Raw genomic sequence first — 121,896 nt, forward strand, 5'->3', positions numbered from 1 at the left:
CAAGAAGGACCGGCAAAAGAATAATCACACAAACCAGGTTGACTTTCTGCAGTGAATGGTGGACTCCCAAATTTCCAGTGACACCTCTGATGACCCAAATTCATATAAAGCTCCGACTGACAAAGAGATTTTGTCACAGGCCATTATCTTCGTTTTTGCTGGTTATGAGACCACCAGTAGTGCCGTCAGCTTCCTGTCTTACTGCCTGGCCACACACCCAGATGTTCAGCAGAGGCTGCAGGAGGAGATATATGAGGCACTTCTCAATCAGGCTTCTCCCACCTATGATGCAGTTCTTCAGATGGAGTATCTTGACATGGTGGTGAATGAAACCCTCAGGCTCTACCCTCCAGGAGGACGGCTTGAAAGGATTTGCAAAAAAACCTGTGGAGATTAATGGACTGACGATCCCAAAGGGAGTTGTGACCATGATCCCTGCTTTTGTCCTGCACCGTGACCCGGAATATCGGCCAGAACCAGAAGAGTTCAGGCCCGAGAGGTTCCGTAAAGAGAACAAGGAAAGCATCGGCCCGTACGTCTTCCTGCCCTTCGGAGCAGGTCCCAGGAACTGCATTGGGATGCGCTTTGCTCTCCTGGTCATGAAAGTGGCTGTGGTGGACTTGCTGCAGAAATTGTCCTTCCAAGTCTGCAGAGAGACGCTGATCCCCATGGAACTGGACACCAAGGGCTTCCTGCAACCCAAAAAGCCCATCCAGCTGAAGTTGGTCTCCAGAGCCATTGCTGGTCCTGAGGAATAAGAAAATTGGAAACAGAGGCTGCAGCTGCTTCCCTCCCTCCCTCCACACTATATCATATGGGACTGGCAGCTTGAGTGAACAGAACTGAAGACGGGAATGCTCCTGTGCTCATCCCATAGCACTATTGACTTCAGCAAACAGAAGTGAATGGAGGAAGTTGTAGCTTTGATCAGAAGAGCTTCACAGTTATCATCGGTCCTGGATGTGTCTTTAGTTATGACTGCCTGTTGAAAATTGTTTTTAGGTATATGTTCTTTGTGTATATCATCTGTGTGCTTTTATGTAAATGGCTTTTAAACTTTGTATATTGTATTTTAATGTTTTAACTTTTGTAAACCGCCCAGAGAGCTTTGGCTATGGGGCGGTATAGAAATGTAATTAATAATAATAATAATAATAATAATACTCCTGTCACCTTGCTATTACTTCCACCTCTTGGCTCCTCCTCTGTTCTGTGCAACCTCCTTCTTTACCTCTGTGCCTCCATCAAAGTTTCATGGTAGATCCATTTGTGAGAAATTGGTTCTAGATTTTCTTATTTCTTGTAGAGTTTATTTTCAGAGCTTGTCCTAACTCTACATTAAAAATACATTTCTGAATTCTGAGTTTTCACAGTCTGATAGTCTAACGTACAACTTTCTTCTCCTGAACAGGCATGTTGAACTTAACACCCATTGTGACTATAAAAACTACAGAGAGGCTATACTGGGTCGGCCACTGGTATTCTTCATTAATGTCAGAACAAAATATAATTCTTCAAGAGGTATGTGTGACTGAACCTATCTTTAAAATGTAGATATTGGATTGCATAGCTTACAGTAAAGAACTAAATAGACAGTTGGTGTTAAGTGATGTGGTTGAATTCAGATCAAAAGGCAGATTATATCTTTTTAAAACAGATAACTATGGTCTGTACTATGGTCCAACCCATAAGAGTGCCTCCCTTCAGGAAATTCACAAAGCAAAAAAGATGCATTACTTTGTAATGCTTGCTAACTTTGTAATGTGCGCAGCACCATAGGAGAGAAGAAAGCTGGCAAAACGATTTTGTGTGTAACTGTAAGGGGCAGAAGACAATCAATCTGGGATGGAATTCAGGAGAGGGAAGCAGTCTACCTGATGAGATGAGAATAGCATCTGAAATATTATGCTAATGTCTGGTTATATACAATAGTAACAATTTCCAATCCGTTATTAGAAAAAACATATGCTTTGCTTGTGAACACTCGGCATCCAAAGATGAGAAGACAGATTGAGAATAGCATGAACAACATAATATCTTCTGTGATTGGAGAAAGCTATAAACTTCGGGTGAGTCCGACCGTCAGATATTTTGGCCTGCAGAACTTTGTTATCTTCAAGTCAGTATCTGTTCTGACTAATTGTAAGGGGCAAAGGACAAGATCAGGGGTGGAATGTAGAGGAGGGAGGGCAGCCTCGTTAGTTGCTTTAAAGGGTGGGCCCAGCCTACCTAGTTATTATCTTGGGGTCTTGCTATTTAAGCTTTTTCTTGTTCTCAGTATTTAGCCCTCTTGTTAGGTCAGGTTAACAAAAAATAGAAATATTTAGAAATTTAAATGTTTATTTTGTATACTTTTTTAATTAAAAGGTGTGTGTACACACACACACACACTTACTTACACATACAGCAGGCTCCAGAACACCTCAGATATTTGTATTGTATGCTTGTTCGGCTCACTTCTTGGCCTGGGTGCTTAACATGAATGATGACCTGCAAGGAGCCACACTTTGATGTATTGGGTTGTATCCAATAAGATACAAATTTAAGCCCCATTCATTTCAGTGGGTCTACTCTAAGTAAGATTAACACTGGATACAACCCAGTATGTTGAATTGCATTTTTGAATTAGCAGTCCGTTCACTCTGAAGAGAAGTCATTAGGCAAGCAAGTCTATAATGGCAAGGGAAGAACATTATATCATATCATGGGAGGCCTATCTTCGTGTCAAGTTAGAATTCCACCACCTGGACAAAATTTGCCAAGCAAGCTTCTCTGTTATGTTAGTATCGATACCACCATAAACTCCCAAATATAGTATAAATGTAAATGTTTTGCAAGATTTTGCTTTTTGTTAGCTCTTTGACCCACTGCCCTGCAGTTACAAATAATACTTTTTTCTTGAGGTAGACTTGAGTCTGAAAACCTTTTAATAATATTAAACTTGAGTCTGAAAACTTTTTAATTATATTAAACCTTTTAATATAATGCTCTTATATAAACTTGAGTCTGAAAACTTTTTAATTATATTAAACCTTTTAATATAATGCTGTTATATAAAAAGCTCTATTTTGAAAAAGTAACATAATTAGGAAGACGGGGGGCTGTTCACACAACACGTAACCCACATTCAGTGGTTGAGTGAGGGTAGTTGTTGAACTGTGAGTTAATGCATTGTCTGAACCCAGGACATTTTCTGCAGGGTGGCTTGTTAACTGTGCAGTGTGGCTTATTAACCACCCTGAACAACACAACAACAAACCATGAGTTCTCAAGGTGGCTTGTTCGAGATAAATAAGTCACACTACATGGTTAACAACCCACCCTGCAGAAAATGTCCTGGGTTCAGACAACATACCCACGATTCAACAAACAACCCATGGTTCAACGACAGCCCACACTCAACCACTGAGTGCGAGTTAGCGAGTTGTGTGAACCCAGTCAGTATTGTCCTTGTTGCATATATGTTAGTTTTGTTTTGCTTTGCTTACTAAAACATTAGTAGTATATCTGATGCTTAGATATACCAATTATTGAGACACAAATCTCTTGTATTTAATAACTAGAACTACTGGAAGCTTTCTGTTGGTACACAACATGTTAGCATGCCTTAATAGAGACCTTTCTCTTTTTTCTTTGTACAGTTTGATTTTCAAGACGTTGTTAGGAGGTTTTTTCCTTCAGGAGCTCATCTGGTTAATGAAGAAAGCTTGAGCTTCTCCTACGAGTTCAAATCTGATGCCTTATTTGATTTCTTTTATTGGTTTGGGATCAGCAAAAACACAGTTTCGGTGAATGGGAAACTTCTTAACTTGTCCAGTACCAGTCCAGAGAAGAAAGAAATGATAACTAAGTTTCTGGATAAAATGAGTGAACCAAATCTACGTTCAAACAGTTTTTCAGACCGAAAGTTCAGTGTTACCTCCAGAGGTAAGTTGGTGACCTGTTAAGTACAATTCTGTTTTTTAAAAATAGTATGTTGTTTGCTGTTAGCAAATATGGTTAAACCCTTTCTTCTAATCCTTTATTTTGATAGAAATACAAAGAACTTGGACACTGGAAAACTCCTAGATCATAAGAGTTTAATGTGTGCTTTTGAAAGCAGTTCTTTTCTCAGATGAAGGCAGAAGCAGTCTCTGTACTCCTCTTTTGTACTTCTCTTTCTTGACTTTTGCATGTTCAAGAAGCCACTTAAATCTTAAACCCCTCCTTCATATTTCATCACCTTTTCCTGGCCCACATATCCACAGCCTTCACCATTCAACTTGCCATTGAACAACTCTGCTATCATCCCTGAATATATGCTCTCGTGGTCAGCCTTAGTCTCCTTTGTCTGCTATTTTCACCCCTTCACACTTGCCCTTGAACATCTTAAGATCCAACTCTCTCTTCCTCTTCTTGCAGCATCAGAAAACTACTTGTCTTTGAAAGCTTTGGTCCTGTGGGTTGCTCTGCCTCTTCACTAAATCCCTCCTGTCTCTCTTCCTTTGGGAAGAGTAATTTTCTCAGTGTTCCTTGTTACTTCCACAATACTGTAGCTCCTTGGAATACATTTTCAAGACTCCCTGTGTAACCATCAATGCTAAAAACCCCTCTTTTTTAATGAAAGCTGTGATTCTTGGGAGTTAACAGATCATTATTCCATATTTTCATGCCTGCTTGGTGGTGTTTTTTTATTTTTAAGAATTCTCAGTTTTTCAGTCTTGTAGCCAAAGATCTCATGCATGCATGCATGCACGCATTTATTTATTTAGAATATTTTTGGTTCGTCCTTTCACTCAGTGAGTGTTTGATGCGGTGTTCAATAAAAAATACAAAGAATAAAATATACAGACATGCATGACTGTCTTTCCTTATTTGTTGTAATTTTGTTTCTTGTACTGTCTTACAGCTTCAGTAGATGACGTGTTTAATGGCAACCTGACACCACAGTCATCTTGGACTGAGTCCCCTTTAACAATTTGGACAATTTCAGCCATTCAGGAGACTGAAGACAGAGCAAATACTGTAATCTGACTTTCATAAGTTGGAGAAAGATACATGGAAAAGGAGGAATTGCACCGTAGTGAAATCATCCCTATTGCAGAATGCAAAGAGTTACTGAAAGGAAGATGTTCTTTTGCATCTTGCTCTAAATAGTAGGGCATTCTTGCATTCCAACTGCTCCCTTTGATTCAGGAAAAGCCTCTCCCGATTCTTGAAATGGTACTTGGAGAGTTGGTTCTTCACTTGGCGTTAAGAGCTTTTTGGAGCATAGGGCTTTCTTGTTGTTGCTGTTACACTTAAGCATATAGCTGGAATGATAGAACAATTTTAAATCTAGATTATTAGAGTGGTTTTAAATAACTCCAAGTTTTAAAAGGTTACTGAAATCATGAGTAGTAAGCTGTTTTTATAATTGCTGCAGTGCTTGTCACTATCATGTCTAAAGGAATTCAAAACTGCTTTTAAAGCTCAAAAGATAAATAGTAAAACCTGCTGCAGTTTTTTAAAATAACCAATGATGGCCCTGAAGAATTGACAGAGGGACTACTTGAATTCATGGTCTTTTACATGATATCCAGACAACTATTTACCAGATTTGCAGTTCTGTTCTGGCTTGGAAAGATTTTAATATGCGGCCCTAGATTTGCCTTCTCCAACCTGGTGCCCTCCAGATGATTTGGACTTTAACTCCCATCAGCTCCAGCCAGCATGGCCAATGATCAGGAATGCTGGGAACTGTAGTCTAAAACATCTGGAGGGTCCAGTTCAGAAACCCTGAGATTAGTCTCAGCTCCATTACAAGGTTCATGTATCTCCCAAAGTCAAAATCACTTACCTTCTGTGCTGCAGCTTCTCATAGGGCAAGGGTAGGCGACTTGTGGTCCTCCAGATGTTTTGGCCTACAACTCCCATGATCCCTCACTATTGGCTGTGCTGGCTAGGGCTGATGGGAGTTTTAGGCCAAAACATCTGGAGGGCCACAAGTTGCCCACACCTGTGGGAAAAAGTATGACTGAAAAGAAAACTAATCTATATGATAGGTTGTTCACTTATTTCTTCCAAAGCACTTTGGAAGTCTATTGAGAGGAGATAGGACAATCTGGTGTTATGTTTTTAATGTTTTTTATTTTGGTCTCTGAGGTAATGATCAATGAATTTGGAAAGTTTTGATACTGGAAATTATGCCTTGGTAAAATGCTGCATTTCCCTGTTTCTACCATTTGTATCAATGTTAAATTTTAACAGCAATATGCTAATCATAGTAGGTCCTAATTCTGTTTTTAAACAATGCTATATCAGCTCCTGGTTATAAATATCTATTATGGTTTTGAAATATCTTGTAATAACATCATCATTAACTTTTAGAGGCAGATGGAATATGCACTGCATTCTTCATTAAAGCTTTACCCTGTAGGACACAGTTCAGTCAATGAAATCATTGTTATGGGTTAAATTCAGACTTAGACATACTTAGAGCCATTGGAATAAATAGGCCTTAAGGTAATCAAATAGTTCTGCTCTAAGTATGACTCAATATAGATCTAATACTATATTTTATCATTTCCACCAGTCTTTAACTTCCTGTCAAAGGTGCATTAAAGATGTTGTCACACCATAGGCAGGTATAATCAGGATTTTTCACAAGTTCTGGAAATGGAACTCAACTGTTGCTCCAACTCTCTAGTTAATGGAAAAGGCTATTTACCCATATAGGGTTGATGTATGTGTGAGAAATGGGTAGGCTTTCAACCAAGGCAAAGCTAGGTTGGTCACCTCACCCACACTGCTGCATAATACTGTATCATGCAGGATAGAAAAGGACACATCAAACGTGTGAAATTTCCCATTTGGTTTCAATGAAATTAATGCTGTTGGTGTGTATGATACCATGTGGCAGTGTGGGCGTGACTACAGTCACACTGGCATATGCTTACCTGGGTAAGAAAATCGTAGCTGTCCCTTTCATTTGTAGTACTTGCACACTTTTATTGTTGTGGATATTCATATTTGTCCTGAGAATTGTGGATTTTATTTTTTAAAAAAGAAACTCAATTGCCCCCTAAATAGCACACCGCTAGTCTTTCTGATGATTGGCTTAAGCTGGTTGCCCCTTCCTGGGAAGGGTTGCTGTGTTTATTTCTGTTGATAGGTCATCACTTGTGTGCATAGAGCTGCCCCTGTCAGAACAAAATGGGCAGCCTCTGCATGGGAGACTAGGAGAAATGTCTGTTCTCTTCAGACACTAACAGAACTTGTGAACATAACAATACGTGGAGACTGTGATTCAGAGATTAATGATCTTGGAATCTAAAGAATGGTTAAGGGTGCAATCCTATGCATGTTTAGACAGAAAACAGTCTCACAACTCCCAGCATTCCCCAGTCAGTCATGCTGGCTGGGGAATGCTGGGAATTCTAGGACTTTTTTTTTTCTGTCTAAGCATGCATAGGATTGTGCCTTTAATCATAAGCACTCCACAGGAAAGCAAGCAGCTTGGAAAAAAACCAACCATATACTTTCATTTAGCATACCTGAGTAGGCAACATGATGTGTCATTTTGGGGCTATCTGGTCAAAATTTTACCCTTTTACTATGCCATGATATTTGAACACCATTTTTATACTGCCGAAGTATAATGTCCAACATGGAAACACTGGCCTTGTGTATGTCAACTTTATTAAACTTGTACTGTATAAGACTATTTTGGCCTTGCCTGGAGAATGGAATCCTATGTGTGGAATATATGAGCCCTGAAATACATCTTCCCCTGCCCCCACCTCACCCCTCCACACCCACACCCCTTAGCTTTTGGTATGATCATACTGAATGTCTGCATTCTAAAGGATGTTTTAGTAATACTCATCAGTCTCTCTTTGTATATTGCCTGCTCAGCGTCTTTGTATATCTTTGTTTTACAATAAAGGAAGATTTTAAACAAATGTCTTAATTTCTCCCCCTCAAGTATCTGTACATACCACATAATGGGGCTGTTCACACAATACAGTAACCCACAAACAGTGGCTGAGTGGGCTGTTTTGAACCGCGGGTTGTTTGTTGAACCATGGGTTAGCAAGCTGTCTGAATGCAGCATATTTTCCTCAGGGTGGATTATTGTGCTGTCTGAATACAGCTAGGGTGGTTTGTTAACCATGGGTTCTCAAGGTGGCTTGTTCAAGAAAATAAGCCACACTGCATAGTTTACAAGCCACTGGCTGCATTCCGGCAACACGCTAACCCATGGTTCAACCCACATTTCAAAACATCTACTCAACCACTGCGTGTGGTTTAGCATGTTGTGTGAACAGCCCCAATAGATAGTAAGAAGTGGGATTCATCCATTAACTCTCAATCAAAATGTAATCAAATTCAAATAGCAAAAAAAAATTGGTTTAACAGTTTTAAGGACTTCCCATTTTTACTCAAGCTCCAAAATGCTGGGAAGTTATAGCTGTTAAGGGCCATGTCCTTAACAGATGTGTTATTTAGGCTTCCCAGTTCACCACTATCTTGGAACTGCGTGGCTTTTAGTGGCAGAATGGTGAACTTCAGCAAAGTACAAAATGCTAACCTTTTCCTAAAACATTTTCAGTAAGATTTCTTTCATTTAGTTGCATCATGTTCCACTGTTCTAGCAGATGAGTGACCATGACACCAAAGCTAAATTTAAGTAACTGATCCAATTCTGTCTGCATGATGTCAAATCCACAGCTTGTATCTATCAGTACTGGGCAAAAAAAAAAAAAAACCCTTGAAAAAATATCTTAATGCTGTTTCAACATTAATGTAGTAGCTGATTAACTCCATTATGTAACCAAGTACACTGTACTGTTCAATAGATGGTAATCTGAGACCCTGTAGCCCTTCAAAAACATGTTTTCACCATGGTGCAATGGAATACTGCAATAGTAGGCTGAATCACCACTTCAAAAGGAGATTACTCAGATATTAATCATACTTTCTGATCAAGTGCCTAGAACTATCCATCCCACTACTATATTCCATTACGGCACCTTGTACCATACAGGCTTCTGAAATTAGTGCTATAATGGCTGTTATACAACATGAAAATATCTTCCAGGTCTAATAGTGTTAAGGTAAGGCTTGCAGATATAACCAGTGTTACCAGATATATGTGAATTCTCATCTGCACAAAAATCTGAGGAATTCTACTTGGTGGCAAAATGTGACTTTTTTTTTCTAAGGCCATTGTGGTTCTCCAGTGTCAGCAGAACAAGTGGAAGAAGGCTTCTTCTGCCTGTTTGGGAAATTGTGGACTGCCTCCCCTGGCACTGCTACTGAGGAAGTTGAACGGAATGGTTTTGGTTTTTTGGTGAGACAGCAAGGAAGGTGAAATGCTGTACCTCTTTAAATTAGGTGTGCTGTGAGGGACAGCAGATATGCTTGGTGTTGCTGCTATCTAGGCAAAGAGGGAAAATCACTCAGGATGCGGTAGCTTTATTCCACCAAGCCACTTTTTTTAGGTGAAGTGGTCTATGGTGTGGCTTGAGTGAATGAAAAGAGTGAAAGAAGAAGCTACAGTTGGAGGTTTTCCTGTCATTACACCACCACTGCACATGCACACTACTGCAGGCACACCACTGCACATATATACATATACATCTGAGAATTCTGAGAAAAACCTGAGAATCTTGAGGGCAAAAGCATGTTGAACATTGATTTGAACCATGGTTTCTGCTATAAATGGACACAATTAATCAAGATTATAAACAGGATTGCTTGTTTTGGGCTGCAACCCTACACATATTTACTTGACACTCCAGAGTAGTCAATCTGAGAGTATCCATTCCCTGGATCTGGCTATAAGATACACAACAACAGAAATCTAAAAATTCCTATAATCTACATACAGAAGCCAGTAATGAAGCTGGAGTGATTTCTTGGAAACCAAGACAAATGGGACCTGCAACAAAACATTGCAGTGTGGAGTTCAGCATTCCAGTCAGCCATGCTCCCTTCAAGGATATTCCATTCCACACATGCCCCTGCTTTGTTTTCTTTGCTCTTCAAGACACTGACCGTGCTCTATCCTCATTTGGCTGCTGAGGGGGAGGTTCCCCCCACAGGTTTTTAAACTTATTTTGTACTGCTACAAACTTTAATGTTCCTCAAGGGGTGCTGATATTTCCCTGTTTATAGTGGCTTTCTTTTGTCTATAGTACAGTTATCACTCAGCTGAGTTCATTATTAAAATAAATTATTTCTGATGGTTCTCCTTCCCCTGCCCCAATACCAATTCCCAAACAGCCGTACTAGATATCAGAGTTTGTACAGATTATGCCACTTTTCCTCCATCATGAAAGTCTGTCCGACGACTCCGACAGAGTGCAGCCTAGGATTGAGGTCAATTCCCAGAAGTACAATCTTAAAAGGATGAACTCATTTGGTTTTACTCTGCAAAGCTCGATTGACGTCAGATGGTCCACAGAGTGGTATAGTAAAACACTAAGATTTGGCAGAAACAGGAATATTGATGCCAGTGACTCTCAAGTATCAAGTCATCATTGCATGCATATTCAGCTTATTGTAACCCATATTAATGCTAGGGGGTGGCTATGTAAGTTCAAATGCCCAGTTCTACTTAGGCTTCTCTCCAAAACTAGTCCTCACTATTGCTGCAAGTTTTTCTGGGTTTTCCCCCTAGCAGGATTCCTATGCTTTTAGCAGCAGCATACCGGCCAAAAATTCAGCAGTTTTTCTTCCTATTGCTGCATCTGCATGCCAAGAGAAACAGCACCTGTTAAATTTCTTCCTGAGATACTGTTATTAAAGGAACAGGTATCCCTCCCTCCTCTGTGTGCATGTCCCACCACTTAGGGCGCCTAGATACAAAGGAGGACTAGATTCCTGTAATAGCTGTATAGAAAAAGGAATTTTGTCAGATTATATGTGTGTGAGCAAACCAGTAAATACACGAGACAAACCATGGCTCTGAATTTTATTTGACTCTATCTGAAGCCTCAAATTCCAGTTTTTCCGTGTTACAGCAAAAACTAAAAAGTCTTGTGGCACCTTTAAAAATAATGGCTCGTAGCAGAAGCTTTTCTGGTCTAAAGAGCCCACTTCATCAGATTTTGGTTCTAAATATGCAAAAATATCATCCACATCATGTCTGCCACAACAAATGTTTGCCTTTAGGGTACCACAGGATTCCTCTTTATGAAAAAACAATAGTTTTGTGGCAACTTGAAGACTAACATGTTAAGGGTGCAATCCTATGCATGCTTAGACAGGAAAAAAAGTCCTACAATTCCCATCATTCCTCAACCAGCGTGATGGGCTGGAGAATGCTGGGAGTTGTAGGACTTTTTTTCTGTCTAAACATGCATAGGACTGTGCCTTTATTCTGGCAAAAGCTTTGGTGCCCACTGCCCTTTCTGTCAGATACATTGTTAATTTGAGGCTCACCCTTCACACATCTGATGAAGTGAGCCGTGTCCACAAAAGCTCATGCCCGAGTAAATTTGTTCGTCTTTAAGGCCCCACAAGGCTCTCTGTTGTTTTCGCTGCAAAGAGACTTAAGGCGCAATCCTATGCACGTCCAGAGAGAGAAAAAGTCCCAGCACGGCTGTCTGGGGAATGCTGGGAGTGGTAGGGCTTTTTTTCTGTCTAATCATGCACAGGACTGCGCCTTAAATTTGTCTAAACGTGCACAGGATTGCGCCCTAACATGGCTACTAGGCCCTTTATGGAAAGGGCAGGAGCTCGCTCCTCCTTCGCCTCTAGCCCAGGGACACTCGCTCCTCGGCACAACAGCCGGCAGAGCCGCCTTCGTGTGAACCCCGCGCTGCCTCAGCGAGGCAGGAAGGGTGTAACTTGCTCTCTCCCTTGGTCATAATAACAGCCTGGTACCGGGGCAACCGGGAGGGAGGGCGGCGGCGGCAGCTGCGTCGTCCATCGCGCCCCTCATTTTCAAGCGGCTCTGCCTCCGGCCTGGCTTCTTCCCCGGGGCTGCAGCTTTTACACGCCGGCAGGAAAGGGGCAGCGGGGCGCACTCTGCGTTTGGGGAGCAGTTGGACTGGGCATGCAGCCCTCGGCGCAGGAGCGAAGCCCTCTCCTCCCCCCGATTAATGGGACGGCGGTGGCGACAGCTCCCGCCTCGGTCCCCATGGCCCCTCCCCGCTGGCGACCCAGGTCAGCTCGGACGGCACCGCCTGCTGGTAAGAATCCTTTCCGCGCCTCGCTCTGAGGAAAAAAGGGCAACCCAGCCTAGCCGGAAAACAGCCGGCGCGTTGGCTTGCCCTTTTGTCACCTTGCGGAACACAAGGAAGGGGCAGGGTTGGGTTGGGTTGGACTGAAATGAGCCCTGGCGGGGAGAGGGGTTTGATTACGCAACGCATAGTTGGAACGTTTGGTATATTTCATAATCTGGTTGGGATGTTTGATACAAGCTAGAAATGGCCAGACTCTTTGGGACAGATGGAATGCTGTTGCCAAGTGAATTCAGAGCAATGGGAACCCCTGGGGTTACAGTGTTGGACTAGTCCAGGGGTGGGGAAGCTTTGCCGCTCCAGATGTTGTTGGACTCCAACTCTCATCATCCCTGACTGGCCACACGAGCTGGTGCTGATAAGAGTGGGAGTCCAGCAACCTCTGGAGGGCCACAGTTTTCTCACCCCTGGAGTAGGATTTAAAAGACCCAGGTTCAACCCCCACCCCAGCCACGAAGCTCACTGGGTGACTTTGGGCCTTATTTTCCCGCTGACTGACCTACCTCACAGGGCTGTTGTGAAGATAAGATAGGGTGGAGATGGTCGCTATGAGCTCCTTTGATGAAGGCCAGGGTAGATATGTGATTCTGGACAGCTTTAGGGTGCAATCCTATGCATGTTTAGACAGAAAAAAGTCCCACAACTCCCAGCATGCCCCAGCCAGCCATGCCGGGAATTGTATGACTTTTTTTCTGTCTAAACATGTATAGGATTGTACCCTATCTTTGCATATTTAACTAATAGAAATATATGCAAATGACTTCCAGCATATTGCTTGTGCCTGTGTCGTGAGTCCCAAACCTGAAGTTTATGGGTACACAGAGCCCTTTGAGTGAGAGACATCGGACCTCTTCTTATCCACCGACTTTCAGTGTTTTGCTGTTTAAAATTTGTACTGTGGTTGTTTTTAGAATTGAAGTCTGTCAGAGAATTCCTGAGTCCCCTATGGGCTTGAGGGAGGGAACTGGGTGGTGAAAAACCAGCAGCGGGGGAAAGGGTGAAGATGTACCTCCCTCCACTGATCTCTCCTTGGAGATTACAGCCTGGGAGGCTGCTTTCGATCAGGCAAAGAAAACATAAAAGGGGTGGCAGTAGCCAGGGTGGGGTGGGGATGACAGCACATGATTAAATGTGAGAGGGAGTCCCGAATCCCTATATGCCCTAAATCAGCAAACGTGCAAATTCTTTTCAAAGACAGAAAGCTCAGTAAACTGATGTGACTACAGCATGAAGTATGTCAAGGGTAGGTAACCTGGTATCCTCCAGATCTTTTCAACTACAGTGCCTATATGTCCCAGCCAGCATAGCCAGTGGTCAGGGATTATGGGAATTGTAGTCCAAAAACATCTGGAGGGCACCAGGTTACCTACCCCTGCAATATATCCTCTACAGCCTGTGAAAGGGATGGTATGGCCAATGTAGCCCCCAACCAAGTATCCATCACCCAGCGAGTAGGTTTGCCAGCTTTTTCTGTCAGATTTTGCAGTGATGGCTCCAATGTCAGTGGGGCAGTGAATCTGCTCCAGGTTTCAGACAGAACCAGTCAGAACTCTAAAGGTGCTTTGCTTTGCACCTTGGATAGCTCCTTTAGAGTTCTGACTGGTTCTGACTAAAACCCGGAGGGGATGCACTGCCCCACTGACCTTGGAGCCGCCAGCCTCCACTGAATGCTCATAATAACTGCTTTCAAGGCCAGTGCCAGACGTCAGCATAGTCAGGCCTCTGCTGAGCCCTACACCACAGCAGGAAGCCTACTGCCAGCTCCTAGAGCCTCCTGGCCTGGCTGCTTTTCCTTCTTGCTGTTGCCACCAGCTCACCTGCCCTCCCTAAGCATGCACACAGTGACAAAGGTAAGATAAAGCAGCATCTTCCATTTGTCTTGTGCGCTCTGTGCGTGCTGTGCTGCACATGGATTGCAGTTGGAGAGAATAAGCCAAGTGGGCAGCAGTGACAGTGGCAAAGAGTAAGTAGCCCACTCAGGACATCTTGTCAAAGGGCCCCTTGAAACCTGAAGCCAGCAGTGTCTTATGCCTGGAAAAGTTACACCGATTGAATTTCTGCCTCTCAGGTGCCCGTTAGAAGCTAGAAAAAGTTTTTAACCATCTCAGAACAAATGGGATACTAATCTAGGACTTTCGTTTTACCCATTTGCAACTCTTGCCTTGTAGACAAGAACATTACAGGCTAAACTTTTGAAAATACTTAATTTTTCCAAATGTATTTCTTTTACATCATGGAATTGGCATATAGTCTGTCTTTGGGCATAATCCACTCAAAATTAAGTACTTTTAAATCCAATTGATTCACAGAACAACACTTTATTTTACTTTTTTTTAAAGGATGAGTAAGAAACAATTTCTAGAGGGATAGACATGTTAAGGTGCTATCAAACAATGCTTTTATTGTGTGATCACACATTCATGGAATTTTACAGGGGGTCCAGACGTCATTGTCTTCAATTTGTAACCCATGTTTTACCACTGCTTCTTCTGTCTTTTTTTCCCCTTTTAACCCAGGGAAAAATCCATTAAAGGCACAATCCTGTGTACACTTAAATACAAAAAAAGTCCTACAACTCCCACCATTCCCCAGCCAACTGCCTGGGAAATGCTGGGAATTGTAAGACTTTTTCTATCTAAACTTGCATAGGATTGCATCCTAAGGAAGAAAAGACGGAATAGCTGCACAATACCTTTGGATTGTTAGTGCCTGGAGCCATCTGTCTGGAAGTACCCAGATGCAGTTTCAGCAAAAACAACAGCCTTCTGGGACTTTAAAGATGACTTTTAAACATTTATGGCATCTTTTAAGCCATTCTTGCCATTCATTTTTGCAGTTACGTGGATTGTTGGTATAATTCCATAACTGGAATAATGTGAATGGGCTCCTGCCATGTTGATAAAATGAATAACAGTTATTTGGGTGTTGTCTCTTTAAACCAAATCAGAATGAATCCTGAATGTTGCTTTGTTAAAGTTCTACAAGTGCCAGTTGGTGGCTTCTGAGTGAGAAAAGGAAATGCAGAACCGGAAGTTTCGTGAACTGGCTAAACTGTAAGGGTGTTTTCTGTATCCTTAATGGAGGGGTGAACAGATACAGTGATAATCATGCAACTAGCTGTGATTAGCAACTAGCTGTGATTATTATGTTAAGCAAACAATACCCTGCGGGGGTAATTCAGATAAGAAGCATGATGTGTGTGGGAGGAAGGTTTTGCCCAGCTAGCAGTGCTGATCTGGATTCTACCCCCAGGGTGCTTCTGTTTGCTTTGGGAATAAAGTTCTCATTCGTGCCAACACACTTGGAACAGTTTTGTAGAAATAGCTGAACCATCATTTTTCTCATTGCTGCTTAGTAAAAATAAAATAAAAAATAGGCTAGGGAGTGTTTAGAATTTATAGCACTTACAGGTACTGTTTTCAGTAGGTAGCATAAAGTGGGATCCTTATGAATCGACCATGAAACACGATTTTGTCTTTAAACCTGCAACAGATCCTGATGCAGATTGGTAAGATGACACTGATTTAACTAACTTTAACCTTTCCATCATATTTGGGTTTGTGGGGTATTTTTTGACATCTTAAAACACCTTTGCTCTTTGATTCCTTTTATTAATGTGTGTCCTAAATCTTACCCTTCCTGGCTCCAGTGCTATACCAAGCACAATTAGAAAAGAAAACAGCAGCTTTTAAGAACATTTGTTTAGATTTATTCAAGCTAAAGGCTGTTTCAACTGAGAACAAGAAAACAGAAGGAGGTGAGCATCCAAAGTAGATCACAAAGAAGAGAAATGGGTTCTTGGGATGCAAAATTGAATTTATTGTAAGAAGCCCAACATGTTTCGGTCTTCAAATAGGACAACACATAATTAGCCCCTGTGGCAATTTGTATTTCAGTAATGTTTTAATTATGTGTTGTCCTATTTGTAAATTGTATTGCCATTTATGTTACAGCTCCCTGAAGAAGGCCTAAAATAGGAAAAAAAGGCTGAAACGCGTTGGGCTTCTTACAATAAATTCCATTTTGCATCCTGAGAACCCTTTTCTCTTCTCTGTGATCTTCGACTGAGAACAAGACTGCCTTTTTTTTTCTATTGGCATATATTACCCTATTGGTCTGCTACCAAACTTGTCCTGTAATGGCACTTTCCTCATCAAAAGCTTGCAAAGTAGGATGAAAATATAGCTTTGTCTGCACGGTAATGTATAGACTAAACTACCTATTAAGTTATTCACACTTTTTAAAGTCTGTGCTTAAGCAGGCCGCTCTTATTTTGAAGAAAAAAGCCACGTGACACCCCCGCCCGATCCAGAATGTGCTTCTGACCCATATCCAGTCCCCATTCCAGTTTCCTGCCAAAAATCACCACCCCGCAATTGCTATTTGCACCTGAAGGTGTTTTTTTTTTTTACTGTAAAAAGTGCATTTGGAGATGGAGGTAAATAGCAGCCAGGGGTAATTTTTGATGGGAAACCAGCATGGGAGTTACAGTGGCTGTGTGTCCTGCTTTACAAAGGATAATCCTTTGTTTGATGGGCTGTCAGAGGACAGTCCTCTATTTGAAGGTATTCTCTATTTGAAGGGTTGTCGAGTCCAAGTCTGGTTTAAAGACAGAGAACCATAAGGGGAGAGAGCAATTGGGGTCTTGAAATTGCCTGTCATATCTCCAGAGAAAGGCACACTGTACCCCAAGATGCTTTCAGCATTCAACTAATTCAGTGAACCAGTTTGCACAGCCACTGGTGCCCACTGTGGCTTAAATAAGCCACATAAGATCATAAGAAGAGCCATGCTGGATCAGACGAAGGGTCCATCTAATCCAGCATTCGGTTCACACAGTGGCCAACCCGCTGTTGACAGGAAATCCACAAGCAGGACATGAGTGCTAGAGCACCCTCCCGCCCATGTTCCCCAGCAACTGGTGTACATACATTTACTGCCTCTGATACTAGAGGTAGTACAGAGCTATCAGGACTAGCAGCCATTGATAGCCTTCTCCTCCAGGAATTTGTCTAACCCCCTTTTAAAGCCATCCAAATTAGTGGTCATCATCACATCTTGTGGTAGCAAATTCCATAGTTTAACTACATGCTGTGTGAATAAGTATTTCCTTTTATTTGCCCTGAGTCTCCCACCATTCAGCTTCATGGGATGACTGTAGGTTCTAGTATTATGTGCCTCCCTATCCATGGTGGGTTATGGCGTGTGCCAGCTGCCATTGTGAATATTTAAGCCACAACTGCGGCTTATCGTGACGTGCAAACCCGGGAAGCGTGGCTTGTTGCTGTGGGTAACAAGCCACCCAGAAACCAAGGGCTGCGGTAGGGTTCTAAGTGACCTGTTAATCACAACAACAAGACACTCTGCCCGGGTTCACGCATCACGATAAGCTGCGGCAACTGCCCATCGCAACTTGAATATTCACAGTGGTGGTCTCCATATACTGCAACCCACTGTGGCTTATTAAAGCTGTGGTGGGCACAGGCGATCATGTGAACCAGCCCTCTGCCCAGGGCTAACATCAGTGGTAGGCATGGTCGGACACCTGCCAAGGGCCCACAGCCCAACAGGGGCCCACTGAGAAAAGCCCCCCCTGGAATTGCTTCTCCTCTTCACCATTACAACTTGCTTGTTCACCTGCCTCTCATTCTGGCATTGTCATTCAGACAATGGTGGTGGTGAGGAGGAGGAGCAGGAGATGTCATTCCTGACTTGCTCCCTGGCACTCTGCCTGTCAAGCAAGCAAGAGGTTGCAGTGATGAGAAAGAGAAAGAGGAGCAATAGCAGCTGGTGATAATGGCAGTGAGAAGGTAAACTCACTGAGGGAGGGGGCCCATTGGGTGTGTCTTGCATGAGGGCCCTTGAACCAGTTGGCACTCACCACTGGTTTAGCCCTTGATGAGTCATAAAGGTCAGGCAAAAGGAAACAAACCCATTATTTCCCCCAGTTTAACAGCTTACTTATAGGATAATAACCTATGATCTGGAAGAAGGCCCACAGATCTTTTTCCTCCTAACTATCACAGATCATCCAGCCTCCTTGCAGCTGCGACTTTCACTATTCCCATCTCTTCCCATTTCCTTCCTTTTAGCGCTCTCCCTCTGAAGTGCTTGAGGGAGCCCTCTCAACCTGCTGCTGGTCAGCCTCCAAATGCTCTCTGATTCTGTCTATGCAGGTGCTACAGCTGAGACGGCCTGGTACTCCGTCTGTTTCTGCAACAACTTAGTCATTGAGCAGAAGTCTTTCCTTCTGGGGTTGCTTACCTCCCTGGACTTTCTTGTAATAATATTAGCAGTTACTGGGGAAATATCGTGGGCAAGGCTGGCATCAAGGGTAGGCATGGTCGGGCATCTTCTGAGAGTCCAAAACCCAGCAGGGGCCCACCGACAAGCGCCCCGTGGAGTTGCTCCTCTTTTGCACCGTTGCAACCTGCTTGCTCACCTGCCTCTTGCTCTGGCCTAGACAATGGAGGTGGTTGGGAGGAGGAGCAGGAGATGCCGCTGCCTCCTTGCTCACTGGCTGTCTGCCTGTCAAGCAAGCAAGTGGTAGCAATGAGAATGAGGCGCAAGAGAAGCTGGTGACAATGGTGGTGAGAAGGTAGACTCACTGAGGGCATCTTGTCCAAGGCCTCTCAATAATGTGGAGTTGTCACTGGTCGTAGGGAACATAGAAATCTGCCTGGTCAGAGTGTTGGTCCATTTAGCCCAGTATTAGTCTACCGTGGGGACTGCTCTCCAGGGTCTCCATCTTTGACCTCACCTGCTCCTTTGAACTGGAGTTTCCCAGAACTGAACCTGGAACCTTTTGCATGTAAAGCATGTACTTTTTACCACTGAGCTGTGGTCCCTCCCCATATCGCTCTCTTAACCACTCAGCTTCATGGGATGGTTCAGTCACATCTGCTTCCCCCAATCCTTCCTTATGGGAAAAAGGCCATAGCTCAGTGGTAGAGCACATGCTTTGTATGCAGAAGGTCCTAGGTTTGATCCCCGGCACCTCCAGGTTGGGCTGGAAAAAACCTCTGCCAGGAACCCTGGAGAGAGACTGCTGAACCAGCACAGGCAATACTGAGCTAGATGGATCGATGAACTCAACATAAGGCTTCATTTCCTAAGCTGCTATCTATTTAAATCAGTGATAGGCAGCCAACCTGGTGTCCTCCATATGTTTTGGGCTAAAAGTCCCATCACTCCCAGCCAGCATGATCAGTAGTCAAGGTTTATGGGATTTGTAGTTGAAGACCTCTGCACGCTGGTTGTCTATCCCTGATTTAGATAAGCAAACCCATATTGCATTTGCATGTACTGTACTTAAAACAGGAGCAGAATAGGTTGGGAGATAACTGCAAGTTTAAATAGTTTAAAGGTTGTGGATGTGATTGCCTGTATGGTTTCTTGCAGTGCCAGAGCAGGGAGAGGACACGTCATTCCCTTTCATGTAGATGAACCAACTGGAAGGAATATCTACAGAGATGAGTTCTGTTGGAAGCCTTTTTCCAAGGCAGAACCTATAAGGAGCGGCTCCGCATCAGGAATAAGGAGAAACAATCCCCAGCCTGGAGATGTAAGAAATGCAGTGTGTTGTCATCATTAATTTGTCATTTCACCTATTTTACAGGTGTATTTTCATATATTTTACATGTGCTTCATATTTCATAATGTCTTGCAGTTTTGTTGTGGAACGGCTCCTCAAACAGGATAGAGACATTGCTTTATTCCAAGTCAGACATTGGTCCGTCTAGCCCAGTATTGTCGATACTGACTGGCAGCGGCTCTCCCGGGTTTCATGCAGGATTTTTGCCTGCCCTACTGCTGAGGATTGAACCTGGGACCTTCTATATGCAAAGCATGTGCTCTGCCACTGAGCCACAGCCCCTTCCTAAAGGAGGAAAGGAAAGCAGCCCAATCCCCATTGAGTCCAATGAGACTGTAAAGGGCGGGAAACTTCTTTCAGACCAAATTCCATTTTGGAGAAGCTGTTGGGGACCACATTCCAGTGGTGGGTGGTGCTAAAATACCAAGAATACCAGTATATTTTAGCTTAAAGCTCTTACTGCCAGTAGCTAAGCCTTAGGGGAGTCCTTTCAACCATTTGGAAAGGGGGAAGACTGCACAAAAGCCAGGAAGCCACCAAACAATGGGCCATTGTGGGAAAGGGAGTGGGCCAATGGAAGAGGTCATGGCCATCTGAGAAACCCCGGAGGGCTGGATTTGGCCTACCCCTGGTCTAAGTAAATGCACGAGTAGTCATTTTCTTCCTGGGGCACTTAACAGCCATGGGGAACCCCAGTCCTGATCAGAACCACCGTTGGGGCAAAGAGGTAATGCCCTCTCCCCTCAAGCCACAGCCCCCTTTGAAATTGGGGTAGGGAGAGCAGCGGCTTCTACTTAGCAAAAACCAAACATGCAAGTGGCAATCACGTGCTTAACATTACATCGAGCTCGGCCCTTTGGACTGGAATGGGCATGGCAGAGGTTCAGGTAGGCCCTGCCCTACCTGGCAGGGTAAGGGTTTGCCTAGACATAGGCTTTGGTCTATTGTCTTGTTTTCCTCCCAAGATCCTGTTAACAGTTTAGTGTTTCTGCTGATTCCTGATGCTCCTTAACATATCACTGCTGTTGCTGCCAAGTTCAGGGAGCATCTCTTAAGGTATAGTGTGTGTGTGTGCGTGTGTGTGTGTGGTGTATTATTAATTTAAAATCACAGTGGTACAGGGAAAGGGTAGCAACCACATACAAAGTCGTAGTTGCTGCCCCCCTCCCATATCCCTAGAATCCTTTATAACGCTGCTGCCATCTGCCAGAGTCATCCCCATTTAAAACATACTGCATATGCGTGCGTGATCCACACCAGCACCCTTGCTGCAGTTCTTAATGTTTTGTTTTTGCCATAGTTAAAACTGCTTCATGCATTTTCTACACACCTGCTTCCCTGGCATGGGATTGCTGCTCTTAGTTAAACAATGGAGACAGCCATAGTGCTTGATATGTGCACAGGTAACCGTGTGCCCCGCTATACTACTGATGTACAAAATTGTGCCCGTGCTTATTGTAGACATGCTAATAATGTACAATAGTGAATATGCTTATTGTACACATGCTATTAGTGTACAACAGGGGTGAGCAGAAGATAGGTCTCGATGTACTGTAGATCTTCGGGTGAACAGCAAAGATTTCTGGCTCCCAATAGCTTAACAACAGCATGAATAAAATGACCCCCACCCCTAAATTATAGTGCTGAAATGAAGAAAGCTTGGTGTAGCCTAGGGATTTGGAGAAATCTGTTTGGTGGGTAGATTTTGACGAGTTTCCCTAGGTCGGGTCCCCAAACTTCGTTTCAGTTCCTGTTGTGGCACCTAACTCAATCTGCATGTTGGGCCAGTCTGTGGATTTTCTGGGAATTTTGCACATTTTGCAGGGTGGGGGGCAGAAAGGTTCTGCAATTTGCACAGATTTCTGAGCAATTTGCACAATTTATGGACAAATTTGTGGTATCTTCTAGAGACAGAAAAATTAGATTGTTAAAGAAACAAGAATATTAGGATTGAAGACCTGTTTATGTGAAACGCATTTTTTAAATCAAGATTTTAATATGTAGTCTTTTCCCTTTCTGTATTCTTAGCGTTTCCTGATTTGGCAAATGCCTCGAGAAGAAACACCATTACCTACAGACAGTTTTTCACCTTGGACAAAACCTATTACTAAACAAGAGATTGAGGAAGTATTAAAAAAGCAGTATAAAACAGCATATGCAAGAGATTATTTAGGGATACAACCAGGTAAGGGCTTTAGCTTTAGCTTTATTAAATACTGTAATAAAGATCATGTTGAAGTTCATGGCTGCTACTGTAATTGAGAATAGAAGAGACATGTTTCATCCAGAGACATTCCCCAGCCTATGCTGTGGCATGAAACACAGCATTTAACATAGGATCTATATGTCCTTATCCGTTCCCTCCACCTTTGAGCAGACTCACTGCAGCAGTAAGCAAACAGTATGCATTCCCACTCCCTAACAAGAAAGATCAGGGGTCCCCAACCCTTTTGGGTCATTTGGAATTTTGTCATAGTACTGCAGGCACTCTCACAAAATGTCTGTGCGCCAAAACACAATACTACTCTTTTGAACCCAAATATAGATGACGCTAGAGGGTAGCATTTTGCTTTGCAGCATGCCAGCCTCCCAGTTAATTTTTTAAAATTAAACCTTAAGAGATAAAATAAAAACCAGGAGGGGCAGGATGCCTGGCAGGCACCAAGGGAATCATAGAACAGTCATAGAATAGTAGGGTTGGAAGTGGCCTACAAGGCCATAGACAGATGTTCAGGGGCACATTGGTGCCCACGGGCACCATGTTGGAGACCCCAGAGTTAGACCATCCTAAGGGCCAAATGACATGAGATGTAAGAGATCCATGATCAGATGCAGATTTCCCAATTTCTTTTTCTTTGGATCAAACCTACCTCTGGGTCTCCAGTTTGGATCAGAGCTGCAGTGCTGGGGGAGGGGGAGTTTACCCTCCCCCAGTACTATTTTCTTGAATTAAATCACTCACCCAAAGCTGTTATTAGCCACAGAATATGTGTGTTGGTGGCGGGTGGGCTGGAAAACCCCTTCCAATGCTAATTGTAGCTTTGGGTGGGCTACTATTTGGGTTTACTATTTGGGTTTAAGTTGAGGAAAGGCCTGACCCTTCCCCCCATCCTGTAGCCCTCATCCAAATTCCTCCCCCCAACAGCTGCTTTTGACTGTATGGTGGAGAGCAGAAGGTCTGCACTGAAGGCAAGGGGGCCATATGTGGCCCGCCTCTGAACTAAAGGGTTGGGAATCAGGTTCAGCTGCAACTGAAGTTGTCCCAGTTTAGGATAATAAAGGTTCAAGTAACTGGTTCGGCACATGTAACACAGATCAGTTCAATTCTGGTTCACATAAGGAAATGTAAATATAAGGCATATTATTTATCACTTCCACTTACAGTCTCTCAAACATCCATTGTTAGTCACATCATGGGACCAGGATCCCACTACTAATCTCCTGCTCAGTCACATTCGCACAGCACCTATTCTCATGATGCCCTGAGCGCCTTGGAGGAAGAGCTGGATATAATTGTAATAAATACATGAAGTGTGGCATGGGCAGCGTAGGCTGAGTAATGAGCTATATCAGTGGTAAGGAGAAATTACTCAGCCTGCAGTTTCAATATGCCAAATTAGTCTTGTGAAGGTGGTTCCCATCTCCTTGATCTCATCTGGCATTTGTCAGTCAATTCATTCATCTAACTCTGAGATACAATATGATCCTTAGGTAGGCTGCCAGCACTGTAGGCACTTTCATTGTTTCCATGCATGGTACAGTCCTGCTAGTGACTAGGAGCACATCGCACTAACAGTGCAATCCTATACAGCAGTAGAATCTGGTGGCTTCGATGTCCGTGGGGCGATGAATCCGCTCCAGGCTTCAGTCAGAGCACTAAATGAGCTATCGAAGGTGCTGAATCTATTTGTGGGACTGGGTCCAGCACCTTGGATGGCTCCTTTAGAGTTCTGACTGAAAGCCAGAGCAGATTCACTGCCCCACTGCCATCGGGGCTCAACCAGCCTCCGCTGCTATACAGGTCTCCTAAGAAGTCAGCCCCATTGGTTGTAACGGGTCTTACACCCTGGCACATGTGTATAGGATTGCAGCCTATATGGGTTTATATACTTTCCTTTTCACCTGATTCTCTCCCTGCCCCAATGGCCTTTCCACAGAGAGCAAGGAATTTATTAGATCCTTATATTTACCATGACATTACTTTACAGGTGCAGCAAGAGATAGTGTGCCCGCACCCCCAGATTGGAAGAATTTAGTCCCAAGGCCTCCAGATACCGAGTCCAGGCGCCATTATGGGGCCCAAGCCCATGCTCCTGACTTAATGGACTTTACTTGGAAATACGGATGTAATGCAAAGCGCCATGTTCCAGTGAAAGGCGCTGGTGAGAATTGTCTTTGGGCGCGACGACTTGTGAAACTTGGAGTTTGAAGCCTGGGTTCAACTTTTGGAATTTGGTTCGTTCAGCCCCATTTCCTTGCCAACCTAGCCATTCAATACTCTCAAGGTCATATTCCATTCAGAATGCTGAATCTTCCCAAGAAAATGAGGAAAATGAGACTTATATCTGAAGGGCCACTTTGACCGTTCCCAGTGGATAGTGTGTGGGAATCAGAGCGCAATCCTGTGGCCCTGGATGGTATCTGACAGACCATGGAATAAGAATGGGTGAACAAGTGATGTTCGAGATCGCTAGGATTCTCTGAACATTGCCTTACCACTCATCTCATTCTTGATTCCTTTTGTGATCGCTGCTTGCTTTGGGCGAACGGGAGATTTGTGCTAATCTCCCGAAGTTTGCACAGATTTCCTCCACTGACTAAAGTGGGACTGATTCAGTCTACTGAGGAAGTTTGGGCAAATTGAACTGGGAATTGGGAACGAGATGAACACACGCACATCTTTGACAATTTGTGAAACATTTTGGCAGACACACATTCGGGGCTTCGAACAGGGCATGCTCATATATTTTGCGAGCAAAAATGAAATTCTTATACATCCCTGCCATGGAATGCTGGGGATTTCCCCCTCTGAGCCTGTAGACAGATCTATAGTCCCAGAGGGAGAAATCTGAGTGGGAATTCTCCCACCCCAACTCAACCCGCCTCTCCCAGCCACTGTGGAAAGTCCGCAATGGAGCTATGAGTTCCACCTTCGGAAAGAGGACAGAGGGGGCGTGTCAGTGAACTGGGCAGAGAGGGGCGAGGAGAGGCCATAAATCTGTCAGATCCAAAGGCCTTCCAACTACCGACTCTGCCCCCAGCAAGGTCAGTGTGTTTAGATAAGCTCAGAGGCCTGTCTAACACAAAAAGGCTTTTGGGAGGACAGAGAGGCTAAAAAAGCCTCTGCTGTTCCTCCTGCCCTGCCAGGTTCTTGCCAGCAGGGTGTTGGATGCTTGGAGCACTCTAACATTGGAGTGCTCCATCAACAAGGTGTCTGTCCTGTAGGATTGCACCCTTAGAGTTAAGAGGAGTTGAATATGGACTCATTGGGGGGCCTTGGGGAACTCATTGGCTTCCATCATCAGTTGTTCTATACGAATCATAATCAGCATGGGTTCAGCCCACTTCTCCAAGCACTGAGATGTTCCAGGTGTGCAGCACTTACCTGGGGTTGGTTTCCTTTGAAAGGAAGTCGCTGGAAGCATATTGTTTTTTTGGAGTATTTCTGTTTATGTACAAATATACAGGTTGAGCATAGTTAGAGGCATAGCTTGACATTTCAACAGATAGTCAAATCCACTGCCCCATATCAGATCTCCAGAAAGAAGCAGCCTTCCCTCCCAAAGGCACCTTCCAGAGCTTGCTCTTTCCTTGCCTCTCTGTGATCTGGTTCACATGTAATGACAGACTATGGTTTTAACAATCCATGGGCTGTCAGGGACGTGTGGGGGAGAGCAGTTTTTTAGACAAGGAATGAGAGAGATTGCAGTTTTTTAGAGAGACACAGGACTGGTTTGTATGTAATGACAGCCCATGGTTTAAACAAACCATGGGCTGTCATGCACAAGCAGGAGAGAGCAGCAGGTGTGCTGCCTCCCACATGCCAGCCACTTCCACTTTTACTCAACTACCTACAACTGGCCCCTTTGCAGGTTGTTGAGCATGACATGTGAACGTGGAATGCTGGGCTGTTTACGGGCCAGACAACCCAGTGGTTGACCCATGTTTGTCATTGGGTTAACTGTTGGGTTGTTTAGCCCCTAAACAACCCAGTACTGTGTGTTCACATGTCATGCTCAATAACCTGTGAACGGACTGATGGTAGGTGGTTGGTTAGCTGCTGATGCTACTGCTCTGTGTGTTTCATTGTAATTTGTATACTCATGTTTTTGTAATATTGTAAGCCACCTTGTGAGGGCAGCATGCCCTGAAAGGTAGGTTAAAAAATTTAAATAAATACAACAAAATAATATGGGGGAGGAAATGGCAGATTGTCTCTTACTCAGATGCTGCTGCTTGTCATGGCACGCCTCTCACAGCTCCTGCTGTCTCCTTATGGAAAAAGACTGAGGCTATCCAAACTTATGCTGTCTTCCCTTATTTCTCTGACTGATCTCCCAAGATTGTACCCTGGTAGCGAAAGGGTCGGGCTAGCATGGATGACCAGCATGGCACAAGACTCTCTGCTCCCCTCCCCTAGGGACTCCCATCTGGCAGCACTGCCTCTCCCACTGCCAACAGAGCCCCTCTCCAGTGCTGCTCTGGCTTGCTGCAGGCCCTCCCTCTGGACATGTTTACCTAGTGGTTGGCAACAGTTATGGGAGCCATTCCACTGCCTCCTCCATTCTGCAGTGGGCAGCTTCCATCTTAGATTCCCCAGATGTCAATACCTGAGGGCTGTGATGGCGGCAGGGGAGGCCACGGCACCAGGCAGGCACCCAGTGTCAGAGGAGCAGAAACCCTTATATGGACAACCCACCACATCTCTGCAGGCCCCACTTTGGAGACCTGTGAGCCAGAACATTCCAAACAAAGTGCATAAGACTCCGCAGGTCCTGGGGAAAGGGAAAGATAGAGAATGGATGGCTCCTACTTGGTTTCATTACTTCCTAGCTTCACATGTCTCTTCCTGGCTTGCCTTCACAGTTCCGTCAGTGTCACTTGCTCAAATCTGGAATCATGAACACACTAAACAGCTGTCCACGTACCAAAGAGATTTTGGGTCAGATTATCTTGATATTGTATCAGTTTTGAATTCTCTAGACCCAGAAGAAGTTAAAGCCTATGTGGAAAGAGCCCCTAATCCAGGTAGGTGAGAGAAAGAGAGAGAGAAACATTCAGTGAATTGTGCATAAGCATTGGTGATGCTAAAAACTGTAACGTTTCTTGGGTATCAAACGTCTTTTTATATGTGTGGCAAGCATTCTAATCTTTGCATCTACAAAGTTTTTGTTCCCCCTCCCTTGCCCAGCTAAAAGAATTACTTCACAGTTTGGAGACATACAGTACACAGTTTCAAGTTCTATTGTGTGTTTGTCTACCTGCACTGTAAATAGAGACGACTGCAGGACCAGCATAAGTTGAACAACTGACATGATCCAATTCTTCATCGTACTTGCATACTCTCCTATTGCCAAGGAGATCAGAATGGTACAATTGGGGCCCTGCAACAAAGTGTCACAGTATATATCTGGTGTGTATGTATTACCTAAGTCTGTGGCTGAGGAGGTTGAAAACAAACAACCATTAGCCTCAAAGACAGGACTCCTGGCTCTAACTTTACTTCATGTGCAAATGTGTTGTATGTGTTTTGGTTTTTGAACATTTAGAAGTAAAACTATTCTGCATGGAAATCAATGGAGCGTGAGGCTTCTGCTTGTAACCGAGGACTGGATTTTGGCCTGGGAGGAGGTCTGTGGGGGGAATTTACATAGATTGCCCTTTGCTGCAACCTGAGAGGCATGGGAGATCTTTGACTGAGGGTCCAAACCAACTTCAGGCCGACCTCTGGTCTACAATATTAATCATGGACTATTCTGCAGGGCAGCTGTAAGTTACTGTCTCTTAGCACAGGCCTCTAACTTGCAATAGGGGTCTAGGTGAACCACACTGCAGGATTGTTGTATGCTACTCTGTCAGCCCAGAGTGCAATGTGGGGATAAAAGCAACGGATAATATTGGAGAGTTTTTTCTCTCTCTCAACAAATCACCTAGTTTTTTGTGGTCACTGAGCACACTCAGTCCTCATTGTTTGGGGGCGGGGGTCCTTACTTTCCCCCCATGGAAGATGTTTTTTAACCCTGCAAACCTCCCCTGATTCTTCTGATAACCCCCTCTTGTGCATGTGTGGGGCCAGTTTGACTACGTAAGTGTGAGCACTCTTGACTGAAGATGGGAAATGGAAAGAGCAAGTGGCACCCCACAACAAGATGTTGTGTGTCTGTGAGGGCGGGGGGCGGGGGAGCCTTCAAATCTCTCCTCAGCTGCCCAGAATGAGTCAATGGATCGGCCCCATCTGGTGAGAGAGTTGGTGCATGTGTGGGCCCTAGCCGGGAAGAGAGTGAGAGAGCTCATGGCAAGAGAGCTAGTGAATGGCTGGCAAGAGATGGAGTGACGGGCAAGCACCAGCTGGTGAGGATTGAATAAGTAGGCAGATGGCGGCTGGCAAGAGAGCAAGTGAACAAAGCTGGTGCTGGCTGGTGAGAGGGTGAGCGAATGGGCGAGCACTGGCTGGTGAGTGTGACTGACCAGGCAGGTACCTGCTGGTGAAAGAGCGAGTAAGCGTGCAGGTGTGCCTTTATCTCTATATGTCTCTTCCTCCATCCTCCTATTCCAGCCACTCCCTTCCCCCTCCCACCTTTTTTTCCAGTTTTTTTCCTCTCTGCAGCCAATGTCAGCATTCTGCTGACATTGTGCATGCTCAGCCCTCATTGTACTGGTTTTTGGAGCCCCTCCTTAGGGGTTTGCTTTTCCCCTCAAGATTTTCGCACTTCTGCAAGCCTCAGGGTAACCTCCCTCTTGTGTGTGGCTGTTGCCATTTTGGTAGATATGTGATGGCAGTTGGAGAATTGAATCAGAATTAGAATATAGGATAAGGCATCACTAGAATGATATCCTAGTTGTTCCCATTCAGGTGGCTGACTAGCTCCAGATCTACTTTGCAGCAGACCCACATCAGGTATCCCTGTTCCCTCAGTGCGATCAGATAGCTGAATTGCTTTGATGATTTGGTGACTATATATGGAGCCAATGAGGTACTTCTCTCCCCCCCCCTTTGTAGGAATTTTCATTCTTCTAAGGTCGTTTCTCATAGGATTATAAGGCACTGCTCTTTCCCTTTTTCTTTGTTCCCCGCTGGTTGCTATCTTCTCTCTCTTTTTTTTTCTGAAAGAGATTCTGTGCCTTTAACAGTTACATGGCGGAAATTCCACATGCTCCATTCACCCCAGCATGGAGATGTAGTAATAGGTGCAAAGCTTCACCTTTGGGACTTCTACCTGTCATGCAGCTGCAAGGGATGAAGAACCTGAGGCCCTCCAAATGTTGCTGGACTACAACTCCCATCATCTCTGTCCATCAGCCACACTGGCTGGAACTGATGGAAGCTGGAGTAAAACAAGATCCAGAGGGCTGCAGGTTTCCCACTCCTGTGCTAAAGGCACAGAGTCTCTGTCAAGGGGGGGAAATGTTGCAATCTCATGTTTTATTTTTCCAGGTATTTCCCGTAGGAAGCCAACAAGGATTTTTCCTGAAAAATGTATGTAATGACCAATGCTGATGTAATGATTTTCATGGCTGTTCTCTCCTGCCTTGCTCCTCCCTGGCTGACAGGTACTGGGAAGTAATGAGGAAGGCAGGAGAAATTATGAAGCTGCTAAAAGTGCTTGCAGATGTACATAATTTTAACAGTGAGCCTACTATATGCTCCTTCACCTCTTTTTTGTCCATTGGCCATGGTGGCTGTGTTGTAGTCCAACACATCTGGAGGGCACCAGGTTGGGGAAGGCTGATATAACCTTCTCCCCACATCAGGTCCTTGTGAAACATTATCTGGTTTTCAGCAGAAGCTAGATTTGCACAGTGATGATCTGATGGCTGTTGCTCAGTAACAAAGCAGGGCTGCGCAAAGCACTGATTGGCTGATTGTGTCAGCTACAAAGCCACCTCCCAACCTTTTTGGAGCAACTCTCACACACATATGCACTAAAGCAGGGTAGGCAACCTTTTTGGGCCCATGAGCACATTTGGCAATTTGAGAAACTGTCCTGGGCGCCACCACAAAATGCCTGCTATGGGAGGTGTGGTTAATCACAAAGGACAAGTAACCTGCCCAAAAGACTGAGCACAAGGCAGAGGTGGGATCTGAGCCCCAACACACTAAGGGTGCAATCCTATGGATATTTAGAAAGGAAAAAGTCCTACAACTCCCATGCTGAAAGTTGTAGGTTTTTTTTCTGTCTAAATATGCATAGGATTGCACTCTAAATAACTCCTTTAAAACCAAGTATTCAGCAGCTACAGAAACCTATTTCACAGAAGGCAAACTCTCTCTTCCCTCTCCACCTCATTCTGCCCCCCTTCAATATTTTTCTCTCTCACACATTCTCTCTTCCCAGTTCTCTCTGAAGCAATCCCAGCTGCTGGTAAGAAAATGTGTTATCTCAAAAGAAAAGAAAAAGTGGGAGGGGTAGGACACCTCAGCGAGCACCAAGAAAGGTGTCCGGCAGTGCACTGGCGCCCACGGGTACCACGTTGCCTAGCATAGCACTAAAGGGCTGCACAAACATTAGAGCAGATAAACAGAAGGCACTTGAAAACAAAAACAAAGCAGGCAAAGCGACTGAAGCATGATGGAAAGGGTGAGAAGCACAGCATTCAAACCAGATGTGGTCCATGTGTCACTAGAGGAGGGTGGTGGCAGCGGGTAGAATGGCCACGGTGACTACAGCTCATCCTGCAGCAGAAAAATCTAAAGCAGCTCCTTTTCTGGGTAGGTTTATCATGTTTTGGTTTGTGCTGGGGCAAGTTGCTCTTTACAGATGCAGGAAGCAGCTTCGTCTTTATATCTTTTCTATTGTAGAGGATGTGCAGGGGTCCCAATCTGGATCAGGGCCCTAGGATGTTAGCTATAACGCTTTCTCCTCTGCTGCAATACCAATTTGGACAGGGTCACCACACCCGCAATTTATACTGCCAGATGGTGATCCATTAAGCAAATAGATTATCTATTTGGCTATATATATATATATATATATATAGAGAGAGAGAGAGAGAGAGAGAGAGAGAGAGAGAGCGCGCAGGTGCAGGGAGCCTTATCCAGATCAGCGCACAGAGAAGGAGAAAGGATTAAAGCCCCCCTACCTCCCATGCTAGAGTCTCGATCCACCACTGGAGCCCTGTGCTTACTCCAGAGCAGGGACATCGAACCTCTTATAGCCCGAGGAACAAATTCAGTTTCAAAGAAGCTGTTGGGGGCTCGCATTCCAGTGCGGGTGGGGCCAAAATCCCCCAAATCCCAGCATATTTTAGTTTAAAGCTCATACTGCCAATGACTAAGGCTTTCTTCACACAGAGCTTTTATCCTGCGATTGAGATTGCTCCTTCACCAAAGTTTGCTGGCTTCTTGCATGATGCTGTGAACCTCCAAGGCATCTCCTGCACTAAATGCTGTTTGTTCCATTTTTAAATAGATCGCAGATAATGAGCTATCAAATTACCCCATTGTGTTCCACATGAGTTCCCTCCGTGAAAAGAGGAAAAGCGGCAAGAAGAGGAGTGAGATTAATGAAAGATATGGAAGACTCAGATATGGGGAAAAGGAGGGGAACAGGGATGGGGGGAAAGGAAGCACATGAAAAGGGGAGTTGTTGTGATCCTGCATTTAGAATAGAAGCAGAAAGCCCTGTTTTAAATGCAGGATTTTAGGCTGGTATAGAGATGCCCCATGACTTAGGGGAGGCTTTTCAACCTTTTAGACTGGAGAAAAAGCTGGGAAACCATCAAATGATTGGCTGTCAGGGGAAAGCAGCCTTATTGGGACCCCAGAGGGCTGGATTGGGACCACGGTCCTGAGATTCAACACCCCTGCTCTAGGGTCAAAAAGAAAAATACGTAGCTGCTTGCCACATCTGTAAAGTAATGTCTGCTTTGGGTCTCACTGAGCCCCTTTTCCTGAGTATTCCTACCTCCTTGCCAGGGAAAGGCCAAGGTGTGCGGAGATTATTGCTTCTTCTCCTTGCTCCACTCACTGTTCACTCATTTGGACGGGGAAGAGAACAGGCAACAACAGCAAGGAGGGGGAGCAGCAGCAAGGCCAGAAAGCTCCAGGGATTGACAGTGAACCCCTTTCTGAGGCAGGGAGATCGACAGGTGCCCGACAATGCCAACACCAGACTCCAGTCTTGCAGCATATAGGACAAAAGGATTACCTGGTTAAGTCAGAAGGATTGTTCTTGTTACAGACCTCAGCTGGCAGTATCAGCTGCTGGAGGGGCCAATGATGATTACTGGGATTGCAGCAGGTGAGGATAGGCAGGGAGGGGGGAGTTTAACCCTTTCCTTCCCTGCTGTGGTTTTGATGAAAATTGCTCCTCTGAAACTGTTACTTGCATTGGAAGGAAATCTCCCATTGGGATAAATGGCAGCTTTAGAGGGGTGATTTTCATGAGAACCACAGCAGCGGAGGAAAGAGTTATATTCCCCACTCCCCACCTGCTGTGAGCCCAATAATGATCAGTTCCAACCCACCACTCCTGCAAGCTATTCCCACTTTAAAAAAAACATGCCGGTTAAATGCAAACATCAATTTAGGATGCAATCCTATGCATGTTTAGACTGAAAAAAAGTCCTACAGCTCCCAGAACGTTGTATCTAGTGTGGCCCTTTGACAAGCCACCCTTTCCCTGTTCTAATGTGAAATAGTTTTTGAAGTTCATATTGTCTGGATATTCATGTTTAAGTGATGCCTTTCTTTCCATTGTTTGTGCAGAAAAATCAATCCTTCAGAACTTCCTTGACAAGGTCAGTGGGCACATGGCATCCCAGAGGCCTTCCTCCGCAAAGAAGCCAGAAGAAAATCCAGTCAAATACACCTTATAGCTTTCAGGAGAAAATTCGGCAATATTCAGGGTGGCTGAATCACAATTGAATATCCTTACAGTCGCTCTTAAAAGTAACACCATTTGAAGAGCTACAACCAGTTTTCTTCTACTCCAGGGTTTCTTTTGAAATTTTAAAAGACTACAGTAGTACTACCACCTCATTGACCTTGGAAATATAGTATGGATTCAGGAACTTTCATTTCTATCACAGAAGATTCTGCATGTTTTATATATTACAAATCAAATCCCTCTTGACCTAGCTCCTGTTTCATTGAAGATTTGATTTCCCCACCCTGTTATTGTCTCCTTATTATAGTGCAATTCTGAGAAACTGATTTAAATAAAAAACATGAAAATAATAACACTTTTTTTAAAGAAGAAAACATTCATTTTAGCTTTAAGTTTGCCTTCTTGCAACATCAAACTGATTTCTGGACATCACATATTTTAATTGAGGCTGTGACCCTATTCTGTAAGTCAATTAATCGTATGAGTTTTATTCAATAAACTAAGCAATTAAGGGAGCAATCCTATGGCTGCTAGACAGCGGCTAGATGGCCCTAGGATATCTCGTTTTCCGGGAACCGACCTTGGAGCTTGCGCCTCCGAGGCAGCGTGGAACAGCCCCATCCTCTGCGCTCACGAGAGGAGCGTGGAACGGCTGAAAAGGAACATTCTGGGGCAGCGAGGGCGGAAATGCCTGAATGACACATCCAATGTGTTGTACAGCAGCCTCCTCCCCTGCTCAGCCCTCCCACGGCTAGACAGCCACAATCAGCTTGTCTAGCCGAAAAAGCAGGGCAGGAGAAGCACAGAGGGAACGATCCCCTCCGTGCTTCCCCTGCCCTGCTTTGGATAGGTGGTTGACTCTGAGTTCGGGGGCAGCCGCCTATCTGAATAGGATTGCGCCCTAAATTTAAATGTGAGTAAAACTAAAAATTTTGAAGGTGAAGCATACTTCCTTTGTTTTTTGATGAAGAGGCATCGCCACCTGTATTTGAGAAAAAGCAGAATGCCTCTTTTAAGGGTGCTTGCCATATGCAGCATTTATCATTACCTGCATTCCAAGAGCAGGGAACTCATGGCCAATGGTCAGGGATGATGGAGTTGTAGTCCAAAGACAGGAATTCAACAGGTTTCCCATGACTGCTTATTCAAAAGAATACTTTTAAAAAGCTGTTGTCTGATTAAGCATAACATTTTTAGTCAACCAAAGCTTTAATTTTAATAAATTAATCTACGAAAGGAATCAAGTAAACATTGCAGCCCTAGTTTCGATTCCTTTTCCTCAACAAAATGCTTCTTTTCCCCCCTGAGGTTACACCTTCCCACGTTGGGGCAGTAGCCAATGCTGCCCTTCCACAAGCAGGGCCCACTGCCACCTGTTCTGTAATCGGCCAGCCCCTCCAATTCCATCGTGCAAGAGGCATCCACTGTTGGTGCATCGGAGATTTAGTGCTCCCGGGGCAAGCCCCCAAACGAGTGGAAACACTCACTTCTGGAACAGCGTAGTGAGCTCTGTTGGCCTGCCCCATTCCAGAAATGAGTGTTTTCAGGCTGCCCTTGGAAGCATTCAATCTCCATTGTGGAAACGATGGGTGCCACTTGTAAAACGGAATCAATGGGGCTGGCCACTCGCAGGCGGTCATTCACGGATTCTGCCCTGGGTCAGAGAAGAGGCTGTACTTTACTACATATTCATTATGTTTGTGGATCTATTTGTGAACAAAAGCCAAATAAATTAACCCCATTACCAAATATTTCCATTGTAAACACTGAAGTTTTTGAGTACATCCAACCCATTCAGAACTACAAGCAAACGAGTAATATATCCAGCAACTTAAAAAGAAGTGACATGGGAAAGGTGACTTAGGCTGCAGTCCAAGGTACATCTCTTTGGGAGTAAGACCCTCTAAATATTGTGGGACACCTCTGAGTACACATGCACAGGATTGTGCTGTTTGACGTTGGGATGATTGTGCAATAAAAGAAATATGGGTCATAATTTACACTTGGCAATAAGAGAAATCACGTCAATGGAAGAATGAAAACAGCACACATTAACCGGCATAATGGCTTGTTAGTGTGACTGATTGCAGAGGCAGTAGGTGTGGTTGTACTAGTTGCTTTATTTTTCAGATATGACATGATTTACTTGCAAGTCTGTAACTAAAAATAGAGATGATTGTTTCAGTGTGTCCCAGAACTTGATTTTGCAAGGGGTGGGAAAGGGCAGGAGTGTGTGTGTTTGTATGTGTGTGTGTTATTGAGAGTTATAAAGATGCCTCACCATGATTTACACAAAACAGAATAAAACTATTCCATATGCTACTTTCAGAATCACTAATATCTTCATTCTCAAACCTTACCTAAAACCATCCTTCCTTAAAAAACAGCAAAGGTAGTCATGCTAACATGCTATCAAATACTGATGAGTATCAGTTGTTTACTATTACTTTCAGTGTTTGATTTTTGACTGTATATAATCATATATATCAAAGTCAACACACATATTAGGCTTTATATTTACATATAAAAATATAGCAGATTTTGACTTTGATATCGGATCACTAAATATTGCTAGATATGAAATAGAGTGTTACCCATAAGCGGTCTGTTTGCCAAGGTCTGAACCAAGCTTTAGCCATTTTCTGAAATGAATTCTGTTCTTTCTTCTAAGAGAGATGGAGCCAGTGTGGTGTAGTGGCAAGTGTGTTGGACTAGGAGCTGGGAGATCCGGGTTCTAGTCCCCACTCGGCCATGGAAGCTCACTGGGTGACTTTGGGCCAGTCACAGACTCTCAGCCCAACCCACCTCACAGGGTTGTTGTGAGGATAAAATGGAGAGGAGGAGGATAATGTAAGCCACCTTGGGTTCCTTGCAAGAGGAAAAAAGGCGGGGTATAAATGCAATAAATAAACAAATAATCCTGCTGAGCAGCTAGGTAATGTTAGACCCTGGACTAAACAGTGAATAACCACTTTATTCTTCTCCTTCACATAAATAATTGAGTTACAGTAACATGCCACTTCAAAGCCTTCGATATATCCTCTCACACAGCTACACTCAATCACCACTCCAACCCTGCAACCCAGATCCTAGGCACTATCTCCTAACAAGCGCTACCTATCTCTTCCCTATCCCATCTAATCCCCATCTGTTCCCTATCTAAACTCCACAGGCACTGCTCTCTGTTTATATATCACACACCAATTCATGCCCCCCCTCACTCAGCCAATCATCTCATGTATGCAAATGTGACAACATACCTCCTGTCACTCATACCATTCACACTCTAGATCTACTTACCAGAAAAATACAGAGGCATAACATTAATGCATATATATATATATATATATGTGTGTGTGTGTGTGTGTGTGTGTGTGTGTGTGTGAGAGAGAGAGAGAGAGAGAGAGAGAGAGAGAGAGAGAGAGCAGAGAAAGCAAGCACTGGAGCAGCAGTTCCTTCTCTGGCCAATGGATGGGGACAGGTTAGGAACATGACAACACAGGAAGCTGCCTTAAACCGAGTCAGACCATTGGCGCATCTAACCCTGTCTTGTTGATGCTGACTAGCAGTGGCTCTGCAAGGTTTCAGGCAGTTTTTCCTGCCCTACCTGAAGATGCCAGGGACCTGGGGCCTTCTGCGTACAAGGCATGTGCTGTACTACTGCGCTCCAGTTGGTCTCCCCCTTCCCATGAAGTTCTTCCTGGGAAGCAGCAGGTGTAGCCTCCCAGTGGCCCTTGGTCTCCTGGCCAGTGGCAGAGGCCAGAGTGTGGGCCACTTCAGCCTGGCAGTCACGCACAGGTTGTAAAGGACCGGCACTCATAATATGTCCACTATGCTCCCTAACATCCTAACTAGAAGCGATCCTAATTAGGAGACAGCTTATGAAAACTTTCTTCCAAATATGACAGGGTACGTCTTCGGAGGGAGAGAAATGTCTCAAGAGGTCATGACCTCTCCTCCCCAATGCAACGTATCCATTAAATACAGGTATGAGACCAGTAGCTTTGAATCCACAGAATCCTTTGAAAATACACCACAGCCGAGCCTGCCATCCATCCCTTTACATCAGCTGTGGGCAACTTGTGGCCCTCCAGTTGTTTTGGCCTACATCTCCTATCAGCCCTAGCCAGCATAGCCAATGGTGAGGCAAGGCATGATGGAAGTTGCAAGCCAAAACATCTGGAGGGCCACAAGTTGCCTGTTCCTGCACATGGTCAGCAGAGGAGATGTCTTGAAGGCTCCACCAACTTCAGTGATGTTCACTGGCTACTAGTCTTGATGGCTATGTGCTACCAGAGGCAGTGAGCCTATGTACACCAGTTGCTGGGGAACATGGGGGGGAGGGTGCTGTTGTGCTCATACCCTGCTTGTGGGTTCCTGGTCAACAGCTGGTTGGCCATTGTGCGAACAGAATGCTGGACTAGATGGACCCTTGGTCTGATCCAGCAGGGCTCTTCTTATGTTCACATTTTAGCAAACTATTTTAATAATTTTAGCCCTATAGTTTAACTGTGTGTAACTGTGTTTGTGTGAATAATTTAAGGCTCTCCTTTACTCCTACTGGTGACAAGAGATATCAAGGTTAACATTTCACAAATATTCAGGAAACATCTACTAAATATTAAACAGAAGTCATAGCAAATAATTTTCAAGATAATTTTTAGGAGCAAATTCCTCTCAGCTCTACGCTGGATAACTGCAACTCAGTTTCTGTCCAATTCTTAAAGTTATTATCCAAATTTAAATTCCTCAGTTTTTAAACATGTGCAACAAGCCTTCAGTTTGAGGTACTTGTGGGTGAGCAGGATTATTTTTTACATTTCTGAGTAATCCACTCTGAATCATTCTGGAATGTGCTGGCTGCTGTTCGGTGCCCATATTTCCTTTTAATCAGAGATACAGGAAAATAATAATTGAGAATGAAAAAGTCTATAACCCAGATTCTTGAGTAACACAAAGCAGAACAGGACATTCTGGATTCACTTAGAGCTGTTCTGCACATTTGCTCACGAGGCAGAGAAGATATTGTGCAAAGTGGAATGCCATCTGATTTTCATTTTATTCTTACACCATGCCTCCATTTTCAGCAATAAAAGAAAAATAAATAAAAGGGGACTGTGCAGGAGAATATAACTTTTCTCTGGTAATAAGGAAGTCCCCAATCATTTTCTTGATCTCTCTGGTCTGCTGGCAGGGTGTGCACTAATCACAAGATAAAGTTCTAACTGCACTTCAGGGATTGGGAAATCAGGCCAATTCGGCTTGGGTTGCTTTGGAGGCCACCTGCTTTGACTTGAACCTAGAGATGTCAGAGAAATCCTCAATGGAAGCAAATGAGTTTGGATTTCTATGAATCCGGCCTGCAGATTCTGCAGCAGACCGGCTTTTCCCGATTCACACTGATTCCACAGAATTGCAGATGGGATTTTTTTTTTTTTTTTTTAACAATCTGGGATTTTACGCAAATTTAGTTGCAGAAAAATAAATAAAATGTGGAAAAACCACTGACCGGAAATGTGTATTTCCCCCATAGCTAAAGCTTGAAAATGCGCATTTTGGGGGGATTTGTGCATTTTCGCAAGTGTGTATTCGCACAAATGCGGATTTGTGCAATTTGGGAAATTGGAAAAAATCTAGTTCTGTCAATGGGTGGAGGATAGAACGAAGGGCGCCTGACAATGCACAAAATGCAGCCAGAACAGATTTTACAAAATCCATACATCCCTACTTGGTTCTGAATCAAAATCTAGCTCTGGAACATCAGAACTTATGTGTCTCCCCATTTACTATCATTAGGAAATCCACAAATGGCTATAACGTTTTTGCTTTTTGACAGAATTGGATGAAATTTGCAGGCATATTAGTCCCTTCTGCGTGCGTGCGTGCGTGCGTGTGTGTGAGAGAGAGAGAATACTGCAAAATTTCAGACAAACAGGTGCAGGTATGTCTATGCCAGTAATCTTAAAATTTTGATTTATTTAAAAGGGAAACTTCCTATAACATTTTTTTATTTCTTGGCAGAATTGGATGACTCTTGCAGTTATAGTTGTCCCTTCTGAAGTTATGGCATATCCCAAATTTCAGAAAGATATGTGTGCCTTTATCTAAAGAAACCTTAAAAAATTAGAAGGATGGGTGCAAAGCTTTTGTATAAGGGAAACTTTAGGGTGGGAAGGATTTGCTTCCTCATTCTCCCCCCACCCCACGGTTTTCCTGGGGAATTGGTATGAAAATGGCATACATCACAGAGTTGTCCCTAGGTAAGGAACTGGCAAAATTTCAGAAGGAATTACAATAAATAAAAAACATAGAGGAAGTTTTTGGGGGGCTCAGCTGACAGCACCAAAGTCACAAGAACTTTTAAGTGCTTCATCTTTGCTAAAGTGGATGAATGATACTTCATTGAAAAAATATAGGAAAGTGTACACTGTAGAGATTTTGCACACTATATTGTGCAAGGGGGGTCTTTTAAGCAGAAGCCCAGAACCTCTTTCAGCCTGAGGGACAAATTCCATGTTGGAGAAGCTCTTTGGGGCTACATTCCAGTTGTGGGTGGGGCTGAAGGTAAAGTGGCAGGGTGCAGTGAGGCCAAAACCTCAAAAAATACCAGTTCCTTTTAGCTTAAAGCTTTTACTGTAAGTAATTGTTGTATAGGTAGAAGGAATGACTTCTACCTATCAGCAGGCGTCAAACACAACTGTTCTTTAATTCAGCACACAGAGAACTGACAACTTAGGAGAAGTTGCTTTTAAGTCTGGGGTGTTTTTTTTAAAGGGATTCCCTCTCCCCCCCCCCCTCCATTTGTGGGCAATTTCCTGTGTACTTTGTTGTGTGACTGTTACACACACTGGTTCCAGACAAGGGTTTCACAAGACCATTACCCTGCCTCATTTACGGACTTTTGCAACAGGTCCAGGCGAAGTTGTGTTATACCTCTAACCCTACCATGTTTTCCCACCACTTCTTTCTTCTTTTTCCATACTGGAAAAATATCTGTTAAGGAAGAAAAAACAGAAAGCAGAGTAGCAGTGTGTGCTGGATTCCGACAAACCTTGAATCCCAGGCCAAAGTGGACCATCTGAAAAAATTTGGAGACGTCTGGATCCTCCCAAAGATTCACAAGTGATTCAGAAACTCTGAGGAAAACAGAGACGGAGGCAGTGGGTCTAAAACCAACTGTTCTCCCCAAGTTCTTAATGTAAGGAAAATTCCAGGGTGGGGAGAAGAGGGGGTGTAGTTTGTGACTGACAGATCCAGCTTCCAACCAGGATATAACTTTACAAGGGCTCTCGTTTTGTTTTTTGTTTTTACTTCCCATCGCAGTGCTTGGGGCAGGGCTGTAGAAGGAACTTATCAGAGGCTGCTCCTGTGTTTCCTGGCGTTTTGTGAGTGTGTATCTGTGGCAGTAGCACTCAGGGCTTCCAAAGATGGCTTGAGAGCTGCCACTAACTGGGAGATGCCTCCCTCCCTGTCTGCCTGGTGTCCCACTGCTGTTGTGGGTTTAGTGAGTTGCTGACCCCAACTCCCCAAGGCAGTCAGGTTTGTGGCCTTTCATTGAGTCCTCACAACCTGAGCTAAGATGCCCCAGCAATTCCTCCCTGGCTGCCAGGACACGAAGAGCAGGACACCACCTTCCTGCTTAAAGTTGTTCCTGCCTGCAACTTATAATGGGGGGTGGGGGTGTCATCCATGAGCTCCAGACAGCCAGGTGAGATAGCTGGCAGGGAGTGAGGGAGCAAACTCATATTGCCACCTCTGCTCCCTCCCTCCTCTCCCACTGCTTAATAGAATCATAGAATCATAGAACAGTAGGGTTGGAAGGGGCCTACAAGGCCATCGAGTCCAACCCCCTGCTTAATGCAGGAATCCAAGTCAGAGCATCCCTGACAAATGGCTGTCCAGCCTCGTCTTGAACGCCTCCAGTGTGGGAGAGCCCACCACCTCCCCAGGTAATTGGTTCCATTGTCGTATTGCTCTTACAGTCAGGAAGTTTTTCCTGATGTTCAGCCGGAATCTGGCTTCCTGTAACTTGAGCCCATTATTCCATGTCCTGCACTCTGGGATGATCAAGAAGAGATCCTGGCCTTCTTCTCTGTGACAACCTTTCAAGTACTTGAAGAGTGCTATCATATCTCCCCTCAGTCTTCTCTTCTCAAGGCTAAACATGCCCAGTTCTTTCAGTCTCTCTTCATAGGGCTTTGTTTCCAGTCCCCTGATCATCTTTGTTGCCCTCCTCTGAACCCTCTCCAGTTTGTCTGCATCCTTCTTAAAGTGTGGTGCCCAGAACTGGACACAGTACTCCAGATGAGGCCTAACCAGTGCTGAGTAGAGGGGAACTAGTACTTCCCAGGATTTGGAAGCGATGCTTCTATGAATGCAGCCCAAAATAGCATTTGCCTTTTTTGCAGCCACATCACATTGTTGGCTCATATTCAGCTTGTGATTGACAACAATTCCAAGATCCTTCTCGCTTGTAGTGTGGTTGAGCCACGTGTCCCCCATCTTGTAACTGTGCATTTGGTTTCTTTTTCCTAGGTGCAGAACTTGGCATTTGTCCCTATTAAATGTCATTCTGTTGTTTTCTGCCCAGCGCTCCAGTCTATCCAGATCACTTAGAATTTTGTTTCTGTCTTCCAAAGTATTAGCTATCCCTCCCAATTTTGCGTCATCTGCAAATTTGATCAGCATTCCCTGCACTTCCTCCTCCAAGTCATTAATAAAAATGTTGAAGAGCACTGGGCCCAGGACTGAGCCCTGCGGTACCCCACTCGTTACCTCTGCCCAGTTTGAGAAGGTCCCATTGATAAGCACTCTTTGAGTCCGATTCTGTAGCCAACTGTGGATCCACTGGATCGTTGTTTCATCTAGCCCACTTCGAGCTAGTTTGCTCATCAGGATATCATGGGGCACTTTGTCGAAAGCTTTGCTGAAGTCGAGGTATATGATGTCTACAGCATTCCCACGGTCTACAAGGGAGGTTGCTTGATCAAAAAATGAGATCAGATTTGTCTGGCAGGACTTGTTTTTGACAAATCCATGTTGGCTTCGAGTAATCACGGCATTGTTGTCAAGATGCTTCCAGATGGATTGCTTTATGATCTGCTCCAGAATTTTCCCAGGGATTGATGTCAGACTGACTGGTCTGTAGTTCCCAGGTTCCTCCTTTTTACCGTTTTTGAAGATAGGGACAACATTAGCCCTCCTCCAGTCATCTGGCACTTCCCCCCGTCGATCTCAAGCTGCAATTCTGCCCCTTCAGCCTGTACTTTGCCTTTGCCAGGGGGGTCATAGACCCTCTTTTGGGAGAAGACTGAGCCAAAGTAGGAATTGAGCACCTCTGCCTTTTCTTTGTCATCTTTCTTTGATAAAAATGGTTATCATTTTGCCATCCTTATTTAATAGCTGAACCACCATTTCTTTCCTCTGCCTTTTACTATACACGTAGCTGAAGAAAGCCTTTTTGTTGTTTTTAACATCCCTTGCTAACCTCAGCTCATTCTCAGCTTTAGCCTTCCTGACGCCATCCCTGCAATTCTGTGCTATCTGCCTGTACTCTTCCTTTGTTACTTGGCCTTCTTTCCACTTCCTAGATGTGTCCTTTTTTGTTTTCAGGTCATCCCTAAGCTTTTTGTGAAGCCACATTGGCTTCTTCTGTTGTCTTCCACCTTTTCTTCTTGTTGGAATTGCTTGTGATTGTGCCTTGAGAATTTCCTTTTTTAAAAGCTCCCACCCATCTTGGACTCCTTTTCTCGCTAGCATCGCTTGCCATGGGACCTTACTGATCATTGTTCTGAGTTTATGAAAATCAGCTTTCCTAAAATCCAGGGTACGCGTTTGACTACACTCGGCTTTTGCTTCCCTTAGAACCAAGAACTCAAGTACAACATGGTCGTTTTCCCCCAGAGTTCCTGTAACTGCTACTTTATCCACTAAGTCATCTCTGTTGGTTAGGATCAAGTCAAGGATAGCCAATCCTCTAGTTCCTTCCTCTACTTTCTGTAGGAGGAAGTTATCCGCCACACAAGTCAGGAATTTCCTGGAGGGGCCATGTTTTGCAGAATTTGTCTCCCAACAAATATCGGGGAAATTGAAGTCCCCCATTACTACTACATCATGCTTCCTTAAAACATTGGCTATTTGCTTTTCAAAAGTTTCATCCTTGTCTTCTCCTTGATTGGGTGGCCGGTAGTAGACTCCGACCACCAGGTTCCTTTTATTCTTTGCTCCATTTATTTCAACCCAGATGCTCTCGATGGGGCTACCAAGCTCCTCCTCCTGTATTTCTGTGCAGAGATATGTATTTTTCACATACAGTGCAACCCCACCTCCCTTTCTGTTCCTCCTGTTCTTTTTGAACAAGTTATATCCTTCAATTGCTGTATTCCAGTCATGAGAGTCATCCCACCAAGTCTCAGTTATACCTATCAGGTCATAATTTCCCTCTTGTATTAAGAGTTCAAGTTCGTTCTGTTTGTTTCCCATACTCTGGGCATTAGTATATAGACATCGAAGACCATGTGCTCCATAGTCTGGCTTTCTTCCTACATGTGTCTGAAGACTATTATTGGGCGCTATCAGAGCTGTTCTCTCCCTTGCAGTGCATGCGCCTATGTCCATCGTTATCCCCAACATTACATCTCCCTTCCCCGTAGGATTCAGTTTAAAGCCCTCCTGATGAAGTTCTTCATGCTGTGGCCAAACACATTCTTCCCATCCTTTGTGAGGTGCAACCCATCCCTAGCCAACAGCCCATCTTCCAGGAAGTATAGCCTGTGGTCCCAGAATCCAAATCTCTCTCGTCGGCACCACCTTCGTAGCCAGTCATTCACCCGGAGTATTTTTCGTTCCCTTTCTATCCCTCTTCTAACTACTGGAAGGATGGATGAGAAAACTATCTGGGCCCCAAAGTTCTTGAGTTTCCTTCCCAAAGCTTCAAAGTCTGACGTGATCTCTTCATAGCTCCACTTGGCGGTATCATTTGTTCCCACATGGATGAGAAGAAAGGGATACCTGTCAGTGGGCTTTATGAGTGCAGGCAACCTTTCAGTCACGTCTCTAATCTGTCCTCCCGGGAGACAACATACCTGGCGAGTCCATGGGTCTTCGCGATATACTTGGGTCTCGATCCCACGCAGCAAGGAGTCTCCCACTACTACCACTCTTCTTCTTCTTGTAGGCCTGGGTTTCATCGCCTCTGTTTGACTGACCTTTAGCCTCTTGCTCACTCTCATAAAGGTTCCCCTGTGATTCTTCCTCTGCAGGCTGTCCTCCAGTCTCATCCGCAAGTACCTGGAATCGGTTCCACAGCTCCACTGCTTCCACTGGTGCAGAGTGGTGTCTAGTTCTTCTTCTCCTAACTGTCACCCTTTTCCAAGGAGTATCCTCTATTCCATTTTTCTTCACCTCAGCATTTCCCACTGCCTCATCTTGCTGTTGCTCTTCAAGCTTCTGGTCTGCCCTTTGCTGCTGTAGTTCCCCCATTCTGTCCAAGAACTCTTCGTGTTCTCTTATTCCCCGGAGGGTCGACAGTCGCCGCTCCAGTCCACTTACTTTTTCCTCCAGCAGCGTGATCAACTTGCACTTGTTGCAGGTGTAGGCCATGTTGTTCTCAGGCAAGAAAACAAACATTGCACACACCTTGCAGGTCACCACCACTGGAGAGTCTTGTCCTTCCATAGCCCCTTTTCCCTTTTTGTGTCTAGCTTTGTGATTGTTCTAGACTAGCCTGTGCCTGCTCCTCTACTCAGTAGAGGTTAAAAGCAGAGTCCCACTGGTGTGAAAGTGTGTGTTACAAGACAAATAAATGGAAAAAAGTTAGTTAAAATAAAAAATAAAAATAATTTAAAAAAATGTTAGGGGCCTCCCCCTTGACCTCCCCTGGCCAACTCCTGTTTGCTCCCCCTGTTCGCTCGCTCTGTTCGCTCGCTCTCTGGGAGCTTGCCTGCTTCTGTGGTCCCTGGACCAGCTGGAGCAGCTTGCTCTGCTCTGCTCTGCTCAGCTGGGAGGCGGGAAACAGACTGAAGCTTCCCGCCCAGTCAGCTGCTAGGAGTACTCAGGCCACACCCCTCCAATTCAGTTGGAGCTCTCAGAAGCACCTGGTGAGCTCACAGCCAATCAGAAGGATAAAGGGCAGCCCCCTGGGCTTCCTGCAACCCACTTACCTCTTAGCCTCTGTCTCCTTTGTCTCCTTTGTCTCTTCAACCACTGCAACTCCCCTGGCCAACTCCTGTTTGCTCCCCCTGTTTGCTCGCTCTGTTCGCTCGCTCTCTGGGAGCTTGCCTGCTTCTGTACTGCTCAGCTGGGAGGCAGGAAACAGACAAAGCACAGTGATGACATTAGCCTTCTCTTTTTTGGCAATGCATAAGTGGCTACCCTATAGCTAAGGAGGATGGAAACAGCAATTAGAGTGTCAGGAGGAACAGCCAGGCAGCTGCCACCACCACTGCCTCCCAGCATCTGCTGCCTCATATGGCCACCTCCCTCAGCTTAATGGTAGGACCAGCTCCACTGGATACCTCTTTAGTATCCCCATGCTTTAAAATTTGCTAAAAAAAATGGTATGAGCTAGAACAGGGGTGGAGAACCTCTGGCCTGAGGGCCAAATTCAGCCCTCTAAAAGGTCACATCCCTTCGCCTGGCTCCACCCCCTTCTCCCAACCAGTAGTCATTTGATAGTTTCCTGATTTGTGTGCCATTTTCCAACCATTCTGAATGGTTGAAAGAACTCTCCTAAGGTTTAGTTAATGGCAGTAAGAGCTTTAAGCTAAAATGTGCTGGTATTTTTGTATTTTGGCTCCATCCTTTTGCCTTTGGCCCTGCCCACCACTGCAATGTAGCCCCCGAGGGCTTCACCAAATTGGAATTTGTCCCTCAGGCTGAGAGAGGTTCCGCAGCCCTGGGCTAGAGGGTGGGGCCGAGTGTGTTGCAGTGCCAGGGGAGGCAGAATATTCTCACAGGCACAAGCCACTAGATGCCTGTCATGTGACACTTGTACAACCAAAGTACACATACAGCACGCTGAATTGTAATGGACATAAAAGCTGTAGAGAAAAATCTCAGCAACAAATATTGTGTTCAGTTAGAGTACTGTGAAAATGTAAGCTTTCCTGCAACAGATGTACTAGATTTGAGGGATGGGGGAGAGAGAGATCTGGCTCCCAGGGTGCCACTTCAGTGGGAAATTGAAAGAGATTTGGGAGCCAGAAGCAAGACACAATAAGGTTCAAATGCCTGCTCTTGAATATAATCACACTTAGGGCACAATCTGATGCATGTTTAGAGAGAGGGAAGGTCCTACAACTCCCAGTATGCCCCAGCCAGCATGGCTGGCTGAGGCATGCTGGGAATTATATGACTTTTATCTGTCTAACGTGCATAGGATTGCACTGTTATTTAGGAGTAAGTCCCACTGAATGACCCCTCCATGGATCACTGCCTTGTTGTGGCGAAGGGGCTTGCGTAACTCAGTGAAGCCATAAGCTATGCCGTGCAGGGCCACCCAAGATGGACAGGTCCAGGTGGAGAGTTCTGACAAAATGTGGTCCACTGGGGAAGGAAATGGCAACCACTCCAGTATTCTTGCCAAGAAAACCCCATGGAACGTATCACAAGGCTAAAAGATATGACGCCGGAAGATGAGCCCCTCAGGTTGGAAGGTGCCCAATATACTACTGGGGAAGAGCAGAGGGAATTTCCAAGTAGCGCCAAAAAGAGTGAAGCGGCTGGGCCAAAGCCGAAAGGACACTCAGCTGTGGATGTGTCTGGGGGTGAAAAGAAAGTCCGATGCTGTAAAGAACAATATTGTTTAGGAACCTGGAATGTCAGATCAATGAATCAAGGTAAACTGGAGTGGTCAGACATGAGATGGCAAGATTGAACATGGACATCTTGGGAATCAGCGAACTAAAATGGACAGGCATGGGCGAATTTAATTCAGGTGACCATTATATCTACTACTGTGGGCAAGAATCCCATAGAAGAAATGGAGTAGCACTCATAGTCAACAAAAGAGTGGGAAAAGCAGTACTGGGGTACAATCTCAAAAACGATAGAATGATCTCAGTACGAATCCAAGGCAATCCATTCAACATCACAGTAATTCAAGTCTATGCCCCAACCACTGAGGCCGAAGAAGCTGAGGTTGATCGGTTCTATGAAGACCTACAACACCTTCTAGAACTAACACCAAAAAAAGATGTCCTCTCATAGGGGATTGGAATGCTAAAGTAGGAAGTCAAGAAATCACCGGGATAACAGGCAAGCATGGCCTTGGTGTACAAAATGAAGCAGGACAAAAGCTAATCGAGTTTTGCCAAGAGAACACACTGCTCATAGCAAACACTCTTTTCCAACAGCACAAGAGGCGACTGTACACATGGACATCACCAGATGGTCAATATCGAAATCAGATTGATTATGTACTTTGCAGCCAAAGATGGAGAAGCTACAAGTAAAAACAAGACCTGGAGCTGACTGTGGCTCAGTTCACGAGCTGCTTCTTGCAAAATTTCAGCTGAAATTGAAGAACGTAGGGAAAACCACTAAACCATTCAGGTATGACCTAAATCATATCCCTTAGGAATATACAGTGGAGGTGAGGAATAGAGTTAAGGGATTAGACCTGATAGACAGAGTGCCTGAGGAACTATGGACGGAGGTCCGTAACATTGTTCAGGAGGCAGCAACTCAATCCATCCCAAAGAAAAAGAAATGCGAGAAAGCAAAGTGGCTGTCTGATGAGGCTTTACAAGTAGCTGAGGAAAGAAGGGAAGTGAAAAGCAAGGGAGAAAGGGGAAGAAATATCCAACTGAATGCAGATTTCCAGAGAATAGCAAGGAGAGGCAAGAAGGCCTTCTTAAATGAACAATGCAAAGAAATCGAGGAAAATGATAGAATGGGAAAGACTAGAGTTCTTTTCAAGAAAATCGGAGATATCAAGGGAATATTTTGTGCAAAGACGGGCATGATAAAGGACAAAGAAGACAGGGACCTAACAGAAGCAGATGAGGTTAAGAAGAGGTGGAAAGAATACACAGAAGAACTATACAGGAAAGATCTGAATGTCCCTGATGTGGTCACTGAACTTGAGCCGGACATCCTTGAGAGTGAAGTCAAGTGGGCCTTAGGAAGCATTACTAACAGCAAAGCTAGTGGAGATGACAGTATTCCAGCTGAGCTATTTAAAATCCTAAAAGATGATGCTGTTAAAGTGCTGCACTCAATATGCCAACACATTTGGAACACTCAACGGTGGCCACAAGACTGGAAAAGGTCAGTTTACATTCCAATTCCAAAGAAGGGCAATGCCAAAGGGCAATGCTCAAACTACCATACATTTGTGCTCATTTCACATGCCAGCAAGGTTATGCTCAAAATCTTAGAAGCTAGGCTTCAGCAGTATGTGAACCAAGAACTACTGGAAGTACAAGCTGGGTTTCGAAGAGGCAGAGGAACTAGAGATCAAATCACCAACATTCGCTGGATCATGGAGAAAGCAAGAGAACTCCAGAAAAACTTCTATTTCTGCTTCATTGACTACGCTAAAGCCTTTGATTGTGTGGATCACAACAAACTGTGGCAAATCCTTAAAGAGATGGGAGTACCAGACCACCTTACCTGTCTCCTGAGAAACCAGTACGAGGGTCAAGAAGCAACAGTAAAAACCAGACATGGAACAACCGATTGGTTCAAAATTGGGCAAGGAGTATGACAAGGCTGCATATTGTCGCCCTGCTTATTTAACTTATATGCAGAGTACATCATGAAAAACCCTGGGTTGGATGAATCACAGGTCAGAATTAAGATTGCTGGGAGAATTATCAACAACCTCAGATACGCAGATGATACCACCCTAATGGCAGAAAGCGAAGAGGATCTAAAGAGCCTCTGGTTGAGGGTGAAAGTGGAGAGTGCAAAAGCTGGTTTGAAACTCAACATTAAAAAAACGAAGATCATGGCATCTGGCCCCATCACTTCCTGGCATATAGAAGGGGAAGAAATGGAAGCAGTGACAGATTTCATTTTCTTGGCTCCAAGATCACCGCAGATGGTGACTGTAGCCATGAAATTAAAAGACACTTACTCCTTGGGAGGAAAGCTATGGCAAACCTAGACAGCATAGTAAGAAGCAGAGACATCACCTTGCCGACAAAGATTCGTATAATCAAAGCTATGGTTTTCCAATAGCAACGTATGGCTGTGAGAGCTGGACGGTAAGGAAGGCTGAGTGCAGAAGAATTTATGCTTTCGAACTGTGGTGCTGGAGAAGGCTCTTACGAGTCCCCTGGACTGCAAGGAGGTCAAATCAGTCCATCCTCAAGGAAATCAACCCTGAGTGCTCATTGGAAGGACAGAGACTGAAGCTGAAGCTCAAATATTTTGGCCACCTAATGCGAAGAGAAAACTCCCTGGAAAAGACCCTGATGCTGGGAAAGACTGAAGGCAAAAGGAGAAAGGGACGGCAGAGGATGAGATGGCTAGATAGCATCACCAATGCAATGAATATGGACTTGAGCACACTCTGGGAGAGAGCGGAGGACAGGAAGGCCCGTGCTATGGTTCATGGGGTCACGAAGAGTCAGACATGACTTAACGACTGAACAACAACAACCCAATGAATGCAATGGGACTTAACTTTTGAGTAAACATGCATGAGATTGGCTGTAAATTGCAAAAAGCCATGTATTTTAAGGACGCTTGCCGTGGTTGCTTTCGATACACATGATGATCTGGGATGTGTTCTTGAGAACTATTGTGGTCCTGAAACCCACTGTCATCCATGAGTGGCAGCCTTGCTGGATTCCCTGCAACAACCATGCATTCGTTGCACCATGACACCGTCCTTGGGAAGGTGCTGAGCAGCTTGCTATGTGTGTTGCCAATTTTTTTCTCTGTGATGCTTTGGGACTTGAGGGAGGTGCAAAGAATGCAGTAACCTGAGCTGTTGCAGCAAACTCTGAATAGGCAGATCTACCCAGCAGGCTCCAGTCTTATGAACAAAGTGGGCACAAGCCACTACATTAGGGAACTGGAAACAGTTGAGGAATTGTACAATTCAATTGTTTAAACTGGGGAGGCTGCTGTTTTCGTATCAACATGCTTCTTAGGAAAAAAGTGCGGCCAACTTCTGCTTCAGGGAAGTTAGAAACATCCACGCTTAGCAGGTAAGAGGTGGGAAAATGGCAAAGAAATTGTTTTGTGTCTCTTTGTGTGTGTGTGTGTGTGTGTGTGTGTGTGATAAATACATTTCTAGCTTTTAAAAATAAAAAATAAAAGAGTTGTTGGAGTGCAAGGCCAAGAGTGGCTGCTAATCAGTATTGTTTGAAAGCTACTTGCTGTTGCCAGGGAACCAAAGCTGTCGTTTTTCCTTCTGATGAAATGTAATTTTCTGCAGCAGACAGCTCAGTTTCTTCCCTTAGCGATGATCCCATCACATTTCTCTCTCCTCGGTGTGTATATTTCATTTGCGGATGTTGTTTCTGTGAAAAACACCCCTTTTCCCCCTTTGTTTGCTCAGCCTGGTTTGCTTGGGAACGTGCAGTGGATTATAATTAGCTTCACCCTCTGAGTATTGGCTGACAAGGGAGAGTTTCTTGAAATGGTTTCTTTAAAAAGAAAGAAAAAGGAAAGATAGGCAAAAGTTTAAAAACATGCAGGAAAAGAGGAGAAATTTAAAAATAAAATAATATTAATTTTTTGCTGTGGCGATTACAAAGAAATTAAGGTGTACTTTTTGATATAATAATTGTTGTGTTAGTATTTCCTTGCAAGGATTAGATTTACAGAGTTGAAGAGAACATATAGCCCAACACCCTGCAAACAACGGGGATCCTAACAAAAGGATCCTTGTGAAAAGGGGGAAAAAATCCAGATTCTTCCCTCTCTATCCTGGGCAAGAGTGAAATCCTAACTTAAGAAGGAAGTTGGTCCCCATACATGATATGAAGCAACCACTATCAGTCCCCCATTATCAGTGATGTACTGGAGCCAGACTGACATCATCTGCCCACCCCCCCATCAGACTTGCCTGTTCCCTCTGAGCTTCGATGCAATCCTCACAGTAGCTGGGGGGAAATGAATTTTCCCAGCAACAATATATTATTCCCTGATGTAATGCAAAGTATTTTGGGGTGGCTTGGTCTTCAATGAGCAATTGAGACCCATCATCCTTACAAAAAGACCTGCTCCTGGTGGAGAGGAAAACTACTAGAACTGGTTTGATGGAGCAACACCGCTACCTGAATTTTTGGACTCTCCTTGGGAGCATGGCTATGTGGATTGTCATGATGAGTGCCTGCACTTCAAAATTTTACCACTGCACCACTGCCCATAATCCAGATGTGTACAATGTGCCACAAGCACAAAATAAGAACTAGAAATATGTGCAGCACCAATAACTTAAGCACATGATCTCGTTCACAGTCTACACATCATCACAAAAAACAAGTCACAAAACATATATGCAGTACGTTAAGAGTAATTAAGCATTAGTAAAATGGGCATGTTTTTCTAGCTTAACTTCTACAGACAGCGTACACTTGTGAAATGTAGTTTTCAAAATATTTGTATGTTTTCTGTTAACATAAGTAAAAGGTTAAATATGGAGACCCGAGGATGATGATAATTCTGTGGGTTGGGCCTATGTTTTAAAATAACTAGGTAGGCCTTCTCACCCCACCCCATGCTATTCCTCCAGCTTCACGTTCAAGATCTCACAACCAAAGGCTTACCCAGCCTGTTGCTCGTAACGTGAAAGAGATTCCATAATACATTCAGGAAGCCCGTTCAAATGAACACCTCCCACAGAGTCATCTAAATGTTCTGGACTTTGGTTTTGAGGTCATGCTACATCCCAGCCAATCGCTACCTACAAATGGCTGGGATGCATGATTTGCTTGTGGTACCCAGGCTGTGGAACTCTCTCTTTAGAGAAGTTTAATGGACCCCTTCTCTTGTGGTTTCAAGGTGAATGGCAACCCACCCCGTTTTTTAGGGCAGACATTTCATGTGATTTGAATCTCTGCTATTTATATTGTTTCTTAGTAACTCTGTTTTAATGCTCTTTGCTTTTATTGTTAGATTTTAACGTCAGTTTATATTTCTATATTTTTATGGATATAAGCTGCCCTGGGAGCCCTTTTGAAGGCTGAAAGTTGAGACAGAAATCATTTTATAAATAAATGTTTTTCTTGCCTTGTTCACAGTACATGTGAAGAACAAAACATCCTCATTAAAAATTATATTCCTTTCCTACTATTTTGTTTGGCTCTGGGGATTTTTGTCAAAACTGATTTTCAGCCTGACATAATGGATTCTCTTGATACTAAGTTGCTAGTTCATGCCACACTCAAGCAAACAATATATGCTCACATCACTGTCTTCTGGTGGTACCTGACACTTAAAGGAATGGCTTCATGAGTCATTCATTCAGGCTAACAGTGAAGTGGTCTGACGTGCACAATCCCCATGAGAAAATAATCCACACGAGGCTGGTGTACACACTGATTAGTAGTTAATTGGTAGCACAGCTATTTATGGACAAGCCCCAAGCCCTATTCAGGTGTTTTTCTCTCTATGCTAGTAACATCATGTGAGCTTAGCAGCAGCGAGTAACTCCATGAGAGTTACTCCACAGTGGTGCTGGTGTAGTTCACCTCAAGACTGGATTATTGTAATGCACTCTATTTCTGGGTTTGCATGATCTGGGAAGGAAAATAAACCACCATTGCTTATTTTCCTACCCTGCATGTGCCAGTTGCGTGCCACCTAATTACCATAACTACCCTCGCCGGGCGTGGCTTGTTGTGACATCTGAACCCAGGAAGGGTGGGTAGTGGGGGTGGTTTACAAATCCCCACAACCCTAGCACAAGCCGTGGGTTCCAGGGTGGTTTGTAAACCACCTCTGCCACACATCCTTGCCGGGTTCAGATGTCATGACAAGCTGCACCTGGCAAGGCTAATTACAGTAATTAGGCAGTACAAGACTGGCATGCGTGGACCAGGAAAATAAGCCACGGTGGTTTATTTTCCCTCCCCAGTCGTGCAAACCCAGTCAATGTGGGGCTACCCTTGGGCTTGGTCTGGAAGCTATCGCTGGTGCAGAATGAAGCAGTGAGGCTGCTAACAGAAGCCTCTTTCTGACAGCAGGTTACGCCTTTGCTAAAAGAATTGCACTGGCTGCCAGTAAGCTACCAGGCCAACTTTAAGGGTGTTGTTGTTAACATATGAAGCCTAGTGGTGTAGTGGCACATTCTGAAGTGCAGGCACTCATCATGTCAGTTTCCATAGTGACACCCCCAAGAAGGATCCAAAAGTCTAGGCAGCCATGTTGATCCATATCAACAAACCAGTTCTAGTAGTTTTATCTCCACCAGGAGCACGTCTTCTGTAAAGCTACTGGGTCTGAATTGCCCATTCAAGACCAAGCCACCCCAAAATACTTTGCATTACAACACGAAACAATATATTGTTGCTGGGAAAATTCATTCCTCCCCAGCTACTGTGAGAATTGCAGCTAAGCTCAGAAGGAACAGGGAATTCTGAGGCAGGTGGCGGATGACTTCAGCGTCCCTGTGAATAATAATAAAGTCCTCAGCTGCAGCCTTGTGAGTCCTGACTCCACTACAACACTAATAAAGCCCTAGACAACTTGGGATCAGGTTACCTTAGGAATCGCTTCATCCTTTATGCCCCTGCCTGGTCTTTGTGATCATGACAAGGAGTACTTCTGATGGTGCTGCGTGCTCCTGAGGTTTGCCTCAGGTAAAGCATTTAATCAGGACTGGCCGTGCCATTAGGCAGAATGAGGCAGATGCCTTAGGCAGCTGATCTGGGGTGTCATGAAAGGCCAGCAAATTGTTAGTTGTTTAATGTATTATTACTGTATTTTTTTACTCCCAGGGAGTGGTGCTTGTGGGATTTCATGCCTCAGGTGCCCAAATAACTTGGGCAGCCTTGGATGCTATGTAGATTGACTTGGGGTGAGCATCATTTATTGCTCTACCTCAGGCACCAAAATGTCTTGGACCAGCCCTGCATGTAGTGTCACAGCACCCAGCCTCTGAAACTCATTACTTGTTATCATTAGGCCCCTACAGTTCTGGTATCTGTGACATCTTCTCAAGACCCATGTCTTCACACAGACTTTCCCTCAAGTGTGTGACTCAGCCAGCTATGGCCTGTAGTGCATGGCAGAGTGCATAGTTTTATTGCTGATTAGTACTTATTTATTATTGTGTCGTTTTATTGTTGTATTTTGATATTGCATGTTCACCATTAAATATGGAAGCCTTGTTGCAATAAATCTACCATGCTTTTGTGTTGCTCACATTAGAAATCAATAAATCCATAAAGTTTGTACCCGCGCGCACACACACACATACATATACGTATATCTTCACTCACAGGGAGAATGTCCTAGTGAATTGGGCCTTTCATGCCAAGAGTTAGGGTCTAATACTTATAGGAGCTGCTAAGATTCCCATTCCTTCTCTGTGATAAGGGGTTTCCATGTTGATGTTCCTTATTTCAAAGCACACCTCTTTTATTACTCTAGCTCCTTCAGTGTACCCAGCATTTGTTATGTAGGAAGGATCAGTTTTTGATAGTATATTCCACTGGTCCTTACACTTTCAAACTGAAATTTCTTAGGGTGCAATGCTATGCATGTTTAGACAGAAAAAAGTCCTACATGTCCCAGCATGGCTGGCTGGGGCATGCTGGGAATTGTAGGACTTTTTTCTGTCTACACATGCATAGGATTGCACCCTAAATTGCCTTAGTAAGCTAGTCCATTCTAAAGTAAGCATATTCACATGTAGCAAGATCTTGTTTATGATTTGCTTGTTACATGTATGTTCCACCTTTCCCCCATGGAACTCAACCCACAGTGTACATTGGGTTCTTTCCCACCCAGGCAGTCTCCCATCCAGGCACTGATGAGACCCAGGCTGGAGCTACACTTACCGCCTTTTTTCACTTCCAATGAGGTTTCACCTCCCGCCTTTCACACTATGCAGTAGCCACCTCGAAATGGAACCGGAATTTCCCACTTCCATGCTCCCGCTTTCAATACCCTAATATCCCAGTATTTCCCCTTAATGTGCTCTGATTTTCCGCCTTCGCTACTGTATCCGGTCATAGTCCCCTCCCCCGCCTGTCCATATATGGTGGTGTTTGTATTTCTCTCCTGTCCAATCACAGCTCTCGACGGCCCCATGTCTTCTTCCGGTTACTAATCGCATAGCTTCCTCAGCAGCCCCCATTTCCTCAGCAACAAGCAAAGGGCTGGATGTGCGTGCGCTTGTCTGATCTCAGAAGCTAAGCGGGGTCGGCCCCAGTCACTAGTTGGATGGGTGACTGCCTGGGAATCAGGCTTCCTGCACTGAGCAGTGGGTTATTCTATCCCTTCAAATGAGATTAAGTTTTACCCCCTCCTATCCCCCGCTCCGGATGTTTTTTTTTTAATTCAGGCGTTATCCTCGCAGAATCGGGGCTTCTCCACAACATTTTTTTTTCTAATTCAGGCATGATCTTCCAAGATTCGAAGTTGTGAAGCTTCACAACTCTGAATTTTCAAAGATCATGCCTGAATTAGAATAAAAAACATTGTGGAGAAGCCCTGATTCTGCGAGGATAACGCCTGAATTAAAAAAAAACATCCGGAGTGGGGGATAGGAGGGGGTAAAACTTAAACTCATTTGAAGGGATAGAACAACTCCCTGCTCAGTGCAGGAAGCCTGATTCCCAGGCAGTCGCCCATCCAACTACTGACTGGGGCTGACCCTGCTTAGCATCCAAGATCAGACAAGCGCATGCAGGAAAACAGCAAGAAAACAGCACAGTGCTCGAGTGTGAACTGAGCTTGCGCATTTGATGAAACACTGCAATGGGGAAAATGGGTGAGTGTGAATAATCACGTTTTAATGTGAGAGCGTTTAACCCAATGGGACACCAAATTCATTGCGATGGCGGGCGCAATGTAGATCGACCCCCAGATATGCTTAGTTTCAGTATAGTTGCTATATCATGCAGATTATGCTGTGGGGTTTTCCAAATTTTGCTAGTCCTCTGTCTGAGGTACACTCTACTGGAGCTCCTATGAGTGAGCATTTTTTTTCATACTATTGATTATTGTTGCTACAGACACCTGTATCATGTATGAACTGTTTTACACCTGTTTATATGAATAATAATTTCCACTATAGAAATATTATGGAGTAGGAGACTCCTGCAGCAAATACTGTTGTGCTCTCCAGTAGGCATAACTGTAGCCCAGCAACATTTCACTGTAAACATAAAATAAGAGTAGCAACCAAATCTACCATTCACCACGTACTTGTAGAATGTGTTTATTTTTGGTTGGCCTTCAGCTGAATAAACTGTCTTGTGTTTTTAATAGGAGCACATAAGATAGGCGTGGACAAAATTACAGAGGGTCCATACTGCTATTCTATAATTCAGAGGTGTTGAACCTCTTTCAGCCCAAGGCCCAAATTCCATTTTGGAGACGCTCTCAGGGGTCACATTCCAGTGGTAGGGGTGGGGCAACAAACATCAGCATATTGTATCTCAAATCTCTTACTCCCAGTAACTAAGCTTTAGGAGAGGCATTTCAAATGTTTAAAAAGGTGTGTGCGTGCGTGTGTGCGCGTGTGTGCATGCACATAATCCAGAAAACCATCAGTGGTCAGAGAAAAGTGGATGGAGCAGTACTGAGGGCCAGCTCCAGGTTTTTGAGGCCCTTGGGTGGGACACCCTCAATGGCTACCCTTCTTCAGTGAGTCTACCTTTTCACCGCTATTGTCACCAGCTGCTATTGGTCCTCATCTTCTTTCTCATCATTGTTACCGCTTGCTTGCTTGCTTGACAGCCAGTGAGCAAGTAAGCAGTGGGAACTGCTCCTCCTCCTTCTCACCACCACCATTGTCTGGGCCAGAATGAAGGGCAGGTGAAGAAGCAGGTTGCAATGGTGAAGAGGAGGAGTAAGTCCAGGGGGCTCTTGTCAGTAGGCCCCTGCTGAGGTGTGGGCCCTCAGCAGGTGCCCCATCATGCCTACCTTTGACGCCAGCCCTGGCTGTACTTCACCAATGCATGGAGGGTGGCGGGGCTGGTCAGGGCAGAGGGTGGGGCCCGGTAATGTGTCCTTGCTCTCCCCTTCCAGTGCATGGAGGTTGGCGAGGCTCAGCAGTGGGACTGTACCAGAGAGGGTGGGGCCAGCTAATGTGTTCTTGCTCTCCCCTCATGTGATTCTAATATTGTGAGGGCTTTAATGCCAGAATAGGTCTCACATCGGTAGGACCTCTTAGTATAGGCATACGATAGGAGAAGTCCGAAGTGTCATAACACAATGCAGAAATGTGCTTTGTCTTGCTTCAAGAGAATTTCAAAACATTTGCTAGGCACATATTCAGACTCCTTGTTTCCCATGCAGAGAAGAGGAAAGTTATTTTCCTTCCATCCCCAAGCAGCTGGTCTGTATTGTTGCCTCCTTTCTTTATTCTCCACCTCTTTTTTGTTTGTTTGTTTTTATTAACAGCAAGATGCAGGAGCACAAAACAAGCAATGATATTTCAACTTGCCTTACTTCACTGTATAATGAAAAAATATTGACTTATTTTGGGTGGGGAAGGCAGGGGACAAACCATTCAGGTGCACTTCTTATTTCACTTAAATATATGGAGATTTAATATTCTCCAGCACATGTTATTAAGGCTGAAATCAAGCAGAAATATAGGTGTGGACCTCTCCCCAAATCATGGTCCTCAGTATATTCTAATATAGAAAATGTCCACAATGGAGCCATGCGATTTGTCTTCTTTTTTTGTGGTGCTATTACGCAGTTCCTTTGGGAATTGGAGCAAGTCACTTTGCTTTTCATGCCTCAGTTTCCCCCCATTTTATAATACAGTAACAGAAAAATGTGTGGAACATGGATGGAAAGAGCTATATCATTGTGTCTCGTAAAGTAAGCTCCGACCCCAGTCTGGAACAGAGCTACTGTTGCTTCTCCTGTTACTATTTCCACTGCCAGCAGCTAATAATTAATGAACTATAATAGCAATGCCCACATAGCTACCTTCTGGTGTTTGTGCTCTGACAGCATTCTGAATGACCTACAAGAGTCGACAGCAACAACAGACCTTTTGTTCCGACGGGCTCAGACTTCATTAGGGGGCTTCAGGCTGCAAGATGCATCTCCTGTTTCCACCAGCAGCTTCACAGAAGCTCGGGAGGAGACACCCCAGCTTCCAGAATGGCTGATGAAGGAGCTGATAAAAGGGCAGCAGAGGAGTCACTCCATTGGACCCATGGAAAACATATCAGAGAGCGAAAGTGTTCATTACCATGTTGACCCTTCTAGAAGCCAATGGAAAGGAAAGGTATAGTGAATTACCTTGCTGGGCTTGGAAGGGCTTTTGAAATGCTGCCGTGAGTGATTGTGAGAAAGTATGGTACTAGTAGCAGTTGTACACATATAGAGAGAATCTACTTGGAAATGGCTTAACTTCCAAATTTGTCAGATGAAATAAGTGCATTATGTCAGAGAGTAGCTCCCTGTATCATGTTAGTTAGAACTATAGGACACATTACCATCACCATGAGGATGGCCTTGCAAACACAGACAATCACTGGGAATATGAAACGAAGCAGTGGAGGCTCATACATAATTGTCCCAAATAACTGTAAACATTTTGGCCAGGATAGAAATCACTTGGCATGGGGAGGCTATTTTTGCAGCATCCCAATAATATGTGCTCCAACCATTATGGAGACTTGGTTGCTGCCATGATGCAGTAAAAATATAGAATGTTAACTTCTAATATACAGTCAGGGCCAGAAATATTGGAACAAGGATAACTGTTTTGGCAGTTGGCCTCTGTACACCACCACATTGAAGTTGAAAGGAAACACACCTAGATGGGAGCGAAGTCAGGACTTTCAGCTGTAATTCAAGGGGTTTGACAAAAGTGGGGCGCTAACCATTCAAGAAGTACAGCCAGTGGCATACACACACACCCATTGTTGGTAGCTCATAAGTAATGGAACAAACCAACATCATTTCAAACTTAAGAATCGCCTTCAATACCTGGATGAAAATCCTTTGCAGTCAATGACTGCCTGAAGTCTGGAACCTATGGACATGACCAAATGTTGAGTTTCCTCCCTCGAGATGCTTTGCCAGGCCTTTACTACAGCTGCCTTCAGCTGCTGCTTGTTTGTGGGTCTTCCTGCCTTCAGTCTGGTCTTCAGTAAGTGAAAAGCATGCTCTATTGGGTTGAGATCAGGTGACTGACTTGGCCATTGAAGAACATCCCACTTCTTGGCCTTGAGAAACTCTTGGGTAGCTTTTGCTGTATGTTTTGGGTCATTATCCATCTGCAATATGAAGCAGCGTCCTATCAGTTTGGCAGCATTTGGCTGAATCTGAGCAGAAAGTATAGCCCTATACACTTCAGAATTCATCCTGCTGCTTTTCTCAGCAGTCAGATCATCAATAAACACCAGTGACCCAGTTCCATTGGCAGCCATACATGCCCATGCCATAACACTGCCTCCACCATGTTTGACAGATGATGTGGTATGCTTTGGATCATGAGCTGTTCCTTTCCTTCTCCATACTTTTCTCTTCCCATCATTCTGGTACAAGTTAATCTTGGTTTCATCAGTCCAAATAATCTTATTCCAGAACTGGGCAGGCTTTTTTAGGTATTTGCTGGCAAAGGCTAATCTGGCCTTTCTGTTCTTGAGTGTTACCCGTGGTTTGCACCTTGTTGTGAAGCCTCTGTATTTACATTCATAAAGCCGTCTCTTGACTGTAGATGTTGACAATGACATGCCTACCTCTGCAAGAGCATTCTTGACCTGGCTAGATGTTGTGAAAGGGTTCCTCTTCACCATGAGCAGAATTCTGCGGTCATCCACTTTAGTTGTCTCCTGTGGTCTTCCAGACCTTTTGCTGTTGCTGAGCTTGCCAGTTAATTCCTTCTTTTTCAGGATGTTCCAAATTGTTGTATTGGCCACTCCCACTGTTTTTGCTATGTCTCTGATGGGTTTATGTTGTTTCCTCAGCCTAATGATGACCTCCTTCACTCGCATGGACACTTCTTTGGACCTCATGTTGGGAGTTCCAGTGAACAGCTACCAAATGCAAATGTAACACTCAGAGCCACCTCCAGGCCTTTTCTCTGCTTGATTGGTCATGGGGTACCCAGGAAAGAGGCCACACCTGGCCATGCAGCTGCTTGTCAGCCATTTGTTCCATTACTTATGAGCCACCAACAATGGGTGTGTGTGTATGCCACTGGCTGTCCTTCCTGAATGGTTAGTGCCCCACTTTTGTCCAACCCCTTGAATTACAGCTGAAAGTCCTGACTTCGCTCCCATCTGGGTGTGTTTTCTTTCGACTTCAATGTGGTGGTGTACAGAGGCCAACTGCCAAAACAGTTATCCTTGTTCCAATATTTCTGGCCCTGACTGTAAATTTCCCTATAGCCTAGAAACATTTAGTTGATACAAACATGTTCATTTTTCAACATGCAAAATCTGGCTCCTAGATATTGCAATATTCAGAATGGCATGGTTTGTACATAACACTAAGCCATGCAGTGGTTTGTTGAAATCTGGCTAGCTGTTGTGTCGAAACCCACCCCATATACAAACCATGGTTTGTTAACTAGCTAAAACTACAAATAAAAGTCAGTTTGTTCTTCGCTTACAAAGTCTGGCTTGTTTAAACCATGGCTTATCATGATGCCTGAACCCGGAACCATGGCTTATCCTTGGTTTGTTTGCATTGCCGTCTGCCCTGGAAACAGAGACAGCAAGAGCAGCCTAAAATGAAACTGCTTTGAAGGCTGGCAAGATGGGCAGGAGAAAAACAAACCAGAATTATGGAAAACAAGCCACACTTTGTTTGCTCACCTACAAGACAATTCATGGCTAAAGCAACAAACCATGGTTAACACAAACCATGCCTTAGCGCTAAGTGCAAATGCAGCCAAGGTCAAAATCATTACTAGAAAAGTAGTAGAACCATTGTAGAAGTAGGAATGCAGGTATTCTATCAGCTGTGCTAGTACATTTCTAAGACATGCTATGCTACAGTGTTAGGTACTAGTAAGTGTAAATATGGTACACATACCACCAGCAAATGGTGCACACAATGAGAATATGCATACTGTATCTATTAAATAGATATAACTAGGAGATATAAAGTTACAAAGACTGGGCCAAAGTGGTACGTTACCACCAAAGTCATGAATCCAAATACCCAGCTGTTGCTCATTTACTGTAAAGCTATGTCAGGATGGGGGCAATTTGGGAGGAAGAAGGAGCAGGTGGAAGAAATTGGTATTGTATTTTTTAAATAATTATATTGTATAGTTTTATGGTTATGCTATATGCCACTCTGGGTACATTTAATAGAAGATAATAATTTATTGGCCGCAGTGGCTTAGTGGTTAAGATGCTGAATTGCAGACCGGAAGGTCAGCAGGACAGCAGTTCGAGACCCGAGTGCTGCGTGACGGAGTGAGCTCCCGTCTTCAGTCCCAGCTTCTGCCAACCTAGCAGTTCGAAAGCAAGAAATTGCAAGTAGATAAATAGGTACCGCTTCGGCGGGAAAGGTAACAGCGTTCCGTTCACCTCGGTGTTCAGTCATGCCGGCCACATGACCACGGAAGCGTCTTTGGACAGCGCTGGCTCTTCGGCTTAGAAATGGAGAAAAACCTTTACCTTATTTTTTTATAATTTATTATTATGTATTTATTAGTAGATGGGAGTACTTAATCCACCCCATACTTTTCCCCACTCTGAATCCCAGCTGCTTTCCACATAAATGGGATTCCGTTGAGATGATTCTGTAGGATACATGTATCTGAAGTCCTGACTCAGCAGAACGTAACTGGATTCTCGTAGTAGCTGGGGATTTTTCCCAGCAACAATGTATTGTTCCCAGTTGTAATGCAAAATATTTTGGGGTGGCTTGGTCTTCAATGGGCAATTAAGACCCAGTAGCTTTATAAACTGCCTGTTTCTGGTGGAGAGGAAAAGTGCTAGAATTGGTGGTAGGAATCAACACAGCTACCTCCAATTTGGGACCCTCTTTGGCGATGTGGGTGTGGGGACTGTCATGATGAGTTCCTGGATGTCAAAATTTACCACTACACCACTCCAGATAGTAGGTCTTGACACCGAGCACAGTAAAATGATACCCCCTTCCCCAAATTTCGTGGGGGAAACCAATAAGTTGCCCCTGCAAAAATGACATTGACTAATGGTGCAGAATGGAAGGGAACATTCTCAAAGAACATTCAATCCTTGGGTGCCTCAGAGTCCTAAAAAGGACCTGTGGATATAATATTTTAATGATTCCATTTTGCTTTTTGTCTTGGCAAGATTGAGCAGCAGGTAACTCTTGAACAGCTTCAGAAGCTACACGCAGCCTTTCAGGTATGACCATCCTCATGAAATCACACATATCGTTGTGTATTATTTCAGTGGAAAGAAACTTTTTTCTAATACCAGTTTCACAATGACTTCTTTTTAACTTGTGATATGCTTTTGTATTTACACCTCAGAATTGTTTTGTATTTAATGTAATGAAATATTGAGGGAGGATGTTCATGTTTCAGCTCATGGATATTGTTGAGAGATTTGTGTTAGCCAGAGAGCAATGTAATCATCGCTGATGTAGCACAAGACAAGATAACAGTTTGGGTATACTTAAGACAGAAATGATCCTTGACAGGATTTTGTGGCCTCAATAATATATGTACAGGCCCAGACCAGTTCTCCAGTGACCACTTACACATAGCCAAAAAAGAGAAAATACATCGCCAAAAAAGAGGACAAAAGAGGACATAGATTTGTATTAATTTTACATATTGGGTTGCACTCCCCCTAAAAGGCCACGTGTGCAGACTGGGAGTCCTTCTAAGCTAATTGGGGATGCCCAGGTGGCTGCGGTGTCCAGGAGTGCTTCTTACCAGCTTAGGCTGGTACACCAACTGAGGCCCTATCTGGACAGGATGGACTTTGCCTCACTTATCCATGCACTGGTGACATCCAGGCTGGACTACTATAATGCTCTGTATGTGAGGCTGCCTTTGAAGATGATTCAGAAACTTCAGCTCATGCAGAATGTGGCTGCACAAGTATTGGTGGGGGCGAGGCACTTTGATTACCTAATGCCTATACTGTGCCAGCTGCACTGGTTACTGGTATGTTTCCGAGCCCAAATCAAAGTGCTGGTTTTGACCTTTGAAGACTTAAATGGTTTGGGACAAGTTACTTGAAGGACTGTCTTCACCCATATCAGCCTGCCTGCACTTTAAGATCAGAAAGAGAGAGCTCTTCTCATCTGCCCACCCATGAGAGCAGTCAGGTGGGTGACCACACGTGAGAGGGCCTTCTCTGCAGTGGCCCCACACACCTTTGGAACAAGTTGCCATCGCAGGTCCGACATGCTCCATCATTGTAGGCTTTTAAGAAGGCCTTGAAAACATATTACTTTACCTTGGCCTTCTCTTGATATGACTGCTGCTGTTGTTGTTACTATTGTTGTTGTTCCTGGTTTTTTATCGCTTTTTATATTTTAACTGTTTTTATGTATTTTATTGCTGAAAGCTGCCTTGGGAGGGCTTCTGCCCTGCAAGACGGCCAATAAATGTTTTAAATAAATAAATATGCTAAATTATATATTTAGATGTGTATTTAGAAATAATCACAATAAGTTAAATATAGTACATCTCACCACAGTGAAGACTGTGACCAGGTGACCTGTGAGTCTGTTCAGTCTGCTGTCCAGGTGCTAATGGTTGATGGGCAAATTCAAGGCCCCTGCTACTTTCCCTTCTTATGGTTGTTGTTGTTGTTGTTGTTCAGCCGTTAAGTCATGTCTGAATCTTCGTGACCCCATGGACCATAGCACGCCAGGCCTTCCTGTCCTCCGCTCTCTCCCAGAGCATGGCAGGGGAGACACCATGATCATGAAGGTGGTTTTCCCAGGGTGAGGCTCATCCATTGCACTCCGGGTGTGCTGACCCCTGCGATTTCCCCAAATGTGGGAAACTCGACTGCATAATTTGTGGTATGGTTATGGTTCCTTACCTTTAAATCAGACTTGGACTGAACAGCCCTCCCACAGAGGGCTGTCCTCTGAGAACTGTTCAGATAGAGAGCTGTCTTCTATAAAGTAGGACACATGGCCACCCTACCAGCCCTCATCTGCATCCTTGTCCTCTACCTCCTCTTTCCCACCAACCATACACCTTTTGTGTCCTTATCCAACTGCTGCAAAAGCCACCCACTTATCCTAAGGCCCAGTCACATCCTCAGGGTCTGACACACCTCCTTATCATCAAATACGATAGATCCCTTCGGAGTTCTAGCTTCATGGACTTCTAGCCGTTCCTCTTGAGTGTGTTCTGGCTTTGACATGGGGTGGAGGGAATTCTTTCAGCAAAATTGGCTGAACCCACTACTAGCTACTTCCGTGTGAGTGAGAAACATTATGTGGGGAGACAGCAGGGTTGCCAACTGACTGGAAAAAGTGACCTGGGCTCCTGTTGTGTCTTTAACTTGATTTAAGCCGGAGACTCAGAAATTGGCAGGTGAAGCTTCTCATGATATGGAGCTGACAATTGTAATATGCTATTTCCTACACATCAAGCTGCTGTTAAAAGGACAGCTACAGGACAGAATAAAAAATCGGTAATCCTATGAGTGAAATAGATCTGCCGTGTGATAGTGAAAGCAGGTGAGAGTCCCCTTGAACTCCTGCCCTCATTTTTGGTGAAGACAGGGAATATGAAATGTGTTTATGCTTTATTTTTGCAGTCAGCTTTGCTTACACATTATAATTATTCAGGGAGAAAGAAACGGCAGCACAATGAAACCATGCTTTGAAAAGTTGGGCTACCGTCTCGTCAAGTTTACTGCTTTATAACACCACGTTATGTTATCCTGTTGCTTTATCTGCTTCCAGGAGTTAGAAATTAATGGGCATAAATCTCTGGATGTGGAAGACTTCACATGCACATTAAAGAAATGCATGGGATCACATAATGTAGTAAGTGAACTACTATTTGAAAATTGCACAGCTTAATGCCAGAGGCAAGGGATGGGATGGGTGAAATTCTTCCAGCTTTTGCTTTGACATGGTTGGCTGGGGGATGCTGGGAGCTGTAGGACTTTTTCTGTCTGAACATGCATAGGATTGCACCCTTAGTCTTTGTTGTCGCCACCATTTTTTTTTTTTTTTGGTACTTCCCATTTACTGGATGGAACCCATTGGTCCTTTCTAGGTATAGGCCTCAAGAAAAGGTATCTCATGAAATCTTGACCCTATGTGTATGGAAAATTTATTATGCACATTCTTTTCCTTCTACAGAGTGATGAACAAATAGAAAAGCTTTTCATGAAAATAGACTATTCTGCAACTGGCAGGATTCAGTGGGTAAGTGTCTTAAAGCTGGGGCCTGGTCCGGTCAGGACCCACACACTAAACAGATGTGAAGGTACCAATATGACTCAAGTCTACTTGTGCGAAAGAATGATAGAGTTTATTGATGGAAAATGGATCCAGAGAATAAAAACAAGGAAAGAATTTACATATGCCCCCCAGCTGCAGTCACTCCGGTTCCCAAAGAAGTGACGGTTGCCATCCCAGGGTTGGTTTTCTGAGCAGGAGGTGCACCTCCCCCCTCTTAGAAGAGAACAGGTAACAGGCCAATCTGCTCAGGATTTTATAGAGCATGTCTCACTGAGTCAAAAAACTGTCAGAAAGCACACACACTGCCCCCCCCCCCTTTATGAAGGCCTTCTTTCTTGGCAAAAAAATTAATTTCTCACAGCATAGAAAGAAGCATCCTTATCAGCAAGAAGGTACACACTGTGAAGAGCAATTACTGTGCATTGTCTGTAAGTGCTGTTAGTAGCAAAAACTTGGCCTTCACTGTATGGGAATACAGCTATGAGAACCAATAACTTCATAAAAATTGCTAAATGCTCTAGTGAATCAGTATACCTATGCCCCTAGAGATTGCGTATGACTCCGTGCAAATTCACAGCTGACTGTCCATCATTCTTCCTAAACCAAATCCAATAGAGTAAGTGTGTATTTTGGAACCAATGGGACAAGCAGATCTAAGAAAAAAATTGTTGAATTGCTAAGACGGGGCTGTGAAGAAGTGAGAAATGAAGAAGGGTCTACTGGAGATAAATAAAGCACAGCGCTAGTTGGAAAGACTAAAAAGAGGATGCCAAATCCAGGTTCCCCAGGTTCATGGAGATTAAGAAATTTAAATGTATTTCCCTGTAATACCTTGCACTAAAGAAGGTGCTGTGATTCTCTTCAACCAAGGGATTAAGTAGAGGATTGACTGGTGAAGGGGAAGTGACTGCTTATCCTTTTCCTTTGAGTTGGCTCAAAATCCCTCTCTCTGTCTCTCACGCACAGACACCTCGCCCCCCTGTTTTTCTCTGTGAAGTAAATATATGGGGACTTGTATCTTTTACCTTTCAGAACCTCTCCCAGAGAGGTGAAGGGAGAATAGTAACTTGGTGTGTGTGTGTGTGTGTGTGTGTTGGGGGGGAGATTCTGAACAGTTGGGAAAGGATTAAACAGATGTTTCTCCTCCCTCACTCCCCTTGCAACAGTCCTTTACTTTGCCAGAGGCTGTCCACAGGTTCTTTACTGATAAAAGGAAGCCCTCGGAGGAAAATACTCAAAGTACAATTACAGCACAATCCTATATATGTCTACTCAGAGCCCCTGCCAAAGCAAGTGAGGCATCCCAGCTGTGGAATGAGCTCCCTAGAGAGGTTTGCCTGGTGCCTACATTGTACTCTTTCCGGCGCCAGGTGAAGACCTTATTTTCCCAGGAGTTTTAGCATTTTAGCGTTCTAGTCTTTTTGCTCTGCTGTTTTAAATTTGTATCTGTATTTTAAATCTCTGCACTGTTGCTAGGTTTTATGCTGATTGTACTTTTATAGTGTAGTTTTAATGGTTTTATATTTTATATTGTTTTTATGCTGTACCTGTGTTTTAATTTTTGTGACCCGCCCAGAGAACTTCAACTATTGGGCAGTATAGAAATGTAATAAAGAAAGAAAGAAAGAAAGAAAGAATAAATATTGAGGCTGCTATCCTAATTGCACTTACCTGGGAGTAAACCCATTGAACTTCTGAGTGGATATATATAGGATTGCATCTTCCTTGAGCTGTGGACACTGAAATTCTTAGTGGTAAGACAAGGGCTGTGCTTCTGTAGTTTGTGCCATACCCCTGCACCATAAGGTACCAAGGTGGACTCCACTTGGCATTGCTGTATTTATGATGGAAAAATGGCTTAGGGCAGCCTTCTCTAGCCTGGTACCCTCGAGATGTTTTGACTGAGTCCCATCAGCCCCAGCCAGAATGGTCGATCATTGGGGATGATGGGCTATGTAGTCCAAAACATCTAGAGGGGGCCAGTTGGGGAAGACTGGCTTAGGGTATTTCTAGACAGGATTCCTAGCACTACCAACCAGAAGGCACTGTGCAGTTATTCCATCTTTTCCTCCTTAATGGATTTTTTTCTGGTAAGAAAAAAGATGAAACAAGCAGTGGGAAAACACAGGAGAGTTATAAATAGAAGATGCCGCCATCTGGATCCCCTGGGCAATTTCATAATAAAGCCCTCATCGGGAAGCAGCTTTAGGTTACTCTTGTGTGCACATTTACTTGGGAATAAGCCTTACTGAATACAGTGGCCCGGATCACACATCATGGCTACCCAGGGCTTAGATAATGACTGATTCTTTCCCCCCCTGTAACTAGCATGACTTCTGCACATATATGCAGCTGGAATGCACTGAGCAGGATGGGGCATCGACCCGATTGAAAGAGATGGCCTTTTCACTTCCTGCTACAATACAAGAGATACCACATGGAGAGCCTGTGCTGCGCATTTGCTCACTGTCAGATAGCACATTAATAACAGCCCGAGAAGATGGAAATATTTCCTTCTGGTCACCGCAGCTCAAGTTAAAACGAAGCAAGATGGTGTTTGTATGTCACATTTTTACATTTTGTGGTTTTCAGGATTATTGATTTATTTATCTCAGGTTGTACTGCACCCTGTCCCTTTGTTGTTGTTGTTGTTCAGTCGTGTCCGACTCTTCGTGACCCCATGGACCATAGCACGCCAGGCTTTCCTGTCCTGCGCTCTCTCCTGGAGCATGCTCAAGTCCATATTCATTGCATCAGTGATGCTATCTAGCCATCTCATCCTCTGCCGTCCCCTTCTCCTTTTGCCTTCAGTCTTTCCCAGCATCACCCTGTCCCTTAGGCAAACAGACATTTTAAAAGTTCCTCCTGCTTCACTTGAATTCCCCAGTCAGGGCTGGTCTAAGTGGTGGGTGAGCTGGGCGCATAGCCTGGGCTGAAATTTGTGTCAGACTGAACTTTGTAATTCCATGTTTTTGAGTGTACTATTTGCAGTGAGCCCTATAGGGCGAACCCCCCACCGCTGGTAAGTATCTTAAGGGCTCAATCCTATGCATGTTTAGACAGAAATAACGCTGGCTGAAGAATGCTGGGAGCGGTAGGACTTATTTCTGTCTTAAACATGCATAGGATTGCACCCTAAACCGTCTTTCACAGTTCCACAGATTGTTTGATTGCTTACTACAAAATGGAACTTTCATCAATTAGCTTTCAAGTATGTTTCTTTTTCAATTTCCAGTTTGATGTCATTTGTTCTACATAAAAAAATAGAGGAACAAGGTTTTAGGTTGGGGTAACACTACCAACCCCTCCATGGATCACTGCCTTGTTGTGGCGAAGGGGCTTGCATAACTCAGTGAAGCCATAAGCTATGCCGTGCAGGGCCACCCAAGACGGACAGGTCATGGTGGAGAGTTCTGACAAAATGTGGTCCACTGGAGAAGGAAATGGCAACCCACTCCAGTATTCTTGCCAAGAAAACCCCATGGAACGTATCACAAGGCTAAAAGATATGATGCCAGAAGATGAGCCCCTCAGGTTGGAAGGTGCCCAATATACTACTGGGGAAGAGCAGAGGGAATTTCCAAGTAGCTCCAGAAAGAGTGAAGTGGCTGGGCCAAAGCCGAAAGGACACTCAGCTGTGGATGTGTCTGGGGGTGAAAAGAAAGTCTGATGCTGTAAAGAACAATATTGTTTAGGAACCTGGAATGTAAGATCAATGAATCAAGGTAAGCTGGAGGTGGTCAAACATGAGATGGCAAGATTGAACATCGACATCTTGGGAATCAGCAAACTAAAATGGACAAGCATGGGCAAATTTAATTCAGGTGACCATTATATCTACTACTGTGGGCAAGAATACCGTAGAAGAAATGGAGTAGCACTCATAGTCAACAAAAGGGTGGGAAAAGCAGTACTGGGGTACAAACTCAAAAACGATAGAATGATCTCAGTACGAATCCAAGGCAAACCATTCAACATCACAGTAATTCAAGTCTATGCCCCAACCACTGAGGCCGAAGAAGATGAGGTTGATCGGTTCTATGAAGACCTACAACACCTTCTAGAACTAACACCAAAAAAATATGTCCTTCTCATCATAGGGAATTGGAATGTTCAAGTAGGAAGTCAAGAAATCACCAGGATAACAGGCAAGCATGGCCTTGGTGTACAAAATGAAGCAGGACAACGGCTAATAGAGTTTTGCCAAGAGAACACGCTGCTCATAGCAAACACTCTTTTCCAACAGCTCAAGAGGCGACTGTACACATGGACATCACCAGATGGTCAATATCGAAATCAGATTGATTATGTACTTTGCAGCCAATGATGGAGAAGCTCCATACAGTCAGTAAAAACAAGACCTGGAGCTGACTGTGGCTCAGATCATGAGCTTCTTCTTGCAAAATTTCGGCTTAAATTGAAGAACGTAGGGAAAACCACTAAACCATTCAGGTATGACCTAAATCATATCCCTTATGAATATACAATGGAGGTGAGGAATAGATTTCAGGGATTAGACCTGATAGACAGAGTGCCTGAGGAACTATGGCCGGAGGTCCGTAACATTGTTCAGGAGGCAGCAACGAAATCCATCCCAAAGAAAAAGAAATGCAAGAAAGCAAAGGGGCTGTCTGATGAGGCTTTACAAGTAGCTGAGGAAAGAAGGGAAGCGAAAAGCAAGGGAGAAAGGGGAAGATATATCCAACTGAATGCAGATTTCCCGAGAATAGCAAGGAGAGACAAGAAGGCCTTGTTAAATGAACAATGCAAATAAATCGAAGAAAACAATAGAATGGGAAAGACTAGAGATCTTTTCAAGAAAATCGGAGATATCAAGGGAATGTTTTGTGCCAAGACAGGCATGATAAAGGACAAAGAAGGCAGGGACCTAACAGAAGCAGATGAGATTAAGAAGAGGTGGAAAGAATACACAGAAGAACTATACAGGAAAGATCTGAATGTCCCTGATGTTGTCACTGAACTTGAGCCGGACATCGTAGAGAGTGAAGTCAAGTGGGCCTTAGGAAGCATTAGTAACAACAAAGCTAGGGGAGATGACAGTATTTCAGCCGAGCTATTTAAGATCCTAAAAGGTGATGCTGTTAAAGTGCTGCACTCAATATGCCAACAAATTTGGAGCACTCAGCAGCGGCCACAAGACTGGAAAAGGTTAGTTCACATTGCAATTCCAAAGAAGGGCAATGCCAAAGAGTGCTCAAACTACCGTACAATTGCGCTCATTTCACATGCCAGCAAGGTTATGCTCAAAATCCTACAAGCTAGGCTTCAGCAGTATATGAACCGAGAACTACTGGACGTACAAACTGGGTTTTGAAGAGGCAGAGGAACTAGAGATCAAATCGCCAATATTCGCTGGATCATGGAGAAAGCAAGAGAACTCCAGAAAAACTTCTATTTCTGCTTCATTGACTACGCTAAAGCCTTTGTTTGTGTGGATCACAACAAACTGTGGCAAATCCTTAAAGAGATGGGAGTACCAGGCCACCTTACCTGACTCCTGAGAAACCAGTACGAGGGTCAAGAAGCAACAGTAAGAACCGGACATGGAACAACCGATAAAATTGGGCAAGGAGTATGACAAGGCTGCATATTGTCGCCCTGCTTATTTAACTTATATGCAGAGTACATCATGAAAAACCCTGGGTTGGATGAATCACAGGTCGGAATTAAGATTGCTGGGAGAATTATCAACAACCTCAGATACGCAGACGATACCACCCTAATGGCAGAAAGCGAAGAGGATATAAAGAGCCTCTTGTTGAGGGTGAAAGCAGAGAGTGCAAAAGCTGGTCTGAAACTCAACATTAAAAAAACTAAAATCATGGCATCTGGCCCCATCACTTCGGGAAGAAATGGAAGCAGTGACAGATTTTATTTTCTTGGGCTCCAAGATCACCGCAGATGGTGACTGTAGCCATGAAATTAACAGACGCTTGCTCCTTGGGAGGAAAGCTATGGCAAACCTAGACAGAATAGTAAGAAGCAGAGACATCACCTTGCCGACGAAGGTTCGTATAATCAAAGCTATGGTTTTCCCAATAGCAACGTATGGCTGTGAGAGCTGGACTATAGGGAAGGCTGAGCGCTGAAGAATCGATGCTTTCGAACTGTGGTGCTGGAGAAGGCTCTTACGAGTCCCCTGGACTGCAAGGAGGTCAAATCAGTCCATCCTCAAGGAAATCAACCCTGACTGCTCATTGGAAGGACAGATACTGAAGCTGAAGCTCAAATATTTTGGCCACCTAATGCAAAGAGAAAAGTCACTGGAAAAGACCCTGATGTTGGGAAAGATTGAAGGCAAAAGGAGAAGGGGATGGCAGAGGATGAGATGGCTAGATAGCATCAACGATGCAATGAATATGGACTTGAGCACAGTCCGGGAGAGAGCGCAGGACAGGAAAGCCTGGCGTGCTATGGTCCATGGGGTCACGAAGAGTCGGACACGACTGAACGACTGAACAACAACAAAACATTACCAAGCACTACACATATAACAATTACTATAAATAATAAAAAAGCTGCAAAATGTGTGTGTGTGGGGGGGGGGGAGTGGTGGCACGAAAGGTGCTTCTCACCGAAGGTGCTTCTTACCCGGCCCCCAGTCATTCAAATTGACCCCCTCAAACCCTAATCCATCTCTCCCCAATTGTCTTTAAGACTTATGGTATATTGTTTCCAATGTAGATACATTTTAGATATCCCAAATAAATCTTCCCTATGTGACTCACTAAGGGAGCAATCCTATGGCCACTAGACAGCAGCTAGATGGCCATAGGATATTTTGTTATCTGGGAACCGACCTTGGAGCCCGGGAACCGACCTCATCCCACTTCTGCGCTGCCTCCGAGGCAGTGCAGAACAGCCCCATCCTCCGTGCTCACAAAAGGAGCACGGAGTGGCCAAAAAGGGGGTGTTCCGGGGTGGGGATGGTGGAAATGCCTGTACAACACATCCAATGTGTCATACAGCAGCCTCCTTCCCCGCTCTGACCTCCCACGGCTAGACAGCCACAATCGGCTCTCTAGCCAAAAATGCAGGGTAGGAGAAGTGCAGAGGGAACAATCCCCTCTGTGCTTCTCCTGCCCTGCTTTGGATAGAAGGTCCCCTCCGAGTTTGGAGGCGGCCGCCTATCTGGATAGGATTGCACCCTAATGGGAGCTCCCTCTTTTACAATAAAAGGATGTGTGTCTGTCTATCCATCCAGTTATCAATGCCATACCACCAGGACTGTGAAACCTAGACACCTAAAACCTGGCATGCATACTAAGGGGAACCTAGAGGTGCACACCTTGGGGTTGTTTTGTTTTTAAAATGCATTAATACATTTAAATAATTTAAATGTGTCCATGTGGTTGGAGCCTGCAGTAACACCTTCAGCCACGAGGGGCAGACTTCCCTAACCATCACATAGATTTGCAGCCCACACAGTATGAAGCAAGGGAAGATTAGTAGGCCGAAGGACAGAGTTATATTCCGGCCCTCCTCCCCACCCCCTGCTGTGAGGCAGCCCTCCCTCAGGGGAATGGATTGGACAGACCCCTCCCTCAGGGGGCTACCGGCATGCAGCATGGCAGGGGCTGTGCCCAGTGGTGCCAGCGGCTGTGGCTTCCCCCACATGCGGCAGGCACAATGTGTCCAGCTCTGACAACTGTGTAAGTTTACTTGAATACTTTCCTGTATCAAACTATGGGCTATTCCAACCTGTGCAAACCCGGGTCCATTCACTAGTCTTAAAATAAAAGCTCCCTCCTCATTCATCCTGTCTTCTCCAGTTATTTTTGTCTAATTTTCTTTTGAAAAGATGTAAGCCTAATTTGTTGTATTTGTGATTCAGAAATGGCAAGCAGTATTTAACTGTTTTTTGATTGCTCTTTTAGGAGAAAACGCACAAAAAATCAAAGTCGTTGATGGATTTCACTGTCATGACACCTTACAATAAATTAATTCTGGGAACTGGGTAAGTATCATATACAGACAAAATAAAATTAAAGCCTTTTATCAGGATTTCTTTTGGGGTTGGGATTCACTGGGAAAAGCTGCATAAACAAAATAGTCTGGGACCTTGGATGGCATTGGAAAGCTGGTGCAGTGACTAAAGGAACAATCCTATGCATGTTTAGACAGAAAAAAGTCCTACAACTCTCAGCTTTCCCCAGCCAGCCAGCCATGTATAGGATTCCACCCTAAGACTCTGAGCTATGACTCAAGGCCTAACTAGCGATCACTGAGATCTGTGACCAGATCTCCTTTTTCTTTGTTGTTGTTCAGTTGTTAAGTCGTGTCCGACTCTTCGTGACCCCATGGACCATAGCATGCCAGGCCTTTCTGTCCTCCGCTCTCTCCCGGAGTGTGCTCAAGTTCATATTCATTGCATCGGTGATGCTATCTAGCCATCTCATCCTCTGCCGTCCCCTTCTCTTTTTGCCTTCAATCTTTCCCAGCATCAGGGTCTTTTCCAGGGAGTTTTCTCTTCGCATTAGGTGGCCAAAATATTTGCGCTTCAGCTTTAGTATCTGTCCTTCCAATGAGCAGTCAGGGTTGATTTCCTTTAGGATTGACTGATTTGACCTCCTTGCAGTCCAGGGGACTTGAGTCTTCTCCAGCACCACAGTTCGAAGGCATCATTTCTTTGGCACTCAGCCTTCCTTATAGTCCAGCTCTCACAGCCATACGTTGCTACTGGGAAAACCATAGCTTTGATTATACGAATCTTTGTTGGCAAGGTGATATCTCTGCTTCTTACTATGCTGTCTAGGTTTGCCATAGCTTTCCTCCCAAGGAGCAAGCGTCTTTTAATTTCATGGCTACAGTCACCGTCTGCAGTGATCTTGGAGCCCAAGAAAATAAAAGCTGTCACTGCTTCCATTTCTTCCCCTTCTATATGCCAGGAAGTGATGGGGCCAGATGCCATGATCTTCGTTTTTTTAATGTTGAGTTTCAAACCAGCTTTTGCACTCTCCTCTTTCACCTTCAAGCAAGAGGCTCTTTAGATCCTCTTCGCTTTCTGCCATTAGGGTGGTATCGTCTGTGTATCTGAGGTTGTTGATAATTCTCCCGGCAGTCTTAATTCCGACCTGTGATTCATCCAACCCAGCGTTTCTCATGATGTACTCTGCATATACTTAAATAAGCAGGGTGACAATATGCAGCCTTGTCGTACTCCTTTCCCAATTTTGAACCAATTGGTTGTTCCATGTCCGGTTCTTACTGTCGCTTCTTGACCCTCGTACAGGTTTCTCAGGAGACAGGTAAGGTGGTCTGGTACTCCCATCTATTTAAGAATTTGCCACAGTTTGTTGTGAACCACACAATCAAATGCTTTAGCATAGTCAATGAAGCAGAAATAGACGTTTTATAGCAGCTACAGAAGTCCCTCAGTTCAGATCAAGACCATGGTGTTGAGGGGAGGAATTTTACCCTGAAACCATTTTCTTGATGTAAAGTGTATCCCCAAATTTAACGTAAGAAGAGTTCTGCTGGATCAGATCAAAGGTCCCTCTTGATAAGCATCCTGTTTCCCATAGTGGACAACCAGATGCCGCTGGGAAGACCACAAATAGACCATGAGAGGGCAATAGCCTTCCCCAGTTATTTTTCTTTAGCCACTGATATTCAGATCCTCCATGAATCTGTCTAATCCCCTTTTAAAGTTCGTTCAGGTTAGTGGCCATCACCAAATATTGTGGAAGCAAATTCTGTAGTTTTCCTATGCACTGTATGAGTGCTTCGTTTTGTTTATCCTGAATATCCCACCATTCAGCTTCATTGGATGACTGTGAAGGTTTGAGGCCTACAGAGGCAAAGGGAGGAAAGCTTAGGCTTAGAGGCCTAGAGTTTTTTGTTGGGAGGGGGTAGTCCTGAGAAGAGTAGTTTCATTTCTCCAGTTAAGTTTCTGTTTCAATTCCCCAGTTAAGTGTTATTTCTTCAGATCTGAAGCAGTACTTTTGGTTTTGGGGGAGGAGGGTATCAAAAGGGAGAATTTGAAAGGTCAGAGCAGTGAGAGCAGAGTCAGAAGATCAGAGCAGGAAGGAGCAGCCTAGAGGAGTCTAAGGACAGCTAGGGAAAAGGAACTTGCATTTTGCAACTTTTATTTTCTATGAAGGCCTTTTGTATCACTCAGCAATATTGTGTAAATACCTTTAGTTGTTATTGTTTGCTTTAAATTTACCAATAAACTGTTGTGGTTAAACCCCAAGTTTCTGGTGTGTCAATTACCCCATGTCTTCAGCCTAAACCCCACATTACTGGAAAGCGGAAGGTAAAAGAAGGAAGGTGGGACTCGTAAGGAGGCAAGAGATCCGTAAGGAGTTGCTCAGGGAGTCCAGGTCATAAGGGGAATCCTGAGAATGTTCTAGTATTATGAGAGATATCTAGATTCCTCCACACCATCTATAGTTGTACAAACCACCTCATGTCCCCCTCTTACTTTTTTTCTAAACTAAGAAGCCCCGAACATGGCAACCCTTCCTTGTGGGGAGTTGCTGCGGCTCCTCTGGTCATTCGGTTGCCCTTTCCTGCACTTTTTTCCAGGTCAACAATATCTTTTTTGAGGTGCAGTGACAAGAACTTCAACAGTATTCCAAGTGTGATCAACCCATTGATTTCCATACGGGCATTTGTAATGGCCCCAGGCCTGTAACCAAGTCACCAGTAGTTTTAGAGGGGCCTAGAGATCCATAATGCTCTCTGCTTTGGTTCATTATTAGTGCAATTCTCTTGCAAGGTGGGTCTCTTGGCTGGTAAGATGACTCAGAGGTTGATATCACTGCCTCAGCACATTCCATGCTAACAAGCTCTGGTATCTTATCAGAGTCTTGGATGTACCTAGGAAGTGAAGCTCTGTTTGTCTTAAACCTACAGGTGTCTGTGCTGGGAAAGTTTTGATAGTTTTCTTTCTGAACAAGCACTGTTAGTCTATGCTGGGAAAGTTGCAGATGATTAACGCTTGCTTCTGTCATGCTGCCTCACTGCTAACATGTACGGTATAAAACCCATGTTACCCCTGGACTCTGGGTTCAGAGAAGCTGTCTGATCCAACCATTGGGTACGCCTGTGCGCTGTAAGTACTCAATAAAGTCTCCTTGTAAACAAACGTGGATCTGGCTTATCATTATCTCCGCACCTCTAAATTCTGGAAGCCCACTGCAGGGGCATACAGCATTATGATATTGGCATTTCAATTTTTAATCCCTTTCCTAATTATCATAACATGGAATTTGCCTTTTTCACATCTACTGCACACTGTATTACGGGAAATGAACCTGTGCAGCCCGTGATGATAAAAGATATAATATTTTAATTTTGTCACAGGGATCGTGAACTTCAGCTCTATGAGAGCTCCAACTTTGAACCCTACCTTCAGATTAGTGGTTTGGAAGCTATACCTTTGAACCTGGATTACTGGTAAGCCATTCCAAATTCATGTCATATGTCGGTTATCAGCAGATAATCATTACATACTTTTATGTATGTATGTGGCTATACCTACTATTACATTTATATCCCATAACCCTCTTCAAACTCAGATTAGTTTATGGGGGACTCCTAAGCAGGCCTGGCATTAGTATCTGGCACCCTCATACAGCTGCACTGGCACTGATGACAGCCCTGGGCCTCCTTGAGTTGGTTGGTAGCCTATTAAAAGTTGCCATTTTAATTTTCCCACTATGAGTGTCTCTACACAAGCAATTTATTGCACACTTGTGATTGGCCACTCATGGATGTTTGCGAGTCCTTTACATGAGCCAGTGTGGTGTAGTGGCAAGAGTGTTGGACTCGGAGCTGGGAGATCCGGGTTCTAGTCCCCACTCGGCCATGGAAGCTCACTGGGTGACTCTGGGCCAGTCACACACTCTCAGCCCAACCTACCTCACAGGGTTGTTGTTGTGAGGATAAAATGGAGAGGAGGAGGATAATGTAAGCCGCCTTGGGTTCCTTGCAAGAGGAAAAAATGCGGGATATAAATGCAATAATAAATGAATGAATGAATGAATGATGTCATCAACTTCCAGACTATCTCCCGCACTTTTCCCTGTTTATCCTGCTTTCAAAAAGATTGGAGATAAGCTGGAATTTTTTAAAAGTGGGATATTGCCATCAAGTAATGCTAGTGTAGAGCTATAATTTGGCCACTAGATGATGGTGTTTCATTGAAAGTATATAAAACCCTGGTAAGGCTGCCCAGAAAGGGCATTTTCAGTTCCATGTCACATGTTCGTCATCTAAAGGAGGCCATCGTAATCACGCCTTGGAAATGGAAACAGAACACCCCAGTAAGGCTGCAGGATTTTTCCACGATGTAGAGAAGCCATCAGTCCCAAAGCAATGCTACATCAGATGCTCTGCGACAGCACAGTACGGGGCATCTTCATTACTCTGATAGTGTTTCATCTTCATTGGTTGCCTATTTGCTTTTGGGGCCAATTTAAGGTGCTGCTTTTGACCTTTAAAGCCCTCACCTGGTTCTAGATAATTTATCTGAAGTATCGGCTCCTTCCATATGAACCTATCCAGACACAGAGGCTCTCTCTACTCTAGGATGGTCACTTATGCATTGCCAAAAAAAAGGAAATGCATCCCCGCAAAAGAGGACAGAGATTTGTATAAAATTTGCATATCCTACTTTATATGTATGGATGCAGATGTAGAGATAACTACTGTAATTTGAACGGAAATACAATATATTTCACCATGGGGGGTGGGGGGAGACTGTGACCAGCTCAGTCTGCTCTCCAGGTGCTAACTGTTGATGGGCCACTTCCAAGACCAGCTGTCAGGGTTGGATTGGAGCCCATAGAGCCCCAAAGCAGTTCTGACTCTGAGGAAGAGATAGAAACCGTGGGAGAGGAACGCGTGCTGTTGAGAGGCGCAGCTGGAGGGAGAGCCCCTGCCTGCTCACGTTCCTGAGAGTGACGGTGACCCTGGCAGGGAGAGGGAGGGACAACTGGAGCTTCTGGACGCCAGGTGCCAGCGCAGGGACAAGTGGGAGATGGCAGGCGCTGAGAGGAGGCGCTCAGCCCGCTTGGCGCGACGACAACAGCTGCGCCCCGATGCCCCACGGGAAAGGGATGGACTCTCTCCTCCTAGCCCTTAAATTCAGAGGCTTCCTGCCCTTTCCCTCCAAACGGAGACCAACTGATTCTCTAAGGCTAGATTCCCCTGGTAGGCTGCTCTCTTAAGTTTTCCTCTTAGGCTCAGACAGTTAGCATCTGTGAGTGTCATTAGGTTGAATGGAAATAAAGCCTTGGAAAAGAGCTCTATTGTCTGCATGTTGATTCTGGCTACTTGAGGATTTCAGAAGGCAGCAAGGGCACTCCTGACACCAGCCACTCTCCCTCCTTATGGTTATTTGACTTTAAGCCAGATGTGGACTGGGACATGGACAGTTCATCAGATAGAGGACACCTTGAAATAGAGGTCCGTCCTCTGATAGCCTTTCAAATAGGGGACTGTTCTCTGTAAAGTAGGACATATGGCCACCCTACTCTATGTTCCTCACTGTCTAAAGTACAGCAGGTGGTAACATGAAACAGGACTTCTTTGGTCATGGCACCTAGTCTGTGGAGTGCATTATTGATCCTGTTGCTGCTTTCCTTTTGATGGCTGGCAAAATCCTGCCTAATTTGGAGGGGTTTTGTACTGGGTAGAAATTGACTGTTGTTTGGCATTACTACTGATGGGGAGATTATTGTCTGATGTACTGCTCCTTGTTTTTGCTGCTGTGTTTTTCTATCAGGGGTTTGTTTGTTTGTGTATTTTTAGCTGCATTTTAAAGCATTTTAAATTGTTTTAGTTTTATTTTATTTTTTGTATTGTTAGCTTACTTGGGGGCCTCTATGGTGAATCAGCAGGGTGCAATTATTTTAATAAATATTAAATATAAATAAACTGGTTGTTTGGATTCCCACGTTTAGAGATGAGCAAAGCTGGGGATTGTGACAGAGTAAAATCATGTGCAGCACTGCCCAGTTCTGACAGGTGGAGGTGGGAACCTGATTCAGAAAGAACAGTTTGAGGAAAACAACCTAAATTTGTATATTTTGCCCTGCTGAACCTACCTTGTAAATGCTCTTGACATATTCAGATCATAGCTCACTACATCTTGGAAATAATCTTTTGAAAGTTGATTGAACCAGGACATGAAGGTTTGTAGATACAATACAGGCTTGCTTTGGAGCACTCACCCCTCTGGGGTTGAAGGAACCCTTGGAAAAATGACATCTGGTGGGGCCCCTCCTATGTCAGAGACAGTGGAGGCAGGTGGGTCCAATGTCAGTGGGGCGGTGAATCCACTCCAGGTTCCAGTTAGAACTCTAAAGGAGCTATCCAAGGTGCGGAAGCACCTTGGATAGCTCCTTCAGAGTTCTGACTGGAGCCCAGAATGGATTCACCGCCCCACTGACATCGGACCCACCTGCCTCCATTGGTCAGAAAGACAATGTGCCTCCTGTCATGGGAGTACGTGGCAGGGCTGGGAGTGTGGCAGGTGTCTGGGGAACAGCCTTAGAAATTTCCCACAATGCCCTGGAGTGATGCTACATTGGGCACTCAAAGGCACTGTGGAAAATTTTAAATGGCGGCATCTCAGACCCAGCCATCATGTATGGGGGGTAGGGAGGGCATTCCTGGTGGGTCCTGCCAAGGGCTAATGGTCCCAGCAGCCGCCCAAGGGTGCTGGATACTGATGGCATAAAGGCCTCACTTTCTTCTATGGTTAGGCTTCAGAAAACCGCAGGATCCAGAAACCATGTGAAAATAACCTTTTGTGACAGTTCAGCAGTATTGTTGTTCAGTTGTTCAGTCGCGTCCGACTCTTCGTGACCCCATGGACCATAGCACGCCAGGCCTTCCTGTCCTGCGCACTCTCCCGGAGTGTGCTCAGGTTCATATTCATTGCATCGGTGATGCTATCTAGCCATCTCATCCTCTGCCGTCCCCTTCTCCTTTTGCCTTCAGTCTTTCCCAGCATCAGGGTCTTTTCCAGAGAGTTTTCTCTTCGCATTAGGTGGCCAAAATATTGGAGCTTCAGTTTCACTATCTGTCCTTCCAATGAGCACTCAGGGTTGATTTCCTTTAGGATTGACTGATTTGACCTCCTTGCAGTCCAGGGGACTCGTAAGAGTCTTCTCCAGCACCACAGTTCGAAAGCATCAATTCTTCGGCGCTCAGCCTTCCTTATAGTCCAGCTCTCACAGCCATACATTACTACTGGGAAAACCATAGCTTTGATTAGACGGACCTTTGTTGGCAAGGTGATGTGTCTGCTTCTTACTATGCTGTCTAGGTTTGCCATAGCTTTCCTTCCAAGGAGCAAGCGTCTTTTAATTTCATGGCTACAGTCACCGTCTGCGGTGATCTTGGAGCCCAAGAAAATAAAATCTGTCACTGCTTCCATTTCTTCCCCTTCTATATGCCAGGAAGTGATGGGGCCAGATGCCATGATCTTAGTTTTTTTAATGTTGAGTTTCAAACCAGCTTTTGCACTCTCCTCTTTCACCCTCAACAAGAGGCTCTTTAGATCCTCTTCACTTTCTGCCATTAGGGTGGTATCGTCTGCATATCTGAGGTTGTTGATAATTCTCCCAGCAATCTTAATTCCGACCTGTGATTCATCCAATCCGGCATTTCTCATGATGTACTCTGCATATAAGTTAAATAAGCAGGGTGACAATATGCAGCCTTGTCGTACTCCTTTCCCAATTTTGAACCACTCGGTTGTTCCATGTCTGGTTCTTACTGTTGCTTCTTGACCCTCGTACACGTTTCTCAGGAGACAGGTAAGGTGGTCTGGTACTCCCATCTATTTAAGAATTTGCCACAGTTTGTTGTGATCCACACAATCAAAGGCTTTAGCGTAGTCAATGAAGCAGAAATAGACGTTTTTCTGGAATTCTCTTGCTTTCTCCATGATCCAGCGAATGTTGGCGATTTGATCTCTAGTTCCTCTGCCTCTTCGAAACCCAGCTTGTACTTCCGGTAGTTCTTGGTTCGCATAGTGCTGAAGCCTAGCTTGTAGGATTTTGAGCATAACCTTGCTGGCATGTGAAATGAGCGCAATTGTGCGGTAGTTTGAACACTCTTTGGCGTTGCCCTTCTTTGGAATTGGAATGTAAACTGACCTTTTCCAGTCTTGCGGCCACTGTTGAGTGTTCCAAATTTGTTGGCATATTGAATGCAGCACTTTAACAGCATCATCTTTTAGGATTTTAAATAGCTCAGCTGGAATACTGTCATCTCCGCTAGCTTTGTTGTTACTAATGCTTCCTAAGGCCCACTTGACTTCACTCTCGAGGATGTCCGGCTCAAGTTCAGTGACCGCACTATCATGGCTATCAAGGACATTACTATCATGGCTATCAAGGACATTAAGATTTTTCCTGTATAGTTCTTCTGTGTATTCTTTCCACCTCTTCTTAATCTCATCTGCTTCTGTGAGGTCCCTGCCTTCTTTGTCCTTTATCATGCCCGTCTTTGCACAAAACGTTCCCTTGAAATCTCCAATTTTCTTGAAGAGATCTCTAGTCTTTCCCATTCTGTTGTTTTCCTCGATTTCCTTGCATTGTTCATTTAAGAAGGCCTTCTTGTCTCTCCTTGCTATTCTCTGGAACTCTGCATTCAGTTGGATATATCTTCCCCTTTCTCCCTTGCTTTTTGCTTCCCTTCTTTCCTCAGCTACTTGTAAAGGCTCATCAGACAGCCACTTGGCTTTCTTGCATTTCTTTGGGATGGATTGAGTTGCTGCCTCCTGAACAATGTTACGGACCTCCGTCCATAGTTCCTCAGGCACTCTGTCTATCAGGTCTAATCCCTGAAATCTATTCCTCACCTCCACTGTATATTCATAAGGGATAAGATTTAGGTCATACCTGAATGGTTTAGTGGTTTTCCCTACGTTCTTCAATTTAAGCTGAAATTTTGCAAGAAGCAGCTCATGATCTGAGCCACAGTCAGCTCCAGGTCTTGTTTTTACTGACTGTATGGAGCTTCTCCATCTTTGGCTGCAAAGGACATAATCAATCTGATTTCGATATTGACCATCTGGTGATGTCCTTCTGTAGAGTCATCTCTTGTGCTGTTGGAAAAGAGTGTTTGCTATGATCAGCGTGTTCTCTTGGCAAAACTCTATTAGCTTTTGTCCTGCTTCATTTTGTACACCAAGGCCATGCCTGCCTGTTATCCCGATGATTTCCTGACTTCCTACTTTAGCATTCCAGTCCCCTATGATGAAGAGGACATCTTTTTTGGTGTTAGTTCTAGAAGGTGTTGTAGGTCTTCATAGAACCGATCAACCTCAGCTTCTTTGGCATCAGTGGTTGGGGCATAGACTTGAATTACTGTGATGTTGAATGGTTTGCCTTGGATTCGTACTGAGATCATTCTATCATTTTTGAGATTGTACCCCAGTACTGCTTTTCCCACCCTTTTGTTGACTATGAGTGCTACTCCATTTCTTCTAAGGGATTCTTGACCACAATAGTAGATATGATGGTCACCTGAATTAAATTCGCCCATGCCTGTCCATTTTAGTTCGCTGATTCCCAAGATGTCGATGTTCAATCTTGCCATCTCATGTTTGACCACCTCCAGCTTCCCTTGATTCATTGATCTTACATTCCAGGTTCCTAAACAATATTGTTCTTTACAGCATTGGACTTTCTTTTCACCACCAGACACATCCACAGCTGAGTGTCCTTTCGGCTTTGGCCCAGCTGCTTCACTCTTTCTGGCGCTACTTGGAAATACCCTCTGCTCTTCCCCAGTAGTATATTGGACACCTTCCGACCTGAGGGGCTTATCTTCCGGCGTCATATCTTTTAGCCTTGTGATACGTTCCATGGGGTTTTCTTGGCAAGAATACTGGAGTGGGTTGCCATTTCCTTCTCCAGCGGACCACATTTTGTCAGAACTCTCTGCCATGACCTGTCCGTCTTGGGTGGCCCTGCACGGCATAGCTTATGGCTTCACTGAGTTACGCAAGCCCCTTCGCCACAACAAGGCAGTGATCCATGAAGGGGTCAGCAGTATAGCCTGTCTCTAAATTACATATAAAGTAGGATAATGCACATTTAGCTTGTGCTAAAACCTCAGACATTATTACAGAGTCTTGTTTAGATATGTGTTCAGGGTTTTTTTTCCCTGGAAGACTTTGGGAAATCAAGTCATTTTGGAACAAAACACTGATTTTATGATATACTTATTTTTCCTCCCCCTCCCCCTCCCCCTCCAATGCAGCTACACGGATCATGATGAATGTATGATCCTTTATGGTGATGACCAGGTATGTATTTTAAAACCACTTGCTAGGAAAAGTGTAGGCCTTAAAACTCATTGGGAGGAGAAACCAACCTGCAACAGGTGCTGCTGAAGGCCTAACTACACCTGGCATGAATGATGTGATTTGTGATCATGTTATCGTTGTGTCAATGAATGAAGCGCGTCATGCAGAGAGGGGAAGTTTAGCTGCAATCTCAGCTGCAAAATCAGTAGTCCAAAACATCTGGAGGGCACCAGGTTGCCTACCCCTGGTTTAAAGGCACCTTCTTTTTTGCAAGGATATTTCCTGCTATACGGTTTTGTGCTGCGGAACCCGATTGGGAGCATGCAAAGCAGAGCTGATAGGGCTGCACAATGCAAGTGGCAATATTTTTTAGGAGGGCCAGTGAAGTAGTATATGCTCCAAGAAGTGCACCTTTTGCAATGCCAGAGAGGGTGCTGGTGCAGAACTGTTCATGTATTCCAAGAGTTGCACCCCAGAATTGTTGATGTTGCAAAGCATTTTCTAGTAAATGCCTTGAGCCATCTTGATTGAGGAGTTGTTGTCTGGATGTATCCAAGGTCTTGGTGACATAAAGTGAGAAGTACAGTGTGTAATGTTCAGTCAACATCGGCATTATAGGAACAAGCCCAGGGGCCAGGAGGAAAATGAGGAAGAGCAGAAGTCTGCGATACCTTCCCCCCCCCCCCCCCGCCAAATATAGTTGTGACTCTTTTTTAACACATGAAAGGCAGAAAATCAGCACCTCTTTCAATAAAAACAGTGGCAAAGCAACCCTACTACGACCAAATGCCTCTCAAGATTTTGTGTTCAAAATCTCCAAAGATGCATAATTGTGACCTTCGTTGCAGTTTGTTTTCAGAAACTGAACAGAATCACATAACTTCTTCCTACATGTTTTGAGTATCCTTTTTCTCTTTTTACTATTGCAGGGATGTGTCAATATCTTGCTCTTATGCTCGGTGGGTGAGGTCCTAAGGCAAGTACTTACATTTTTAAACTGTAAATTGAAAATAAAAGTAGGCATTCAGTTAATCATGCCAAATTAACCGCCCAGAGAGCTTTGGCTATTGAGCGGTATAGAAATGAAATGAATGAATGAATGAATGAATGAATAAATAAATAAATATTACTGCCTGGCAAGGATATGAAGTGCATTTCCAGATGTCAGATTTTTCTAAGCAGTTGTGTTGGCCACAAACCTGGAAGCGAAACAGTAAGTAATGAATAGAAGAGACATCATTAATATGGAGATTTGGAGCTCCTGTCACTGCCATTGGTGCTTTTGCCATGTGCTGATAATAAGTATGCATGGATAACAGTGAGCTCATTGATTGGCAGGAAGTGCAATTTCCTCAGGCAGCAATTCTAAACAATTCATTTGCTTACCTCAAATATGCTCACTCACTGGGGCTTATTCTTCGAATGTTTGTATTAGCTTACTTCAGATTTGCTTCTTTCTTTCTGTGCTGATTGAATATACCCTGGAAACTTATTTATTTATTATTAAATTTATTAATCGCCCATCTGGCTGGTCACCCAGCCACTCTGGGCGATGTACAGCACACAACAAAACAGTTTAAAACAATAAAATTCTACAATAAAAACATTTTCTAAAATACCCCAACCCACCCCAAATGCCTGCCTGAACAACCGCATTTTTAATGTGCGACGGAAGCTCATTAAAGAGGGGGCATCACAGAGTTCCCTAGGGAGGGAGTTCCACAGAGTGGGGGCCACCACAGAAAAGGCCCTCTCCCTTGTCCCCACCAGTCTAGCTGTCCTGGCTGATGGGACAGAGAGAAGGCCATCCGAGACTGATCTTGTTAAGCGGCCTGTCTGGTGCTGCTGGAGGCGCTCCTTAAGATAGGCTGGGCCGGAACAATATAGGGTTTTAAAGGTCAAAACCAACACCTTGAATTTGGCCCGGAAAACAACTGGTAACCAGTGCAACTCCTTCAGCACTGGAATGATGTGATTTCGCCGGCGGCTGCCTTTAATCAGGCGAGCCGCCGCATTCTGTACCAGCTGCAGCTTCCGAACCGTCTTCAAGGGTCACCCCACGTAGAGCGCATTACAGTAGTCTAAATGAGAGGAGACCAGGGCATGTACCTAAACTTATACCTAAATATGCTGACTGTTGTACTTGGTAACACAAATGCACTTGTGTAAGGCAACCATATTCTAAAACCACAGTGCTGCTTTGTCCTTAAGAGATTTGAGGAAGGTGTGAGTTCCAGGTGTGCAGCGTCTCCCATCCAAGTATCGTAGGCATGAGAGAAACTGTGCTTACTGAATGTTGCCTTCAGAATTCATTCAAAGTCCCTTTTGGAATCTGGTTGCAGGACCGGCTCTCCCGTGAGGTAGGGTGAATCCCTCACCCCAGGTGGAAGATCTGGAAGAGTGGCAGATCTGGGAGGGCTGAGTTTCCCACTGCCATCCTATGCCCCTAGGGCACGCAGCTGCTTTGGAGAGCCTCAGTGGCCACTCTCCTGCTGAAGCAAATGCCACAGGAGTAAAGCTGCTGGTGCAGCTCTCTGGAACGGCCACCACCACCCACCCTACCCTTCACTGTGAGGACCTATTGCCTCTAGGGCAGGCAGCTGTTTTGGAGAGCCATGCCAGTTGCTCTTCTGCTGCAGTGTATATGAATTGGTTTGTCTTAGGAATTTCTTGGTTAGTTGTAGTATCATTAAATGTACTATAAATACTATAGCCTTTGCAAATTGCAAAACAAAGATCAGGTATTTCCTATGGGGATAAAGAGCCAAATTAAGAATCTGGTAGCATGGACATGCTTAATTATATTTCTAGGATAAAATTATCTTCTCTGCATATATTTCAGAACATGGAAGAAGCTCCCCAAATTAGAAAACCTTCCTAATATTGGCCTTGAGAATGCTGCTCTTTCTCCAAATGTCACTTACATCCGTTGGAAAGTTCATGGAGATTGGGTTACTCAGGTAAAAGAAAAAAGGAAAAATTGTTTCCCTACAAACAAGAGAGAATAAGGGATTTTGTTCAGCCTGTCTGTGTTAGAGTCATGTTTAACAGGAAGAAAATGGTTTCTCTACAAATCAAGAGTGAACAAGGGATTATATTTAGCCTGTCTCTGTTAGAGTCATGTTTAACACTTCTTAAACATGATGTTTCATGTTTAAAACTTGTTAGAAACATGCCAAACCGTCATTTGCTGCTAGATTGAAGTGATGAACATGGAGTCCATGTTTTGCTCCAGTTCCCATAATGTCTTTCTGGTACTTTGAATTCAGTGCTGAAAGAGGATGACGTGTCTTCCCACAACTGTATAATGCTCTCCTGCTGCTGCTGCTGCTGTTCTTTTTTAGGCCACTTTTGCAGCTGTACAAGACCAAAACTACCTCATCTGACACCACTGAGTGCTATGTCCCTTCTGTATAGGTTTTGGATTGCAGTGGATTGTCGTAAGAATCTCTGAAATTAACAGAATCTCCATTGTGTGCTTTTAGTGCAGCCTTACCCAAGGTTCCCAGCAATGGCCATACTGGTTGGGAATGATGGGAACTGCAGTCCAACACATTTGGAGGGCACCAGGTTGGGAAAGGCTGTTTTAGTGTATTTATCCTTTGGAAAAAAATAAAATAAAATAATATATATATATACATATACATATACATATACATATACATATACATATACATACATACATACATACATATATGGTATTGCAGCAGCCAGCATCGCCCCACCATTAAATTTTTTTTTTCAAGTCCAGAAAATACAGTAGTATTTTGGATATGTCTACAGTGAGGGTCTCGAATGTGGTGCCTGGGGGGACACTTGTGCCTGCAAACACCTCTCTTGGCACCCACCATGCTCCCTATCCCGCCTTATTTTTATTTGCTTTAGATTTTTTTTTTAAATTAAAAGTATTTTATGTATGAGGCCAGCATACTGCAAAGTGAAGTGCTGGCCTCCTGCGCCATCTTTATTCCCAGTAATACCTCTGGGACCCACGTGGGGCAAATTGTGATTTGACATTTGAGGCTCAGACCATGCCTGTACCTCAGTTTCTTGGTCAAGTTACTTGTGTCTGACCCTCACCAGTTTGCCTTTTGGGAAATGGCTATTTTGTGACTGGCCACACCCACCATGGCAGCCATTTTGAGAAGGGAGAGGCCCTGTCATGGCCATCATTTTGTGAGAGTGCCCACAACACTTTCAAAATTCCAAAAGTGCCCACTGACCCAAAACAGTTGAGGACCCCTGTCCTGAAGTGTATACTGCTTTCCCCTTGTATCATGATTGAATTGTTGCATTTTCATTGTCATAGCTCTAAATAGTTTGGCTGTTAAAATTTTATTTATTTATTTATTTATTTATTTATTTATTTCATTTCTATACCGCTCAATAGCCGAAGCTCTCTGGGCAGTTCACAAAAATTAAAACCAAACAACACACAATAAAACAATTTAAAATATATAGAACATTAAAACCACAATATAACAATACAACCACAATAAAACCTAGCAGCAGTGCAAGAGTTTAAAATACAGATTTAAAACAGCAAAGATAAAAATTTAGAAAGCTAAAATGCTAAAATGCCTGGGAAAATAAAAAGGTCTTCACCTGGCGCCGAAAGGAATACAATGTAGGCGCCAGGCGAACCTCACTAGGGAGCTCATTCCAGAGCCGGGGTGCCACGGCAGAAAAAGCCCTCCTAGTAGCCACCTGCCTCACTTCCTTTGGCAGGGGCTCACGGAGAAGGGCCGCTGAGGATGATCTTAAGGTCCGGGCAGTCACAAAATAAAATGAAAAGGTACAGCTACCAAGAAGTACTTTTATGGCACTTTCCATTTTCTTGTTCAGGGCTGCCAGATTCAAAGCCAGAGAAGATTGGTATACCTTTCAATCTTCTCCTGCCTATTCCCTCCCCAGCCCTGTTATCCACCCCCTTCCTCACCTGCTGTAATGGATCAAGGTTCCAGGTATGCCACACTGCAAGCAGGGGGACGGATCACAGGGCCAGGGTGGGAATGGGCAGGGAATGTTCCTCTTGAGCATCAAAAATGGTTTGAAGACCCTTTAAGCTATTGGTGTTGAACCTCCTCCAACCCAAGCACTGAATTCCATAATGGAGAAGCGCTTGGGAGCTGCATTCCAGTGGTAGGCAGGGCTGAAGGGAAAGAGTGGGGCCAAAAATACCATATGTTACCTTCAAGCTCTTCCTGCCAAGTAACTATGCTTTAGAAGAGGCATTTCAGCCTTTTAAGATGGGGGGGAAATGCTCAAAATTGGGGAAGCCACCCAGTGATCAGTGGTTGGGGAAAAAGGGCTGGGTCCACCTAGGGAAACCTGGAGGACTGGATTGGGAGCCCAGGAGGGCTGGATTGGAGGTTCTGCACCCCTGCTTTAAACAAACGTGCATATGCTCCATTAAGGAATTACAACGTCATCACCACGTCCATGAAACAGAGACAGATTTTAAAAATCTCACACATACACTGTATGAGAGCTAGTGTGGCCAGAGTGTTGGACTGATATTGAGGAGGCCCAGATCCAAATCCTTGCTCAGCTGTGCAGCTTAATTGGCATGTAACATGAAATTGCAGTTTAGCAATACATAAATGAGTTTCAGTGAGACTTGGGCTTGCGTGCTCCCCCTTCCTCTGATGTGGCCATGAAGAGATTGGAAGCATCTGCTTCTGGGTTTAAACTAACCATGGTTTGTCATTATGTAAGAACTGGTAATTGCAGTTAGTTTAAGCCCAGACATGAATGTTTATTGAAGCCATCCAGAATTTTAGGTTTGATGGGCTTCTTTCAATAATCCATAGTTCAACTAACCAGTTTGTTCTTGTTGGACATAACAATAAACCATAGTTAGTTTAAACCCAGACATGAATGTTCTGATCTCCTTGCAACCACACTGGAAAAGGGGAGGGGAGTGTGTGAGCCTGAGACTTGCCCAGGCTCATTTACATAACACTAAACTATGGTTCAGTTAGCAGGTGACCTTTGGCCAATTACTAACTCTCAGCTTAACATACAGCCTAGAATGTTGTAAGCATCAGTTGTTGGGGGCAGGGGGCTGCCTTGAGCTCTTTACAAAAAACTTTCTTCGTATGTCCATGTACCTTTTCTTCCCTTTCACTTTTGAAGTTCATCTGTTATTATTGAATGTAGTGTGTATTTTTTATGTTATATTGTAAAGGCTTATTGCTTTACAATAAACAAACTGCTGCTGCTAGTACTAGTGATAAGATTAATTAATTACTTTTTTATTTTATTTATTAAATTTATTAATCGCCCATCTGGCTGATCACCCAGCCACTCTGGCCGATGTACAACAATAAAAACAGTTCAAAACAATAAAATTCAACATTAAAAACATCACATTTCTAAAATTACCCTAACCCACCCCAAATACCTGCCTGAACAACAACGTTTTTAATGCGTGGCGGAAGCTTATTAAAGAGGGGGCATGGCGGAGTTCCCTAGGGAGGGAGTTCCACAGAGTGGGGGCCACCACAGAGAAGGCCCTCTCCCTTGTCCTCACCAGCCTAGCTGTCCTGGCTGATGGGACAGAGAGAAGGCCATCCGAGGCTGATCTTGTTGAGTGGCCTATCTGGTGTTGCTGGAGGCGCTCCTTGAGATAGGCTGGGCAAGAACCGTATAGGGTTTTAAAGGTCAAAACCAACACCTTGAATTTGGCCCGGAAAACAACTGGTAGCCAGTGCAGCTCCTTCAGCACTGGAGTGACGTGACCTCGCTGGTGGCTGCCTTTAATCAGGCGAGCCGCTGCATTCTGTACCAGCTGCAGCTTCTGAACCGTCTTTAAGGGTAACCCCACATAGAGCGCATTACAGTAGTCTAAACTAGAGGAGACCAGGGCACATACTACCAATGGGAGCAGATGGTCGGGAAGGTAGGGGCGCAGCTGCCGTATCAGATGGAGTTGGTACAGCGCTGTCCGGCTCACAGCTGACAGCTGAGCCTCCATGGACAGCTGGGAGTCTAAGATGACCCCCAAGCTGTGGACCTGGTCTTTCAAGGGTAGCCGTACCCCATTCAACACCAGGTCAACATCTCCAAACCTCCTCTTGTTTCCCACCAAAAGTACCTCAGTCTGGTCAGGGTTCAGCTTCAGCTTATTCCTCCCCATCCAGCCACTCAGCGTCTCCAGACATTTGGACAGGGATTCTACGGCCAACCTTGGTGAAGATTTGAACGAGAGGCAGAGCTGCATGTCATCCGCATACTGATGACACCTCACCCCAAACCTCCTGATGATAGCTCCCAGAGGCTTCACATAGATGTTAAATAGCATCGGGGAGAGGATGGAACCCTGTGGCACCCCACAAGTGAGCAGCCACGAGTCCGACACCTCAACTCCCAGTGCTACCCTCTGGTACCTGCTGGAGAGGAAGGACTGGAACCACCGTAATAAGGTGTCTCCAATGCCCAACCCCTCCAGGCGGTCCAGGAGGATACCGTGGTCAACGGTATCAAAAGCTGCTGAGAGGCCGAGGAGAACAAGGAAGGAGCATTCGCCCCTGTCCAGAGCCCTCTTCATATCATCCACCAAGGTGACCAAGGCCGTTTCTGTCCCATGCCCAGGCCTGAAGCCTGACTGAAATGGATCTAGATAATTGGCTTCTTCCAAGTGTGCCTTTATCTGCATTGCCACCACCCGCTCAATCACCTTTCCCAAAAATGGCAGATTCGAGACTGGGTGAAAGTTGTTTAGAACTTGGGGATCGAAGGAGGGACAATTAAGACAACAGTAATCTAGGTACTTCCTTCCACTTTGTGAATAAACTGCTCCATGAAGCCAGTTTCTCAGCAGTGGCTCCCCAATTATGGAATGATCTCCCCAATAAGGCCTGCCCAGCACCAACATTGTTATCATTTTGGCACCAGGTTAAAACTGCCCTCTTCTGTCAGCCATTTGGCAGCATATAATGAGGTTTTAATCAGGTCCTGGATTGTCTTTGGCTGATTGTTTAAAAGTTGTTGACAACAATAGATATATGTTGTCTTTTGTGTGTGCTGTTTCTGTGTCTTTATGTAAATGGTTTTCTTACTTTGTATAATGTATGTTAATGGTTTTTAATTTTTGTAAACTGCCCTGAGAGCTTTGGCTGTGGGGCAGTATAGAAATATAATTAATTAATTAATTAATTAATCAGCAAAGGGGTAACATAATCTCAATAGAGAGCATTCTTTTCTAACCAGTAAGTTGTAGCATTTTGATAATCAATATTATTTTTTCTGTCTTTTTAGCTGAATTACTATGATTCTATTAAAGCAGTCATTTCTGCTTCAAGCCATGAACCTACAGCTTTAGTAATAGGTAATTATATCACTGCTTTTAAATCCAGGAGGTTGCTTATGTTTCCTTGGCTTATATGCAGTTTCTCCTTTTCCTTCCTATGTTACAGTGTCTGCCACCAGCTGATCGGTAAAGTATCTGTCAGGAACAGTACAGAGACACAAAGTGGGCGATAGACCTCCTTTTCACTGGTACTTTTTCAGTAAGGATGTGCCTTAAATATTGTTTTATGAGGCCATCAGACAAATTATATTATTCTATGTCAAATAATGTGCAATATGAATAATAGTTTGGTTAGTGGGTGGTAGTTTTGTGCATTGCTCTATTAATATTTCTAGGAGAAGCTGATCCTGTGTTTCTTCAATGAGTTTATATCTGAATGATAATTTCAAAGTAAGGGATATATAAAAAGCTGGCATATGAGTTCCATGGTGGTTGTGCAGTATTCCGAAATAAAAGGTGTCCATTATGTTCTTTAGTGAAGTGACACTATCTAATAAATGGCAAGAAATACTTTAAAACAGGGGTGTCAAATCTCAGGCCCTTTGGCCAAATCCAGACCACCTGAGGTCCCGATCCAGAACTCCAGGGTTCCCCAGAGGCCCATGCTTCTTTCCCCTAACCACCAACCTTTGGGTGGTTTTCCAGCTTTTGTGCTGGGGCAGAGGCGGGATTCTTATTCTAAAAGGTTGAAATACCTCTCCTAAGCTTTAGTTACTGGCAGTGAGAGCTTTGAGATACAATATGCTGGCATTTTAAAAAATATTTTGGCCCCTTCCCTTTTGCCCTTAGCCATGCCCACCTCTGGAATGTGGCAACCAAGAGCTTTTCTGAAGTTGAAGTCAGCCCTTGGCCTGGAAGAAGTTCGTTAACCTTGCTTTAAAAGAACGTAGCAGCTCTGTTGCTACCTAACTTTGCACCGGCTCTGGTTTTTTCCCTTCTGGTTTCTGAACTCCATGCATGTGTCTGAGTTGCACAAGCTCAGGTCTGTTTTCAAAGTTTTACCCGCACCCCCACTATCCAAAAAGCATTGTCATGTAGGACAAAGTATGAATCCCCTATGTAGATAAACTTGTCAGCCTTCCCCAACATGGTGCCATCCAAGGATTGGACTACAGATCCCATCATCACATGCTGGTTATGGATGATGGGTGTTGTAGTCCAACACATCTGGAGGTTGTTGGGTTGTGGAAGGCTGACATATGTGGTGATGATTGGTCACACAGCTGTTTTGTAGCATGTGCATTCAGCACATAGAATGTGTTCAGCTGCAGCCATGTGTGGTCACCACATGTGACAATTCAAACAATGATTACATTGTTTTTTTCTTAGACGCAGGTGCTTTCCATATGGGAAATATATCATGTGTCCTGATGCCATGACTCAAATGCACATAATACTGGACTCTATATATCTTTGTGGGTTTACTCCATCATTAATGACTCTGTGACTTGGCTGGGTTATTTGAAATATCTCACATGGTTACAGAGCTGTGGGTTATCTGTTCAAACACCTGTGTCACAACCACATGTCGATTTGGAGCAATTAGAGTTTAAAGTCTACTTTAAGCTGAGGAGACTTTTCCTGCTACATATTGGTTATGCTTAAATGCTATGTGCATCATTGAATGAAGCTGCACTATGATATGCACGCCTGCTAGCAAGGAGGCGAGGAAGGGGGACTTCCTCGCCTCCCTGCTAGAGTGCAAAGCAGGGATTTGTGAATCAGGAAAAGTTGGGCTTTTCAATGTTCTTCAAATTCCACTTCAAAGCTCATTCCAATATGAGATTGTGAGCTTTGTTTTTACTTTTCTCATGAAAATTCATGCATATTTTCATGGGTATTTCCCTAAATGTATGCAAGCATTTTGTGTATTTTTGAAATGTATACATTTTCCTCAGTCTTCTGTGTTTGTGTGCATTTTTTCAAATATACACATTTTTTAATGTGCATTTTTCAAATGTATGCATTTTTGGAATGTATGTGTTGTTCAGCGAATCGCATTGCAAGCTTGGAAATGTACATACTTCAACCACAGATTGTGTTTGGATCTGTGTTTGAGTCCAGGTAGTGCAAGCTGGGTAAATTCTGGTCAAAAATGAACTGAATAATTTCTCGTATATCCTAATAAGGAGTAACTGTTGTTAAAATGAAGTGTGTTGATTCAAAGTCCTTATGAATTGGCTGCATTCCCATAACTTTCTGCACAGCAGCAGGATTGTCAACATAGCAGTTTTCAGGCAGGTCAGCCAGCTATCTCGTTGTTTTGTAACATAGACAGATGGTGGCACCATACATTTTTCTGCATAGAGGTGCTTTCGGAGCTCCAGATGTTTTGGTCCAACACACTTGATCCCTAAAAGCTGTACAGTATCCATGCTTGCTCTACACCAATAGCCTGGAAGTCCTCACACAGGATACACGTATTGCAGGGTCAGTACTAATGGTAGATTCCACACAACAGAAGCGACACTCAAAACTCCACACTACATGGGATTTCAGGTTATGATGTGCTAATTCCTATGAGCTATGAGTAGCTAGGAGATAGGAAAGTGGAGGTAGATGTAATCTGCACATTTTACAAATGGGGCTACATCACTTAGACTGTAATCTGGTCTGCGGCCTCTGTGTATAGGGTGGCCACTTATGTATTGCCAAAAAGGAGGAAATCCACCACCCAAAAAAGGGGACAATGATTTGCATAAATTTTGCATATCCTAATTTAATATGCATAGATGCAAATTTAGAAACAACTCCTTTAATTTAAACAAATGTAGTACATCTCACGATAGTAGGGGGAGACTGAGAACAGGTGACCTGTGTGCCTCGGCAGCTTGCTCTCTGTGTACTGTTGATGGGCAACTTCAAGGCCCAGCTCTTCCTTCTGATGGTTCTTTATCTTTACACTGGACTAGGATTGGACAGGCCTTCAAACAGAGGAGCGTCCTCTGTAAAATTGGATACATGGCCACCCTATTTGTATCTGTTGCTGTACATAGCATGTCCATTAGGAAGGCAGCTTCTCTTGCCTTCAGTGCTTAAGCCAGGCCCCATAATACCACCTGTAATTTCCTACAATTGCCTGCTAATCTGAGTAAATGTGTAAAATCACATTTCTTCCTGTGAGCACATTCTTGATGTCTGATAAATAACCACCTTTTCTTTGTGACCCTCCTGTAGGTTCTTCAGTAACCACTGAAGACCATATATTTTATTTTGTTTTACCAAGAGTATGAGGAACTGTACAAATCTGAGCACTACAGGAATCTCTCTCTCAATTCCTTTCTTTAATTTGAAAATTACAGTAATTTCCAATCCTAGAACATATTGCCATTTATTCCGTATAACAGTGTCGCAGTCAAGTTGAGGCCTAAAACTGACAGTTTAATTAGTACTTGTGTCCTTCTACAGGTTGTGTTGTGGGAGCTACCAACGTGGAGCAACAGATGAAAGAAATAAAAGAATCCAGAAAAGATTCAAAGACAAGGAAACTGCAGGCTATCCTAGGAGCTCCCTCCCATAGAGGCAAGGGGGATCAGCTTGTTTTTCGCGTCCACAAAGGAGTAAAAACATTTGCACTCAATAAAAAGAACAACCTCATAGTAACTGGTGGGATGGATCGAATAATTCGGATGTGGAATCCATATATGCCTGGGTAAGATGTTATTGCAGCTACTCTTCAAAGGCTCTGTTATTGGTCTTTGAGCCCATCCATTAGCTATCAGAACATGCACAAGGTGCCTGTTCTATTTCTTTAGGATGGATTGACCAGTGTGATTTTTTAAAAATGTTGTACAATTAACCTATAATCCACAGTTAGATCAATACACTCTTACAATAAATGAATTTTAGGGCACTGTAATTGGTGGTAGCTGAAATTTTCCTGTTGTTATCAGTAGTTCAAATAAATCTGTGGTAGCATCTCTTGTTACGAACAGTGTTTGTCCATTTAGCCCAGTATTGTCTACTTTGGCTGGCAGCAACTCTTCAAGGTCTCAGGCAGAGGTTGAGTCCCCCCTGCTACCTGACCCTTTTCACTGGAGATGCCAGCAATTGAAGCTGGGAGCTTCTGTATGCAAAATGCTCTGCCACTGAGCTCTGGTCCCTTTTTTGTTGTAATAGTTTTCTTTGATTCAGTCTGGCTGATTATCAGCTCTCTGCCTGTTAACCTCTTAGTGGGCTTCATCCTTGGTATCCTGATGACTGCTCTTCTTTAGATACATCAACAGCCCAAACCTGAGGCTGAGTGCAGTGTTAGTGTGTGTGTGTGTGTGTGTGTGTGTGGCCCTGTATGCCTATACATGATGGGTATGAATCGCCCAAACATAAGCAGTTTTAAATCACATTGTTTTCAGGAGCAGAGAGCTAAGCACTGAAATCAATGTGACTTATCAGTGTTCTTATCTTTACATTAATTGTGTCCTTAATTTCACCCCTGACCCTAGGAATGCCTGAGGCACTCCTGGCCAGTCCAGTTTTCTAGTTTTTGTCTAAGTGTTGGCTCTTTAAAAACCTGAAGGAACTAGAGCTCTTCTTTCAAAAGGTACAGCTTTGCTGATGTATGAGTATTAGGTATATCATGGTGCAATATAGGGTATGTAGAATAATGAGGTCTAGTTGGTCATTCCATGACCAACAGAATGATGCCATGGAACATCTTGAAAGTAGGCTTTCTCCGTAGTCCCTCGGGAACATCCTTCGCCATGTGGTTTGGGAGGCAGAAAATGTGGTGTCTTTTAAACACCTCCTGAAACATACTTGTTTGCACAGGCTTTATCTACCATTATGTTGCTGCTGTTTTTTATATCGTTTCTTTTATATATTTTTATTGTAGGTATAATTGTTTATTAATAGTGTATTTTAAACAGCGATCTTTAATATTTGTATACGTCAACCGCTTAGAGGTTTTATTATATGAAGTTGTATACAAAATCATAATCATAATAAGTACTTGAGGCCCAAATGAAGATCTGGGCTCTTTACCTCTTTTTCTAGCAAATCAATGCTTTTGATCAAGATGGCAGTCCTTCTGTTGACATCAAGACATGCCTGGCAGAGGGCTATTGATATTTACCATGCCGATCTGGTGTCCACAGCATTATATAAAAATCTGTGATATGGAGACAAAAGCAGAAGAATCACATTGTGTTCACTCATCCTTGTCACATAGTATTACAATCCTCACTCATTTTGGTGTGTGCTTTTTAATTACAGAGGTGTCAGTGTTAGTTCTATATTTTATTACATTATATGTTTGAAGCTGCTCAGTGTCTAATGATCAAATTGCAGAAGGCCAACAGGCATGCTCAGAAGCCATATGGCTCCGGTCTTCTATGTCCACATATCTGAAGAGGATAAAATATTTTCCATGTCAATGGACAGCACAATTAAGGTGTGTCTGTGTGTTCTTCGTGTGTTGAGTTATACTTGTCCCATCTCCAGTGCTTTCAGTTTAGTACGTCACAGTTCTTTCTTTGCAGATATGGGATATTGAAGACCAGACGTGCTTATTCACAGCTTGTTCAAAAAACAGTGGAATTAAAGGAGAGATTAGCACTTGCCACTATGCATCAGGCAGTAGAACACTCTGTGTTGCTACGGATACACTAGCTGTTCTTCATCTAAGATTACGGTAAAAAAAACAAAATAGCCAGAACTCATGATCTTAGACATCTAAGATCTGTGTTCATGGAAAGCCCACAACACTAAAAATTGCACAAGTAACTCTTGGGCTTATGAAAAAGGTATAATGAACATTTTGATACCTGAGCGCAGCAAAGAATGGAACATGTGAAATATCAACAGGTATATTTATTACCATCTTCTGCAAACAAAGGTTAATTTATAGTGCTAAAACAAAATATTAATAAAAATACGGTGTTTTGTGAAAATTTAACTTTGACATTTCATTTCAAATATTTTTACATTTTCCTTTTCAAATTCAGCTGGAGGGATCTTCAAAAAACAACGATGCCAGACCTAAATCTCAAGTGTTACTGCTTAATGTTAAAACAACTAAGAATCTATTGGCACCTTACAGACTAACAAATTTATTTTGGCATAAGATTTTGTGGACACTGTCCACTTCTTACGATGCAAGATGCAATCTTTGACACCTTTGCCCTGATATAGCAAGAGAGATACGTATGCCCAGCTGAATGATGTAGATGTACATTGTGATACATATCCAGCCCCCATTGAACTTCAGGGGTGTGTCTGCTGAAGCTACATATCCTCATCTCGGGCCACTAGTTGTCAGACAGTTATCAAAGACTCTGGAGATCTCTGTGAGGCAGGGGTTGACAACACTATTATTGTTGAAAGGGTGCTTCCCGGCATATTGAAAGGCTGTTTCCAGGTGGAATATTTCAAGTGTCAGCCTTACTGAGGGCCAAACTACACATTTCAGTTATCATGTATTACTCTTGTGTAATCATTCGCAGCCCTGATTCAAACTGGGACCACAGCATTCTGGGAAGGGAGGATTTAAACCTTCCCTCCACTGTTTTTTCTCAAAATTCTACACAGGGGGGATTAAAAGAAACAAAGCAGGGGAGAGCCTCCATTGATTCCAATGGAGGCTCCCTCCCCCCGCCGTTTTCTTTACCCCCTCATGGGGGCAGGGTGGAATTTCAGGAGAAAAATGGGAAGAGGTTTAATCCTCCCCTCCCAGAGCATGGTGGTCCCAATCCAAATCAGGGCCACACGCTCTTACACAAAAGTAAAAAAAAGAGATACGCCGCAGCTACATGCTACGCGATTAGCATAATGTATATTTTGGCTCTGACACATAGAGAATGTGCCAGTACCCATCTAGACCTTTACTAGTCTAAAAGGTCAACCAGGAATGATCAGGATCAGTCCAGATGGTACAAATATAACATAAACAATAGAGACTGTTGCTTGCCGTCTCCCTATTAATTGTTGCCTCCTTTCTTTGGAATGTCCCCCTCCCTACGTTTCCAGTAAGGTAACACCAAGTTAAATCAGTCATGGGAAAGCTGCCATCCAGATAAGCCCTAACTGAGATATGTGCACTTGCGCTATGCTGATATTCAATCACTTCTTTTATTTATTTCTTTTCCTCATAAGGCAGATCAGTTCCAGATCCTTACTTGGTGACTTCTCATAAGAAACCAGTTTTGTGTTGCAAATTCAACAAAGTGTTCAGGCACGTTGTGAGCTGCTCTGAAGGTTCTGTAAGTGAAATGATACTGTGAGACAGAGTTCTCCATATATTCCCCAGCTTGGAGTGGTGCTGTTTAATCAATACATTGGGTTGTAACCAATGTTGGTCCTACTTAGAGTGGACACATTGAAATGAATGGTACCTAAGTTAGATTAACATTGGATACGATCCATTATAATCCTTGGAAGCCCTCCTTTTGAGTCCCATCTACCTTTGCAGGTAGATGATTGGTGGTGACTTAACACAGGGCCTTCTCAGTACATCATTTAAATGATAGAATTGTGTGTCTCTCCTCTAAGAATGCACAGCAGTTACCAGGGAGAGTCACCTCACACTTCAACAAACCCAACTTCCTAGGGAGCATCAATCTTCCCTTGATTGTCTTTCTCATAATACTAGAACCCAATGGGGTGAGCCCATGAAGCTGAATGATTAGAGACTCAGGACAGATAAAAGGAAGTACTTCTTCACACAGCACATAGTTTAATGATGGATTTTGCTACCATAAGATGTAGTGATAGCCACTAACTTTGACAGCTTTAAAAAGGCAAATTCATGGAGGATAAGGCCATCAGTGGATATTAGTCATCATGGCTACATGCTACCTCCAGCATCAGAGGCAGCTTGCCTCTGTATGCCAGTTGCTGGGGAACAACAGTGGGAGAGTGCTATTGCCCTCTTATCTTGCCTGTGGGCTTTCCATAGGCATCTGGTTGGCCCCTGTGGGAAAAGGATGCTGGATTAGATAGGCCTTTGGTCTGATCCAGCATGGCTCTTTGATTATTGGAGTTTGTATTCAAACACATCCAAGGACACCAGGTTGGGGAAGTCTGCCTTAAGGAGATGATGATGATGATGATGATGATAATACTAATAATAATAGACTAAGGGCATGATGCATCCAAAGTTAAGCATTTGTAGGTTCCATTAATACCTTACAGCAGTATTATCATAGTTAAGGTTAACTTGCTTTTTAAAAAAGTTGCAGCATTGTTTGGTTAAATAAATTGCTGACCTCACGAAACTCTAAGAAGTTTCTGCAACGGCCCAGGGTACTCAATAATGCAGCCAAGATCCAAAGTATGGCAGAAGCTCCTTTCAGACATTCCCACTGTGTATATACTCCACACATGGAAGAGGAAGGAGGACTACACACACATTGCCATGCCCAACTCTGCTGCCAGCCCCATCCGATGTCCAAGTGTTCAGTGGGAGGTCTGAAAAGGGCCACCTACTCACACAGAGCATATAGGCCCTCTTTTTCAGATGTCCTGCTGAATGCATGGACATTGAGGGCAATGGGGTGACCCAGTGTCTCCCCTCGCCATGTGTACAGGAAATGGGCAAAGAGAATGCCTGAAAGAGGCCAGAGAGAGGTGAAATAGGAAGTGTTTGTTCATGGTCAGCAATGGTCAGTCTCTGATGCAAGCGGTCTGACTCTGGTGACTGACAAGAGATGGCTTAGGATCCCTATATATGGCACCTTCAGCTTGCTAGAGGAAAAGTGGGATATACATGTAGGGCAGTATCCAATGCTGTGTTCGCAGGAAGGACCGTTTGCGTGATGGGAAAATAGTGCTTGCCAGCACAACCTGAAGCTACCTGAAACTACGGCTTCCGCGATGGGACACAAGGTTGGGTCTTTTTGATGGGGCAAAAGGAGCTCCACTGACTTGTCCCATTCCAGAAGCAGTAGTTTCAGGTAGTTTCTTGGATTGTGCTAGCAAGCTAGCAGGCATTCCTTTCCCATTAGTGGTCATTCCCGCTAGTGCAACATGTTTATAGTGGTCAATTGCAGCATTGGATTGCCTATAATACATAATGGGCTAAGATTTTGAGATCTGCTTGTAGCAGCTGTCTGCTACTGGAGGGGAAATGTGTCCCGTACCCGCCCCCCCCCCCATCCCCCATCATAAGCTGACTGTGACAGAACATGCACAGGGAAAATAAATCCTCATCCTTCACAAATGCAAGCTCTTTCTCATGCACAGTGAAGCCCGTGTGCCGAGGCACAGCTGTTCCATTGCCTGGCTGGATTGCTTGTGCTGGATCATCTGCACATAGAACTGGGTTAGCCAGGAGGTTTCTTTCTGATATGGGTCTTTGGATCCTGGCTATAATGTTCATTCAGATGCTTTTCTATATGTGTGTGTGTGTGTGTTTTAAAGGTGGTGAAGGTGTGGGATTTTGACAGTGGAAAGCACTTGTTTGAATTTGTTGATGCTCACAGCGGTTCTGCAATCACCTGCCTCACCTTTGATTCTAGTGGAAGAAGGTACGTTTCTCCTTGTGCCTTTGGAAAGATCTGATGTACATTTTAGGTATTCACCCCACCCCACCCCGGCCCCTATTCATGCAGGAGGAATAATGGTGCATTTAAATCACATTCCAGACTAGTTACCGGTGGAAGAGATGGCTGTTTGAAAATATGGAATTACAATAATGGACATTGCTTGCACACTTTGAGAAGGGGTAAGAAACATGCTGACAAGTAGGAATGTATGTCAACAGAAAGCCAGTGCTGCTTGGATGTTTCAATGCTGCTGGACTTCTCTTCCCTGCAGAAGACAAATGGGATGAAGTATGTGACTGCACCTATGTGGAGGTCAATAGAAACAAGTAAGCAATCCACACCATGACCAGGCTTTGCCATAAGAGGTGACATCTTAGGGCAGGGATAACTAACTTCTGTATGATGATCAGGAGCTACTTTGTTCTCTAGATGGCAGTCTGAAAGCCAGACACAGTGGGTGTAGCCAGGTAATTTTAGAAGCTGGACTTAGGGTGCAATCCTAAGTGTGTTTAGATAGAAAAAGGTCCGACAACTCCAAGCATTTCCCAGCCAGCCATGCTAGCTGGGGAATGCTGGGAGTTGTCGGACTTTTTTCTGTCTAAACATGCATAGGATTGTGCCTTTAATGGTCTTGCAGGAGGGCCCCTTTAGAGGGCCATGTTTTATTATTTCAGTTGTGAAGCACACGTTTCTCTTCTGTCCCACCATCATGCTTTACAGTTGCTTCAACATTCCTGATTTGTTAGAGCAAAAAACAAACCCAAAAAACCTGTTTGCCAACTCTGATTTTTTTAAAAAGAAATACTCTGAGCAAGTTTTGCCTTTTAAACTCCCTTAAATCATAACACCACCATGACCACAGGAATAAAAAGGAGTTTGCATCTGCTACCCTGATGTTAAATGCAATTGCTTAGAAATAAGCACTGTTTTGTTGTAGGAAGGGAGAATGTATTTTGAAAGTAAAAATAACAAAATGAGTGACCCTGACCAGGTACATTCCTGGCTAGCTGGCCCCTAACTATACAGTGTTTTTAAAAATAAGAAGAATGAAAAAATGCTGCAGTGACCAGTATCAGTCCCAGTGGGCCTTGGCATCACCTACTGCTGTCTGGATGGTCAGTTGGGGGGGCACATGGGGTGTGGGGCCATGGACTTCAGCTGGAGATCCAGCCCCAGTTGCATCACTGGCCAGACGTATTTTTGTCATGCCAACAGGACCCTTCAAGAGTACTCAAGCTCCATATAAATGTCAGTGCTGCCTAGCAGTAAGGGCTTCCTTGTTATGAGCAAAAATACTGCCTTATACTGAGCCAACCCATTATATTAGGGGTGCAGAACCTCAGCCCGAGGGCCGAATTCAGTTTCAGAGAAGTTCTCAGGGGCCACATTCCAGTGGTGGGTGGGATTGAAGGCAAAGGGGTGGAGCCAAAGGCAAAGGGGTGGAACCCCAAAATACCAGCATATTTTAGCTTAAAGCTCTTACTGCCAGTACAAGTAAGCCTTAGGAGAGGCATGTTAAGCTTTTAGAATGGGGGGAAAATGGCACAAAAGCTGGGAAACCACCAAAGGATAAGTGGTTGTGGAAAAGATGGTGGGGTCAGGGGAAGGGTGTGGGGTCATTTGGAGAACCCCAGAGGGCCAGATTGGGACCCCAGGAGGTCTGGATTTGTCCTTCGTTATCCCTTTGATTTTCTGCATTGTATAACTCCTCCAATCTCAGTTTGCAAATTCTGCCTTTAAACAACCCCCACTTAATTGGGTTGCTTGTTGTGCATTGTCTAGAAACTGATCTAATCTTGGTTAATATTTATTTATTTATTGCTCTTCCAGTTATATCATAGGTGTTGGATGGGACAGAAGGATCAACATGTTTTATGTAAGTAGAAAAATTGTATGCAAAAAGCATCTTAGTATGGTATCACTTTTAATTAATTATTGGCATGCAGTGTTGTGCCAAAGGACACCCCCCGCTGGCCCTGTGGTGCAAGAGCTTCCCACCCTCCCCTGGGCACTGGCCCTGCCCTTTGAAGGTGCAGTTTTTCATATGCTTGGCTCTGTTGGATTGTGGCCAATGGGCACAATCACATTCCATAGTTAAGTGGGCAATCCTATGGTCCCAGCAAGCTGGTGAGCAGCTTATATGAGTAAGCACATAAGAACATAAAAGACCCCAACTGGATCAGACCAAGAGTCCTTCTAGTCCAGCATTCTGTTCCCACTGTGGCCAACCAGATGCATGTGGGAATCCCACAAGCAGGATGTGAGTCAACAGCACCCTCCCACTTGTGTTCCCCAGTATAATGTTGGCATTTTGTACAGGGCAACACCACCAACATGGACCAATCATGTAGTGGCATGCCAGTGATGCCCCCATGTTAGCCATGCAGGGATGGAGCCAGTCCACTCACAGTGATGAGGTAACACCTGCACAACATACTCTTATTCCAGAACATATACACAACACAACTCATCAGACACTTGGATATCACAATACCCTCTACACTGGCAACCATTGTGATGCAAGCAGTAAAAGCCCAGAAACAGAGAGGCTCTAGGCATCCCTGCACACAACAGTTCAAATCCCCTTATTCTACTCACACAAACACAGGCTGCTAATAACCACTCTTTTGAATGACTGTGAAGACAGTATAGTGCAACACCAAGGCAGATTGTTTGGGAAGAAGTATCTAAAGTAAAGGTGGTATTGGTAAGATGGTGTTCCAGTGAAGGAACAATAGCCATCCGAGGACAAGGATTCTTTTGTCAGGAAAGGAAAAGGATGAACTAGGACAAGCAACAAGGCAAGCCACAACTAGGGATGGACAAATCTGTCAATTTTGGTCTCTGTCTGTTTTTCATTTTTCCAATCTTAGGTTCAGTTCCTCCTGAACTTCGAGAGAATTTTTAAAAAAGTTTGCATGAATATTCCTAAGCACTTCTGTGCATATTTCTTCTATACCTTTTTGTATGCATTTTGCTGAATACCGACATTTAAACAAGCAATTTCCCCCAATATATGCATTTTTGTACACATCTTTTGATTTGAGAGTTCCATTACAAAATTTGGAGAAGTGCAAATTTCAAAAGGTAACTGAGTTTTGGTTCACATAATGGTACAACAGTGCGAAATTAGGTATGTTTGTATTAAAATGCGAACTGAACAAATTTCTCCCCTGTCCTAGCCACAACTGCCTCTCTCATAGGAACAAGTGCTGGTCATTCATGAATGGAGCCCTGGGATGGGAAACAGGTGAAGCTGATTTGTGCCTTACAAGGGAATGGCAGACCTAAGGCCAAACTCCCTTTTTTGCATGTCTGGCCAGCAATAGTCATGTCAGCAACAAAAGGGAGGAAGCAGGCAGAACCAGAACCTTTGCCATAACAGTTAAACTGGTATAAAACTGATTTTGTATCCTTTTGTTTGGATGTTTGTTTGTTGCAGGATTCCACAGACAACTTCCATCACTTTCAGAAACCTCAAGCCCACTGGCAGGATGATACAGTAAGGCTCCATCTCAGCCTGCTTAAAATATAAATATTATTTTGTATATTTTGGACATATTAGTTGATGTTGGGCACAAGGTACGGTGTTCGGTATCCAAATTGAAAGAAAAGCATCCCTGGAATATGAACCATGTATTACAAATACAGAACCTCTCATATCAACAGAGATCAAGAGTAGCGAAGCCATCCATACTTTGGCCAAAGTAATTTCATGGAGGGAGCAATCCTATGGCCGCTAGTCAGCGGCTAGATGGCCATAGGATATGTGGTTTTCTGGGAACTGACCTCGGAGCCCATGCTCCGAGGTCAGTTCCTGGAGATCCAACCTTCCACACTGCCTCGCAGGCAGCGCAGAACAGCTCCACGCTCCAAGCTCGGAGGAGGAGTGCAGACCACGGAGCAGCCAAAACAGGGCATTCCAGGGGGCGTTCATGGGCAGGGAAGGCGGAAATGCGAAATCGGCTGTCTAGCCGCAAATGCAGGGCAGGAGACGCACGGAGGGAATGATCCCCTCCGCACGTCTCCTGCCCTGCATTGGATAGGTGGTCGCCTCCGAGTTTGGAGGCAGCCACCTATCCCCATAGGATTGCACCCTTAATGGCTTGGTGCAAAAGTCTATATTCATGGACCTGGGGAAATTCATTCTCTGATAGCCATGTCTCTTGTAAGCAAACAATTTAAAAAACAGTTAGAAAAGTTTTTTTTTTTAAGTGTCTCATTGCACTTTCATTCCAGGAAAGAAAATTTAGTTATGGGTTGGAGGTAATATAATCAGGGATCCCAAAGTCTAAAAAAAAGAAAAGAAGAAGCATACTGTCCTTTAGCAGCTCAGGATTTGTAAAGTGGTCATTGCTGGATTAACAATACATCCAGAATTAGGCAATCCAAGTTCATTCCGTTCAACGTATTGCACAGCGGCCCAATTCCTAGTAGTTGGCAAATTCAGAGGTTTTCTAAACCCAGTCCATCCCAGGTGAGTTATATATTTATTACACTTTTAGACTGCCCAATAACCAAATGAACTCAGTAGAGCTTAGAAGTCCTATACATTATTGCTGCCAAAAGTTAGTCCACTAAAAGTGACCACTTTATCTATTATGTGGTAGGCTTGTTCTCAAGGACACACACATCCAATGTTAGTACTCCTTAGAGCAGACCCATTGAAATGAATTGGACAAGTCATGACTAACTTAAGACCCATTCATTTCAGTGGGTCTACTCTAAGTAAGACTAACATTAGACACAACCCATAGTTACCATACAGACATTTTAAGCCTTGCAGTTGACCACAGTTCAATCTTCTGTGGTGATTGTTTGCACAGCTTGAACTGCATGTTGACTGGTGCACTTGCATAAAGTACAACCAAAAAACAACAGCAAAACACAAAGTACGTGAAACATTGTGGTTTCTTTGGGGGTTGGACTCGATGGCCTTGTAGGCCCCTTCCAACCCTACTATTCTATGATTCTATGATTCTTTCACTACCTCTTTTCTTATCCAGAACCGGGGACACAAGGAAGATATTCTGTGCATTGCTCAGTGTCCACCGACTCTCCTTGCTACCTCGAGTTATGATGGTGAAATTATTATATGGAATATGATCTCTGGTCACATATGCCATAAATTCTACACTCCTCTTGCCACTTCTTCTGTTGGTACCAAAAGTAAGTTAACTGATCTTAGAAAGAGTGAAGGATACAATCCCCACATCGGTATGAACCTGTATGAATTATTGCATATGGTACTGAATAGAAATGAAAAATGCTGGGAAAGGTCAAAGGTGAAGCCCCTCCCTAGTTGCTTTACAGTCTAATAAGCCTGGTGTGGCTAAGGCACACCAGTTTCTACCACACAAGGGTGTGATCATTACTGTTGGGCTATTGGTTTTTATACTTGCCTTATGGGTCATTGGGTCATCTCCCATTTCACAGATGGGTGGGCAGGAAGTGACATCTGGTCACTTAAATCTAGGCATCTAAGTTACTTGTCCAATGCAGTCCTTCCAAATAATATTCTGAGAAGATTTCTGTAGCAGGTTGTAAAAAAAAAGTTTTGGTTTACAGTCCATGTCCAGGAGTAAGGACTTTTAAATAACATTCCTGCCCAACTGCTTGTACAGATGGCATCTGAGTTGCTGTTGCACAAACAACTCTTTGGGTTTAATGAAGTTTCCTTTGAATGAGTGCATATTCTCTCTTTTCCTTCCCCAGCTGTAGATGCAAGTGTTACTCGAGTAATCTTTCTGAAGACTCGTGCTGTGAAATTTGAATCGGCCACAGCCTCTCTGGTTTCTAATGGGCCGCAAGGTAAGAGAATGAAATGTGGTTGGTGTTGCCAGCTCCAGACAACAACAAGAACAGCAGTCGTATGCAGGCTGCGGGGAGGGGGAATTGGAGTGGCAGATGGTCCACCACTTTCAAAACTCTTCTAACTTGTGTTGGCCAGCGCAGAAAGTGGAGGGGCAGTTTTTTTCTGGAAAAAGTGCTGGGTGAAGCTGTACTGCTTTGAATTCTCCCCACTCCTATTGAATCCAATGGGGGAGAAAAATGGCAGCTCCAGGTTGGTCTAGTTACTATCCCAAACTTGGGGCCTTCTGGGGGAGTGATGGGGCTTTGGATACAGTGAATTCAAGGCAGGGCTGGCATCAAGGGTAGGCATGATCAGGCACTAGCCGAGGGCCCACACCCCAGCAGGGGCCCACTGTCAAGAGGCTCCTGGACTTCTCCATTGCTACCTGCATTTTGTTCTGGCCCAGACAATGGCAGTGGTGAGATGGGGGAGCAGTAGATGCCACTGCCTGCTTGCTCACTGGCTCTCTGCCCTGTCAAGCAAGCAACTGGTAGCAATGATAAGAAAGAGGATGAAGAGCAACAAAGCTAAAATTCGTAGGCATACATAAGGACAACCCCTGCTGAAAAAGAATGAACATGGCTTCTGCAAAGGTAAGTCATGTCTCACTAACCTTTTAGAGTTCTAGAGTTTTAGAACATCAATAAACAAGTGGCCACTGGTGATCCGGTAGATACTGTTTACTTGGACTTCCAAAAGGCCTTTGACACTGGCCCTCACCAAAGACTCCTGAGCAAACTTAGCAGTCATGGGATAAGAAGAGGGGTCCTCTTATGGATCAGTAACTACTTAAAGAACAGAAAGCAGAGAGCAGATGACCTGTGTGCCGGCCTGCTCTGTCTGCTGTCCAAGTGCTCACTGTAGATGGGCAACTTCAAGACCCAGATCTTCCCTCTGATGGTTCTTGTTCTTTAAACCATCAGAAGGTTTAAAGGGTTGGACTCGATGGTCTTGTAGGCCCCTTCCAACCCTACTATTCTATGACTATTCTATGAATCCAGAATTGAGAAACAGCCCTTCAAATAGACAACAGTCCTCTGGCAGCACTCCAGATAGGGAGCTGTCCACTGTAAAACAGGACACACATGGCCACCTTAGCAGTGCTGACTTTCACACTTTGATTTGAAGCAATTGGCCAGTTCTTTGGGGGTGTGCTTCTAGTTCAGTCTGAATGCAAGAAAAACTGATAGAATGGATTTTCAATCTTGTTTCCAGTCTGTGTGAATTACCACTCTCTACAAGTCACCAATGAGTGCCCTGCGGCCAATAATCAGACACCTATGATTTGGAGACCTTTAGTGTTAGACTACTTGTACTTGCTACAAGGCCTTCTGATTGCAGGATAATTACTAAAATGTGAGAACCCATTCATACTGTCAAAGTAGCATGCTGAAGGAGCATAGAGTGTCCCCACATAGTGCAACAGTTGGTTGATCGCTTTTTCAAAGTACCAGCTAACAGCTTAGTCCTCATTTACCACTCCTGACCAAGTTTTGACAGATTTATTGTGAAATACTGTGGATGATCAAGAAGCTTTCTGGCTATGGAATGTGAATCATAGAATAGTTGGGTTGGAAGGGGCCTACAAGACCATCGAGTCCAACCCCCCATGTGGGAAGAAGCAAACCCACAATAGTTTCATGATATGCCTTCAACTCCGCATCAGTCAGCACGCATGTTCGCTGTGCTGCCTATAGTTGTGTGAATGGGCCTTCAGACACTTCAACTTCTGTGAATGCTTGGTTACTACAAATATACTTTTGGGGGGGGTTTTGCTACTGAATCTTTCTTCCTGTGTTATTACATGTTTTTCAGGCTATCTGCACTTCTGGAGCCTGTTTGCTGAAGATCCACTTATAGCCAGTTTTACACCTGTAAGTTTGGCAGAAAATGTCATTGAATTTAATGATAAAATCCCCAGACTTCTAGCCCGTTCTTAGAACTCCATGTTGGGGGAAGTTCTGTGTTGAATTGTAGCAAAGTTTTACATTCTCTCTTGAATTTCTCTAGTTCAGCACTCCAACCACCAGATCACACTGGCTGTTTAGGATGACAAGAGGCGAAGTGGAGTAGGACTCCTGTGTTTTTAATAGTTATAAAGAAGAGGGAATTTTTGCAGGGCACTTGACACTCAGGGATAAAACAGCTGGACCCACCAAAACATCTTCTACAGCTCCCATCAGCCATAGCCAGCATAGCCAGTGGTGATGGGAGTTGTAGGCCAAAATATCTGGAGGGCCCCAAGTTGCCCACCCCGCTCTAGAGACTGGAGTGCCCCTGAGGATACAGGTGTTGGCCATTCCTTGTGCAAATTATTAGCTAACAATGTGGACTGTATTGATGTCTATTCTAGTCTAGAGGGAAATCTCTGATCAGCAGCATTGCTGTGACAGTGGATGACTCCTATCTGTATGCAGCTGATGAAGATGGCTATGTGTACATCCATGACATCAAAGATTATGCTCTTCAGGATCCAGAAGGAGATGCACCAAAATGTATGTGTGTGTGTAGACTGTAAATGATAGTTTTGTAACTAGAACAGGATGAAGTAATTCAGAAAATAAATGCTTTATTAAACAAATATTGTGCAGCAATGCCCAGACAATGGAACTCTCTCTCGAGGGAGGTTAGGTCGGCGCCATCCCTACCGAGTTTTATATGGGCAGTAAAAACTCTTCTGTTTATTGGATCCTTGACAGATTTTAAGATTGCTGTGACTTGTTTTAAAGAATTCTTTGTTTCTGCTTTTATACTGTTTTATTATATTATTATTTGAAATTGGACATTCCTTTGAGGGCTCTGGTGGGCAGAGAAGTGATTTATAAGTATTTTAAATAAATAGGTATAAATATAAGGGGTTTGATTTAGATGTAGCCATACTTAGAGTAGACCCTTTGAAATCAATGGGCTTTAAGTTAGTTATGACTGACTCAAGTCCAATTGGTTTCAGCGGGGCTACTCAAGGTCCTCCATTTTAAAAAGCCAAATTTCTTTAGCTCTCCATCCTCCCCCACTGTTGTGTGCTGGGATTTGTCCACTTTCAGGACAAATCCCAGCACCATTCAAGATAGGCCTTGTATGAATTCTGTTGTGTTCCTCTAGTAGAGACATTTAGCATCTTTGCTTTTAGGTTATAGATTGAGGCTCTCTTCACACCTGGCATTTTATCCCACTACAAACCGGTCCTTTTGATTCCAGATCCTTTCCGGGATTTACACTGGCCCTATATACAGGCATCTCCCATAGTGTGTCCCTCAGGACAGAAGGGGGCTGCTGGCTCCATACCCCTCCCCTCCCCTGATCATTGGTTCCTGTAACATGATTGATGGCTCTGCCTCTCCCTCCACTCCTCCACAGGAATGTCCTCCACAGCAGGAGGGAAGTCCGAAGCCCTTCTAGTGACCTGGATAGTGGGCTATGGGAGCTGGTCCCCTCCTTCCTCTGAGGGAGAGAGAGTCTTCTCAGTGGCTTACTTCAAGGTTGCTGACTCTGCTAGTCCTTCTCTGCTAAATATGTCAATGTGTGAGGGAATTAAATGCAGTATATTGCTTGCACTACTGAGTTTGAAGTGTATACCGATTTCCAGGTTCCCAACTACAGAAGTAAGAAATCCACAAACGGACTTGTATACAGCCAATGCACCAAGCCATCCCTAGCAGCCCGCCCCCCCCCAGGCGACCACTTCAGGGGGAACACCTTCTTCATTAGACCCAGCTTTCTCCCCCCCCCCCCGCACTGTTGCTCTCCCCCTTTATTCTGGCTTCCCAACGACCCTGCAAGGTGGGCTAGGAGAAGAGATAGTGGCTGACTTTCTCCCCACCCCCAGTGCTGTTGTTGCTCTTCCCCTTTATTCTGGCTTCCCAACAACCCTGCAAGGTGGGCTAGGAGAAGAGATAATGGCTGGCTAGGTGGGAGGGAGTACTATGGAAAACAACCTCAGCATTACTGCCTTATCTAAGACAACTCCACACCCCAAAAGGAAACCATTAAAAATGACCATTCCAAGCTCTGCATGATGAATTTATTCAGGGGAAGAGAAAAGGCACTTTTTAATACCCATTGAAATCCTAACTGTCAAGCCTTTCTCCTGCATGGCTGAGAAGGGAGACTCCCCCATCCTCCCTGGGGGGAAAATAGCCTATTAGTCTGTTGAGCAAAAGGGAGAAGAAGCAGTCAGTGAAGCCACTGGGAGGGGGAGGTTCAAAGTAAATGCATTGAAGGGGATGGGAGACCTTAAGACTGCTACTCTCAGTAGACTTACAGTGCATTCCTATGCATGCCTACTCAGAAGCAAGCCACACAGATTTCAATGGCACTTACTCCCAGGAAAGGAAAGCATTACAGCCACTGAGTTTACTCAGAAGTAAGCATTGCTGTGTTCAAGGGGATCTCGGAGAAGCTTTTGGGATGGTTTACAGTTTAAGCACCCGTAGTGGAATGGGAGAGAGGCAGAAACGGTCACTGCCCCCACCCTCCCACCAATTTGTTGTCATGACAATGTTATTCAACACTGCCCAGCAACACCCCCTAGCACACACCCACACAATGCAGGACAAAGTGCTGAAGGGGAAAGACACCACGGGGAAATAGAGATTTCAACTGCAAGCACAGAAAATGCTGGGTTTTCCCCATTCTCAGATAACACAGGAAGAGGAAAGGAAAGTTGTGAGATAGCAGCAGGAGAGCAGCATCGTCATTTAAAGCTTCTGTGAAAACGAGTGATTAAAGAATGATCCTGCTAAAAAACCAAGGTGTGAGGAGAGCCTGAGTGTCATATTCAGATAGGACCTTAACATGCACCACAATAGTTTTGCATATTAGTGCATATACCAGTAAACAGTCTATGCATAAACTAAGGTCCTTTCCTTTGCGCTGTTGCAGATGTGAATCACTGGAGAGCTCACCTAAATCTGGTTCTATCGTAAGTATTAACAACCTTTAACAAAACAATGATACGTCCATATAAGTAGCAGACCACCAATATGCCCTCAGACACCTTCCTTGGTGCCCACCAAGACACCCTACTCCCAATTTTTATTTTAAAATGTGTTTATATTTTCTTACTGGCAGCTGGGATTGCTTCAAAGTGAAGTGGGAGCCTCTAGCTGCTGCCATCTTAATTTCCCATGAATGCCTCTGGGCAGGTTACTTGTCCTTTGTGACTAGCCATTCCCTCCCCCCAACCCTGCGGCAGCTCTTTTGTGGTTGTGCCCAGGATAGCTTCTTAAATTTCCAAGTATGCCCACAAGCCCAAAAGGTTGCCTTCCCCTGCCCTATATACACACAGCCAACCCCTAAGATCTTTGGAGGAGACCTTGCTGGCCATTCCACAACCAAAACAATGTCTCCATGTATCATTCTGAAAGCGGGCCTTCTCAGTAGCAGTGTCCACTCCCCAGTATGGTCCTTCTCCAATATGGGTTGGAAGGCAGAAAATGTGCCGTGCTTTAAACACCTCCTGAAAACTTACTTATTCATGCGAGCTTTCCTTGGCTTATTATTGATCAGCGTAATGCCGCTCCATTGTACTGTTTCTTTTTTCTTACATTTGTTGTTGAAAGTTGAAATATTTTAGTGTTGCATTATATATGTATTTTGAACTGAGATTTTTTAATATTTTTGTATGTAAGTCACTTAGGGCACAATCTTATCTAGATAGGTGGCTGCCTCCGAACTCGGAGGTGACTGCCTATCCAAAGCAGAGCAGGAGAAGCACGGAGGGGATCGTTCCCTCCGTGCTTCTCCTGCCCTGCTTATTCGGCTAGACAGCCGATTGTGACTGTCTAGCCGCTGGAGGATAGAGTGGGAAGGAGGCTGCTGTACGACACATTGGATGGATTAGGCAGCTACGCTCTTCCCCCTGCCCCCCGGAGCACCCCCAGCCATGCCCCTTTTCGGCTGCTCCATGCTCCTCTTGCGGGCGCAGAGGATGGGGCTGTTCCACGCTGCCTCTGAGGCAGCGCAGAAGTGCGGGGAGGTCAGTTCCTGGAAAACAGCATATTGTCTGGCCGTCCGGCCGCTGTCCAGCTGCCATAGGATTGCTCCCTTAGAGATTTTAAGCAGAAAGAAGTGTTACTAATAAATAAAGAAAGAAATTTATCTAACTGATTGTCATCTCTGGTTAACAAATAGGTTAGAGGTTATAGATGAAGATAACATCCTATTATCCTGTTCCATTGATAGGACTGTTCGTTTGTGGAGCCTTGATGGAGAATACATTGGTAAATGATACACTCACAGAATGTGAGGACTGCGTTACACAGCTTAAGTTGAACTGCTATTTAATGGAAAAGAAATCTGACAGCTATAATAATAAGGTGGATTTAAACATATAGAGTCATGTGCTGTCATTATTAGTCAGTGCATTTTCACAGCACTGACAAAGGGATGTGTTGAGGCTGTCTTCTGCTTATGACACTTCAAAGATTGACACCTATATCATAGCATAGGCTTTTTTCATCAAACGCATAAAGCGGACTCCTTATATCGGCTATGGTGTAGTGAACTTCAAATTTTGAAGTTCAGTCACTCATTGTGACAGTCTTCATAGCCACACCCCCAAGGAGAGTCCAAAAATGCAGGCAGCTGTGTTGACCCATATCAACAAACCAATTCTAGCAGTTTGCATCTCTGCCAGGAGCAGGATTTTTATAGTGGTATTGGGGCTTAATTGCCCATTCAAAATCAAGACACCCCAAAATACTTTGCATTACAACAGGGATAGCTCAAAACTATATACAGTTGCTGAGAAAATTCATTTCTCACCTCCACTGCCAGCCAAGCTACTGTGGGGATACGGCTAAGCTCAGAGAGAACACAGAATTCTGAAGGGGTGGAAGATGATGTCAGCGTCCCTGCTAAGAAAAAAAAAAGCGGCAGTGCTGCATCCCTGTGAGCCCTGGCTCCATTATATCACTGCCTTCCCAACCTGGTGCCCTCCAGATGTGTTGTACTAGAGAGAGCCTCGGCTATTGGGCGATATAGAAATGAAATGAATGAATGAATGAATGAATAAATAAATAAATTGTACTACAACTCCCATGATTCCCAGCCAGCATGACCATTCTAGAAGTTGCAGTCCAACATATCTGGAAGGCGCCAGGTTGGCGACGGCTGTCTTAAATCATATTGGGTTGGATCTAAATTTAGTTGTGTGCAACTGGGCTGGTGGAAGCAGACATCCCCACCCCCTCCTGGCAGCTCCTCCAGCCCCCTGAAAATGGTACACAGAGGGCGAGGAGACCCTGCTGAATGGGGTGAGCTGTGGTGCGGGGGGATCGTCAAAAATCAGGTGGCGGCACCTTCCATGAGCAGAGCCCGCCTATCAATGGAAGGCAGATCCTGGATCCAGCCTATTATATATAACTAGATATTATATAGAATGTATATAAAAGTCAAGCAGTAGAATTGATTTTGCTATAACAGAATAATACTACTTCCCCTCTGGAAGTTGTACACCATGCCACGGACGTTTTATTTCCTTTTCTGAATCCTCACTTTTTATTGTACCTCTGGCTTAGCACTGGAAAAAAAGGCTAAAATTTAATAGTAATAAGAGTGCTTCCACACTAGTTCTCTTGCACGCCAGTGTAATGAGTGATTTAATTTTGAAGCCACTGAAATAAATGGGGTTCTTTTATTGTTCTCAGTGGGCTTCTTGGAAATAATGGGTTGGATCCAGACTAAAATAGCTGCACTTAGGTCCCATTGAAATCAATAGAACAAGTTGGTTGGTCATGACTAAAGTCCACTTGATCTCAATGGAAGCTAAGTGTAACCAAGTATTAGCTTGGATGCAGTGTTTTAGCTCCATGAAGGGAAGGAGCTTCTGTTCACAGAAAAGGAGGTCTGGACACAGAAAGGGCCCTTCTGTGAGCACAGCTCTCCTTCCTTGATCAGAACAGAAGCTCTTTCCATTCATAGACTTCATGAATCCTTTTTATAGCGCCTTCAGTGCCTGTAGCCCAGTGGATGACATCAAACTGTAGAACAACTACAATGCAATCTTATACCTGTTTTCTCAGAAGTAAGTCCCACAGACTTCAGTAGGTCTGATTTCCAGTTAAGTGGGAATAGGACTGCAGCCTTAAATGCATTCCTGCATGTGGCATTACTCAAAACCTAATCATCCCAGCTCCAGGTCAGTCGGTCGGTCGGTCGGTCGGTCGGTCGGTCGGTCGGTCGGTCTGTCTGTCTGTCTGTCTGTCTGTCTGTCTGTCTGTCTGTCTATCTATCTATCTATCTATCTATCTATCTATCTATCTATCTATCTATCTACATTCTCCTGTACTTACAAATGTCCGCATGCTAATTATTACAACAGGATGTTTGATAAACTGCCCCACAGCAATAGTTATTCACACCACAGTTGAATGTGAATAGGCAACATCCAATCTGTCCATGACAATTGAGTGCCTAGGGACTCCTGCAAGGTACATTCCACATTCTCTGGCAGTGAGTGGATTGGATCCAATATCTGCTTTCTGTGGATGGATGAGCTCCACTTATGGAAGGTACAGGCCATAGCTCAGTGGTAAGAGCACATGGTTTGCATGTAGAAGGTCCCAGGTCCAATCCCCAGTATCTCCAGGCAGCGCTATGAGAGGATCCTGCCTGAAATCCCTAGAGATCTACTGCCAGTCAGTGTTGACGATACTGGACTATTGCTTATTTATTTTATTTTATTTTATTTTATTTTATTTGTACCCCCCTTTCTACCAAAAAATGCCACTCAAGGCAGCTTACAGAACCAATTAAAATATTAAAATGCAATAAAAACATAACAATTACAGAAAAAATATTATCAGAAACAGCACCCAACCCACCAGACCTACTTACAGGTTAAACACCTTCTTAAATAAAGCAGTCTTTGCTTTATTTAAGAAGGACATCAAGAAGGGAGCAAACCTAGCCTCCTTTGAGAAGGAGTTCCATAGACTGGGAGAGGCCATCGAAAAGGCCCTCTCTGAGGTTGCCACCAACACACCTTTGAAGGTGGCAGTCTTGAAAGAAGGGCTTCTTCAGAAGATTTTAAGAACCAGGCAGGCTCATATAGGAGAAGGCAGTCTTTTGGGTAGCCTGGTCCCAAGCTGTATAAGGCTTTATAGGTCATAGCCAGCATTTTGAATTCTGCCTGGAAACTAACTGGTAGCCAGTGAAGCTGCTGTAACAAGGGAGTTACCTGCTCCCTCTAACCAGCCCCAGTAAACAGTCTGACCACAGCATTCTGGGCCAACTAGATGGGCCAATGGTATGACTTGGTATAAGACAGCTTCCTATGTTCCTAAGGTGCCTCCATCTGATTTTTGGCGTCCCCACCCCACCATAGCACCTAGGGTGGCCATGTATCTTACATTACAGAAGACATTCTGCTTTTTGAAGGGCTATCAGAGGACAGTTCCCTATTTGAAGGTGTCCTCTATTTGAAGAGCTAACCTATCCAAGTCTGATTTAAAGATAGGGAACCCTAAGAAGGGAGAGCTGGGCCTTGAAGATGCCCAACAGCACCAAGAGAGAAGACAGAGCAGGGCACCCAAGGCACCATCTTCCCCAGTATGGGTAGATGTGTTGTGTTTCTATTTAAACTATAGTAAGTATTTCTGAATTTTCATCTCTTCATATAAATTAGCATATGCAAATCTGTGTTCTCTTTTGCCTTCATTTTTGGCAATGTGTACGTGGCCACTATACCCACACCCCAACTCACCCAATTCAGCCAGGTCCCCCAACCCTCTGGGTAGCATTTTCAGGGGGCTGGAGAGACCACTGTGGGGAGGGATGGGTGGGGAAGTCTGCTTCCCCCAGGCCAGTTGCACATGCCCAAATTGGGATCCAACCCATTGTTGTTATGAATTATTTGGAACAGTGAGCCCAAGGATTCCTTCTCACAAGTGCACAAGTACTGCTGTTTAACCAGCATTATGGAGTAAAACACCCTTTGACTTGGGTTCCTAGGTAATATTTCCTTTTAAAAACATTTTCTACAGCTATGGTTGTTTGTCATCACTACAATTATCGAAAGAGCTGTTTCCACAGAATGCTGTCTCTTCAATATATATGTTTAGGGATTCACCGCCCCCTGCTTTCTCCATAGGAACCTTTGGCCAAGCAGAGCCTTGGGAAATTTTTACCCCATCCTCCTGGAAGCATCCCATGGTTCCTTATGAAATTCTGATAGATCCACAGAGTATGCCCATTCACCCTGTGTTGGAAGACAAGTCCTCTGACTTGCAAATCATGGACCAAGATAATGCGACTGAGGATGCTTCCACACCTAAGGTCTGTATGTCAACTGCAAACCTATTAAAGTTGTGCTACAGTTCAATTAGTAGGGGAAAGCATGAAGTACATGAGGGGTGAGAAACCTGTTGCCCTCAAGATACTGTTGGAATCCAAATTCCAACAGCTCCAGGCTCATGGTCAAGGATGGTGGGAATTGTAGTCCAACAGCATCTGGATGGCAATAGTTGTCAGGGGTGTTTCTGAGCGCAGGGAGTGGGATAGTAGTTCAGATTCTGAAGGAGACCTGCCAGACATGGGGGAGGTATTTTCCCAGGCTAGTCCAGACATGACTAGGCAGGCTCCTAAGGTTTCAGAGGTCCAGCTGGTGGAGGATGAGGGTCCCTCTTCACCCCCTGCCCCCGTGAGAGATATTGAACAGGGGGAGGTGGGGTTTTGGGAGTCTGATTTAATAGACGCCAGGTGCAGATGCAGAGCAAAGAGACAGAAGGCTGGGGCGGAACTTAGATGGTCTACCCAATTGGCCTTGCGTGAAAAGCTGCGCATAGAAGCCTCATGAGAGAGAGAGAGAGAGAGAGAGAGAGAGAGAGAGAGGGAGAGACTCCCCCCCTTAAGTTAGGCTAGTGAGACCGCCTTCCTCTTCAAATGGCGGGCAACTTTTGTAACTACATTTTGAACCCCCTGAAGGCATTTCCTTGTAGATGGAGAGTCACTGAGAATTTGCATCTGTATGACCCTGTGAAGTAATGGATTGAAAGCTGCAGGCTGAAGCCTCTTGTCTGTGTTTGTTTTTTGGCATTTGAAGTTAAGTGGGGGGGCAAAAGGAATCTTGACAATAGTTACCACACCCCTGAATTACATCCTGACCCACCAGTTTGTATGTGTGCCTTGCCTTGGCCAAAACGCAGCATCAAACCTCACAGTAACTGCATCACCAGTGGATGAACAGATTGACTCATTTTATTTTACTCCTTCTCCAGCTTCTGTTGTTTGGGGCTATGTTACCATTAACGTGCTTTTAAAAAAACCTTTAAAACTCTAAATCAGGGGTGCAAAACATGTGGCCCATGGGCTGCAGGCATTCCCTAAGCCCAGAAAAAAGGAAACATGCCCTAGGAACAGGCTCTATGGTACCTGCCGTAGAAGCCCCATTCCTAGAGTGTCCCTGGAACATCCTAGGAAGCAGTGCTCGAAGGCTCCTGCCTGCTTCTAGGATGCTCTAGGATGGGGTGGGCAAGAGGCAGGGCCACATGCAGCTTCTGCCACCCCACCCCAATTTTTTTTAATTATTTATTTTTTAAGGAATAAATGGCATACGTAGTTTGATGGAGTACCACAAAGGGTCAAATTTAGATTGCAAGTAAGATAAATCTGACCCTTTGGTACTCCACAGTAGCTATGGATGCCATTTCCCACCTGATATATATATATAAGTGTTTTGGGTTGCCTTGTGGAATGCTGCCTGCAGGTTGCAGGTGGGGTTCCAAGGGGTGAAAATGGCCCCTGGATCACCCAAAGTTTCTCACCCCTGCTCTGGGAACTGGGCTTCTATGGGCGGGACCATATAGCCTGTTCCTAGTGTGTATCTTTTGCTCTTCCCTCCCTGGCTGTTTTCTTAAGACGTTTCAGGTAACAAAGTATGGGATGACAGGATTCTTCAGCAATGGAGTGGATTAGAGGAGGGAGAAGGCTAGGAGACAGGGTTCCTGGATGGCTGGAGGGAAAGAAAATGCAGACCTCTAAAATGCTCTTCAGCAGGAGTTGTATTTGAGTATGTGGAATGTGAGGGAGTGAGTGAGTTGGGGGGGCGGGGTGTGTGTGTGTCAGTTCTTAAAATTACATCCACTAGGAAGTACTCTACTGTACTCTTGTGTGTTTCTTACTTGTCTCAAAAGAACTTTTTGAAGGAGTAATTCCCAGTAGATTGTGCTCTTGAATCCAGAGGTGCATGAACTCTGCCTTCTGCTGCTGCTGTCCAGAATGGAGCAAAACTGATTAGAATCAGAGTCAGTTACAAGAAACAGCTTTCAGGGTGAAAACATACATACTCCAGTCCTAAATCAAGATGTTGTTGTTCAGTCGTTAAGTCTTGTCCGACTCTTCGTGTCCCCATGGACCATAGCACACCAGGCCTTCCTGTCCTCCGCTCTCTCCCGGAGCGTGCTCAAGTTCATATTCATTGCATCGGTGATGCTATCCAGCCATCTCATCCTCTGCCGTCCCCTTCTCCTGTTGCCTTCAATCTTTCCCAGCATCAGGGTCTTTTCCAGCGAGTTTTCGCATCAGGTGGCCAGAATATTTGAGCTTCAGCTTCAGTATCTGTCCTTCCAATGAGCACTCCAGGTTGATTTCCTTTAGGATGGACTGATTTGACCTCCTTGCAGTCCAGGGCACTCGTAAGAGTCTTCTCCAGCACCACAGTTCGAAAGCATTGATTCTTCGGCGCTCAGCCTTCCTTATAGTCCCGCTCTCACAGCCATACATTACTACTGGGAAAACCATAGCTTTGATTATGCGGACCTTTGTCGGCAAGGTGATGTCTCTGCTTCTTACTATGCTGTCTAGGTGTGCCATAGCTTTCCTCCCAAGGAGCAAGCGTCTCTTAATTTCATGGCTACAGTCACCGTCTGCGGTGATCTTGGAGCCCAAGAAAGTAAAATCTGTCACTGCTTCCATTTCTTCCCCTTCTATATGCCAGGAAGTGATGGGGCCACATGCCATGATCTTCGTTTTTTTAATGTTGAGTTTCAAACCAGCTTTTGCACTCTCCTCTTTCACCTTCAAGCAAGAGGCTCTTTAGATCCTCTTCGCTTTCTGCCATTAGGGTGGTATCGTCTGCGTATCTGAGGTTGTTGATAATTCTCCCGGCAATCTTAATTCCGACCTGTGATTCATCCAACCCAGCGTTTCTCATGATGTACTCTGCATATAAATTAAATAAGCAGGGTGACAATATACAGCCTTGTTGTACTCCTTGCCCAATTTTGAACCAATCGGTTGTTCCATGTCCGGTTCTTACTGTTGCTTCTTGACCCTCGTACAGGTTTCTCAGGAGACGGTAAGGTGGTCTGGTAAATCAAGATGAGACATCAGCAAAGCCCAGTGTTGTAATTCATGCTTGAAAAGCAGCAGCAGCTACACACACACACCTCATCTGCATTACATGCACGCGCCATCTGCATTCAGTGGATGATAAAGGTACCTTTCCAGAACATTCAATACACAAATCCTGGAGAGGGGAAAAACTGCATCCTGTTAAGCAGTTTCATTTGTATCCTGCTGAAATAACATCTTGTTAAGAGGGATTCTCGCAATGGATATACATGTTAGTGAAACCTTGAGAAATGGATAACAACTTAGCAGCATAGTAATTAGAAAGTACAGAATGCAAATAGCCACTCTCTGTTCATGTACTAATCTTTTGCCATCTGCTTCAGTATGGGTTCTTCACCATAATCACTCCCTGAACCTCCATGGTGAAAGGTATAGCAGCAGCAGCAGCGGCTGCTATTACTGTTCTGACAATGGTAAGGTCTATGAATAATGCAGCAGCTGTCGTCCTTTTTTCATCAGGAAGCAAGCCATAATCCCTGGCCCTCCCAAGTTACTGTTACTGATGAGGATATTAAAGAAGAAATTAGCAAGCGGTTTTATGCACAAGCTTCAAGCAGGAGGTAAGCAGAAGCCTAGGCCAGCAAACAATTTTATGCATTCTAAGGGAGTTTACTGTTCCCACCTGCAATTTCTTTTTTCTAGGTTGAAACACGAGCGATCCAAGCTTTTAAACAGACGGGTTAACCATGGGGGACCAAACACTTACCGCACAATCAACTATTATGAAATTGACAGTTTCCCGGGAAACTGTGAGAAGCCCGATTTGTCTGTTCTTGGTACAGACATTTTCAGTGCTAATTATCAAGGAACAGCTGAGCAGTGAGACACGGAGCCCATCATTCGCCACATCACTGGAACAAGACCTGTTTGAAAGTCAGGGCGTCATTTCTCCTGTTTTCTTTTCTGCTTCTTCTCTAAATGAAACGGTGCTTAACAAATTTGAGGTTTGAGAGAATTTCCCTGGCAGATAATCCTCCTTTTAAAAGCCAATCATGGTACTGTTTTGCAGGCTTAAACCCACAGAGCAGACAAAGAGATTCTCATTGAATTTTACCCCAAAGCTCTTCAAAAGCAAAGGTGTCATTTCAGGTTGTACTGTGTGTGTGTGCATTGGGCAGGTTGCAGCGGTGGGAGGGGGAGACGAGATTCAGCAAGGTCCAAATCACCTCTCAGCTCTGTTCAAAGTTAAATTGGAAAAAGACTGCATTTATTTTATTTTGCCTTCCTCATAACTGTTATAGCAGGGA

At 44.3% G+C, this 121,896-nt stretch overlaps 3 protein-coding genes and 2 pseudogenes across 12 annotated transcripts in view; all 5 read left to right on the forward strand.

The window, feature by feature from the left end:
• LOC146349572 (cytochrome P450 3A29 pseudogene) overlaps positions 1–790 on the forward strand; it is a 1,557-nt pseudogene extending 767 nt beyond the window's left edge.
• The window catches only part of MEDAG (mesenteric estrogen dependent adipogenesis), a 22,723-nt gene extending 14,808 nt beyond the window's left edge, over positions 1–7,915 (forward strand). Inside the window, exons 2-5 of the mRNA XM_084842970.1 lie at positions 1,412–1,521; positions 1,957–2,069; positions 3,642–3,927; positions 4,889–7,915. Coding sequence (XP_084699096.1) covers positions 1,412–1,521; positions 1,957–2,069; positions 3,642–3,927; positions 4,889–5,013 — 634 coding nt within the window. The 3' untranslated portion in view covers positions 5,014–7,915. The remainder of the gene's footprint in view (positions 1–1,411; positions 1,522–1,956; positions 2,070–3,641; positions 3,928–4,888) is intronic.
• Positions 7,916–11,835: 3,920 nt separating this feature from the next.
• On the forward strand, positions 11,836–33,218 carry TEX26 (testis expressed 26). 9 transcript variants are annotated; one of them, XR_014788810.1, is made up of 8 exons: positions 11,872–12,161; positions 15,639–15,720; positions 19,614–19,776; positions 21,835–21,991; positions 24,015–24,188; positions 26,893–27,054; positions 29,462–29,577; positions 32,735–33,184. XR_014788810.1 is itself a non-coding variant. In XM_084841652.1 (7 exons), exons 1-7 carry the CDS (start codon positions 12,026–12,028, stop codon positions 32,842–32,844), a joined length of 987 nt encoding a protein of 328 aa, XP_084697778.1. In that variant the 5' UTR covers positions 11,836–12,025; the 3' UTR covers positions 32,845–33,218. The 9 variants fall into 9 exon arrangements, 7 of the variants coding, with proteins under 7 accessions (XP_084697778.1, XP_084697779.1, XP_084697780.1 ...); XR_014788809.1 differs by having other exon boundaries at positions 11,904–12,161; positions 15,636–15,720; XM_084841652.1 differs by lacking the exon at positions 29,462–29,577 and having other exon boundaries at positions 11,836–12,161; positions 15,636–15,720; positions 32,735–33,218.
• Positions 33,219–49,949: 16,731 nt separating this feature from the next.
• Positions 49,950–121,472, forward strand: LOC146349574 (cilia- and flagella-associated protein 337-like). 2 transcript variants are annotated; one of them, XM_084841659.1, is made up of 30 exons: positions 49,950–50,017; positions 57,957–58,236; positions 62,255–62,308; positions 64,845–64,928; positions 65,250–65,315; positions 67,680–67,910; positions 73,250–73,329; positions 76,683–76,775; positions 83,604–83,649; positions 84,579–84,625; positions 86,492–86,609; positions 91,912–91,981; positions 95,372–95,615; positions 97,250–97,352; positions 97,441–97,592; positions 99,057–99,159; positions 101,318–101,424; positions 101,542–101,621; positions 101,714–101,768; positions 103,273–103,318; positions 104,885–104,944; positions 106,449–106,611; positions 107,158–107,253; positions 109,112–109,170; positions 109,650–109,791; positions 112,178–112,217; positions 113,429–113,517; positions 117,390–117,574; positions 121,109–121,209; positions 121,292–121,472. In XM_084841659.1, the coding sequence occupies exons 1-30, from the start codon at positions 49,950–49,952 to the stop codon at positions 121,470–121,472; spliced, it is 3,243 nt and encodes a 1,080-aa protein (XP_084697785.1). The 2 variants fall into 2 exon arrangements, with proteins under 2 accessions (XP_084697785.1, XP_084697786.1); XM_084841660.1 differs by lacking the exons at positions 84,579–84,625; positions 86,492–86,609 and having other exon boundaries at positions 107,164–107,253.
• On the forward strand, positions 63,819–63,971 carry LOC146349575 (U1 spliceosomal RNA; annotated as a pseudogene).
• Positions 121,473–121,896: the final 424 nt, after the last annotated feature.

Source organism: Heloderma suspectum, chromosome 3 (assembly GCF_057233095.1).
Source record: "Heloderma suspectum isolate Gila_16-S chromosome 3, 16-S_ref, whole genome shotgun sequence".
Classification (NCBI taxonomy): Eukaryota; Metazoa; Chordata; class Lepidosauria; order Squamata; family Helodermatidae; genus Heloderma; species Heloderma suspectum.

Excerpts from the sequence above, each read along its gene's own strand:
- TEX26 (XM_084841652.1), top strand. The coding sequence starts at position 12,026 with ATGCAGCCCTCGGCGCAGGAGCGAAGCCCTCTCCTCCCCCCGATTAAT. Across the intron at positions 19,777-21,834 it reads ACAATCCCCAGCCTGGAGAT|CGTTTCCTGATTTGGCAAAT; the intron begins GTAAGAAATGCA and ends CTGTATTCTTAG. Across the intron at positions 24,189-26,892 it reads TGTTCCAGTGAAAGGCGCTG|TTCCGTCAGTGTCACTTGCT; the intron begins GTGAGAATTGTC and ends TTGCCTTCACAG.
- LOC146349574 (XM_084841659.1), top strand. The coding sequence starts at position 49,950 with ATGCTTCTTAGGAAAAAAGTGCGGCCAACTTCTGCTTCAGGGAAGTTA. Across the intron at positions 101,622-101,713 it reads CTTGCACACTTTGAGAAGGG|AAGACAAATGGGATGAAGTA; the intron begins GTAAGAAACATG and ends TCTTCCCTGCAG. Across the intron at positions 117,575-121,108 it reads AGGATGCTTCCACACCTAAG|GAAGCAAGCCATAATCCCTG; the intron begins GTCTGTATGTCA and ends TTTTTTCATCAG.